This window comes from Rhipicephalus microplus, chromosome 6, assembly GCF_043290135.1.
Source record: "Rhipicephalus microplus isolate Deutch F79 chromosome 6, USDA_Rmic, whole genome shotgun sequence".
NCBI classification, from domain to species: Eukaryota; Metazoa; Arthropoda; class Arachnida; order Ixodida; family Ixodidae; genus Rhipicephalus; species Rhipicephalus microplus.
Genome location: NC_134705.1, coordinates 87,234,413 through 87,378,591, shown reverse-complemented (window position 1 = coordinate 87,378,591; position 144,179 = coordinate 87,234,413). Strand labels below are relative to the sequence as shown.

General features: G+C 47.3%; 5 protein-coding genes and 2 long non-coding RNA genes across 7 annotated transcripts; 1 reads left to right on the top strand and 6 right to left on the bottom strand.

Annotated features, from left to right (window-relative positions):
- Positions 1-21,208: 21,208 nt before the first annotated feature.
- On the bottom strand, positions 21,209-38,556 carry LOC142765934 (uncharacterized). Its single transcript, XM_075867740.1, has 4 exons — positions 38,488-38,556; positions 27,156-27,332; positions 23,272-23,388; positions 21,209-21,355 (listed from the first exon to the last, which is right to left on the bottom strand). The coding sequence occupies exons 1-4, from the start codon at positions 38,554-38,556 to the stop codon at positions 21,209-21,211; spliced, it is 510 nt and encodes a 169-aa protein (XP_075723855.1).
- A 25,233-nt stretch (positions 38,557-63,789) lies between these two features.
- Positions 63,790-65,048, bottom strand: LOC142764821 (uncharacterized). The gene is made up of 3 exons (XR_012883909.1): positions 64,982-65,048; positions 64,853-64,876; positions 63,790-63,814 (listed from the first exon to the last, which is right to left on the bottom strand). It is a non-coding gene; the product is annotated as an uncharacterized LOC142764821 (long non-coding RNA).
- Positions 65,049-76,036: 10,988 nt separating this feature from the next.
- Positions 76,037-76,702, bottom strand: LOC142765933 (uncharacterized). The gene has a single exon (XM_075867738.1). It carries the CDS (start codon positions 76,697-76,699, stop codon positions 76,037-76,039), a length of 663 nt encoding a protein of 220 aa, XP_075723853.1. The 5' UTR covers positions 76,700-76,702.
- Positions 76,703-85,609: 8,907 nt separating this feature from the next.
- Positions 85,610-91,039, bottom strand: LOC142764820 (uncharacterized). The gene is made up of 2 exons (XR_012883908.1): positions 89,913-91,039; positions 85,610-85,917 (listed from the first exon to the last, which is right to left on the bottom strand). It is a non-coding gene; the product is annotated as an uncharacterized LOC142764820 (long non-coding RNA).
- Positions 91,040-93,572: 2,533 nt separating this feature from the next.
- Positions 93,573-98,624, top strand: LOC142765932 (membrane metallo-endopeptidase-like 1). Its single transcript, XM_075867737.1, has 2 exons — positions 93,573-93,662; positions 96,861-98,624. The coding sequence occupies exons 1-2, from the start codon at positions 93,573-93,575 to the stop codon at positions 98,622-98,624; spliced, it is 1,854 nt and encodes a 617-aa protein (XP_075723852.1).
- A 3,518-nt stretch (positions 98,625-102,142) lies between these two features.
- LOC119168560 (uncharacterized) lies at positions 102,143-102,754 on the bottom strand. Its single transcript, XM_037419956.2, has one exon. It carries the CDS (start codon positions 102,752-102,754, stop codon positions 102,143-102,145), a length of 612 nt encoding a protein of 203 aa, XP_037275853.2.
- Positions 102,755-122,694: 19,940 nt separating this feature from the next.
- On the bottom strand, positions 122,695-143,503 carry Gnmt (Glycine N-methyltransferase). Its single transcript, XM_037418990.2, has 5 exons — positions 143,162-143,503; positions 131,906-132,033; positions 128,584-128,843; positions 126,880-127,043; positions 122,695-123,019 (listed from the first exon to the last, which is right to left on the bottom strand). Exons 1-5 carry the CDS (start codon positions 143,365-143,367, stop codon positions 122,857-122,859), a joined length of 921 nt encoding a protein of 306 aa, XP_037274887.2. The 5' UTR covers positions 143,368-143,503; the 3' UTR covers positions 122,695-122,856.
- Positions 143,504-144,179: the final 676 nt, after the last annotated feature.

Below are 144,179 nucleotides of genomic sequence, written 5' to 3'. Positions count from 1 at the left end.
TTTTAATCTGTGTTTTGATTATACTGTCTTTCTTCTACATTTTTTTTACTGTAAGCAATAGGGCAGTTATTGTCCAGATGAGACATTTTCTTGGCCAATCCCCCAGAGTGGCTATGAGCCATGGATTCTAGGCTACAGACAAACAAACCTCGACCTTCCAATAACGTGTCCGATGCTCTAACACTAAGCTACGGCGGCAGTCATTCACCCTCCACTTTATGGGTTGTATACATGCATTGCCGTCCGTCAGCACCGCCAGTAGCCATTACGGCGAGTGAGAAACACCTTTTTTTTTTTTTGGCTGCTGGAGTCACGTAGCAAGTGATCTTATAACGAGCTGACATCTGTGCACAGATTCGCTGGTCATGTATCGACATGGAGCAATCCCTTTATGATCTTTTTTTTCTTGTTCTTGTGAAGTACGCTCTACCGAAAAAAAAAATTGGCCCCGTACCTTCATGTTACGCTGCAAATGTCGTCGAAAAACGAGTCTTGTGACTGGAGAGAGTGAACAAAACGTTTATTTTATGTTCTGCGCAAGAAAATTGGTGAATGATAGTCTGGAGGTGCTAAGTTAGAGTGCCTTGAGCGTGCAGGGGAGGTGAATGAGCACATCGACTCACGTCACACGTGAGACATCAGCGCTATCTGGCACTTATCCTGGAAAATGAAGCGCTGCGCGTGCGCGCCCGTCTCGGAGGCGATAAGGTGTAGAACGCAAGGTGACGGGTAGGTGCCATCACCGAATCGTCTTAACCAAGCGTTAGAAACACTTGCCTTTTGTGCAAGCGTTGTATGGTCAGCGCAACGTGATAAACGCTACGATCTTTTGAATTGCTTATGTATGCCTTTTGTAGTAAGAGACACACCTACAGCATATTGACGTGTTGTTATGGTGCCTCAGATAAGCGCAATAATTGCTTTTTAATTGACAATCGCACAAGTATGAACCCTGAATCTTGAGCAATATTGGTTGGCACTGCAGATGGGGTCAGCCGTTTACGGTACCGTCTGGTGTCTTTTAGGGTACCGTTCAGGGCGGACAAACAGACAAATGCACAGACAAACAGACAGGCATACAGACAGACAGACAGACCGACAGACAGACAGAAAGACAGACCAAAATTTTTGCGCTGAAGGCCAACAAGAACGACTGTCTTCTTTAAAAACCGCCTGATTTGCTCGGAACGCGCAGCACAGTCACAGTGAAAGCCCTTTCAGAGTCTTTTCTGAACACTATTTGGGTAACTGCTACAGGCACGCTTGATGGCTACCTACTATGTCATAAATAATCATATTCTTTAGTGGTAGGCCGGTATTCGTTTGTTTGTTTGTTTTGTTCGATAAGTGTCATGTACCCGCTTTCGGAGCTCACCAATATTGTGACGTTAAAACTTTTAAGTCTTATTTTAGGTAAGATAGGTGACTAAAAACCAGAAATAAAGAAATTAAATGGCAATATTACGTAATATCTTTAATATAAACAACAAGCATGATGCTTTTGAGCTTGCATTTCAGACTGCCCTAATAACCTGACGGGAACAATTTTGAAAACTTAGGTTTTACCTTAAATAAATGACAAAGAATATTAAACACCAGAATAAAATTCTACTAGTGGAGTAGCTATAATAAAATTACACATGATAGCAAAGACGTTACCATGGGAGTATCCCAATCCTGAGGCAACGACGCTTGAAACATCTTCCTCCGATAAGGTTAAGCCTGTTTTTGAAAGAGGAGTTATGAGAAAACGAGTTCCAATACGATATTATCTTGAACATGATAAAAAGTGATGCGCAATGTATTCCAGTTCTCCGCAGAGTTGGCAGAGGGGTGATATCGTCAGACCAGCCTTCTACAAGTGAAAGTTGGTTGGAGGAACGTGAGACGAGACAACGGCGATAAGGCTGTGCCGTTGATGTTCGCCTATTTACCGTGGTGCATACCCACTATGAGGGATTGTCCAAGAATCGAGTGGTTTAAAAAATTACTGATCAGATTTGGAATAATGGAGGTATAATAGAAAGAGTACCGATAGCCTAGGAAAGTGTGGTGCTTAATGTAATGCATACAATTATTTATATACGCGAATTTATTCTTGGAATAGAGCAATGTTCTGATTTTTATACGTATATAACTTTGTGGTTATGTTGGAATAATGAAACAGTTTAATTAGTCAAACTATTAGTTTCATCAATGTAGTCCCGAACGGCCGCGAATACTGTCGCATTAAAGAACCCAGAAATGGAAGCTTCGAAAGACAAAATGACAGGCACAGATAAGTCCATACCAATGCCACGTAAAGGTATTTGTAAAAGGGTTTTTCCTAATGTGTTAAACTACCTGCAGGTCAAAAATAAATAATCTATTGTTTCCAGTTTATCACTGAACGCGCACAGTGGTGTTGGCAGCTTTTATTAGAGCGAGGCCATAGTGAGTTGGTATCACCTACCACGTCTAAGTTTAGAAGCTAAGCCGCGTGGCTCGCTCCTCGCGAGCCACGCGGCTCTCTTCTTTAGCCCGGCCTGCTGGCAAAAACTGGCGCGACGGCGCTACGCTACATCAGCTCCCCCCCCCCCCCCTCCTAGCGCTTTGCGCGATCGGAAACATGTGTACAAAAGAAAGCGAGTGATAGACATTATCTTCTTGAAAGACAATCCGTAAGGTGTCCATTCGGAAAGTCCAGGTTGTCAACGTGAAAGGGCACAGGGTCATCAGGCCTGGTGTTTAGCACAGGGAAAAACGTAGTGGCCGAGAAAGAATGCACTGGGGCGTATTTATAGACGAGCAGGTCCCACGACGGTTTGGTAAATGCCTTCGTGAGTGCTCCAGGTAGCGCCAGTGGACGCGGCTGTGAAAGGTGCTCGTAGAAGTACCGGTTTGGGGCCGCTAACGTTGGCAGCGGGTCAGTGGTGCTCGTGTATAAGTCAGTGGTGGTGCAATAACACCTTCTGCGTTCTATTTCTGTAATCGTATCGACACGAGTATACGAGTTGACTGACGCGGAAACACCGTACTCGAAGGGGCATGCAAAGGACGGCTCGTGATCGGTCAGCGCGTCGGGCCGAGGTGGACGAGGCTTGCGACGTGTTAAAGAGAATGCCTGCATTCGAGTTACTCGCTTGCTGGTTCGCGTCCCTCGTCGAGAAGACGGCAGGAGGCATGTTATGGAACAGAGCAAATGCGAATTGCGGAGGAGGGTCAGTCGGTAGCCCGGGAGTCCTAGAAGCCCCTTCGGTAGTTGGCACACGAGGGCTCGTGCACAGGTCGACGTGACCGATGACTGCCTCTGTGGCAGGCACAAAGTCAGTGGTGTGTTCTGTCATAGGTGTATCAGGCACGTCGTACGAGCGTCTGTCATGATAGTACCATCACGCGCGTTCAGTCGTGTTTGGGGAAGAGCACAAGCTTCAGCTGCAGAGTACATCGACAGAGATGCTAGTGGCTGCTGGCAGGAGGCACAGAGCATTGACGTGGATAGAGAGTCATCTTAGGACATCGTCGACGGTGAAGCATGTGCGATCAGGGGCCGAGTACCAGGCGTGACGATGTCCGGGGTCGTAGCAGACTCCAGGGTGTGCGGCAATGTAGCCGTCATGGAGTCTGAAATGTCTGAGAAGTCGTGGTCTCTGGAGATTGGAGAAGACGTGCGGGTAGCAAGCGTGCCAAAAAGACCATCGACCAAGGACTTCGAAAAAACTCCCCTTGTGCAGGACTGGTCGTGGGCAGCGGGAACGTCTTGAAGAACCTTGTTGGGTCTGTCACCGGGCATGAGAATCACTGCGCTAGTGGCCAGACGAGAGGCGCTCCTCATGAATGACTCGTCCAATGCTGCACGAACGTCCTGAACCTCTTCAGTTTGGTAGTCGGGCGAAGGAATTACGTCACTAGTGGCCGGACGAGAGGTTGAAGGATACGTAGTCAGGCAAGCGAAGGCTTAGTCAAGGCAGGGACGATGACTGGTTGATACCGATTGCTGTGACTGATGGAAAACCGGGAAGTCGCGGGTCTACGGAAGTTGTTGGTAGGCGAGGCCGTATGAAGCCAGCACTGCAGAACAGAGGTCGTCGTAAGGCTGCGGGCGAGTGCTTGAATTGGCAGCGAGATGACGCTGTTCTACCGGAAGGGTGTCCAGAAGAATGACTTGCATCAGCGGCTGGTCCGTGACGCCATTCCCCGCGAGAACAGCGTCGAGCTGTATTAACCATACTTTGGGGTAGATCGACTGGAACGGCAGCAGTGGTTGGCAGAGTCGTGAAAACATGGCAGCCGATGGTTCGTCGAAGGGCGCGTCCTTTAGATCACCAGGTTCTTCAGGTCCCGAAAGGTGGTTGAGGTGGGTCAAAGTGCGGTTGCAAGGCTTGAGCTGGTTGGAACATGGTCGCGAAGCTCAGAGGCAGTGGTGCAGCGCCGGTTGCTTGCCCGTTGCTCTGTTGTCACCATTTGCTGGAGGATCGTGAGACGAGACGGTGGTGATGAAACCGTGCCATGTTCGCAGCTTTTATTTGGGCGAGGACATAGCGAAAAGGTATCGACCACAATTCAGCTCAGCTGAGTTTGAGGAGTTCATTCGAGAACGCGGCATACGCTATTGCTTTTATTCAACAGAGTCCTCAAGTCTGTTGTCCAGATGGCAGTATACTAGCGACATGATATCCGTGTCACCGTGACGGACTATTTGGGTGTCTCCTGCTGCACATCTCATGCCACAACGGGAGTGGCACCCGTTGTTCTCCTGCATGGACGACTTACCGAACTCGCGTAGTCATTGTGGGATGACCGTATTCTTCATTTCACGGAATTTTAGCAGAGTTGATGAAACAGCTGCGTCAGCGTGTCCAACAAACAAGCTTCTTCGAAACTTTTCACTGACTGCCGTCGTGGAGCTCGGACCAGAAACTTTGCCGTCGGCGACTACGTCCATGCGAGAAAGCCATCGGTTCACGGGAAAATATCCTCGCACTTTTTGATGCCGATGAAGATCATTAAGCAACGAGGGTCAGCCTCATTTGTTTTGGAAGACGGTTGCGTATGAAACTTTTCCAAATTTCAAGCAGTACACTCGGAAGCCGCGGGGAATCTGAAGAGAAGTCAGCCTGGAATTGTAAATTGGAATCTGCCCTTATCGGACGAACCTTTTCAAGGTAACGCACCTGCGAGTGAACAAAACGACGACTGTTCACCTACGCCAGGGCAAGGGACAGCAACACAAACCAACGAACCATCTTCACTGCCATCAGAGCCATCTTCACTGCAGTGGGAACCATCTTTACTGCAGAACAAAATGCCCGGCCAGCCATCACGAAAGAGCCGACGAGTGGAAAAAACTCCATCGAAGCTCAGGGACTATGTGCTACGCAAGCGATAGTTTTTTTTTTTTGTCAGCCGGGGAAATGTTGTCTATAGGAAGGAAGATGAGGATGAGCGCATAGGATCGGGGAATAAAGGGAATGATGTTAAGGCATCTGATGCATCGTCTCTGTACGTTCTAAATACAAGTTGGAAGACCGGGCGATGGCAAGGTCGCGGCTGGCTGCGATGCGCATGCTAAAGGGTCACTGCGTGGAGTGGTTGTGACGGCGACGGATGTGGGTGGGGTTGGCGGCCGCGGAGAACCTTCGCTTGAGCGCAGATGAGCCGATCTTCGTATTCGTTGATGGTAGTCAAGTCTGCCTCCAGGTCTTGAAGAACCTCGTAGAACCTGGTAGAAGCCATGCTGTTCTCGGAGTTGGTTCATTGTCAAAAGTCGAGGGCCAGACGACGGAGTGGGTTCCGGCACCAGAACGAAGTGTGAAAAACGATGAAAGGGACCCAGACCCCGTCGTCTGGCTCCATCGAAGGTCAGGAGAACAACTAGACCAGCTAAGCGAGCCAGCGCCCTGTGGCTCATGCCCGCCGTCCTTTCTTTCTCCATTATTTGCAACAACGACTATGACGCCAGCATCCGACAGAGTCAACACCACGAACGATTCCCTTTGTGCATGCCAAATGAGGCGGAATGAACGGACTCACCAGAACAAACGCAAATACCTTGCACTTAAAGAGGTCCGCGAGACGTGAGGGATCTGACGGTCCACATACCACACCACGTCTTCCACACTGCCAACGTCGCTTATCAATTAAAAGTGCGATGTCGTGGCCTGGAGCTCCGCCTGGACAGCTTTTGGGTTGTTCAGCCTAATAAATATTCACTCGAAGAAGGCACTAGCGCGACAGGGATGCTGTTAAGACCACTGCGGAAAACTGATGACACTGACAGTTCACCATTGGGCAAAGAGGCCGACCAAAGGCGGTGCCCTTGGCCAGGAGACTAAGTAATCATTGGCATGGTTGCAGTCATTTAAACGATATTAATAAATATCGCTCAGAAATTAACACCGGTCCAGTTCACCCACGACTCGGAGAAACCGCCGAACAAACTACTAGCTCCGCCGCTCAGCCAACAGCGAACCTGCGAGATGCGAGAGTCAAGTCAAGTCAAGATCCTTGACAATATGGCGCATACCCACGCTAGGGGATTGGCCAAGAACCGGACAGTTTTGATGAATTTCGTCCTAAATAACAGGTTAAAATTAATCTATTTACGAGTAATAAAGGAAAGATGCAACAACGCTAATTTGATGGTTGAATTGTAAATAATCTGTTGTATAACGCAATAAAGCGGCATATTTGATTTAACGAGAATTTGGAAAAGTCAAAATGTACAGACGAATGATTTCAACACTTAAACCTATTTGAACTTTTGAAGAACTCCTACTGCAATGCGTCAACAATCTTCCCGTCGCTGTGGCCTAGAGACAAAGCCCCGAAAGAAAGCACATTTTGAGCATTTGAGTCTATTCCGAGAAGGTGGCAAACGGCACCTGAAGTGTTTTCACGTAAGGCAGAGAATCTATTACAACAAATGAGGTAATGTTCAATTGACTCATTAAGTTCACAAACAGGACAATGAGGAGAGGCAGCAGAGCAGCTCTGTGTAAATATAAATTTAACTGTGGAATTTGACAGCGCAGTCTAGTGATTGCAACTTCCGTTCCTCGCGTTTGACATATTTTACTGTTCCATTAGTATAACAAGTGCTTGAATTCTGGTGTGGCTGTTAGTGAAGGTGTAGAAAATTCCTCTAACAGCAGTTTTCTTCTTAATCTAGCGCCTATCGAGAATTTCGATGCCGGTAATAACTCAATAACAGGCCTATTTAAAGATGACTTTGCCAGCGCATGTGCCATTTCGTTCATATAAATGCCCTTATGTCCTGGAACCCAGACCAATTTGATTAGATTGAGATGCGAGGGAACTAATGCTTTGAAAGAACTCTGAGAATGCGAATTCTCATCTGCAGTAAGGGAGGCACATACTGATAGTGAATCCATTAATATTACTGTGGACCTTACTGAAGCAGTTATTTTACGGAGAGCTAGAATTATCGCAAAAAATTCTGCTTCAAATATGAGCACAAAACTGGAAGGCGAAGTGAAAAGGACCAGTCTAGGGCAGGAGAAAAAATGCCAATTCCACGTTTCCTTCCCTTTTTGACGCATTAGTTTCTATGACTGCTTGTATTGACGTGCCAGGTAATTTCTTAATAAAGCTTCTAAAAAACTGAGCGGCATCAATTTTGAAGTTTTTCGGAAATATATCATCAAAGTGTAATTTAATAGAATTCTTAATGGTACTTATTAAAGTAACAGCATTGATTTGGACATCTAAATCATCTAGAAAGCGTTGTATAACCAGAGTTTGGGGTATGCGAAATCTCGACCAGTATTGTCCAGAAAACAAGTCAGGACAGTCCATAAAAACTGTTTCTAAGCGCCTTATAAGCGATTATTACAGCCTGAGAAATGCCTGTGTAGCTAACAATTTAAAACGGGTCGCAAGTGAAGGAAGCCAAGCTTCCAGATACAAGATCTTGATTGAAACAAACCTAGGGAGACCTAAGCATAGTCTCAAAGCTTGTCTCTCTACGACTACCAGAGGATGTACCTTGTAGGCAGGTGCCCCCGCGTATAACACACACCCAAACTCAAGCACCGGGTGCATATACATACAATACACTGAGATAAGAGTATTTCTTCCCATACCTAACCGACTATTACTGATTTTGCTTAATATTCTCACCGCACGACCTCTCTTTGCTGAAGTGTACTCAATGTGTGTCTTCCGAGACATTGCTTGGTCATGGATCATCCCCAGATATTTCACATTCACTACTTGAGGGATAGGATCCAGATTATAGGAGAGCGGAATGTGAAAAGTGTCTTCGAGTGGAAATGCTGAAACAGAACATTTCTTGACATTTAAATACAGATGTAAGCTATCAAGCCACATTTCTGCGGCAGATAGGTGTGACTGTAATATTTGAAATAGCTTATGAATGTGCTAAGCTATTGAAAAAAATGCAAAGTCGTCTGCATACACGTAAGTTTTGACGTCCTGGTACCGTGGTAAAGAGCTTATCAAGATGTTGAACAACACCGGGGAAAGGACGGCCCTTTGCGGGACACCTCTTGTTCGCACATATTTAGAAGACGAGTTGCCGCTTTTTCAACAGTAAAACGTTCTATTGCGTAAACATTCTGCTATCCATGACTGTATATAGTTTGGGAAGTTAAGGTTGTGCAGCTGGTTGATTAACACTATATGCTCAACGCTGTCATACGCCTTTGCTATATCGAGAGTGACGAGCGCAGAATATTTTTCCTTCACACGTAATTTTATGCGACTTTCAAGGTCTATATGGGCCTGCCATATGAAACATCCGTATCTGACGCCAATTTGGGATATTCAGAATTTCTCTATCATTGATGAAATTTGTTATACGAACGTTTAGTATTCTCTCAATTAGTTTTACGAAGTTTGAGATTAACGCAATCGACCTAATGTTATCTAAAACATATCCTTTACCCGGAACATTCAGTATGGGATTTACATTTGCTATTTTCCACTCCAATGGGAGCCATGCCATTCTTAAAGAATAGTTGATTATATCCAGTAGCTACTATTGGCACTCTTTATGCATCATTTTCAACATGAACGACGTAACTCCGTCAGGGCCCAGAGCCACTGGTGGCAAGTTAGCTAACACCTGCGACAATTCATAGCTGGAAACTTCTGTGAAGTCCTCGTCCCTTAGCGCATGTGAAGGAGGTGGTGATAGTCCGATGGAAAAACGTTGCTTCAATTCCTTACCAATAACTTCTAATGAAGCTTTTATTTTTTCGGCCGACAAAATGTTAGAAAAGTCTGCATTTATTGACTGCGGAATCATTTTTTACTCTGAAATCTAAATAATGCCTTTTTATTCTTGGATTTAGAAAGGTAATCGAGCTTCCACCTGTCGTATTCTTCTTTTGACTTGGCAACTGTACGTTTAAAAACACCTGCAACGAACTGGTAGTCTTTCCAACTTTTAGGGCACTGATCGTACAAAAGCTTTTTCCACGCTGCCTTCCTGCGTCTATAGTCTTTCGACCAATCGTCATTTCACCAAGGAGAGTTTAAGTTATGATTTGCTAACGACACCACGAATTCAGATTCCTCACGTGAATTCTTTAATGAAGATTATAAGCTCGGAGCTTTTGGCATCGTGCTATTATCTGACAAAGAAGACAACGAAGAAAGGAAGGAATCGTTAAATTGCGAGTAGTTTATATGCGTACGAGTAATAGATATTAATGAGGCCATCTATTTCCATTTCGAAAGTTATCGGTAAGTGGTCGCTGTTTGTTGCTCAATCAACGACTGACCAAGATGAAACATTGGGGTGGAGCTTGTAAAAGTTAAATCCAGCGTTGAAGAAATATGACTGCATACGTATGTTGGGCTTCCCGAATTCTGACATCAAAAATTATTATCTTGGACCCAATTCCACAACCGGCTGCAACACGTATCAGTTTTTACTCTCCAATATGTAACATGGTGGGAGTTGAAGTCACCTGCTATTAAAATATTTCCTCCACAGGTGTCATTAAAGTATCTAAAAACCGAGTGTCATGCACGCCTGAAGGAAAGTAAGCATTTACTACTGACAAAACCTGCCCGGTCGGGAGAGTTAGGCCTACAACTAATATTTCCTATGCCGGGGAGAGGAACTTTAACATCAGTTTGGCTTTGTGGCAAAGTTTGTTCGAAAGCATAGTCACTATTCCGCCACCTCTCGTAGGGCGGTCTTGTCTGAAAAAACGGCAATTCTTAAAATGAATATTAGTATCAGGAGCAATCCAAGATTCTTGAAGTAAGATTAAATGGGGATTTAGTTTATCACACAAGAAATGTAAATCAGTAAGAGCAGCAAATAGAGAACGACAATTCCTCTGCAGAACGGTCAGGGACGCTATTTTGATGTAAGAATTGTTGCGGAGATAACTTTCTTCAAAATACTTTATTTGAGTATTTTACTTGATGGAGTCTTTTGGGGATTAGACGGAAGGGAACTTGAAACGTCATAGTTCAACGGGGACTGGCTGCGTTTCTGTGCCCAAGCACCAAGTTCGACATCAGTAGACACATTTAGGTCTAACACTTGTTCTTGGTAAACGTTTGTCATGCACTCTGAAGAGCCCTAGATGTTATCCGCGTTATTCACCTCATCATTACGTACTGTAATATCATCACTGGCACTCGGTATTTTATTGGGCTCAGGATTACCCAAATCAGTTGAAATCAACAGCTTAGTAATTTGATTACTAAAAACTTGTGCTATTCATTCGGAGATGCTAGCTACCAATTGGTCCATAACTGTAGCCATAGCTCTTCCTACCGCTACCTCAACTGCCTACGCGATATTAGTATCCTGACGTGAATGACGTGCTGTAACGCCAGCATAGCCATGGGCTCTCTCCTTAACATCTGCAATGGTTTCTTTTCTAGAGCATCTCCTTTTGTCCAGGATTTCTAAAATTTGTACTTCTTCATGGCGCATTGGGCACTCTGCAAAATCAGCTTCGTGATGCCCACCGCCCAAGACACACCTGTAATCTTGCGCCTTACAATCTTGATCTCAGTAACGTTCACTACATCTACGACGTCGACTTTCCAATTTGCAGCCACGAGAGCTTTGTCCAAACCTCCACCAGTTCTGACATTGCAATGGGCAGAACGCTAACTGATCTACTCTAAATACTAATGGCTAAGCTCGATTTCTGAGATGCACGACGTACCGGCAAAAGTCACAATCACTGACTCTGTGGGATGTCATCTGTTGTCAACCAGTCGATCGCACCGGTAAACTTCCACCACACCTGCCACCGACAGCTTCTCGAGCGTCTCCGCAGGGCTTAGTTGTGCGTCAACAGCACGCACAATGCCATTCGTGCATGCGAGATGTTGCGGTATATACGCAGTCAACGGGATTGAAGCAAAGGAAGAACACTTAAGATCATTTACACATTGCTGATCTGGTGTTCGACATACACTGCCACCACGACCAAACTGCCACACGTCGGTTATGCTCTGGTAGTTTGGGGTCAGGGCATGGAGATGTTCTTGTGTCGCCTTAGTGTTATACAGCTTAATGAAATTTCCACCCAAAGGTACTAGAGCGACGGGAATATTGCTCTTGTCCCTGCGGAGAAACAAGTCGAAAGGTAAGTCAACATTGTGTAGAGAGGCCGTCCACAGGGAATGATCTTGACCCGCAGAATTCCTCGACATCAGTAAAGCCTCAAGACTACATAGAGAAAACAAAAATGATCCTACATGAAATAATAAACAATACACCAAATATTAGGCGAAAAATAAAAACTATCTGGTACTTAACCACTCAATCAGCGCCGAGAACTGCCTAACCAGCTTGAGCGCCACTTGCAGACCAGTTGTGGCCAAGCCTCGTTGTCGCCTTTCCGTCGCAACGTCGGCGCACCACCAGTTGTTCAGAATGGCGACCGAAGCCGATGCGAGATGCCTTGGGTTCACCTATTGCTTGTGTCGCATATTCACTGTGGGGCATTGACCGTGAATTGAGTGCCATATGTTGTTGTTGTTGTTGATGATGATGATGATGATGATGATGATGACCTAACTGCGTGGTTCACGCCCACTCAAGTGGATCGGCCAAGAAACGAGTAATTAAACTAGAAGTCATCGCATACCGATTGTAATTCTCATTACCTAAAAAATAGACAAAATTAAGTTTTGCTATTTCAAAAGTATGCGATCAGTACTGGCTTCATTTGATTAGGAATTTTTCTACGTCAGAACAGATATCCCGGTGACAATGACCTAATGAGGAGGCTCCCAAGCATATACTTAGCAATGGTTTCTATGCAGGCTAGTTGGTATTTCATGACATTTTTTTTTATGTAGCGCCCCGTACAAAACTGTAAGGAGTAGTAGTTTACAGGAAAGAGGCACACTCGCAGCAAAACTTTATTTCGCGTTCATTGCACATGTGGCGCCACGTCTGTGCAAATTTCTTAAGGGACCCAAGGGAGTGCTGGTAATGACGGTATCTGTGCCTGCGAGGCATGTGTGGCTGGTGTTGAGCGAGGCGTCGGCTCAAAAATCAATACGACTGCGTAAATAAAGTTCATCTAAAACAAAACTTCAACAGGGTGATCTCATCCACGCATTTTATATTCTAAAATAAACGTTCACTCACCTGGTCGACACTCGAAAGAAACAGATGACTTAAAGTGGCTGAGGGAACGGTCGCTCTGTCGTCGCCTGCCAAGTTTAGCGGTCATTGGTTACTTCTTACGCTTCGTAAAACTTTACATAGACGCATAAGGTGCAGGTGTTAAATAAAACACGTTTCTTTGCAATGATAAAAATAAATACCTTAATAATGCGCTCTTATAGTAAAAAATCAGTCATTTTAACAAGAAGCAAGACTCGCATTTGAAGTATAAGAATCCAAGTCAAGTTCCAAGCTCACATATCCCGTCATTTCCTCGCATCCAGCGGCTCTCTAGCAGGAGATTTCCTTCTTGGTAATTTTGGGAGAAACTCTATGTATAAAGCCGAGGAACCACGTGACACCGATAGCACTGCCACATCATCAAACAAGATAAAGCCAAATAAACCCACGTCCCACTCTAATCATTGAGATAGCCTACTTCACGAGGAAACGGGGCGGTCCCTCAACGAATGTCTGAGGGAACACAAGAGTGCGCCCCGCCGTGGTGGTCTAGTGGCTAAGGTACTCGGCTGCTGACCCGCAGGTCGCGGGATCGAATCCCGGCAGTGGCGGCTGCATTTCCGATGGAGGCGAAAATGTTGTAGGCCCGTGTACGCAGATTTGGGTGCACGTTAAAGAACCCCAGGTGGTCGAAACTTCCGGAGCCCTCCATTACGGCATATCTTGTAATCATATAGTAGTTTTGGGACGTTAAATCCCACAAATCAATCAATCAACAAAAAAGAGCGTTAAAGAGCGGCAAAGAGCGGCGCGGGAAGCAACTTGGCTCTCCACTGTGCAGCAAACAATGTTCGTCAGGCCACTACGCACGTGAGCTTCAGAAGACGCGAGTACTAAAATGTTTAGAAGCAAACAGGAGCGGAAAATATTTGAGGCGTATGTCATCAAAACGTTGGGCAGCAAATGCATCAGTAAACCACCTGTCTACCTGTTTTCTTGTGAAGTATAGACTACCTCGACGATAAGAGCTGTAGGTGGTTTGACAACGTCGCAGTGCTATCGATATCACGTAGTTCCTCGGCTTTAGAGGTGCAATAAACGCAAAATAAAGCTTAGTTAAGCGTGCGCCTCTTTCTTTTCAACTACTTTTTTCAAAATTTTGTACGCGGCGCTAACGCCCAGAAAAAAGTCCCCTGGAGAGCGCCACGCACATCTTCACCGGCTTCTCTCTGCATCGCCTTGTTCATACTTTTCTACACACACACACACACACACACACACACACACAAACACACACACACACACACATATATATATATATATATATATATATATGTATATATATATATATATATATATATATATATATATATATATATATATATATATATATATATATATATATATATATATATATATATATATATATATATATATATATATATATATATGCGCCTTTTCTTTTCAATCGAGCTGCTCGAGTGGCTGTGGTGTAGCATCCTTTGCTGAGCTGTCCACCAATGTCTTCTAATATGCAAATAAATCATGATGTTAAATGCATGACGTCAAACCTTGCACCACATGTGCTCCTGAAAAGAAAGACCACTGTGCAACTCGCTCCTGATTAACCAGCGGTGCATGTACACAGTAGGTGTTGCTCGACTCTATAGGCTTCAACAGCAGTGCTATTACGGCAGGCATTGTCTGCTAGGCCCACAGGACGGCTTTAAACCCTCCCATAGTAGAATAACTAGTACTCTAAATCGTTACCCACTTTTTCTAAACACAGGTTCCAGCGGCAATGGGACGGTGACAAGAAATTCTTGTTGGCAATCACGTGCTGAGGCCCACGGGTCGGCTTTCAGCTCTCCCATGGTAGAGTACCAAGTGCTCTAAATCGTTAACCACTTTTTCTAAACACATAGGTGGTCTCTGCGGGTAACCACCTTTTGTGTTTTATCGATACGGCCTCATAAAGTGTGAGGCCCACGGGGCGGCTTTCTGCTCTCCCATAGTAGAGCACCTGAGAGATCTAGGTGGTTACCCACTTTTCTAAACACCCTCGTGTTACGATGTTCGTATTGTGCCATCGGCGCTATTCAGCCAAAGGACGTCGACGGCGACATCGAACTGCATACCCGGTGTTACACAAGATTAAAATGATCATGGTTCGGTATCTCAACGAAAAGATTGAAACGCAAGATGAGGAAGCCTTCATGAGAAGGTGCCTTGCGCGATTTTGTTCGGGGTGAATAATGGGAATATTGAATTTCCTTTCCTCCCGTTTTATAAGTCATTCGCAAGTAAAAAAATTGTTTTTCTTCGCAAGTAAGGTGCGATTCTGTTCAAGCTTGATGACCTTTTGGGTTACCTTTTTCTTTGTTTTTTTTTCAGTCATCCGTAAAAATTTCAGTACTGTAAGTTACGTCATACCTGCGCTTCGTTATCTTGTAGTCTAAGTGAAGTCATTTTGTTGCCCGGTGCGGTTGTACTACCCAGAAATGATGTTACTATAGTATGCAATCACCTTTCCTGTTTGAAGTTTTGGTATTCTTGTAAGCGTATGTCTCGTCAGCATATGTCCTGCTGTTAAGTTGAATTGTTATTGACGTGAACTGTATATGGTATAGCATTGTTACAGTGGGTCCACTACTTTGAACCAACAGCAGCGACAACAACAGAAAGGAGGAAGAGAAGAACGATATGCAGTTCCGGCATGCTCTTGCCGTCCTTTCCCTGTAAATAAATCTCTGTTCAACCTTGTTTACAAGTCGCCTATAACAATGGTCGAGATGCTGGGTAGCCCGAATCTCTAACAACGAAATTTCCATTCTTTCGCGCTCGTTGAAGTCGTCACCTTGCGGGATCACCACCAACCTCAGAAGAAGAGATGCCTATGCAATTCGATGTCCCGAGGACGGTGGCTTCTTCCTATTCATACAAGAAGCCGTCGAGATTAGGTGGGACTGGCGAGGAGGACGTGGACGGGTGGTGGAAGCAGTCCAAGCGGGTGAGCAAGCTTAACGGCTGGGACTCCGCTGCTCAGCTATCGTCGTGCACTCCAACACTGCTCTCCTGTGGTACGACAACCACGAGGATACGCTCCCCACTTGGGAAATGTTTGTAGACGAATTAAAGAAGTGCTTTAAAGAATTAAAGAAGACGAGTTAAAGAAGTGCTTCAAAGAATTAAAGAAGACAAATTAAAGAAGGATATGCTGCCAAAAAATGGCAGCATATCCACGGAGTGAATGATGGAGAGTGGGGCGAAGCATCCGTCCGTCCATTCGTTCTTGCTTCCGTCCGTCCATGGGAACGTCTGTGTGGCCGCCCGTGCGTCCATACGCCCGTCCGTGCGTGTGTCTGTTTGTGCGTCCGCGCATCCATCTGTGCGTCCGTCCCTGCGTTCGTCCATGCATCCGCTGCTGCGTCTGTCCATGCATCTGTCTGTGTGCCCGTTCGTCCAGCTATTCAACACTCAAAGTACCACCACTCGCATCTTTTCATTATATATTCCTCATATAGAAGCACCGCCATCCAGCGGACATTCTAAGGACGGAGTGAGTGAAGGCACACGCACACTTTCTTATGGCTTGCGCTTCGTGTCTACTTCCCACCTTTAACCACCTCAAGTTCATGGTATATACTAGCTCACTGTATTCATGGCACGGCGGGCCAATGCTCGCTAAACCTTTCTAAAACCTACGAGGTTACGCTCAGCGAGTATAACGTAGCAACCCTTTCTTGTCAGATGGTGCTCAATGTACATGGGCTGCTAAGGGGGAATGAGAAAGGGGAGAATTCGACTTTTAGTTAACGCGCATGCTGCGAATTTTTTATTGTTCAACAACGCACAGAAATCTCCCCCCGGCACCACCTTGGAGGCCAAATGTGAGACTGGTTACACACTACGACTACAACTACGAGGGACGAACGGGTGCCGCTTTAAGGAGCATCGCCCCTAAAACGAAAATGAAGTGGGCTGACCACACCCGCTCTCAAGGGGCTCAGCTACCTACCTAGACTTGCACCACGTATATCGAGGAGATTCTAAAGCTCTGTAAACTTGTTAACTCCGGTATGTCCGAACAAGACAAGGTTGGTCATCGTAAAGACATAGCAGAGGATGTGTACCAGTTCTTGATCTCCAAAAAGAACCCGTCATCTCTGACCGACGTCGTAAAGCACTGCCGTAATTGTGAAGCACTGAAGATTCGTCGTATAGCGCCAAAATTTGGCCACGTGGATAACCTCCCAACAGTAGCTATAGCGTTGACGCTAACCGCTCACCCGACCTGTCATCGACAAGACGACACATAGTCTGGGAGCAGCTTCTCCGGTGCCTTGAAATAAGCCATTGCCGCAGCGATGCCTACTGCCGAGGCAACCAGTCTAGACTACCTCCTGCCTTGTCCCCACCATCTATCAACGCGGTGAACGTGGACAACTACCGATCTGTGCTTCGGTTGAGTCGTCAAACAGACCTCCCTTCGTCAGCGAGCAGCGTCGACGAAACACCTATAACCCGCCGCGGTTCCAGACTACTTGCTCGACCTCCACGGGATACAGGTATTGCAATGACCAGAGCAGATATCTCATGCCAGCTAACGGAAATTAGGGGTTTGAGCAGCACTGTGCATTTTGGCCACCTCCTGTGTGCTATAGATGTGGCGTCTCAGGCCACATCTCAGTATTTTGTGACCGTCAACAGCGATTTCGAGGAGCTCCTTCGCGGGGTTTTTGCAATTCTAGCAATCGACCCTTTTTATCGTCATGCCCGACACGCCCAACTTCCAGTCGTCAATTTCACCAAGGCAGCTTCCAGAACTCATCACCAGCCTTTGACCACAGCTTAACGCCACTGCCTGCTCTACCTGCTACACGGTCCAATGCGAGACCAATGCGAGTGGTATTGGTCTTGGTGCGGTGTTGGTTCAACACTCGGGTAACAAAGAACACGTCATTGCCTACGCAAGTCGAGCATTAAGTAAACTCGGGTGTAACTGTACGGTAACTGAACAAGAATGCCTCGCAGTTATTTTCGCTGTTCAGCGGTTCCGGTCATACCTGTATGGGAGTCAGTTTACAATCGTCTCCGATCATTACTCTCTGTGCTTGCTCGTCAATCTCCGCGATCCATCAGGGCGCCTTGCACGATGGGCTCTACGTCTGCAAGAGTACAATTTCACTGTCTGGTACAAGAATGGGCGACGACGTTCTGACGCCTAATGTCTTTCCAGGCGGCCCCTCCTTACCACGGAATGTGGCGCTGATAGCTTCGACCAGAAAATTGCAACCATACAAGATTCTCCAGGTGTCGCAACCATCGCGAACAGCAGCCTGATAATTCAACTCCAAAACCGCTCTTCTCCGCAGCGAAAGACTCGTCAAATGGCCGCCTTTGTATACGCGATGAACTCCTATATCAAAAGAATTTCGCCGCCACAGGTACGTGCTATTTTCTGGTGGTGCTAAGAGCCCTCCAATCTTCTGTTTTACGTGTCGTGCACGATCATATAGCTACCGGTCATTTACGATCTACTTGGACACTCTATCGTGCCAAAGAAAGATTTTACTGGCCTCAAGTGCGAAAGACCACAGACACCTACGTATCCAGCTGCACAGAGAGCCAAAGTCATAAAAGGCGTACCAACACACACTGCGGTTGTCTGATGCCTGCAGCACCTCCCAGCTCACCTTTCGAACAACTTCTTTAGTAAATATAAGCGATATTTATTTTACTGTTGAACCCCCTATTCATATTAAATTATTTGCGGACGACTGCGTGGTATACACAGCTAATTAAACCCGAAATGACTAAATTAAACGAAAGAATGTCTTGCACTGAATGGAGACATGGTGTACAAAGTGGGGTTTAAGAATAAATGCTACTAAGACAACTTCTATTTTATTCAGCAACAAAAAGAGGCCTCTCGGCTTCACTTATTCTTTAGGTAATGCTACGATCCACAGAACCGATAAGGTTAAATATTTAGGCGTCACACCTACAAGCAACCTCAGTTGGGAAACACACATTGATAACATTTGTCAAGGTGAACTTAAGAAATTGGCATTTTTGAAAAGAAACTTGCGCAGTACTCCTCCTGCTGTGAAATTAAACGCTTATAGGGCACTAGTACGACCTAAGTTGGAGTATGCAGATGTAATTTGGAGCCCTTACCAACAATATTTAAGTAAAATTGAATGAATACAAAATTTAGCTTTGCGCTTCATTTATTCTGTTCATTCGCGTCACTCGTGTGTAACTAATTTACGTAATAGGGCAAACCTTCAAACACTCGAGCAGCGTATAGGGTCATATCTCGATTAAACTTCCTCTATCAACTTTACTACGGTCACTTTAATATGTCGCGGAAACCCTACATCCAAGAGCCTTTCAAACAATCAGCGAGAATTCATCACGGTAAGACTATTAGGCAACCGATTAGCCACATTAATTTGCATAAGTTTTCTTTGTTTCCTCGAGCGATTTCTTATTGGAATATGTTACCTGAAGAGATGGTCAGCTCTGTGTGATTTGAGGCGTTTTCTCAGCGTATTTGAAATATAAGCTTTGGTTGCAGTGTCGTTAGAAATTGAAAGACATTATCATTGTGTTCTTTTACCGTATGCATACCGTATCGTATGCTTACACGCGATTGTAAAGCAATTTACGCCTCCCCTTATCTGTGTTGTACGTATTAAAATTTCGTCAAGCAACACTGAGTTGTATGTCAAATTTCTGTCAATGAATTTCTTTGTTTTCACTCCAACATGGGCTCGAGAAGGGCCTGCTGTATCTTTAAATAAAAAAAGTTGTCATCGACCTGATAGGGCTATTTCCGCGTTCATTCAAGGGCAACAGCTAGATAATAGTGAGCGCTGACTACCTGACTCAGTCCTGCGAGACGGCAGCACTATGTACACTCTGCAACCGCAGGCGAACATAATACTTCGCAATGGCCCTTCTCATATGATAATTAGTGACCATGGTCATCAGTTCATGGCAGATGTGGTTGAAGAACGTCTGCGTCTGTGTGCCTACAATCTACGACATTTGACCCCTTATCACCCTCAGACCAATGACTTGACTGAGCGCACGAAACAAACACCTGTTAACATGATATCCTTGTACGTAAGCTCTGACCATAAGAACCGGGGCGAAGTGCTTCCATTCGTCACATACGGTTTTAACACCGCGCAACACGAGACCACTGGTTACAGCCCGCTCTTCCTTCTTTACGCTCGTCCAGCGAGGTAAACCTTGGATGCGGTCTTTACTTTCTCTAGTCATCACGATGCTTGCATCGCGGAAACTTTATGCCGGGCGCAGGAAGCTCGGATACTCACTAGATTGCGAGCTCTGGCTTCTCAAAAATGATTGAAATCGCGATGCGATCGCAGACACCACCAAGTAACTTACGAGCCTGTCGACTTAGCGTGGTCATGGACTCCCGTACGCAAACGTGGACTGTGCCAGAAGCTACTCGCGGACTATGTTGGACGATTTGTTATAACTGAGAGTCTTCGTGATGTACATCATCGAATTGCATGCCTCACGGCCAATGGGAGAAGGTAATCTAAGACAGAAGTTACGCATGTAGCCCAACTTGAGCCATTCACTCAGCGACTTCCCAGGTGAATTCTCGCCCGGAGGGCTTCGTCTGCGACGGGAGCCATGTTACAGTGGGTTCACTACTTTGAATCAACAGCAGCGGCAACAATGACCCGAGATGAGGAAGAGAAGAAAGACGCGCAGTTCCGCCGCGCACTGGCCGTCCGTCCCCTGTAAATAAACCTCTCTTCAACCCCGTGTATGAGACGCGTAACAATATTTTTTTCTATACACAATCGTCCAAAAAATGAGTTTTGCTTTAAGTCACACTAGAGTGGTCTCCTCTCCAGAAGCGGTCTTCTGAGAACCGGTGTTTGGAACCTTAATGTATGCTCAGTTTCACAAACACAGAATACAGAATGTTTATTCATTTATTTATTTATTTATTTATTTATTTATTTATTTATTTATTTATTTATTTATTTATTTATTTATTTATTTATTTGCAATACTGCCAGTCCCTACTGAGACCATAGCAGGTGGGTACTCTGTACAGATGCTATGATTGCTCATCATACTAAGAAAACTGTATTACACAACATAATAAACAAAATACAAGTGCATACCAAAATGTCAAGTTTAACAATAAGGCCGCTTACATGACTGTTTACAGAACATACAAGTAGTACATACTGGTTTCATTACCATTGTCACTGGGTATTTAAGGAAGCTAAGAATTGTTTTCAATTTCTAATTCAAACTGAGATACGTAATACATTTATTACACTTCCTAAACACTCAGCTTAACAAACACAGACTAAACCCCAGTAAACTTACTAAACATCACACTTAGAATACGCGTGCATGTAGTGATTTCATAGGGCAACGACACCAACCTTCATGTTTCGCAAATTAACACTTCTCGTATATTGCGCAACGTTCGAGATATGAGAAAGCCTAAATAACGAATGGCTCAACATAGACGTGTTTCGTACAGTCCTAGCGATAGTATACCCGTAATTCGTGACTACTCTTACACCACCGCGCCGAGGCTCGGGACGCTATAGTCCGCTGTCACAGGGCCTTGATATGCTTTTGCAGCCATTGCAGCTGCTGAAACGGATCGTCGTAGCAACGTGCCGTGTAGTCCCCGTGGTCGACGTTCATTGCGAGCCATGCCATGTCTGAGCGAAGCGTGAAGCTGCTCGACAAGGCGGACACCTGCGCAGAGGGGCCGAGGATTGCTCGTTAAAGGATGATGTACTCGGTTTCCCGTCTCAAGACCACCATGCACGATTCTGAAATGCGCCGTAGGGGAAGCCTCCTGAAGTTCTGACTATCTGCGGTTCTTTAACGCGCGCTGGAATCGCACGTTACACGGGCCTCTACCATTTCAGTTCCATCGAAATACGATCACCGGGGCCGGGATCAAGCCCGCGACCTTTTTTAGCTCAGCAGTCGAGCACCCCAGCCACTGTTCGAGTGGCTAGGGTGCTCAACGAAACGCTGCGAGGGTTCATGATGACGTAAAGGCTGCTCCAGTTAAAGCCGTCGCATGTGTACTTAGCCCCGTATTAGCATATTTTATGAGTTATTCCTTTGTGACGGGAAGCTTCCGAAAAAGAAAAACTTGAGGTGGCCAAGGTTACACCCATTAATAAAGGTGGCAACACTATAGGGACAATATCCGTGTTGCCTGTATTCTCAAATATATATAAGAAACGTATAAATACGCGCCCAATGAAATATCTTGACAAGAATAATTTCTTATCACCGCATCAATATCAATTTCACAAAAATAGGACCACTAAAAAAACACTAACTACCACAAAAAGTCGCGCAATTGAAAACATTGAAAGTACAATGTACACGTTAGGTGTAGTCAAGAGTCCGACGGAATCCTGTCTGGTCGGGGACAAACATAGTGCAAAATAATAAAAAAACGCCGACCAAGGTGAAATACACAAAACTTAAAAAGACGTTTCGGCTCCCCACGCAGGAGCCTTGTTCACAATGACTGTGAACAGGGCTCCCGTGTGGGAAGCCGAAACGTCTTTTTAAGTTTTGTGTATTTCACCTTGGTCGGCGTTTTTTGTTATTTTGCACACGTTAGGTGTGTTTCTTGATTGCGCAAAGCATTCGATTTTGTTGACCACGAAATTTTACTGCTGAAATGAAGCCGCTAAGGAATTTGCGGAGTTGTCTCCGACTTATTTAAAAGCTGCTTGTCAATGAGATGTCAATTTATGAACATAGACAGTGAAAAGTCCGAAGAATATTCAAAGAAGAAGACTTCTGTACTTTTTTTCAGCAAATAGACAATGTTGATGTTGATGTTCCACCGAGGCGTACATGCTTGATGAAGGAAGGCAGGAAGGACCCTGGTGAAAAAATTACAACTGGTTCCAGCGGGATTCAGTCGCAACGAGTATGCGAAAACTCCCATCTGGAAGCAGCTATAGATATGCAGATGAATATATCGGCTTTATGACACATATAACGAACTTGTGAACGCATACAGTTTGATCTGCATGTGTTGTCAGCAGAACTGAAAATTTTGTCTGGCAAACAAAGCTAACAGAAAAGGAAGTTAGAAATTAAAAGGATAAAAAGAAAGCAAGGCTGATGGAAAGAAACGAACAATCGATCCCAGTATGTTCTACGCCATGCGAGTACGGTACGTGCGATTGGCTAGAGCGAGGTCACGTGGCGCCGTAAATCCGTGGCTGCGTCTGAAGTACGCGCGCTACGCTTACACATCTGGAGAATCATCACCATCGTTGTCATTTTTAGAGCATCAGCACCGCAATTTTTTCGAGCATTATCATGTCATTTATTTAGTTACGTACCTTCTAATACAGTGACCTGTGTGACACCTATATACTAGGTTTATTTACGTCGTAACAGCATATTTATAACCGCATATTTGCTTCCTCCAATGCAGAAAACATTAGCGAAAGGCAGTGAACATGCCCATAGGGAAGTACATGCTGCACAGACTGCCTTCTTTACTACCTTTTCTTTCAAGTGTTTAAGTCTTTGTTCTCTGCTCGAAACTTTCGCTAAAGCTGTCCCATCTGCGTTTGCTACGAGTGCTTGCACGCCGGACAGAAATGGTTCGTTGTCTACAAACTCACCTTGGCCTCTAAGGAGTCCTCATCTTCAAAAAGATCAACAGTCGCCCCTCGCGTTAATGAGAGGCCCACCTCAATGCCTCCGGGCAAGAGAGTCACTGTTCCCAAGGCGTCACATTCCTGCGATGAGACATTGGCAAAAATGCCCGCGATATCTATTTTTTTTACATGAGAGCTTTGTATGCCGAGTACCATGAAGTACAGAATGATGCTCTCCTGCCACAAGAAAGTGGTGTTGTTAGAACACCGCGAGAGAAACCAAATTGAAAAAAAAGGCAAACTTCGTCGTGGGTGTCCACCTCAGGAATCGATCTTCTGACGCCGCAGTTGAACCGGGGGTGGTGCCAGCGGGAATAATAATAATAATAATAATAATAATAATAATAATAGTAATAATAATAATAATAATAATAATAATAATAATAATAATAATAATAATAATAATAATAATAATAATAATAATAATAATAATAATGATGATGATAATTATTTAATTAATTAATTTTATTATTATTATTATTATTATTAATATTATTATTAATATTATTATTATTATTATTATTATTATTATTATTATTATTATTATTATTATTATTATTATTATTATTATTATTATTATTATTATTATTATTATTATTATTATTATTATTATTATTATTATAAGCCATTTTAACGCCAGTAAAATCTTAGTCAATGACGCAGCTGGCAGGCAAGCACTACATCATGGTAAAAGCAGGTCAAGTTCTTCCTTTCTATCGCTTTTTTTTTCTTTTTTCTTTATCTATTCGCCTCTCTTTGCTGGCACCTCTATCCCAGCCGATGCTACTTACCACGGAGGAAGGAAAGGTAAGGAGAGGGCATGCCCAGCCGGCGCAGGGCGTAAAAAATGTGGCGGAAATGACATCATGGCGGCCATATTCACTAGGCACAATGGCGGCGTTGCTATGGTTACGTGTTGCGCAGTGGAGTTGGTCTAGCAGTGAGCGGCCGCGGCTGGCGGCGGAATGTGTGCCTCCCCAGGTCTCGTGCTGAGCCGTGGCGGACAATACCTGTGCTCTGCGCCGCGTTATTGGTTACGCGGTGTTCTCCTGGCTGTTACATTACTCTTGACAACGTTTACAAATCTCTTTGTCCATCACGGGGTTTCAGTAGTGCGTAGAACAAGTGCATATCCATGTGTCGTGTGGCGGATGACGCGGATGAAGCAGTTAGTATTCAGCGAAATTGCATTGGGCACCATGACGAAGCTGAATGACGACGAACGCCTTGCAGGTCAGTGACGGTTGAGCAGTGCTCCTGCTTGTGACAACGGACGACGCTGTTGAGCCCAGCAAGACGCCGTGAGGACTATGTGCACATACGTAGTTTCGTGTTGTGTGTGTGCAGTAACAACTTGCATGTGCGTATTAAAACACCTTTTCTGTTCCGCTTGGTACACTCTCCACCACCATTGCATGTAATCTCAACGTAACAGCAACCGCGTTCAACTGTCACTAGCACCATGCTCAAAGTCACCACGGTTGCAGAATGCTGACGCCGGTGAGTTTCATGCGGAACACGGACACAGTGGCAGGGCGCTGCGTCGGCCGCGTGGCGGAATGCAACCGTAGAAGGCGCACGACCGATCGTGTTGTCTGTACAGTTGCTGAATTAATGACGTGAAAGCACTCGCCGTTGTCAGTGCATCTAGCGCGCGTTCTCTCGTAGTTGCTTCGTTGTCGGCGAGCTGTTACTCCCTGATATTATTCTGACGAAGCGATTTCGCTGAAGGTGTCCCGCTGGCTCTGAGTGATGAGCCCAGTTCTATTAGTTTCGGATCGTCACGACACACGCACTGCGCAGCCCACGTGCTTTCCGAGCCGGAGAGGGAGTCGCGCCTTCTGCTTCGCATTCATATGTAAACAAGAGAGGAGAATTTGACTAGTCAATATGGCCGACTTCCGCCTTCATCGCGGCTTCACAACGAGTGACGTCAGGGCCTCTCCTTACCTTTCCTTCCTCCGTGCTACACACGCTGTTTTACCGTGCAGCCTATGATGTACCCTCTCCCACCCTCCTTTTTATTTCTCCTCTTCAGCTTCACTTCTCTTTTCCGTATACTAGCAAAACTATAATACACAAGTCCATCCTTTCCCTTTCTGCTTTCATAATCCCCGACCTTCGACTACTCACTTCTTCTGAACCCACTTTTCTGCATCCCCCACCTCCTGTTGTGCTATACTACGCATGGCTATGGTATGGCAGGAGCTGCTTGGAACGTACCCACTTTATAAAGTGGCTGACTGAGCTAGCTGGCTGTGTATCATCATTATCTTCTTCATCATCATTATCATCATCATTATCATCATTGTCAGCCATTGTAGGTTTACTGCAGGGCAAAGGCCTCTCCCATGTTCCACCAGTCAACTCGGTCCTGTGCTCTGCTGCCACTTTATACCCGCAAACTTCCTAATCTCATCTGCCTGTCTCCCCTTCACTCGCTTGCCTTCTCTTATAATCCAGTCTGGAATCGTTAGGGACCAGTGCTCATCTTTCCTTCGTGCCACGGGCCATGCTCATGACCATTTCTATTTGATTTCTAATATGATTCTCTCGATTTCGGCTAACATCCGTTTGTTCCCTGGCACAATATGCTCTCTCATTGTCCATAAAGGTTACACCTATCCCTTTCCTTCCTATCGCTCTCTGCGTCGTCGTCAAGTTTACTTGAACTCTCTTTGAAATCCCCCTGGTTTCTGCACTGTAGCTGAGCACTGGTAAGATGCAGCAGAGATCGCTCTAGCAGCAGTTATATACCTCCCTCTTGGGGGGTATTGGGAATCTACCAGTCACAATTCCAGAGTGCTTGCCGACTGTGCTCCACCCCATTTTTATTTTTCTAATTATTCAATCTCGCGGTACGGCTCCCCGGTTATTACCTGTCCTAAGTAGACGTAGTATTCAACAACTTCCAGTGCAATATTACCTATCTCGAAGCGCTGTTCTCATCCGAGGTGGTTGTATATTACGTCTGTTTTCTGCAGATTCGTTTTATGACCTACCATTCTGCTCTCATTGTCTAATTCAGTAATCATGAGTTGCAATTCATTCCCTAACATACTTAGCAATGCAATGGCTGTGCATACTTAAGGTTAACAACACGAAAATAAGACACGGGCGGAAAGGAAAAAGATGGGACAAGCGCTCACTTCCAACTGAAATGTTATTGACAAGGCTATTATATGTACCCGAGGGAACAAAAAAAGCAGTGAAAAACATGACAGAAGCAAAGATACGAAATAACATCCCCAATCACTAATCCTGCTACGCCGAACCTCGCCCCCCCTCCACTTAAAAAAAAACAGAGCTCTTTTTCTCACAGAGCAACTGATGGCTTGCTTACGCACGCACTCTTTTCAAGTACCATCTAAGCCAGCTCACAGCTTGTCCAGTCTTTTTTTCCTGTCAGCCGTGTGTCATTTTCGCGCTGTTAACCTTGAGTGCCCGCTTTGTCTGGCATTTGGCCAACCGAATTTCCTGCGAGCTTAAGGAGTTCCGCGGTTCGTATCACTTGCTACATCATGACAGCGGGCAACAACAACAACAAAAAGGTCTTCCATACTCGCCGTCATGACTACGAGTGGTGCTGGTTAAAAATCCAAGCTTCATACCTACAGAAGCACCCAATACAGTGAATGGCACGGTCACCGCCAACTCTATTGGTAATACATCGGGCGGGTTATCCGTAACAAATAGATTGGTTAGCAGCAGGCGGTTCCCATTCAGGTGTCTTCAGCGAATAAAAGCAACACTTCAAGCTGCCCTTGATCTCATTCCAACAAAACGGTAAACACGAAGACCGCGCAAGCTATACGTGACACAATAAGCGTGAATCAAGTATAACTCACCCTCGCGCCTGCATCAGTGACGTACAAGAGTCGGCAGTGGTCGTAGATTGCCATTTCAGGATCCGTTTTGGTCTCGTTCAGAAAGTATATCAGGGTGGCCATTTCGAAAGACAGGCCCAGCTGGGTCCTGGAGTTTCCGTACCGGGCGGCCTCCGACACAAGCGTCGCGTGGTCATTCTGCGCGGAAATCAGCGGCGCGTCGCAGTTGTATTCCCCGGACAAGTCTGACAACTATGAGCTTATTCTAGGCGCAAACTCTAAGTTCGTCATGTCTCTATACAAATAGTTTTCGTGACTGTAGGCAAAGCAAACTGCCGATGGTGGCTTCAATGACAAAACTATTGTATGAACCCGTGGCAAGATAGACGTGCCAAGGGGAAACTTGATTTCTTAGTTGGTTTCATTATTAAAAAAACAAAACGTAATGCTAGAACTTGACCTATACAATTAACAATTTTTTTCTGTATATTTCAGGTATACATAGTTCATTTTTTGTTGAAGCGCCACGTGATCTAATTTACAGCTCAAATGGCGTGGTGCTCGCATTTCTATGGAGGTGAAATTCTAGAGGACCATGTACTGTGTGGTGTTAGGTCACGTCAACGGACACCAAATAATCGAAACTTCCGTAGCCCTACCCAACGGCATGTCTCACAATCCCATCGTGGTTATGAGACGTAAAACCATAGGCATTATCCAATTGCACCTCAATGTTTTTCCTAACGTTCGAGCAATAAGTACGCACGTGAAATTAGGTGCAGTTGTGCATGTCATCCAGGTGAAGTTTCAAAGCAGAGGGGCCTGACAAAGTGGGCCCATCTGTTCGAGCATAACTTCTAATAATCACTTTCTCCGCTAAATGACGGCTGGCACGACTTGTTAGCCACCATCATGATTACTCTCCGATTACTATTGTCGGAGAATAAATCGCCAGCAACAGTGCCCTGAAATTTCAAAGGCTACGATTTGCAGTCGAAGACACATCACGGCTGTCCTGTTAATTTTTTTAACTGCCAAACTGCATCAATATCGGCATTCCACAGCAGCACACATGCAGGCAGGCATGTAGAGTGGCTAAATCAAATTCATGCGTGCCTGCATGTGAAGCCAAAACCTTGTGGCGTAACAGCTTTGTCAAGCAACCCTACAGCATGTCATTTAATTCATAAAGGAACACCCTGCGAAACAGCAAGCTTGCCACAATAGGGGAGAGTCCGAAGTTTTGGAACAGTTGGAGCAAAGAGACAGCATATTTATTTCTTCTGCAGTTCCTTCAAAGGCGTTAGCCAACGACTCATACAAAAGCACTGACAGACCAACTGCACGAATGTAATGGCAGGCAGCTTTGGCAAATGGAGCTTTCTGTGACTCTGAGTCACTTTTTTCACATGACAACAGTAACTTTCTGCTATAACAACCATAATACTCTCGGATTACAACTGTTTTGTGGATAGTAATACTAAATTTCCTCCAAAAACACGCATTAGCTTTGTACTTTTTTCAAAAAAAATGTTTAGGTATTGTGCTTGATCTTTTGCTCTGAATGTTGTTTGCTTTGGAAAATGTAGTTTCACAGAAAGTTGAGTTGAGGGAGGCACGGGGCACTGTCTCATTCTCCTCTATATTACTGCCACACAGTGTTACATAGCGTAAAAAAAGGGGAAAGAAAACAAAAGTCGTTTCATGTACATTGGGGAGCATACGATTGAACAAGAATTCACAGATGTTAGCATGAAAGTCTTAAAGAAGAAGCGCAGTACAGTCAAGATTCCCGCTACAGCCCATCCAAGAAAGAAATGGTATTTGCTGCAAGATTGCTGTTGTGCAAGTGAATACAACGCACTTGCCATTGCTTTTGATAAGTCTAGCAACATGTCAGGTTTTTTTTTGATAATGACTCGCATGACATTTTTGAAATCAATTGGCCGAATGAATACATTCAAGCGACAAAAGGAATGTTTTTCTTTAAAAGGCCCCCTCACTAGATTTGACAATATTGCTCTGACAAGTGCAATGCATACACTGGGTGTTCACGATAAGGTGTTCCGAAATTCACATTGCTGTGCACCACGGAAATGGGTCAAATTTCAAGCTTAACGCTGCTTTCCTTTTATCTCCTGTATGTGAGCCCAGAAAATAAGATGATGATGTACACGATGGAATTTCTCTACATAGGTGGTAGTCCTGTGACATCGCTCCTTCACATAGACTGTGCTCTGACGTCACCAACAGTTCCAACCCGCATGAGTCACAAAAAGTGCCATAATTTTTTGGCACATAATGCAGTTTATGTAATTTGTTGCTCGAATAGACAAAAACTTCAGAGCAATAATAAAAGACACAAAGTGAATGTGTGCATTTTCTTTTTTAAGTTTTCTGCAAATCACAGCCATATTCGAGACTAATATACCTCCGTTTTTCACACATCATGATCTCATGTTTCTCGCATCGTGCAGAGGCCATCTGTTACAAAAAAACAAATTTTCTACCGCGTTCCAGTGTTCACTGGGCTCATTTATTCTCCGGCTTCTAACTGAATGTTCATACGCCACAGCATTTGTCTCGCGTCTGTACCAAAATTGCACCTTTCATGCTCAGCATACGTTGAAAGCCAAATGAACGCCGCAGCGTATTCAGCATAGCCTGCAGAGACGAAGCGCACATAACGTCGCCACAACACTGCTCGTGTCTCAGGAGCTTGGGCTAACTCGGGCGCATCATGCGCTCGTGGCACTGTGTGCACATGACGTGTTCATATGTATGCGTCATGTGATCCTCTCGCTCGAATGTCAAGGAGGGCAGGGAAGAGATTTCGCTTGCAAAAGCTACACGGGGCAAGTAACAAGGATTTCATGCTAGCCTTTTCGCATCATGGTTTCGCGCCGTCTCAAAACATTGGTTTTCTCAGCTTCTAATGGATTGATTAGAAATATTTCTGTGGCATAACGCTTTTTATAGGGCGCGCATTAACTTTCTGTGTCTAACTAAAATTTGTTTTGTCACTTGGTGAGGGGCCTTCGAAAACATTTGGCGTTAGTTACATTGATAGAGCCAAGAGCAGTAATAACCTGTCAGCGTCAGTGCACAGTTGCTGGGGAAAAAAAATAGAGGACCTTTCAATTCTACTTTCCCTCTTAAAAAGATATGGAGACTACCGAATACAGACATTGGGATCAAGTTGACAGCGCCAAAAACTATCAGTGCAGCGAAATTTGTGCAACCTTGTTTCATGTTAAGCTATACATAATGGTCCCTGTAGACGCTCGGACAATTGTGTTATATGGGTCCCACTCCTTTGAAGTCATGCCCCACTCCACCCCAAGAGGTGGGTGGGATGGGACAGATGTTAGCAATCCCACACAATTTTCATACAGCACCACCAGGAACCGAAGAAACCGGGCTATCTCAGATGTTTTGCCGCTTATTTAGACCTGTATTATCATCAATCAGACACTCTTCTGTGTTCATGATCAAAACAAAAAATATAATTCTGAAAAGGGTCCGATCTTCCAGGCCCTCTCCTTTGCTATATTTTCTGTGAGATCTTTTTTGTTTTATTGGCTGTCTGGTACGGCGAAGATGACACTACCAATACAAAGGAAGTCACAGACTTCGAAACCTACACATAATCAAGGAAGCCGGGAAGACAAGACTGGACAACATTAAACATCATCCAATAGTTTGACATACTTAGCTTTTGCTTTCATCAATAGATTAAAAATAAAACATGGTACCTAGTAGATTGCTGCAGAGCCTCTTGAGCAATTGGAAGCTAGTTGAATGCTTAAATTTTTCCGACATCAAAGCAGGGCTAATGTTGCAGCATATATGAGACTCAAGATCAGCAACCTCTATATCACTAGAACAATGACAGCAAGTGCCGACGCTCTGAACTTACAAGCGGGCTACACTGATTTCACCTGCAACAGCTGTTGGTGCAATTTTTTTCAAAGCAAAACAATGTGGTGTCAAAGCCTGCATGCGATGAAAGCGGCAGTGTCGATGCAGCATCTCAAAATGCGTCAATATCCATCAAAACAAAAAAAAATGTCACAGAATATCCATGGAGTGAATGATGAGTGGCGCGAAGTGTCCGTCCATTTGTTTGCGCAGACGCTTCACCCCATTCATCATCATTCAGACCGTGGATATGCTGTGAATTTCTTAGTATAACAGCGTCATCTATCCTCTTTAATAGTCAACTATACCGAAACCACTAATGCCATCCAGTGATATTATTTCCAAGGACATATACACACTGCTATCTAATGAGCAATTCTTAAAACCAACTTGAAGTGGCTACTACTACAACATACTATTACTAGGAATCGACCCACACCTTAAGGAGCTTCACCCCTAAAACAAGCTTGCATTGCTGCGAAATAAAGTTTAGTGCTGCAGCGGGCATGCCTTCCTGGGTCCAAGCATAACCACATAATAGACAATCATTACTTGGTCTTTCTGTAAACAAAACGGCAGTGCCGAAAAACAAAGTTTGCTGATAACTACAAAACGACTGTAACTACAAAAGCAGCGATGGCGTAGTGGTTAGAGCATCCGCCTAGCATACAAAAGCTCCGTCGTTCAAATCCCGGTGCTGAGCAGTTCCCAATCGGATAAAAAAAATCCGCGTGGTGATAGAACTGCATTACGAGGCCTGGGGTGCGGCCTCACCGGTAACCACTGCCGGGAACGCAATCCCTCACCTGAGAGGGATTGGCCACCCTGGTGCAGTATCTGGCCACTACCTCTCACATGCATACGTCAAAAAACTCACGGCACACAGTCCCCAGTAGCTGCGAAGCAAGTGACCACGGCGGCGGTCAGATCTGCAAGGCAGCAGAGGGTGCTAAGAATCTCTGGATCTGGACAGGCCGCCATTGGAACCTGAACTTGGCAACGTTTAACGCTAGAACCTTATCTAGTGAGGGAAGTCTAGCTGTACTATTCGAGGAGTTAGAGGGTGTTAAATGGATATAATAGGGCTCAGTGAGGTTAGGAGGACAGATGAGGCCTATACGGTGCTACAGAATGGGCACGTCCTTTGCTATCGGGGCTTCGCTGACAGAAGAGAACTGGGAGTTGGGTTCCTAATTCACAGAAACATAGCTGGAAACATAGAGGAATCCTGTAGCATTAATGAAAGGGGGGTAGGTATCGTAATTAAACTGAATAAGAGATACCAGATGAAGGTGGTACAGACTTACGCGCCTACATCCAGCCATGATGACGCTTCAGTTGAAAGCTTCTATGAAGACGTCGAATCGGCAATGAGTAAGGTAAAAACACAGTATACTATACTGATGGGCGACTTTAATTCAAAAGCAAGGAAAAAGCAGGTTGGAGACCAGGCAGTAGAAGATTATGGCATCGGTACTAGAAACGCCAGAGGAGAGCTACTAGTAGAATTCGCAGAACGCAATAGTTTACGGATTTTGAATACCTTCTACTGAAAACGAGGAAACACCAAGTGGACATGGAGGAGCCCTAATGGCGAAAATAAGAACAAAATAGACTTTATAATGAGTGCACGCCCAGGCATCGTGCAGGATGTGGAAGTGGTTGGCAAGGTACGATGCAGTGCCCATAGAATGGTATGGTTTCGAATTCGCCTAGACTTGAGAAAGGAACAAAAGAAACTGATACGCAAGAAGCCAATCAATGAGCTAGCACTGAGAGGGAAAGTACAGGAATTCAGAATCTCGCTTCAGAAGAGGTACTCGGCTCTTAGTGAGGAAACCAACCTTAGCATAGATACAATGAATGATAATATGATGAGTGTCATTACGGAGTGTGCAGTGGAAGTTGGAGGCAGGGTAGTTAGACAGGACACTGGCAAGCTTTCCCAGGAAACGAATAATCTCATTAAGAAGCGTCAAATCATGAAAGTCTCAAGTACAACAGACAAGATAGAACTGGCAGAGCTTTCGAAGTTGATTAATAGGCATAAGGTATGCGATGTAAGAAGGTATAACATGGAGAGAATGGAACACGCTCTGAAAAACGGAGGAAGTGTCACAGCCTTGAAGAGGAAACTTGGGATAGGCAAAAGTCGGATGTATGCACAAAGGGACAAAGAAGGCAAAATTACTACGAATATGGATAGGATAGTTAAAATAGCGGAGGAGTTTTACAGAGATCTGTACAGTAGCTGGGGCAACCACGACTTTAATACTATAAGAACTAGCAGTAACCCAGATGACACCCCACCAGTAATGATAGAAGAAGTCAGAAAAGCTTTGGAGAGCATGTAAAGAGGCAAAGCTGCTGGTGAGGATCAGGTAACATCAGATCTGCTGAAAGATGGAGGACAGATTGTGTTATAAAAACAAGCCACCCTGTTTATGAGGTGTCTCCTGACGGGAGGAGTTCCAGAGTCTTGGAAGAACGCTAACATCATTTTAATACATAAGAAAGGAGATGACAAGGACTTGAAGAATTACAGGCCAATTAGCTTGCTCTCTGTAGTATACAAGCTATTTACAAAGGTAATTGCTAACAGAGTAAAGAAAACATTAGAATTCAATCAACCAAAGGAACAAGCAGGATTTCGAACAGGCTACTCAACAATCGACCACGATCATACTATCAATCAGGTAATAGAGAAATGCTCAGAATATAACCAACCACTATACATAGCCTTCATAGATTACGAGAAGGCGTTTGATTCAGTAGAAATATCAGCCGTCATGCAGGCACTGCGGAATCAGGGCGTCGATGAAGTATATAAAAACATTCTGGAAGAAATCTACAGGGGATCAACTGCTACCATAGTGTTTCATAAAGAAAGCAACAGAATACCAATCAAGAAGGGTGTAAGGCAGGGGGACACAATCTCCCCAATGCTATTTACCGCTTGCTTAAAGGAGGTTTTCAGAAGCCTAGAATGGGAACAGTTAGGGATAAGAGTTAATGGAGAGTACCTTAGTAACCTGCGCTTTGCCGATGACATTGCATTGCTGAGTAACTCAGGGGACGAATTGCAACTCATGATTACGGAGTTAGACAAGAAGAGCAGAAAGGTAGGTCTTAAAATGAATCTGCCGAAAACGAAAGTAATCTACAACTACCTCGGAAAAGAGCAGCGCTTCGAGATATGTAATAGTGCACTTCAAGTTGTAAAAGACTTTGTCTACTTAGGGCAGGTAATAACCGCGGAGCCAAACCACGAGATTGAAGTAACTAGAAGAATAAGAATGGGGTGGAGCACATTTGGCAAGCACTCTCAAATTATGACAGGTAGATTGCCACTATCCCTTAAGAGGAAGGTATATAACAGCTGTATCTTGCCGGTACTTAGCCTCGGAGCAGAAACCTGGAGACTTGCAAAGAGGGTTCAGCTTAAGTTGAGGACGATGCAGCGAGCAATGGAAAGAAAAATGGTAGGTGTAACCTTAAGAGACAAGAAGAGAGCAGAGTGGATTAGCAAACAAATGGCGGTTTAGGATATCATAGCTGAAATCAAGAAGAAGAAATGGACATGGGCCGGGCATGTAGCGCGTAGACAGGATAATCGCTGGTCGTTAAGGGTAACTAACTGGATTCCCAGAGAAGGAAAGCGGGTTAGAGGGAGACCGAAGGTTAGGTGGGCAGATGAGAATAAGAAGTTTGCGGTTATAAATTGACAGCAGCAAGCACAGGACCGGGATAACTGGCGGAACATGGGAGAGGCCTTTGTCCTGCAGCGGACGTAGTCAGGCTGATGATGATGATGATGATGATGATGATGATGATGATGATGATGATGATGATGATGATGAAAAAATTAAAGGTTTATCAATTTTTTTTGTAGTATTTGCAAGCGTGAGTGGCTTGGAAACATTTTTAGCGCATAGGATACTTCCCGCGTGGTAAATGTTCATTACTCAGATGTTCATACACAGCGCAATATTACCGGCTACATATGCAAACATGGAGAGTTTCTGCACATTTTCTGGGCGCGTATATGTCATAAAAGTAGCAGTGTTATTATTGCACTTCCAACATCTTATACAAGTAACGTTGAAAAAGGAAGAATCGTAACTTGGGAACAAGAACAATTGGAACAAGTAATTTTTTGTTTATTATGTACAGAAATTTAGGTAGTGAAACAAGAAAGGATATAGTAGAATAAGTTTTCTCACAAACATCACTCTAACGACATTCTGTGTTTTCGGAAGTCTCCCGCTTGACAAAACAATATTTTCTTTTTGAAATATTGTAGCGATTATCTCTTTTAATGCAATACATGGGTGCGATTTACTTCTGGAACGCATTTGAAACGGTCGTCAATATGACTGGAGCAATTTGCGTGGAATGATACCTCTTCTACAGAATTTGTATCTCACCGCGGACACAACAGATTCATGTGGTTTCAAATATGCGCATCCTCTGTAAAAACGTATGTATCCCAGTGTTTTAAGGTGCTTCATTGATTTCAAGTCGTGGGGAGCTTGGCTCTGATAAGGAAATCGGTTTACCTAATACGTTTATCTCTTTGTGACAATTACGCTGTTGCGTGACAGCATCACAGGTGGGTAGTTTTCTTTTTAAGTGAGTGTACAAATGTTCATGCATTTATATGGGAAACGATTCTGCATGCTGTGTCCTGTGACACTGTGATGACAAATTTCATCAACGGGGATATTACCGTGAAGGAACAGGCAAGTTTATTGAACACTGGTGTTTTGTTTTAGAACAAAAGGAGAAAGGTTGCATTTTTCTGCGGGCAAGTCCTAAGCCGTCCCGCTACAAAGGGAACAAACGGAAGTCTTATTGTACATGTAACTTTCACGGAAGCAAGAAAAACAAAGAAAACACGTAAAAACACTACATACATTTGACAAAAGAACACTAAATTATTTATTCATCTGTTTTTTTCTGAACGTACACAAATGAAACAAACAATAAACTGCATAGAGCTACCCTGATACGTGACCCAGCTGTGTCGAGAAAATTTTAGTGTGTGTGTGTTCAGAAAAAGCTGCTAACGATTTAGAGTACTTGGTACTGGGAGAGCAAAAAGCCGTCCCGTGGGCCTAACATTTCACGAGGTTGCGTCGGGAAATATTACAAACCGTGTGAATGGTGGCCATAACAGAAAGTTCGGTACCCGTTTAGAAAAAAAGAGTTTACTGATTTTGAGTACTTTATACTTGGCTATGGGAGGGCAGTGAGCCGTCCCCGTGTTCAAACGGGACGTTCAAAAGCGGTTAACGATTTCGAGTACGCAGCATAGAGTAACATAGTAAACATACTATGTTACTCTCTGTACGCAGTACTCTACTATGTTAGAGCGTAAAGCCGTCTTTGGCCTGGCTATGGAACAGGACCAAACACAGAGGGTCGGGGGAACTGGACCCTTACAGAAATTCTTCATTCAGAAACAATGTTCGATGACTTTGAGTACGATGTGCTTTACCTTTAATTTTACTGTGCAGATCCATGAAAGTCATGCTGGTTTCAGCTTGAATCTAGAATATCCTGGCGGAATTTCCGCCGGTTTTGATAAAAATTTCTGAGCCAAAAGCTATCTTTTCCATCAAGACAAACAATTTTTATTTGATCCTAAACCTACTTAAAGTTGTGGAAAGCAAGAGCACAAACATTGAGCACGCTCTGATTGTCACGTCTGTCTTGCAGGAGGTCAACTTAAGGCAGCTTTACTGCAGCTTTAAATTTTATTCTCATACTCGCAAATAAAGTTGTTTCCCTCTCTCTCTCTCTCTCGCTCATATCACACATACTCGCACCTCTGGAACGGTGCCAGCTGTGGCCTGTCCCCCTGAGTGAAGTGAAATGAACTCTATTTGGTCGTAGAGAACTGGTCAGGCACCCTCCAAAGAGGTGTCCGCCGCAGTTGCTGGCCGCGTCCATGCCGGGACTGAAGACCGTGGCCTACCGCCCGTTCCCAGGCCTCCTGGACTGCCGAGTATTGTACTGAGAGTTCTGGGCTTTTAAGAGCCCTCTCCCAGTCTTCTTCTGTGCTGAACTTTGCGCCATGTAACGCCTGGTACTGCCAGAGCATGTGAGCGAGTGTGCAGTTATGTGCCTCACAATTAAGGAATCCTGGAGTTATGCCATCAGCAAAGTGGCTGAATATGCTACGAGAAGGGAATGAATCTGCCTGTAGCATCCGAAGAACCGACGACTGCGGCCGAGTGAGCTTGGAATGCGGAAGCGGGTACCTCCGCCTAGACAACTGATAATGGGACGTCACTTCGTTAAAGGTGCCAAATGGATCTTTAAAGTTATCCGCGATCCCACCTCCGTACCCGCCCGTACCGCCACGGCACGTGATTTCTCGCGCACGGTTACGGGCAAGTTCGCTGGCGTTGGGAAGAGTCGGATACACCTCTGAGCCCATATGGTCCGGAAACTAGGTGATTGTGTGGTGGCCACCCCTGGAATTTAGAATAGCAGGGCCTGTCCGCCTGACATTCTCTCGGCAATCAAATAATGGCATAGCAACAGTGGCACCACCACAGCTGTGGCTTCTACCTCACGTCTCTTTGATTTGGCTGCACCGGCGGCACCAGTTCAACGGGTGCCGCACCTTTCTCCTCGATTTACTGGTGCCGCGCGCGCTCTGCACTGGCTTCCTCGTTTTGTCGCCGTACAAGCGTAGTGCTGCACGAGTTCTCTGCCGGCCTGCACTTGCTCAAAAAAAAAGGCGCTGAGAGGTGCAGCATCGCGTGCGCCCTTTTCTCGTCCCAAGCTTGGAGCAGACGACACTGCGTGTTTTTCAGGGCATGCTTGCGAACAGTTGAGTCAAGCTCATGCCACCGACCGGTGATATTAGCCGTATCTTATCGGCAGCTATTAGGACAGATTTCTTACGTCTCATGAGCAGAAAAATTCACCGTGGTTGGCTGTAGTAAGAATAGTAGAAAAAAAAAGAGTTACGAAAGCGTGAAGCCGGTGTGGTAGGAAACCTTCAAAAAGACTGTTTTAAAATATGTATTCAAGGGAGCTTGCTCACGTATGAAGAGTAGCGGCTCTGTTGGTCAAAGAACCCCTGGAATTTTTTGCTTTTTCTTGCTCTATGGTATGGCGCACGCACTTGAATAGAAGTAGCACGGTGTTGAATACTAAACCGCTAAATCGACGTTCTGGACAGTTTGAACAGTCTCTTGAAATCATATTCATGGAACCATCCGACAGCGTTTTTGTACCTGAGAACATGACTGACATTTTCACGTACAAAGAGCAAAGGATCAACACAAATCCCGTCAACACCTCCTAGGGATCGTCATTGTCGGAATCATGGACGCTGTCGAGACGCCCATCGCGGCAGTGTTTTTGAAAACAACACCATCGATGCACGCCGCGTTGGCTATTCGACGAACTCTACCTGCACTTGCATCTTCGTTTTGGCAGTAGCCGCCGCGCTGTAGTGTCGTGGCAGCACCTGCACGTACATGCTGAACCACTGCTGCGCACCCACAGCACGGCTGTGGCACTTTTCAGAACTAGCGCAGGCAGTACAAGCCAAATGAAAGAGACCTCCCGTATTCTCTCACAGCAATCATCTGACTGCTTCGAGGGTTCAATTTTTCTTCATCTTAAAGAGAGGACAAATAACGGAGGGGACAATAGGAGGTAGAACGTCTCATCACGGGTTATAGCGCGAGAACAGAATGAATACACAGAGACAAGAAGGACACGAAGGACACCTTCTTGTCTAAGTGTTCGTTCTGTTCTCGCGCTATAAATGCCATCCTGTCATACCAACTAGCCCAAGCAGCTACACTAAGTCACATCACAGCTCTATGAGCAGCTGCCCCTGCTGTCGTGCGGAGCACCTTAGGCACTCAGGCTGTCCGTGTCTTCTGTCGTAGTAGCCCCTAAAGGTGTTTCTTGTCATCGTCCGTCCACCAGTGCCAGTGGCCACTTCCGCTTACAATAAGTGGGCGCATGCTTCTTTTTTTGGCAGAGCCGCTTGCAAAATTTGCCAGTCGTTTGTCACGTTTTCTTGGGCTCACTTGCATTTTTCGAGCTAATATAGTTATTTGAGGGATCACTGTGCTCGCCAATAACACCTTCGTCAGTGACCTTGGGTACTTGAGTGTTAAAGTCTAACACACGGAGAGGAATCAACAAGTAACCTTCGTCATGCATTGGTAAACGCGCATTCAACAGAATTGAGTCTATTCTAGACACAACGCTAAATGTATAAATGTGCGTTTTCGTTCAAAAATTCGCAGATTTTTGTTATGCAAAGTAATTAAAGTGATTCTTTTTAGCTTGCATATGCATTCGATTGACAGTTTTAGGACCGAAGCTGCTTAAAGAGCCCCCAAAATGTGTTTTTTTTTGTTTTTTTTAGGGGCGAAGCTCTTTAGAACGGCACCCGTTCGTCCCTCGTAGTAGTGCGTGACAAGTGTTACGTTTTGACCTGCAAGGTGGTGCCGGTGAGAGATTTCTCTTGTGCGTTGTTGAACAATAAAAAATTCGCAGCGTGCGCGTTCACTAAAAGCCGAATTCTCCCGTCTCTCATTCCCCATTAGCAGCCATTGGCATGTACATTGAACACTACCTGACAAGAAAGGGTTCTTACGTTATACCAGCAGGGCATAACCTCCTTGCTTTTAGAAAGGTTTAGCGATCGTTGGGTTGCAGTGCCATCAATACAGTGAACTAGCATATACCTTGAACTGGAGGTGGTTAAAGGTGGGAAGTAGACACGAAGCGCAAGCCGTAAGAAAGTGTGCGTGTGCCACCTGTCGTTTAGTCCTTGGAATGTCCGCTGGATGGGGGTGCTTCTATATGCGGAATATCTTATGAAAAGATGCGAAATAGTGGTACTTGGAGTGTTGACTAGATGGATGAACGGACACACAGACAGATGCATGGACAGACGCGCGGATGGCTGTACGGACGGATGTACGCATGGATGGACGCAGGAACGGACGCATGGACGTGCAGACGCACGAACAGACGCACGCATGGACGGGCGGATGGACGCACAGATGGTCACACAGACGGACGCATGGACGGACGGAAGCAAGAACGAATAGGCGGATGGACACTTTGCCCCACTTTCCATCATTCACCCTGTGGATATGCTGCGATTTTTTTCCCATTTCGGTTTCGATTAAACCACTTATGGAGATAATCATTGGCACTATATTTCAATAGAAGCAGTCATTATTAACGGAGCTACGAGTACTAATAAGTGCCCTTTTCCTCCTCTCCGCCTTTCACCCTCAACTGCCCTGAACTGGAGTGTACTGCTAGTACAGTGTACATGAACTCTTCCTTCGAGCACTCGGGGCTAAGCTCCGCCTTCACGGCGCCTGCGTCACGATGTGGCTGAGACTGCATACGCGTCAATCCCGCCGTCAATCCGATGCTGGAAGTCTGTGCTGCGCGTTTCACAGTCAATCAGGTCAGCTGGAAACAATGACGTCGGTGGGGCAGAGCGTGTCGCTTGGTGTATGGGTGTTGAAAACGCGTTCGGCCAAGTCGCAGTGATCTGCAGCAATCTGGAACGATTCACAGCTTTAAAGCGTTGTAACGAATTACACTGTTAACGCAGAGAGTTCAAATCGTTCTCTAAATTACCCTTCAAACTTGGTCTACCGGTCCAATGTGTTTTGCAAAAAATCGTCAAAATCTTTTCAGGGTCTCTTTAAAGCGTAGGCTTGCCCACCATAGTTGTCTGTCGTAGCCACCGCCCCCCCCCCTGCATAATTACACAAGCTTCTCACTAGATGGTGCTCGCATCGCTAGTACTCGAGTCGATCACTAGATGGCGCGGAGGCGTGTGTGACATACATGGGAAGTAGGAAGGCTGCAGTCAACAATAGATTATGCACAGATGTCACATAGGGTGTATGATATGCTCTGGAGAATGCACATATATGAATGCGGCTCCGGAAGTTTGGGTAGTGATCACAACGTATCAATATAGGTTTTGGAAGAGCAGTGGAAGGGCAAAGGAGACAAGAAGAGAAGCTGCAGATAAATTTTTATTCACAAATGCAATTAGAAATAGCTAATAATGAAATTGAGGAAGTAATCGCTGAGGATAATAAAACAGTGAGGACGTACACGAATACACTTAGATTGTTTCAGCTAGAGCTTGCTAAGGCACGCGACAAGTCACCCCAGAAAAGGAGACGCGAACCCAAGATTTGGTAGGATAAGGAAGTTAAGAGAGTCTAGCAAAACGTCAGGAAGCCTCTAGGGAACAGAGACGTGCTAAGCAGCGGGGTGAACCAACAGATGATGTTGAAAGAAAATGGGACATCTTTCTCAACTGTAGAAGGGAAGCATCCCTTCTGATCAATGAAAAAAATAGAAGAAAGGGGGCTCAGTGACTGGAACCTGCAAGTACATGATGATATAAAAGCAGCTAAGAAATTTGGAACCATCTAAACTTTTTTAAGAAATGAGACAGGCTTAGAGCAGAGGTTTATAACACAGCTCAAGGTGTTAGAATTGAAGGGGACGAAGCTATTGAATATATAAGAACAAGGGTGAAAGCAAATTTTTAACAAAGGTGTGTCCTATGCCCCTTAATAGACAAGGATGGATCAAGTGGCGCAGTAGCTCCATTTTCACAACGAGAGTGGGAAAGGGCTGAGAAGAGGGTTCCCAGTAGTACATCAACAGGCCCGGATGGCATCCCAATTATGCTGATAAAGGCATTTGGTCCCAAATCTAAGCAGACTTTGAGAGAGGCCGTGATCAAAACAATAAGCGATGGTAAAGTTACCGAGGGATGGAAACTTAGCTCGATGAGCATGATCTATAAAGGAAAGGGAATAAAGCTGACATAAACCACTACTGTCCTATAACGGTGACATCAGTGGTCTACAGGCTGGTGATGCAAGTTATAAAGGAAAGACTGCTGGTACGGATAGAGGATGAGGGGGTGCTGGAGGAACTCGAGAATGGGTTTCGGAAGCACAGTAGGTTGCAAGGCAATCTGTTCTCACTGATGCAGTGCATCAGTGGGAACAGATTGTTCCCACTGATTTCGATGCACTGACGCAGTGCGTCGAAATAGCAAAAAAGGAACACAGGCCCCTGTGACTAGCATTTTCGGATATCAAGGGAGCGTACGATAGCGTGGTTCAAGATGGCTTGTGGGGAATACTGGACCCACTAGGTGTGGAAGATGGAGCCACTAATCTTTTAAACGAAATCTCTAAAAGTAACAAGGTATATATAAAATGGTAAAAACAGGTATCTAAGCCAGCTGAGATAAAACGGAGGCTTATGAAGGGGCGTCTGTCCTCTGTCAACCTTGTTATTCATGATGTATATGCAAGGACAAGAGGCCAAATTAGAGGGGATTGGACTTGTCTTCGACCTCTCTTTCATCGAACAAGGAAAACTCATTGAACAGGCACCACCAGCATTTATGTACGCAGATGACATAGTGCTAATGGCCAACAACAAGGAAGATTTGCAGAGATCGATGGACATCTGCGGTAATGAAAGAGATAGGTTAGATTTCAGTAAGAAAAAATCAGCAGTCATGATTTTAATGATAACGAATGTAGTGAGCTTACGATACAGGAGTTCACGAAGGCAACAGATAAATACAATTATCTGGGTGTATGGATAAGCAATAGGACCGAGTACCTAAGGGAACACGAAAGATGCGCAACATCTAAAGGTAACAGGAATGCAGCGGTGCTGAAAAATAGGGCACTGTGGAATTACAATAGGTATGATGTTGTGAGATGAATATGAAAACGGGCCATGGTTCCCGGTCTGACTTTCGCCAATCTGGTCTTGTGCATGAGATCAAAGGTTCAAGCAACATTAGAAATCAAGCAACGTTGAATAGGTAGGCTTGCTTTAGGAGACCACGGGAATTCACCAAATCAGGGAGTACAAGGTGATATGGCATGGACATTGTTTGAGGTCGGGGAAGCTCGCAGCAAGATGAAATTTGAGGAGCGATTGCGAGAAATGGGGGAGGAGCATTGGGCTAGGATGGGTTTCAGCTTCTTGTACATGAGGAGTGTCGATGAAAAATTGACGAAGCGAACCAAAAAATTGACGGGTAAGTACTTAGAAAACAGCAGGGGGCCAAACCAAAAAAAACTATCTGTTAAGAAGAAGGTGAAGGAAACGAAAACCGATATGTGGAAAATTCGCCTGATTAAGAAGTCCACACTAAATATCTACCAAACTTTTGAGCATGGAATTGCCAAGGAAAGGATTTATAATAATACTCGGGGTAGTTATTCACTGTTTGAGTCCAAATACGAAGGGGTAGACACGGTATGCAGTGTGTGTGAAGAGGAGGAGAAAACCACCGAACACCTGATAATGTTCTGTAAAGTGATTCACCCTATTGTTCAGGATAATGGTGCAGAGTTTTTCAAAGCACTTGGGTTTAGGGACAGTGAGGAAAAAATGGACATTAAGTGGGTAGAAATAACTAGAAGGAGGTTATTTGATTTGTGGCTAAAATCAAGGCACAAGTGAGAATTAAATCCTTCACTGCAAAGTACCAGTCTTCAACATCCCTATTTATAGGGAAAAAAGAAGATAAATCTAAAGTTGTTGGTTCACTTTAGTTGTTGGTTCAGTATTACGGCTAGCTGGCGCTAGCCGCCACCTGATCTAAAGGGTACAGCTATATCAATCCATGCAATCCATACATCGTTTGATATGTTATGATAAACAGACAGACAGACATATGGACGGACGGATCAATGGACAAACAGACGACAAGATGGATGGATGGACAGACGGACGCAGCAAGCTCCTTCATCATCATTAACTTCGTGCTTATAGCTTATTGACTGGGCTAAATTCACGGAGAATTAACGGATTCCCGATGTACCTCCAAGCTTCGCCCACTGATCATCATTCATTCCACAGATATGCTGTTTTTTCCTCTCATAATGAAATTGTGAGCAAGTCTACTCCGCAGGTTGTGAGGGTCAAAACTGAGTGTCGCCAGAGGCCTTGCCCGGAGTCACGGAGCACGAATGTGCCCGGAGTAGTGAGCAGGCCTAAATTGAAGGGACTGATCGCCACGTTTCTATTATCGAACGCGTCAAGCTCCACCACTGCGGCACCGTTTCGAAAAAAAATCTCACGGCTACGTGTTTACTGTAGACTCGTGCACAACTTCCCCACCACAATCTCATTTTGACCTCTGGGTGAGAGGCGGAATTCAATCATCCAGTATATCTTGCTCACCCGACAGCCTACGTAATCCCAAGCCGAGGCGAAATTGGCACCTGAAATACTGGAGCAAAGTAAATCCGTTATAGATTAGCTTAGCAATCGTGGAAGCGTACCAAGATGGAAAGCAGCGCAGCATTTGGCGTCGTTCAGCAATACCAACAAGACGAAGCCCAACATAAATGAACCACTGCATATAGTAGTTGGAAAACCAAGCCAAACATGCTTTCAGCTCGCAATGACTAGTTTTACAGCAGTTAAACTATTTTTTACTGTGGACATGAGCGCTCACCAAGTCGGGGTAGGCCTTGGCTCTCGTTCTGGCCGGCTCCGGAAGTTGCGAAGCGTCGTACACAGAGGGCGGGGCGGACAGACAGTCGCGTCCGCTGGTGGAGCTGGTGGAGCTGAGCGCAATCACAGTGTCTGCCTTGGACTTTCTGCGAGCAGACGATTCCGCGACGGTGCCTTTTGTTAGATTGCGGCAGGTCTCGGGATGCTATCACATCGTGGCTACATGGACCAGTATTCGGACATTGTCCAATTCCGCCATTGCTGAAACTGTGATTGTCCCGCAGGGCTGACATTGTCAAATTCCGCCATCTCTCAATTGCAATTACACCACAGCGCTGTTGTGGCCTCTGTGACGATGGCGTTAAAATGCCATCATTACGAAATTACCCGAAGTGCTTGTTTGGGCTATAGTTGGTTCTCCATATATGCAGCGCGAATTTCAGGAACGAGGTTGCGCTACGTGAAAGTTCAATTAAATTTGCCAGTATGTCGGAATTCGACACTGCGGAGAGCAGCAGCCTAGGACACTTTTTTGATTGATATGTGAGGTTTAACGTCCCGAAACCACCAAGTGAATATATAAGAGATGCCGTAGTGGAGGGCTCCGGAAACTTCGACCACCTGTAATTTTCCAACGTGCAGCCAAATATGAGCACTCGTGCCTACAACAATTTTGCCCCCACGAAAAATGCAGCCGCCGCAGCCGGCATTCGATGCCGTGACCTGCGGTTCAGCAGCCGAGTACCTTAGCCAATAAACTACCACGGTGGGGCCAGCCCAGGACACTTATTCACTGGGATATGATGCTCAATTGGTAATCGGTAAATATCAATAAAGAATCTGCTTGCCCAACATGAATTGACATTTACGAAAAAGAAAGTATTGTTTAATTCACCTCCAGCGTATTCTGTTGTCATACGTGTAAATACAGGAAGTGTTCTATACGTAATATACATTCCGAGAAAACTCGAAGCAAGGCATGACACATGCTGATGCTAAGCTCAAAACGCTGCAGTACTACGGGTTCGGTCACGTGACAGCTGATGGGAAGTGACGTCTGGTAGAAAGCGTGTTCTAAGAACACGGCGGTCCAAATATCGGGGTTGTTCATTCTATTACACCTGCAGCTTCTGCTCAAAAATGGCTGCTCCTCACTTGCGGTGAAATGTTACCTCTACCATCAAGCAGATCACGTACAATAGAATGAGGCGTCTGCTAACCGCTGTTACGACAGCACGTGTGCGACCATACCCAGCCGGTTGAAAGTCCCTACAGGAGACACGCAGCCCTCACTGCGCAAGTGCTACCCTAGTTTTGTGTGATCGTGTAGTTTCCAGTATGCGTCTGCACAAGACATAAAAATGGGGAGCTCTTTCTCTGTCGTGAAAAAAAGGTTCAGCAAAGCATGGCGTAAGCACCAAGTTTTCTCCTTACAATATTTACTAGGATATTCTTGAGGTATTAGAGTTTCATTGATTAATACGTGGGGTTTAACGTCCCAAAACCTTGAGGTATTAGAGTGATAGTAATTACAATTGCATCAAGTTTCAGCGTTACATCATTTATTAGAATATTTTTAGAATGTTAGAGTAATAGTTATGAGAACACTGCACGCACGCGATGAGTATATACTCCGCCTAAAAATCCCTTCTAATATTTGTTTAATTTACTCACTCAACGGCCCTCTTGAATTGGAGGCTGTATAAGCTCCAGGCATTGCCCAAAACATAATTGTAGATGCCTATCGCAATCATGGTCTTCCTTCTGGGGTCGTTGCCTTGAATATTCTTCAGTTTCTGTAAGAGATGCCACCATAAAAAAAGAAAACTCGGTTAACACAGAGCAGTATGGATGCTATGACAAATCACTGGATGTGGATACCTTATGCCTTGTTAAGACGACTTGCAGGTGAAAAATTCATTACGTCTGCCGCATTGAAAGTCTCTACGTCATTTTCAGCTATTCCCAGTTACCCTATTTTCTATCACTGTTCAAAATGACACTGACCTATCAATGACTAACTGTCAATGACATTAATTTACTCTCAGTTACTTTAAGTGACTTCTTATTGCTCAAGACTACAGCTTCATCTTCATTAAGTCTTAATTACTTCCGACCATGTCTTATGAATATCGATCATTTCTATCTGCACTCTGCGATCCTTTAGTGGACGCAAGATGTCTTGTATGGCGCATCAATATTGCGCATGTTATTCAGTTGCACGTCACCTAAAAGTCTCTCGAAAACAAAGCCAGTCAGCAAAAAACGTCAGGATGATCAGTTAGTGGACGTTAGGCGTCTTGTATGGCGCGTCGAAATCGCGCATGCTATTCAGTTGCACGTCACCAGAAATTCCCTCGAAGACAAAGACAGTCAACGAAACACGTCACAATAATTATTAAGAGTTCTATACGGGAGACACAGGACACACGTTGTTTTTATTTTAGTTTTTGCTTTGTCTTATTTATTCATCCATTTGCGTTGACACCTACGCCGGTGACCACATTTTGCGTTTGATGAGGCATCTACGTATTTCACCTCAAACGCGGCAGTGAGAACGTTTATGCTTTGATAGTGGATTTACGAGCATTATACTTATTTTTCTTGTCCGCCTCGGTGGATTAGTGGCCATGGTGATTGGCTGCTGACCCGAAGGTCGCGAGTTCGATACCAGACACGGCGTTCGCATTTCGATGGAGGCGAAATGGCAGAGGCCCATGTACTGTACGATGTCAGTGCGGGTTAGAGAACACCAGCGGGTCGAAACTTTCGGAGCCCTCCACTGCGGCGTCCCTCATATTTGTGTAGGGCTTTTAGTACGTAAAGCCTCAAATGCCCTTCGTTTAGAACCATAAAGACAATCATGCAGACGGAGAGGCAGTATTCGCTTGGTCATAAACCAGGGCCTCAGCACAGCCTATACTCACTTCGACTACTTGCGTGACCCGGTCGACCATGGCAAGGAGTCTGTTGGCCTCCGTCAAAACGTTGAGCAGTCCGTAGTGTTTCAAGTTACGTGACGCCAGTGTGCCCAGGTCGCGTCTAATCGCCGTGTTATCGAAGGTCTGAGGTAGTGTGTAGCTGGAAGGTACAGAGAAGGTGCAAGAGTGGCGAACCACGCCATTCAAGAGCAGACGCTTGAGGAAATCCACAAAAATGTCGTGTTCTGTCAAGATTATTATTAATATTTATTATTATTATTATTATTATTATAGTTGTTGTTGTTTGTTGTTGTTGTTGTTGTTGTTGTTGTTGTTGTTGTTGTTGTTGTTGTTGTTGTGTGGTCGTGATGGTGGGGGGTGGTGATATTACTATTACTGTTGTCATTGATGATGATGGTGGAGGTGGCGATGATGATGTTGACGATGATGATGATGATGTAATTAAATACCTTTCACTGACGCAATAGAGCCAAAGAACTTGTTTCGCAGGAACTGTTGCCGGCGCAGATGACAACGAGGTTGGGTGCTAGCGAAAAATCATCTTGTCCGTCACCGAAGAATTGTGGAAGATGCAAATAAAAAATAACAAAACTTTTTTGTACAAAATCATATTCGAACCCAGGCTGTCTTCGTGGCAGTTCGATATTTCACCTAAAAATCGCAATATTGCAATAACTTGTATGGTAACAATGCGTGGCGGAGCGTGCTCTTAGATCCCCCGTCGTCCTCTCGACCACTCTACCCCCTGGAGCTACGTTCAGGTCGCCGCTTGGGCCAGGTGTCCGGAAATATGTCGCACCAAGATGAGGCCGGTGCAGCAGCCGTTCCCACTCCGCCACCGCGTGCCGCGCCTTCTCACGTCAACAGCCTCCAGCGCGAGACCCATACCTTCGCTGGTATGCGCGGAGAAGATGTGGAGGAATGGCTGGACGATTTCTAACATGTCGGCGCTGCTAACCGATGGGATAGCACCTACAAACTCGCTCACGTCTCATTCTACCTCACGGGTGTCGCGAAGACGTGGTTCCTCAACCACTTCATCGATATCTCCGACTGGTCAGCCTTCAAAGATCAGCTTCGCCATGTCTTTGGCACACCGGCTGTTCGTTCAGCTCTCGCAAAGAAAGCTCTCGCGACTCGGAAACAGCACATCGGGGAGTCGTATACAACCTACTTCGAGGATGTTCTTTCACTTTGCCGCCGGGTTGACACACAAATGACAGAATCAGACAAGGTGCGCCAGCTTCTTAAGGGGATTGGACCCGTCGCATTCAATGCCCTTGCAATCCAGTATAGTAATTCGAAGTAAAGTGCACCACTATCCATTTGCGTAATGCGGGTCTAACTGGAGCTGCCATTTGTCCTGACGTAATGGTTAGGACGAACAAATAAAGTTTTCAACTCTTCTCCAGTCGTACATAGCGTAATCATCACTGGTCGACATTCGGTGCACTTCAAGTTTGTGGCTGTCCTGCGTTTGACGTGCACCGAAGCGGCATGCAGCTGGGACTGTTTTGCAATGCCTTATCGCGTTTCATCGTTTCCGCAACGGGAAGTAAAGCAACACAGTGGAAGCATGAGAAATAAGGGCAATGGGCCCTTCTCGGCGGAGCTTATATTAATTCTCAGTCTGTCACCGACTACGGTGTGAAACCCGCGCAGGTGCGTACACCCGGCACCCAAGCAATTCCCACTCGCAGAGTTCCATCCAAAGCGTCGATGACGGCAGTGTAGGTCAGCGCGTAGGGTTTCGCCGGGCTGAGCGGAATGTTGTGAGGGAGATTCGCGAACTTGGTGTGTGACATCATGGCCTCCGAGATTGCGGGCGCACGGCGGGTTGCCGCACCGCGCACTCGCAATCTCGGAGGCCATGGGGACATGTGGGGTACTTTTTGCTGCGCTTTACCGATTTCCTGCTTGCCACGGCACTTGATATACGCGTCGTCTGCCGCGAGTTCTGTCTGGTTGTTTGCATCTCTCAATGAAGAGCCGGAGAAGCTCCGTGGATGAAGTAATTGTTCAGTTGTAGAAATAATGGCGCCCTCTATCGCACGGCGCTGGACTCAGTCGCGTGTTTTCCACGGCCGGGCTAGACTCCCCCTGCGCGCGCTTCTTTACTTATGGTAGACACCCTACTTACGGCCTTCCCACCCGTCGCGAATACAATGGGAGAGTTTCTGAGTATGTTTTGCCACCCGTAAACGGTAGGGGCGCAGCGACCCTGACCTTGCATCTTCTGCCCCACGCACTAGGCGCAAAAAAGTTTGTCGTTGTGAAACCTTGGAATGGTGGTTCTCTACGAAGAGGGGAGGGGGATAATTCAATAAATCAGGGATAGAGGGAGAATCGTCTACTTAAAAAAAATTACGGCATATTCACGGGGTGAATGATGATGAATGGGCGAAGCTCCGGAGGGATTCATCGGTAAACTGTGAATCTTCCGTGTAATTCGCCCAGTCGATCATCATGTAAAGACGTGAGAAACGCTGTGTGTGTATATACACAAATCAACTTTTATTTGTTCTTAGACGATGGATGGCTTGCGATGTCCCTTCATTATGACGTCTTTATGGCCTGTGAAATGAAGGGAGAGCGGTTCCTGTATGGGTTGCAGTGGGCAATTTGCAAATACTAGGTCTATGCATGTTCCTCGGATCGTGGTAGGTTTCATATGGTCAAACGATATACGTCTGAGTGCATATCTAGAAGCCATATGTTGGATAAGCCAATTATTGTCTATGATAGCCACGTTAAAGTCTCCAAGTAGTACAAATGGTCCATTTTTGTATTTGTTCTCATAATTTCGTAACGCAGTGTCTATGAATGTCTTGATGTTCCCGGTCGACAGGTTGGGTGCGAGGTACATGGTCATGAGGACGATTCCAGAGTCAAAGAGTTTGATGGCTGCATATTCTCCGTTTTGGCTTTGACTCGTGAGTGGTAGTCTGAGATCTTCAGCTTTCCTATTTCATTCCTATTTTATAAGATCTCGCGTCTTTCATCAACTAAAAGTACCGCTTTCTAGTTTATAACATCTTGCATCTTTTCATCATCAGCTACAAGTACCACCATCTAGTAAACACTACAAGAACTAAACGAGAGGTGGCTACATACAGGAGGCGGTACCGCCATCTAGTGAACACTGCAAGAACTAAACTAGAGGTGGCTACATACAGGTGACGGTACCGCCATCTAGTGAACACTGCAAGAACTAAACTAGAGGTGGCTACATACAGGCTACAGGGGACGCACAGCCCACGCCCTAAGGAGCTTCGCCCCTAAAAACTAATTTTACGAGACGGCTTGCCACTTAAATTAGGTATGTATGTGCACCTTGATAATACAAGCTGAAACTCAGTAAAAATGCGGAAGAATTGTCTAATAAGCGTCATAACTGAGGAAGCATCAAGCGCTGGCAACAATCAGAGAAAAAAAATGAACAATGCTGCACCTGTTTTGCAAGCAAAGAGTATCAAATACTTTTGGCCCTTGGTCTCGTTGGACAATCATGACGCAATAAGAGAGGTCGCTCACAGTCTGACGAGTGCGCCTTCCTTTTGCTAACTATTTTCTATTTTCCTTTATTTTTCCTAATACATTTGAAGTGGTTTTCAGGTCTAAAAGCTGCGGTCTGCAGCCTGACAACTTTTTGAAACGTGTACGGGTGTTGCATATCTAATGACTAAAAAAAGTGCGCATAAGTAGAAAGTAGAACAAATAGAAAGAGAGGACACTTGCTGCTGAATAACCCCTTCGGACGGCGTGCACAGAAAGTATTTGTGTGCATTGTCAAGGTGTTAATACCACCCGGAAATATTGATTCCGGAGACCCCAAGCCCTCCTGCATTAATTTGTATGGGAAGCCACGTCCATAAGAATGCGGACAAAGTACGTAGCTGCTTACGCTCGCAAGCCGCTTGCCCTGGAACTAAAACTCTTGTTGCAAATCAGTTCTGCCCTATATTTCGAGTTCGTGGAAAAACATGTTTAGAAATAGAAACTGACGACATTTGAACTTTCCGGCAAGTAAGCAGCTTTTCTTCTGAAAAATCTCTATGAATTATCCTGTGTAAGCTGCTACAAGCAGGTTGTTGTCAATTTGCATTCATCTCTAGTGTGGCTTGCTTTATACTGGGATTTATTCACCTCGGCCGCATTTTGTTTGGTGCTTTCTCGGTGTTCAGTCTGCAGTGATTCCTCGACTCGAGAAAGTGATCGCACAACCTTCAGTACGCGCATTACGCACATAAAAATATATTAGCTGTGTGAAGGTGTATTGTTTTGTTCCGTCAGGGCTGCTCAATCGCCATGGTTCCGTATTGCAAGTCCCGTTCGTGGAAGACACCCGGTGTTTATTCTCACCGATTCCAAAACAATAGCAAGCTGTGCGCCAAGTGACAAAAGAATATTGCGAACAAGTCGGCTTCGACAGTCGTATGCAGCAGACACTTCCGCGATGAAGACTATGTACCTGCGTTCCGCATCAGAAAACGTATTTCTGACTCCGCGCCTAATGTTTTCGAGGACTATCTTTTCTACTTAATTTCAACAGCATAGAAGCCTCACAAAGATTCTGCTTCACCAGCTTCGCCCCTACGTCAGCTTCGCCCCTCCTCCTCTCCACATGCACTACATATTGTGTTTGCGCCTTAGTATTTGGCTCGATACGTCTTGGTCCACAATACTTCCTTCCTGCCTCGAACAGCATGCAGAGAACTACCCCGATAATTATCGTAGCTTTTTTTCTTTTGCAATTTCCTGCTTGAAAGTTCACTAGGTCTCCAGTGATGATTTCGTAAGCATTCCCACCTTCCACATGTCCCACTCTTTTTCCTTCACCTTCTTCTTCACCGATGTTTCCTTTTGGCTTGTTATTCTGCTGTTGTCTAAATACTTGGTTGACAGTTTTCGAGTTTGCTTCCCCCATTTAGTATCTTCATGTACAAGTAGCCGAAGTATTCCTATCCCAACTCTCCTCTCCCATTTTTCTCACTCGCTCCTCAAATTCTATTTTGCTGTTAGCTTCCCTGCACTCAAACGATATTCATCCCATGTCACCCTGTAGCCTCTGAATTGGGGTATTCCCATGTGCTCCCAAAGGAAGTCTACCGGTGCCACGTTGTTTAATTCCCAATCTTGCTTGAACCTCTGATTTCACGCACAGGGTTTCATGCAAGGTCAGGGTTGCAACCCCCCCCCCCCTTCAAAACAGCGGCGAGAGGCACGTATACACCCGATGCGAAGCCCGTAAGAAGCGAGCGTGCAGGTGCAGTCTAGCCCAGCCATGATGTTTCCAAGTGCTTTCACCGAGCTTAAGTTAACTACTGTGATTACTTGTTGATCATTTCCGTTAGTTATATTATTTTCGAACTCGTTTATTTATTTTCGTTTCATGATTCACGTGTTTTGACACCTAGCGTGGTTCTACGCTTCTGTCACGCAATATTGCATGCTTTGAGGAGACTCCTTTCCCAATACGACATTCACATGGGGATTTTTTCCCAAAGCAGTTTTAAGCAACAGCATGTCCCTGTTGTAGAGCACCTGCTCTCTACAACAACGGCCTTGGTTCGATCATCACTCAAACCAAAAGGTTTTGTTTTTATTTTAATTGCACCGTTCTCAATTTTTCGGTCATGTACAAAATGACTATTTCTCGGTCACAACCGATGAGGCCAACACTGACGCCGATGCCAGCATCGGAATTCCTGCGAAACGAGCTCTTTAATAACCTTGTCACACGGCCACTACCACACCATGTTAAACTGCGTCAACGTTTATCTCGTCTAGGAAGTTTGACGATGGAGTTGTCGCAGTGTCACATGGCAATGACAAGGTTGTATTATGAACAGGTCCTAGCTGTTCGAACAGTTCGAACAGGCTGCAGCCTCTCGCGGCAACCGGTGATAATCGCCCCGAGGGGCTCAGCCAGCGCTGTTTGATTTTCGCAGAAGAATCCAAGTATCATAATTTTATCTTTACTGGCTTTTTTTAATCTTCGTTATGTGGTTTTTACAAAAAGAAACGCTATTCAATAGATCTTAAGCGAACAAATAATTAAAAGATACATCAAATGGAAACTCATGTGCTAAATGTAGCAATGCTGGCAGCGACCCTTGCCGCTTTGTGCCTAACACTATATGTTTGTTTACGATTGCACCATGCTCGACAACTAACGTTGTTTGTGGACGAAAGTTCTTGCGTTTCCTCGCCTCGTGAGCGCACATTTTGCCTTCCGTATAGTGTGCTGCGTCTTCAGCAGGTGACGATGATGCACCGCTGTCAGTCATTCCTCTCAAACGCAAACACGACAATGACAACAACCGCATGCTCGGAAGAAATATCCTGACTTGACTCTCTAGGCGTGGTGTGGAGGGCATTGGATGTTGACAGTACCTTCCCTCTGGCAGCCGTATATATTCTTACAAGAAAACGTATATTTACAGATATTTACAACGATTACACGCGATGACAATGCCTGGCGCACTGGCGGGCTGGAACCAGTCTCTATTCACTTCGTAGTCTTTTCTTTCAGCCAGGGACCCTCTACCGCTTTATGCCCCAATCCCACTACTGCCTTGTGGCACTACCCCGCGGCGTTAAAGCACCGACCCGGCGCTTGTCACGGAAGGGGAGTGTTGGGTGACACATAAGGCTTCAGTCTGACGACGTGCACAACAGTGGATGGTGGTGGCATTGAGTGCGCTTCGTCGACGACTCGCTGTATCTCGTAGGTGAGGTTGGTGATCTTGCGAAGGACTTTGTATGGTCCGTCATAGCGAAATAAAAGTTTTTCTGAGAGGCCGATGTGACGACATGGGGTCCACAAGAGTACGAGAGAACCTGGTGCATACGAAACTTCGCGGTGGTGACGATCATATCGATCTTTCTGAGAGGCTTGAGAAAGCATGAGTCGTTCTCGGGCAATCTGTCGTGCTGCGTCGGCTCGCTCTATGGCATCGCGGACGTATGTGACAGGGGAGCTTGAACCAGCGGGAAGGAGTGTATCAAGAGGCAGAGAGGGTTCCCGTCCATAAAGAAGGTAAAACGGGGAATAGCCTGCGGTGTCATGTCTGGAGGAGTTGTAAGCGAAGGTGACGTAGGGTAACGTTGCGTCCCAGTCACGGTGGTCTGGAGAAACATACATTGACAACATGTCCGTGATAGTGCGATTCAGGCGCTCTGTAAGTCCATTAGTTTGTGGATGGTATGCCGTTGTGAACTTGTGGTTCGTGGAATAGGAACGTACGATATCCTGGACGACGCGAGATAAAAAGTATCGGCCTTGATCAGTAACGAGCTGTCGAGGAGCGCCGTGATGCAATATGATGTCATGTAGCAGAAAGTCGGTGACATCGGTAGCGCAGCTGGTTGGAAGAGCGCGGGTGATCGCGTAACGTGTCGCGTAGTCGGTTGCCACGGCAACCCATTTGTTCCCAGAGGCAGAAGTGGGAAATGGCCCGAGAAGGTCGAGCCCTACGCGGTAGAATGGTTCAGCAGCGATCTCGATAGGGTTAAGAAGGCCAGCTGGAAGCGATGTTGGTCGTTTTTGACGTTGACAAAGGTCGCAGCTGGCGACATACTTTTGCACAGAGCGATATAGGCGTGCCCAGAAAAAACGGCGCCGGACGCGATCATAAGTGCGGGTGACTCCCAGGTGACCAGCGGCAGGTTCATCGTGAAGCTGTCGGAGAACATCTACACGCAGATGGGAAGGCACGACGAGAAGGCGGTCAGGACCATTAGGGCGCATGTTGTGGCGGTAGAGAACTCCTTCATGAAGGAAATACAAGTTCAGGGAAGTGGGCGGAGTAGCGGAACTCAGGCTTTCTATGATGGGAAGTAAATCCGGGTCGCGGCGTTGCTCAGAAGCGATATCAAGAAAGTCTGATATTGATAAGACGCAAGCCTCCGTAGCTCTCTCTGTGGCGTCTGGTGGATCCACTGGATACCGTGACAGGCAGTCGGCGTCTTGATGGAGGTGACCAGATTTATAGACGACCGAGAAGGTGTATTCTTGGAGGCGTAGAGACCAACGACCGAGACGTCCCGTGGGATCCTTTAGCGAGGAAAGCCAGCAGAGTGCATGGTGATCAGTTACAACAGTAAAACTGCGGCCGAAGAGGTACGGGCGAAATTTAGCGACAGCCCATACAAGAGCAAGACACTCTCTTTCGGTGATGGAATAGTTCCTCTCGGCAGGGGATAAAAGGCGGCTGGCGTAAGCGATGACACAGTCACGTCCATGCTGACGCTGAGCTAAAACAGCACCAATTCTGTGGCCACTCGTGTCCTTACGAACTTCTGTCGGGGCAGTATGATCGAAGTGGGCTAATATTGGCGTAGTCGTGAGGGCTGCAATGAGCGCCGAAAATGCAGCACTCTGAGGCGAATTCCAAGTAAATGGGACGTCTTTTTTAAGAAGCTCGGTGAGAGGCCGTGCAATATCGGCGAAATTTCGGATGAAGCGGCGGAAATAGGAGCATAAACCAAGGAAGCTCCGGACATCCTTATGAGAAGAGGGCACGGGAAATTGAGTCAATGCGCGAATTTTGTCTGGATCGGGCTGTACCCCAGATGCGTTAACAAGGTGACCAAGTACAGTTATTTCGCGACGGCCGAAACGGCATTTGGAGGAGTTGAGCTGGAGACCAGCGTTGCGAAATACTTGGAGAATACTGGACAGTCGCTCTAGATGGCTTGCGAACGTCGGTGAAAAAACAATTATGTCATCTAAGTAGCATAAGCAAGTGGACCATTTGAAGCCGCGCAGAAGGGAGTCTATCATGCGCTCAAAGGTGGCCGGCGCATTACAAAGCCCAAACGGCATTACTTTAAATTGGTATAACCCATCGGGGTTTACAAATGCTGTTTTTTCTCGGTCCCGTGGGTCAACAGCGATCTGCCAATAACCAGATCGAAGGTCAATGGACGAGAAAAACTTTGTGCCATGAAGGCAGTCAAGGGCGTCATCTATTCTTGGTAAAGGGTAAACGTCCTTCTTAGTGACCTTGTTGAGATGTCTATAGTCGACGCAAAACCGCCATGTGTTGTCCTTCTTCTTGACAAGCACGACCGGGGATGCCCACGGACTAGATGAGTGTTCGACGACGCCTTTGGCGAGCATTTCCTCGACCTCTTTCTGGATGACAGAGCGTTCGGCAGCGGAGACGCGGTAAGGGCGGCGATGAATTGGGTTGGCATCGCCGGTGTTGATGTGATGGGTCACAACTGATGTTTGGCCTAAAGGGCGGTTGTCAAGATCGAATATGTCCGCATAGGATGTCAACAGACGGTGGAGGTCTTGTGCTTCGGAGGGCGAAAGATCTGGCGCTATCATTTTGGCAATGTCAATGCTTGACAGGTTGGGCGCAGTGAGCAAGTTGACGTGCGGAGTAGGTTGCTGAGCCGACAGTTCAGAAATATCACACTCTTCCAACGACGACATGACGCCTAGTTTAATACCAGCAGGCAGCACATGCGTGGAGAAACCAAAGTTCAAAAGAGACAGATGGGTCTGATTGTGGCATACTCTCACCACGGTGTGCGGGACAGCAATGGAGTGCTTTAGCACAACGTCGGTAATAGGTGAAACGACATATTCACCATCGCGCACAGGCGGATCACACACGAGCTGCACGTAAGTCGCGGCTTGCGGCGGAAGATGCAGGAACTCGGTGGCACAAAGGCGACTTTGAGCGTCATGGGCAACAGCTGCGTCAAAAGGCAGTTCCAACTGAAGAAGACCCGTCGAGCAGTCGATAAGGGCGGAGTGCGCAGAGAGAAAGTCGAGGCCAAGAATCACGTCATGTGGGCACTGCTCAAGCACGGTGAACAATACGACGGTCTGGCGCCCAGCAATACACACGCGAGAGGTACACATGCCGAGAACGGCAGATGTGCTCCCATCGGCAAGCATTACTGCACACTTAATAGGAGGCGTGATCACTTTTCGCAGTTTAATACAGAGAGCAGCGCTCATGACTGAAATTTGTGCACCAGTGTGTATGAGGGCTGTAACGGTAACGTCATCCACCAAAAGGTCCAAAATATTGCGGCGTGTAGGAATCGTCAACAGAGGATTTGCAGAATGGGTCGTTAATGCAGCGTCACCTCCGGGAGCTGCATGGTCTAGTTTCCCGAGGTTGAGGGCCCAGGTCGTGCAGGGGACCTGGATCGAGAAATCATCGGCGAGAGAGATCGGCGGCCTTGGGGTGATGGTGAGCGGCTGAACCTTCGGCCCTGAACGTTAGTAGGAGCAGGCTGTGGATCGTACGGAGTAGAAAAGTGGCGAGAACTGCCTTCAAAGCGACGCCATGTCCCAGTGTTCCAAGATGAATTGGATGACCAACGATTGCGACAGTAGCGTGCAATGTGGCCGGCGCGAGAGCAGTGAAAGCAGATCGGTCTATCATCCGACGTTCTCCATTCAGCAGGGTTCCGGTAGCGTGAAGGGTAGCGTGAAGGGTACACCGGAATCTGGTTAACAGAAGCCGAGCTCTCGGTGGTGCGAACGGCGCAAACAGGTGTGATGCCGAGATTTGCTATTTCTTGGCGAACGACGGCTTGGATGAGGGAGACGGTGGATGCGTTGTCTTGAGGACCGTCAGAGGCGATGGCTGCAGGAGCCATTGCTTCGAGTTCACGACGAACGATTCGGGTGACATTTTCGGACGATGTAGCTTGCGTGAACTTGGGGCTGTCTTCACAGGTCGAAGTGGCTGCAGTATTAGGCAGACGCGCAAACTGGCGGGTTATGCGACGATTCTTGGCGTGCTCGAAGCGCTGACACTCCTTCACAACCGCGTCGACGGTGGCGCAATCTTTAACGATCAACAAATTGAATGCGTCATCGGCAATTCCCTTCAATATGTGAGAGATTTTGTCAGTTTCGCTCATGTTCTCGTCCACCTTTCGACAGAGGCCCAATACGTCCTGTATGTAGGATACATATGATTCCGTCGATGTCTGCACGCGACATTCCAGGTCTTTCCTCGCGGCCTGCTGTCGCCCAAATGGCCTGCTGAATAACTCGAGAAGCTTCAATTTGCAAACGTCCCAGCTGGTCAACTCCGACTCATGCGTCTCATACCAGGTGAGCGCCGTATCCCGCAAGTAAAATACAACGTTGGCCAGCATCAACGTAGGGTTCCACCTATAGTATTCGCTCACGCGCTCGTACAAAGCGACCCAATCTTCAACATTCACCTTGTCCTTGCCTGTGCCCGAGAAGGTTCCGGGGTCTCGTGGAGGAAGGAGAATCAGAGGAGGCAGCTGGTGCTGGTGCTGCTGGTGCTGGTGCTGCTGGTGCTGGTGCTGGTGCTGCTGCTGCTGCAGCTGCGGCTGTTGTTGCTCTTGTGGGTGGGCCTGTTGAGCCATTGCAGGAAAATGAAGGTGGCGACCACTCCGAAGTTCCGTGTTGGTTTGCCGGAAAAGCCAGGCAGGCGTACCCCGCACCTCCATCAATAATCTTACAAGAAAACGTATATTTACAGATATTTACAACGATTACACGCGATGACAATGCCTGGCGCACTGGCGGGCTGGAACCAGTCTCTATTCACTTCGTAGTCTTTTCTTTCAGCCAGGGACCCTCTACCGCTTTATGCCCCAATCCCACTACTGCCTTGTGGCAATATATATATATATATATATATATATATATATATATATATATATATATATATATATATATATATATATATATATATATATATATATATATATATATATATATATATATATATATATATATATATATATATATATATATATATATATATATATATACAATATTATTGAGATCTAACCGACAGTAATGCCAAGGAATGTACAGGGGAAGTTATTAGAACCTATGGAATGTTAATAAGAAAGAAAAGTGGATGAAAAAATAATTGTACATTCCATTGGTTCTAATAACTTCCCCTGTACATTTCTTGGCATTACTGTCTGTTAGATCTCATTAATATTGTGGTAAAACACGGAAAAACGAGCCGTTAGGTATACACTTCCTTCCCTTATATATATATATATATATATATATATATATATATATATATATATATATATATATATATATATATATATATATATATATATATATATATATATATATATATATTTATTTATTTATTTATTTATTTATATATATGACAAAACACGCGTTATCAATGAGTATTGCAACGAAAGAATTATTACCACCAAATTGTTTTCACAGCGGCAATTTAGTGCTCGAAATTTTTTTCTGACCTGCATACTACTGGGCACGAGAGTACCTCGTTCCGCTGCAAAGGGAGATCATCGAACTTCTTTTGGTCCGTTTACCTTCGTTTCCGTAGGGGTGGCCGTGTGACACGGACCGCATCTCCCTTGTCATAAGGACGAGGGAGTCAAACGGTGTTCGCGGGTGCCGGTTGCCGGTGTGACAGTGGTATAAGGCTGTCACGTTAATATTGTTGCTATGTGCCTCGTTTTGTCCGCGGCAAGTGGTCCTCCAGAACATGGCCATTTAAGACTTATCTGCGAGAATGGTTGTAGCTTTTCCAGGCACTCGGGGTTTTATAACTGTGACCCATTTAACAAACAAAACAGGGCTCTGCATGCTGCTGCTTTAAATTCAGACTTTAGCCACAACAACCACCGCATATAGAACGAAAAATTCAACAGACATTCCGGTCCATTCAGATGCGCGCACGTCTGTGAACAGATTGTCAGGTATGTCTCTCAACACTCCCGCGCAAATAAATTCTGTCGGTAACGTTAAGCACGGCACTGTAATGATGACGACGACGGGACAGGTAGCAAGTACAAGCGCTAACTTTGAACAACTCTTTATGGGAAGCCGGATCACTGAATATATACACGAAAATGTGGGTCACTATATAATACCACGCTAAACTTTATGTACGTGTTACACCAAGAAGGCCAACAATCTACCCTTGCTAATTTTTTTCACTGTACTTTCAATCATCATTCCGCAATTCAGAACAAGTTTGCTTCATTTTTGCTCAGATTAATTTTTTTGACCGTGCACATGATAAATTAGTTCTTCAATGTCCCGCAAGGTGGGGAAATCTCGGTGAAAGAGTAACGTTGTCTCTCACTCGCTTGCAGCGTGAAGCTGCAAAAGCAAGCAGCTGTGAATTTTCTTGGCGGAAGCCGACGAGCATTCGTCATAAGCAGCTATCTGAGCAGGGAAGAACGCCTTTCGTGGACCATCGCTTCTCCACCAAACCTAAGCAGAGTACTAGCGAATATCAGTTCCAGTGCAAATTAATCTACTCGCCCTGCACGCGGTACCATTCGCTGTGCTGGCTATAGACCTTTTCGAAGAAGGCCGCGTGAGCGTAGCCATAATCCTTTCTGGGCTGTAGTAAACAAGAATGAACCCCAGGCCATGACGTCAGCCTTTGTACTTTCGCGTCACAGAGGGCTTCCTCTTTCCCGCCAAAAGGTCTATAGCCCATGCGCTGAGGTCAACTTACGCCCTGATTATCCGAGATAGTAGAACAACTGCGTGATAGTTCACTGATATTGGGCTACAAGGGTGCTATCGCGTAGTTTTTATGAAACAATTATCATGTACCGATGATTGTTTCATGATTTCCTTCCGCCAACTTCATTAGCTTACTTCAACCCGACAATGTTAAAGAGTTCGCTTCGCGCATATTTTATTGTAGGTGTCAGCATCGGCGTCAGCATCCTTGGCTGTGACCAAAAAATTTGCGGTGTTCTTGAGGGAAACTTCGAGGTATATCAAAATAAATTAATGATAAAAGCCCTGGTACGAGCGGAACCGCGCACTCGAAGCAGTGGTATCTGTTGTTCCGTTTTCAGCTTGGTGCTACAAAGCTGTGCGTGACAAGTTTCTCCTTGCAGGGCTCTTAAGGCGTACTGACACAAAAATTCTAAGGTGAGATAATGAGTGAGAGAGAATTCCGCAGAGACATACACAACTACGATATATCAAAGGCAACTATAGCCTAGAACTTATCTCAAAGCAATTTCATGACACGTGACTGAGCGATGTGGGGTGCCCCTCGCGACGCTGACATCAACGAGATGTGAATGTAAACAAACCTGTACGTCACAACTTCGTGTTCACTTCTTGCTGACATTTACGCACTTTGCGCATGCGCTGCCTGAGATTTTTTTTTTCCTCCGTCCCTGCGGCTTTGCGCGTGCTGGCTGTGCTAGCTTTGCTCTCTTTCGCTGCGTCGCCCGGTCTCGCGTGGAGCGTACGTCACAGTTTTTCGTGGTCATGTGACGGGCTGCGTTTACATCGACACGGGAACTTCCCCCGCCTAGCTCGGGGCTCTTTGAAACCTAAACCGCTATTGGGTGCTCTAAAAGCATCTCTCATGAAGTAACCAACGCGTAAACAAGATTTCCAGTCGTGAAAAGTCGGTCATAAGTTGCCTATTGCAACATGAAAAAGTGAAAAATGTTTGTGTCTGCGCTGCTTTAAGCCTCAGTGTTCTGTGTGCAGCACGGAGGAAATAAAGTCTTCCTGCCGCCATGATGTGCAGTTAGGTAATGTTGGAACATTGGACAGCATTATTTCAAATCAGTATACTTACTTCATGAAACCAAAGTAGCTGAAGCTACAACTACAACAATTTAAGGCAAAACGAGCCGTATCGGTTCCAGAAAAAGACATTTCAAGCTTACCCGAACGTCCGTCTTGAAAGGAGTCTATAACGAAACGAAGTGGCCGATTAGAGTAAATCCGCAACTCATTTATTATGTCCAAACCTATAATCGCCAGACAAAAACTGAAGCTCTCATCGGAAGTTCTCATCACTTATTCAAACTCGCAACAGGATATTGCGTATACAAATACATATGGGGCATCCTGCTGAGATTACACCATCGACTGAATCGTTCATGTTGGTATACTCATACTCATGACCAAGAGACCAAGTTCCTTAAAAAATCAAACTGTTCGTTTTTTATTCCTTCATCCATAAATTCTGTACTTTTTACAATAACGTATTTTTCATATTTTTATTTCGATGATGATGCGACAGTGTTTATTGGTGCTTCGATCGAAGCAGACAATTAGCGCCATGTTGATGAATGTTGAGTTATCGCTGGCCACTGGTATACTGTGTAAATGTAAAGATGGCTGTATTGAGACTGAAATCAAGCACTATACGAGTACATGACATACATGCATTAGAAAATAAGTATGACGTGGAGGAATTATTTAAAAGTATGAGAATAAAATATATTACCTCGATGCGTTCATAACATAATAACGGGATAACAGGGCATAACACAAATGTCTCACCACAATCTAGAGTCCAAAGGCCAGGAAGCAAGTAATTTTATAAATCTCACGTCAGCGGCCGCGCTTACTATGAAGTGGCTGTGCCACTGGTCTAACGGATAAAGGTATAACTTGGCGAGTCCAAACATTCCTTAAGAGAAAATTTTAAAACTTACTGCATGTTAAAAAGCACCTACTCGCCAAGTAACGCTCATTCATATTTATCCCGCATTTTCGAAGTTTCTTGCACTCATTTTTAGATTCCCTTGTGCAAAAGCAGCAAACCCTATAAAAGTGTTTACAGACCGATACCTAACTTCTTTTCATTTTTCTTTCATTTCAAAACTGTCCTGAAATTATTCAGTTATATTTATTCTACGTTACTGTTAGCTATCCTGTTCTAGATTCTCTATTCACACATGATGTTTCGTCCAGTGTGAGCAGCGACATTCTTTAGCTCGGAAGCTATGAGTCTATCAACAAAATAAGGTACTCCAATGACAGATGATGTTTCACGTGGCTTGCGAAAGTCCTTACTCGCCTGTATCACATGGTAGTAGCCTGAACACGCAGAAAAAGAATCATACAAAAAAGTGATCGAAAAAGTTATCCCCCGGTACACAGCATAATTACATAACAAAAAGGAAAATTATCGATCATTCCCCAACAAATTACTTGAGTTCTGTGACGGAAGTGGCATCACGAAAGTTACCCATGTCATCATTCTGACGGAATGACTGTTTATTTTTTGGTGAACCAACGGCGCAGAGTACATCGGTCGTGAAGCCGTCTCCGAGGTGTGTTGATACCCATGCATGCTTTCAGAATCAAAGTTGGATCTGTGAGCTACAGGAAACGTTCGATGTCTTTTCTGCTCACGACACAACTTTTCAAGATGAATTCAAAATAGTTCATACCTGAATTTTTTTTTTCTATCTCTAATGAAATTCTTGAAAAAAGAGCCTTCAAAAACCAAGCCTCTGAATACTTACTCGGCTGAGCATAAGGATAGTCGGCTGAAATGATTCACGCAGAAAAAAACATAGAAATAAAACGCATTTTATATCGCTGTTGAGCCACTAAAACAAATTGGCTGAATTTTCACGGTTATCAACTTTCTTATCAAGAGTAAAGGTGCATGTTTATTGTTTTTGCGAATACTTTATGCACGCAGGCGACGTCTCCATCTCCTTCTATCTGGGCACGCTTTCGAGCCTGGCAAGATTCTCTACGGCGAGCTGATCTGACATCCATTTGCAAAGTGTTTCAGCAGGCAGCTTCGCCTCGGCATGAGATTTCGTTGACTACACTTACTGAGTGATTAGATTCAGCCTGTCGTTTGAGCTCAAGGGCACGCACAGGTGGCCCTGCCGGCGTGCTAGTAATGGCGAAACTGATTGACCAATCGTCGACGAAGCAGCCGTTACACCTTCACTTATAGTCACGTGGTACCACAGCGACAAGGCTCACAGCGAGTGCAGCTGCGACACCCCTCCATAGCGGATCACGTGGCATGACGTCACTCGTATTTCGGCGGTTCAAGACCATTGTGACGCGATGAATAATCTTGCCAGATATAACACGTGTGACTATTTCACTCTGTGAAGATTTGCGCGTGCTTCTTTACCACGTCTTGCAGGTATAACCTTCAACATCAATTGAAACATTAGCAACGTGCTTAAGTAGCACTGGAAGTCCTTGTCATTAAGCATAATTGTCTCCGACATTCACCTTGAGTGTACATCACCGTTGCTTTCTACTGCGCACGTAACAATTCATTTTCTTTAGTTCACATATTACGAACCAAGAGGTGGTGGGGGTCAAGTTTCGATGCTAGATAAAGTCAGCTGAACCGTGTGACCATCACATGTTTCTGATCTCTGTAACAAATAATGACAACATACATAATTCGCATTATTGTGCCGCTCAAAGTGAGAAACAGTGTTAATATCTGCAAGTAAGGTTTAATGTGAAAACGGTGAAAGTGGTAACAATCAAAAGAACTTTGGAATTGGCAATAGCGCACCAGACAAGAACATTTATTCGTGCCTTACCTTCACCGTAGTAGTATGGTTGAGCTGTGTAAAGATAGCACATTTAATTTTAGCCAAAGTGGAGAGTAATGAATCTCCGCACTATACAACTATATGCCACAACCGCACTGACTACGAATTTTCACTCACCCATGATTCGAAACGTCTGTCTTGACGCACGAGAGTTGTCTCGGAGCTCGGATTGTCAGAGCGTCCGCTGACAAAAAGGTTTGTTTGCAAGAAAAACAAAGGTTACATTGAGATGCATGTATCTGAATTTAATAAAAAAAAGATGTAAAGTGTTCCTATAATATTTTATAAACAACATGTGAAAATGGAGAATGATATAGCATTATAGACTTCCCTGCTGTTTTTCGTCTTTGTCCCATCTTCGTGACGGTGCTGGGTGACTGACTTGACGTAACAAGAGCGCAACGTGTTGTTTTGTATACGTATTAGAGATAAACGTAACGATGTGCTTGGTAGCAAGGTACTACCAACACTCAATTATAGTCTTGCTTAGCTACCCCGCGTGATAAAATGATCTAACCTCGTGTTTTGCGTGTTGCACATTTTAATAAGTAAAGGAAGTAGAAAAGTATCGAGGTCACTGCTTCAAGGAAGTAACTAACCTGCCACAGCCATTGCTCTCTCGGTAACTGCGAACGAAAGAACCATTACTCCCCACCTATCATGGTTAGTCCTTAAGAGAACAAGAGCTGCTATTTGCGCAACAGATAAATCACATCTTGGTTGACTTAACCAGTACTTTTGAAGTGTGTGCAACGGCGGAAAGCTCCTTTCTTGCCGTGCCATGCGCGAACGTTTGCACACATTTTGTCTTCTGGAGGATCAAAGCGCTCTATGGAGTCAATTCCGAAAGATCTTTTAGGGCGTAGCACGCAAGCGGAGATAGGAGCACGCTAATTAAAGTCTCAAGCAAAGGTCACTGCTGAGATTTATTACCCACGGGTCTTGTAAACTTTCCAGCGCATATCGGCAGCACACGTAGAGAGCATGCAATGACGAATGTGCCAAATGGTCTAAATTTTCGTAGACTTTTATACTACGCACAGCATCTCTCCTAATTATGTAGTGGTTTTGGGATGTTAAACAGCATCAATTTTTAGAAGCTGCGGACGTACGAGTTCCTCAGAAGTAAAGCTTCCTTGCAATTTAAGTCCTGCGTCAGATGCCTGGACAAGTGCTCTTCGAGGTTCACTCAGCTCAGCGCAAAATTACGTGCTGACGTTTCTTCAATTTGCACTGCGGTGAGCAAGTCGGCCGCAGAACACGAACACTACGCTTATGAGTCATAAAAGAAATGCGGGGCACTCTATATACGGCCGGTAAGACGAGCACGGCGTTGGTGAAAGTGTACATGAAAGAATGCGCAAAGGAAGTAATTGCGCCTCGAGGTCCGCCGATCTGAGGCTTTCACAGCTATATAGCTGTATATGGCTTGGAGAAACGGAAAACTGTCCGGCAGTGGTGTCACGAGCAGTCTCCATTGGCTGCGTTATCGGTTACGTCGTCCACAGCGTCGTACCCAAGAACTTGCGCCATTGGCTGCCTTGTCGGTTAGCTCGCGATGTCAAACACCGCCGAGTTAGCTCGCCATGTCAAGCGCTAGCAACAGCGCAGCGTTGCAGCGTCAATATGATAATCGCGGGAGCGCGTTTGCCGGGCCGAACGCCCGCTTTCGGTGGCCATTTCTCCTGTGGCACTTTGGCTTCGGCTGCGACGTCTGTGATCGCCTTTGGTTCGAAAACAACCACTGTGATTGGCACATCGTGAAACGCATTTAACTGCTCATTACATCCCTCTGAGACCGTGATCATGCGAGACACATTGGGCAGCATGGGAAATAAACACGGCGTTAAACCCGAGCCAAACGTGTGTCTACCTGATTCACAAGCACGAACATATAACCGATAATTGTGAAATGTTTCAGTTCCACGTCGGGTTGAATTCACAGCTAAAAACCATAGCCTAACTCTTGAACTTTGGCTGGTTAACATTTGTACGGAGTGCTTTTTGATATTAAGCCTTGGCACAAGAAAAAGCCTTCGGCATGCTCTTCTTCCTCGCTCACAGCTCCTTGACCATACCTCGCATCGGAATCTTGCCTTCTATTACACAAGCAATGAAAGAGGACAGTACTTGCGTACAGAAAGTGACCATTCACGAGATTCGCAGTCAGCGAGATCGTTGGTGGCACAGCAGAGTTCCGATAGCACGTTTTCCAAGCTGGGCCATCCCAAGCAAGCCACTTCCTTGAAAAGCACCAGACGTGAGCTCGCATTAACAGCACGCGCTGCGCGAATGGCAACCACAGGTTGGTTGGTTGGTTTCTCAACACCTTGGCGCAACCCACCTAGGGGGATAGGCCATGAAGGACGGTGCCGTGCTTTTTAAATTAATTCACTTCTTCAAAGGGGGTAGGGGGGGGATTGGTTAATTAGGGAATATAGGTAATAATTTTAAGGTATGAAAATTAAAAACAAACAAAAAACCTCGAGAAGGAAAACATAATAAACACACAGAAAAGAAAAAAGCTCTATACATAAAACAAGTGAATTTATCTATGTTCAGCATTCCATTCTTTTAGATTCTCGTAAGAAATTTGTAACAGCGGTAAAAACGCTCATGTGGCTCACGGTGATGACTGCATGAAATGATGATGATGAAGCCCCTTCGACGATTGGCATGAAATATCTTCTTCTTCTTCTTCTTCTTCTTCTTCTTCTTCTTCTTCTTCTTCTTCTTCTTCTTCTTCTTCTTCTTCTTCTTCTTCTTCTTCTTCTTCTTCTTCTTCTTCTTCTTCTTCATCATTTTTAATTCTTCATTATTAGTTGTGCTACGTGCTGTATGTGCTTGTGTTACGTGTTATTCTTTTTCAAGGATGCAGTAGCTTTGCATTTCCGTGTGTTTGCTGTATAATTCTTCAAGCTGTGGTGTTGTACATTTTCTAACTTTTTGTGTATTTTATGCATTATATTATTGTACATTGGTTGCGTGGAGGACCCCACATCATCATTTCAAGGGGAGGATGATGTGGTGTGGTGGTTGCGATTCTGGAACCGGTTCTCTGGCCCCAAATGGGGGCGTTGTACGTATGTATGTATAGTGATGTTTGTGTACATAAAGGGAGTTGCCGCCAGGGTCTCGTGTGTGCCACTTCCTTATCCTTCCCGGCCCGCGTTTCGGGCGCCGGGCCTCACGTTCCCCGTGCGTCACGTCCAACGCACGATACAACAATATTCAAGGGCGAATCGTGCGTAATGGGGACTCGTGCGCATCGGATTTAGAACGGATAGTTCTCGATGCAGGCCTCAATCATGCCATTAGAAAATGAACGACTAAGCTCGTAACCATGGCCGTTTTAAAGTATCATTGGGTGTCTATTTCAATCACAGTTCTTAAGCTTCCACTTCATCATAATTACTCATTTTGCAAATTAACGAGATTACGTACCTGTAGGAAACGCGCGAGCGCACGCATGCAGCTGTTCACTTCGATGATGTTTTTGTTGCATCTGTTTTGTAATAAGTGGGCTCGTAGCTCAATTGGCATCTTCTGACACCTGACGTGATTCTACGTTTATGCCACGCAGTATATTATGCGTTATGAAAAGTCCTTCCACTACGTGAAATCCAAAACATTTTGTTTTTTTTTTTTTCAAGTCTGCTGCAAGAAATAATGTGGCTGAGTGGCGTAACACCTGCTTGCCATGCAGACAGGTTGTGTTATATCGTGACTCGTACCCGGATTTTTATTATTTATTTTATTTGAATCTTCCTCAATTTTTTGGTCTCCGACAAGATTCTTTTTCACTCACAACCAGCGACGCCCCTGCCAATACCGACGCCGGTATTTCTGCGAAACAAGGTCTTTATTAATATCGCGTTATTATTTTAAGAAGCGAAAGAAGGAAACGTAAACCTGAGAATTTCGCCTCCAACCTGCTCCTTCTCTCCGGGGAAAGAGAAAACAGTGAGAGGCAGGTAGGTGTTTTGACGGCAGCTGAGTATGATGCAGTACGGTACACACGAGCTATACTGTACACACGTTGTCCTGCGCTCGGACGGGCATTACGCGCTGTACTGTTTTCACATCGTGCACAGCACATGCTCTATAGAGATGAAACTACAACCCCGGGTTACTATTGCTGTGTTGAAGGTGCTGCTCGGGAAGTATGTGAAACAAAGCCATCCTTAAAAATGCACACTGTTTATCGTTACACCAACGACCTGCCGAGAACGCGAGGATCACAGTATACCTGATGCGGCTTATAGAAGGTCAGTGTTCCACACTAATCTATTCTAATGATAAATCCAAGGACAATTTCGGGCGTAATTACAGATGAACTGTATCAAAAGACGTCGGCGACGTGCACGCATCAGCCACAGTTATTCTCTTGCAAAAGTGTGGCTTTACTTCTTTTTGGGGGGATGATTCGGTAATGTAGATAACACTGTTGCTTTACGTACATTCCCCGCGTGGGTTTGAGCCAAAAATTACAACAATGATGTCCTTCCTTTTTACGCAAAAATAAGCTGTCCAGAGCAGCTTCATAACTAACGGCCAGGAGTACGTCGTAGGTTGAACAGAGACTGTTGCAGAGGACTACCATGTGCAGCAGAGGAATCGTGCGTACCAGGTGTTGGCAAAGGGATGAAGATATCTATAATTTTGCCCACTTCCCTTTAAGTGGACAAACAAAGTTTTTACCTCACTACTGTACCTTGCACATACGTGCCATGGAAATTGCGCAAGACCCACTATCCACTGGTCTAGGAAAGGTGATGAAAAGAACATGCGGGTGGCGAACACCGCTTAATACCCATGTCCAAATGGCACCCGTAATTGAGAAAGACCTTAATGAACCGTGCATATTAACTCAGTGACAAGGCCACGGCCACACATTGCCGGGCTAAACATATGAGCATTTACATCAGCATTCGCTCGTGCAAGTACGTGCCACGAGCGTATAGAAATTAGAAGAAGCTCGCGTCCCGTTTCGGTCGGCTGTCTCTTCTCATCTTAGAAGATTACCAGGATCGAAAGGTATGACTGTCTTACCTTCTGTAATGGTTATTCTTACGGAAAGGGTGGCGATGCGAGCTTGCTTGCATGTCATTCTCACCTTGTAGTAGCACCACAATGAACGTGGACTCGGAGGAGACGCTCATTGCAACATCGTTAGCCTACAGAGTGAAAATATTTTGCGGGCACTTTTTACTCCAGAATTGGAACATATAACTGACGCATCTTTTACAGCGGTTATCGTCGAGATTTCTTTTGGATATTCATATGACCGTACGTAATGCGCCAAGACCACACCAGGCCCTCATTCTAACAGGCTCGCACAACCCTGCGGATTCAAACTCGTACCGTTGGAGATGCTAAGCTTAGCACGACAGTCTTTGCTCGATTATTGAGGGTTAGCCACAGTGGCCATAGGTGCTTGCAAAAGAGACCTGCGACTTCCAATTAATACGGCCGTTCGGCAGTGCCAGCGTGCCGTGTAAGGTAATATGGACATACCATATCATGGTCATCATGTTGCTTTTTGTCTACAAGTCTGTTAGCCACTCTAATTATGGCAACGCGCTGTCGTACGTAATGAGCATCTAGCACTGCTAAACGTTTTAAAAAAACTACGTGCCTACCACATAAGGTGCGGTATTTGAGTACTTACTACACACAGTAAAACAGCGCTGACTTAACAGTGCCTAAACGGAATGGGACGGTCGAAGTGGCTTGACGCTATTTCCGAGCAAGTTCTTGCTCGATACGGTTATAGATTTTGCCGACGAGTGAAGTGGTTACACAAATTTCCATAAATTGGTCTGGCGTTTCTCGTTCCTGTTCACTCTCTGTTAGCGCCTGCTGTCGATGATTATGTGGTATCGTGGCGGTCAATTCTCACGTGCCCCCATGCACTCGACTCCTACGTCTGAACACATGCCAGATCTTGGTTCGTCATTTTAGGGGCGAAGCTCCTAAGGGCGTAGGTCTATCCATCTCTTGTATGTACTTGATAATAATAATAATAATACTTTTTTCTGGCATGTGTCCACAACAGTTATATGCCACCGAGATGAGGCAAAAGGGAACAGACGAAACTGTTTCTTGACTAGGCCTACAACCCGGCTCGTAAACAAAAAAAAAAAAGGAGTGAGACTTATACTCGTGTAAACAGTTTCGTGAACAAAAAACCAAAAAAAAAAAAACAAGGACAGTGGTGAGGAAAGCGAAAAACATCCAGTACAGCACAATTCATCAGCATCACCGACAGATCCACCTTTCCCAACTGCCCACTACTTCATCCTTGCAAACGTCCCACTACGCTCCATCACCGATACACTACTTCACCGACCATAAAGCAAATACAGTTGAGAAGTAGCGAATATGAAATGCAAGATGGCCGTGTACTTGTACCCAGGTGCGCGTTGAAGAACCATAGATTGTCCCACTGTGCCCACACCTTGTTTGTATGCGACCGCCTCTAGTTACACCTTTTTCAATCTGCCCAGTACTTCGTCCTTGCTAACATCCCACTACACCCCATCGCCGATCCATCATTTAACCGACCATAAAACTGTTATAATGAAATGAGTACGAAAGTGACGTAGAGATACCACTCAAAAATAATAAAATTTCTCGTATAAATATGTACAGTGTATGTGACGTCTTTGATTATGTAGTGGGTGATATTCACGCATGGTTCACAGTTTAGCGACAATACCCTTCAGTGCTTTGCCCCACTCATCGTCATGCACTCTGTGGATATGCTGTGATTTTTTTTATTGGCACAGTCTTTCAGTGACACACATTATTTTCTTCCTAGCACGTCCTGTCGAGTACTAACTTCTGGTTCTTTAAATACTTCAAAAATGTCTGTGATAACATAACAGGTACCACAATGATTCTCCCGGTTTGAGTTGATAGCTATACTTGGATTAATATATTAGTAGATCGCAAGTTTTGAAGCTAGAATAACTGTCAAGATAATTAATAAAGTCAATATAACGAGTCAAATAAAACAACAGACAGTTTTCTTGCGAGCAGCTTGAGTCAATCGCGTGGCACCTGGCGGAGCAAATATAAGCCACGCGCTTTTTTTAATGGCTTCGGTGATCCTCTTCCGCAGTGCGAAGAAACAATTTTGCCGCTATGGCACCATGACGTGACTTAGTGAAAGCTTCACTAATTACTAAAGACGCCCTGCCACGGTGGTCTAGTGGCTAAGGTACTCAGCTGCTGACCAGCAGGTCACGGGGTAGAATCCCGGCTGCAGGGCTACTTTTTCTATGGAGGCGAAAATGCTGTAGGTCCGTGTGCTCAGACTTCGGTGCACGTTAAAGAGCCTAAGGTGATCGAAACTTCCGGAGCCCCCCCACTACGCATTTTTCATAATTATATAGTGGTTTCGGGACGTTAAACCCCACATATCAATCAATTAATTATTAAAAATGATAGTCCTTGGTAAGTGAATGAATGAAATGAGCTTGATTTGGACCAGGTTCTTAGTACTTCAGCCTCCTCAGTCCAAATACCCATGACTCGCTGCCGCTGCCCGAGCCCGGTTCACTAATCATAGCTGGTTGTCAGAGTCTCGCGTCACCAGCAAAGCCGGCCACTGGTCTTCGAATTCTTCCTCTTGATCTGTATCTCTTCGTTTTAACTTGGCGTTGATGATGGTAGTAAGTCTGGATTGTTGTGGCACTCTAGCACCATCTGGCGCAGAGTGTTGCGCGTGTTCGGAGGGCAAAAGTTGCAGTCCCGCCCGAAGGTCCCTGAACACATTGCATGCATCAATGTTCCATGCGGGTAAGTTCCAGCTTGTAGTCTTCTCCGTATCACTGTTGTTTCTTACTGGGACTCTTGTGGGCCCGTGGGTACCGACCGCTTCTTCTGCTTCCTGTAGTGTGCCAAAATGTCTCAGTACTTCTTCGGTATGTGCTCATGCTCGTCGTGACAGCCGTCGGTAAGTGGTCCAAGCGTGTCCGAGATAGCTCGGCGTGTATGATCTCGAACCGTGGCGTGCCCCGCCTGGTTACCCGCGAGAGACTCATGCCACGGTGTCGAAAAGGTGGTTTTTTTCGTCCAGTGTGGTGCTTTTAAGACATGCAGTGCTGCCTTTTCGATCCTTTCGTTCATGTATCTTCTGCATGCTTTTTTTTTTTTTTTTTTTTATTGGCGCTAGTATGCCCTACGGCATCAGTTAAATAAAAAGGAGAAGTTTTGTTTCCTGTATGAAGGCCAGGAGTTGTCGATGCAGTGGACCGTGCGTCCAGCGCGTCAAGTCAGGTGGTCGGCCGGGGTGGTGGTGAAGGCCGCGTAGGTGGCGAGTGCGAGCCTGGTGAAGGCCCGGGCAGGTTCCCAATAGGTGATCAAGCGTTGCCTCTGTGGCTGGGGCAACGCAGAATGGGCACGTCGTTGGGGGAGGCTGTGCACCAGATGTCCATGTAGCCCGGATTGCAGGAGTCAAGGCGGCGCCCACACGAATCCTCCTGAGCGCAACCTCCTCTCGGCGAGTTAAGCCGCCGGGAAGGTCAGATCCACGCGGAGGAATGAGAGCACGCGTGGAGCGCCGGAGGGTTTCTTTGTGCACAAGCAAGCTGTCCTTCGGGGACAAACGAAGTAGAGGCAGCGGGTGTTGAACAGTCGCTGGATGGCAAGCGGCATCTGCTTCCACTTGAGCCGGTGCAGACCGGCGGGTCCACAGAACGCGGACAGGACAGGCACATGAGTGGATCAGTCGGTGTATATCGGAGGCTATATCGATGGAGCTGGTCACTTTTCGCAGCTCTCGAACTGCCTGCGTGGAGTCCGTATATACAAGCAATTTATCGTGTGACAAAGAATCCATTTTGGATATCATAACTGTTAACCCGTCCCGTATAGCAGTGAGCTCCGCTAATACGGATGGGAACGGTGCCTCTGTTACGTAAGAGCAGATATGTTGGATTTCAGGTTGCGCGGGGCATACGAGACTGGTGTGCAGAACGCAATTATCGGTAGCTGCGTCTACGTATACCGCTAGTGAGTTCTCGGTGGTAGTGACGATGCCCTCCTGCGCCGCTTGTCGGGTGGATTGTCGCAGGCGGGTCAGTGGTCGGTTGTCACTGGCCTGTGCCTTGAGCCATGGTGGAACTTCTGCCACGGGTGCGTCAGGCTGTGGCAGCGTTGAACCATAGTAGTGAGCTAGAGCTGCCGCCGCAGGAACAGCTTGACTCTTTAGGTAGCGAGCGACTCGACGCTGGTGTACAATTTCGTCGATGGTGTTGAGCTGCGCTTCCGCCTGGAGGGTCGTGATAGGTGTCATACGGGGAAGGCATGTAATCGCCCTCATGGAATCTCGGTTGGCGGTTTCGAGCAAGTCCCAGTCTCTCAAAGTCAGTCGTTGAAACTGAGCTTGATAAACGAGCCGAGGTTGTAGGATTGATCGCACCAAGATACGGGCCATTCGAGAACAGGCACCCCCCGTCTTTTGAGAGATGCGACGAATGAGATGGAGGGTATTAGCACTCTTCCGGCGAGCAGAGCGAACCCACGCATTCGCAGAGCCAGATGCGTCCAATTCGACCCCGAGCACACGTATAGTGGATACAGGGGTGAGGGTATGGCCATTTAGGCTCAAACATATCGGCGTCTGCAGGAGGCGACGGCGACCTCGTCTGTTGGTGATAGACATGAATGCAGTCTTCGTGGCAGATAGTGTCAGTCCTATGCGCGCACACCAGTCCGACGCCTTGTCGAGAGCACTCTGGAGTGCCTCCTGCTGGCGTTGAAGGTCTGGATGTAGTGTCCACACAGTCAAATCATCGGCATACAGGAGGAAGAAGGCATCTGGAATGCGTGCTAGTTGCCACGCGAGGGGCAACAGGGCAATATTGAAGAGTATCGGGGCTAGAACCGAGCCCTGCGGTACACCCCGCTTCATTACAAAGTGTCCGGTTCGTTCCTTGCCTACTCTGATGCAGAAGGTACGGTGTGCCAGAAAAGACTCCACAAAGTCGCAGACGCGAGGCGGAAGTTGAAGCCATTGCATTATGTGATTGATCGCAGAGTGGCTGACGTTGTCGTAGGCCTTATGAACGTCCATGGCGAGAAGGGTTCGAATGCTGCTTGATCTTCTTCCCACAAGCACCATGGACGTCAAATGATCTAGGCCATCTTCCGTGCCCAGGTGCGGTCGAAAGCCAATCTGGGCCGGATGGTACCAGGCGTGCTTTTCCAGCCACCAGGAGATGCGCGACGCCAACATGCGTTCAAGAAGCTTGCACAACGTACACGTTAGAGCAATCGGCCGAAGATTAGAGAGGCTGTTCGGGTGCTTTCCCGGCTTAGGTATCGGCACAACTTCGGCATGCTTCCACGATTCAGGCAGCCCTCCGGTCGTCCAGACTGCGTTAAGCGTGTCCAGCAGCCACTGCAGTGCAGGGCCATCCATGTTCTTGAACACTTCATAGGAGATCCCATCTGGTCCTGGTGCCTTGCGTACTTTTGCCTGGTCAATTGCTGCCTGGAGCTCCGCCATCGTGTATGGCGCTTGCATGCCTTCGATGTCCGACGGACTGGGAGTCACGCCAACCTCCGGAGGCAGGTTACACGGACAGTCGAATTGTGGTGGGGCCAGGTTGTAGGCCGGGAAGAAAGCCTTAACTATTTCTGGAGCGAACTGGCTTGGCGTGCATCCAGAAGACAGACACGCACTGGCCGCTGGGTCCGGCGTACGGGTGCCTAGTTCCATACTCCGGAACGTTCGCCATATTGAGGCGGTTGAAGACGATGGACCGAGTGACGCACACCAGTCCATCCACCGTTCGCGGGCGAGACGCTTCTCGCAGCGACGCGCCGCAGCGGTGAGTCTGTTGAGGTTATCACGAAGCTCAGCGGCTGCCGGATCTCGGTTTAAGGCCAGCTCTGCACGACGGCGTGCTGCCCACAGACGCAGAAGATGTAAATTTGGATGTGGTCGGTTCTCCTCTACCCAGCTTGACTGCGTGGCGGCTTGTACAGCTCTGGTTAACACCTGCAATGGATCAGACGATGTATCAGCAATCGAGTCGTTCAGTTCATTGCGGAATAAGTCCCAGTTGGTTGTGTAGCATCGACGTCGGAGGCGGCGCTGGTTATACGCGGCCAAACCAATTTTCAACGGATGGTGATCACTCCCCCAGCAGTCTGGTTCTAGGTCCCACGAAACGTCACACATGCCCAACCACCACGAGAGATCGCATAAGGTGGAGCACAGGGATGATCCCACCGACGTGTAGAAGTAGCCGGGGCATTCAGAAGGACAAAGTGCGCGTCTGTAAATGTGTCTAGCACGATGTTGCCTCTAGCACTGGAAGAAGGGTAGCCCCACGACTGATGAGGTGCATTGAAGTCTCCCCCAACTAGTACTGGGCACCCAGGATAGGTTTGACGCAGGTGAGCCAGCCACCCCAAACGCAGTCGGGGAGCGCTGCCACTATACGGACGCACGTAAACTGAAACCACAATCACGTCAGTACGCGGAAGTCTAACGAGCACTGCCACCACTTCTTGCCACTGGTTACACCACTGCAGCAGGGGAACCTGCGTTTGAGGATATGTAGTCACAACATACACTGCAGCCTTGCCTGGAGGTCCCAACGCATTGGTGCAGCGTCGATCAGGGATGGTTGGGGAATCATACGCAGTGAATCCAGGGATGCGTGGAAGCGAATTCGTTTCTTGTAGAAGCAGGCACCAAGCGGGGAGCTTCCCCAGCGCAAGGCGATAGCGAAGCTCACCAACTTTATTTGCAAGTCCCCGGCAGTTCCACTGCAGGACACAGTGGTGGCGCGTTGCTTTCAAAGGAGTGGTCATTGCGGTGGAAGGTTGGCGAGCACCACCTTTGAAAGCTCTTGCAGTTGCCGGGCAACAAAGTGGAGGAGCTCTGCCGGAGTCATCTTGACTGGTGCTGACGCGCTTGCGCAGGATAATTCAGGCACAGAAGCAGCGTACGGCACGTCTGTACCGCGCATCGCAGTTGGTCCAGCGGGTCGAGCGAGATGGGTTCTGCGTTGAGCGAGGCGCTTGACTTCCATTTGGAGCTGCTGTATCTGTTGGTCAAGCTTCGCCAGATCGTCTGTACCCGTAACGCTCAATTTAGGCGTATTCGCAGGCTGCTGAACACGTTTTTTGCCCCGCTTGACGGCGTCGCTGTACGTGGGGACTTCATAGCAAGCATTTTCAGGTTCTACCAACGCTGGTGTGTCCTCTTCGGAGGGGGACAACAGTTCAAACCGGTTGCTAGTCGGAATGTCGGCGTCCCTTTCTTCTTGTGTCACCGAACGCTGGCGGCGCTTGCGTTGGCGACGGGCTTTGAGAGCCTTCTGTTTAACTGGACAATCTTTGGACGTTATTTCATGATCGTCCGTTTGGCAGAGCCCACATTTGTACGTGCGCGTCTCGACGGACTCCATGGAGGTGTCTGCGGGTTGGGGACAAGAATCTCGCATGTGACCGGTACGAAAACACCGATAGCAGTGTACCACACCGGGCTTGTACACATGAAATTTCAGGATGCATCCATAGTACGTAATGCGGCTTGGTGGCGTTCGAGGCCCTTGGAGAGTGACAAGGCACGTGCGTCCACGGCCCATATAACGAGCTGTTACAATCTTGTGTGTGGAGCAGGTCAAAGCAGTGATAAGGCCCTCCGGCGATTCCCCTGGGTCAACCCCAGAGACCACATACCGACGCAAGTCCGAGCCGGAACTCAAGTACGCTTGCACCTGTACAGTACAATCAGCTGTGACTGGCAGAGTTTGCAGGTGGGTGAGGCGGTCAACGTCTGCTAGCGAACGCACCCATACGGATACGCTGTTGGTGGGATGGTGAATGGAGAAACCTTGAAACGCGGTGGTTTTGAGGCAGGTGTCGAAGGCTGACTGAAGGAGGCGATTTGACAATTTTGATACATCGAAGCACTCACGAGGTTTTACGACGACTTTGTACTTAGACTCGGTGCCAGGCGAGGCGACAGCTGCCGGAGAGGGGCACTCCCGCTTGCTTGCCGGTGTGGCTGAAGCAGACAAATCATCTATTCCCATTTGTGAGTCAGCCACGCGTTTCGCACTGCGTTTCGGAGCGGATGATGGTTGTGATGGCTGCGTCTTAAGCTCCGCTGCAGCCATCGTTACTGGTTCACATGAAGAACACGGGAGCGTTGCCGCTGCCAGATGCAACCGGCGAGACGCCGGAACTGTCCTGGCGAGCGTCCCACGCACAATGTTGAAGTGAACGGCACCAAGGGTGGTTAGTCCAGGTCGTCGATGGTGTCCGGAAGAAGAGTGCTTGGGGGCGACCCCACGGCCTCGTCCAGGGCGTCCGGCAGGTCTGTCCTTAGCCGGTGGGGCCAGAGAGCTGGGCGGCGTTGCGTTGAGCCAGGGCGCAGAGAGTGGGGGAACGCCGGTGGGGCGATGGTCGCGCGAGCCGATGCTTCTGCATGCCTTTTGCTGATCCGTTATCACGGTAACAGAAATTTTGTAATGTATGTATGTATGAATGTATGTATGTATGAATGTATGTATGTAGTATGTGTATGTATGTGTGTATGTATGTATGTATGTATGTATGTATGTATGTATGTATGTATGCATGTATGTATGTATTAAAATAGAGGTGTACGTCGAAAAAGCTTCAGACGCAGCTTCGCAAAAGGTACTTTATGAGGCAGGTCTGGCCACCAGTGAGCGGCGTGCGCGAGCTACTACTGCAGCCACCGATCATCATCGTCTTCTTTAATAAAAGCAGAGCGTCCATCATCCAGATTCATTACAATTACTCCCCGCGACATAAGGAGCCATCCTGGTGACCTATGGACAAGGAAACACGGGAGGGTCGTAGTAGTGCTTAAGTCTGGACACGTGGACAATTTCCTGGCCACGACAACTTTCGTCAAAATATGGTTCCAATGGCTCGATGAGGTAATTCACCGGTGACGTTTTTTTTTTCAGTACACGATATGGGCCATGATACTTGGGGACCAACTTTGTAGAAAGGCCAGATGTAGTAGAAGGGACATGCAGCCAGACGAGCGAACCTGGATCGTAGGAAGTTGTGTTAATTGGTGCGTCATGGGGGGTGCTTTCGGCGTCCTTGGTCTTGAGTTGTGAATGATCTTGCCAGTTGGCGGCATTCTTCAGCGTATGTAGCGGCTGGAGACATTGTCGTGAACTCTGAGGAGTCAGGTCTGTACGAAAGAATGGTGTCCATAGTGCAAGAAGGTTCGTGTCCGTAAAGTAGGAAAAAAGGAGAGAACGCAGAAGGGCTTTGAATGTCGGTATTATAGGCGAACGTGATAAGCGGCAGCACTCGGTCCCAATTGGAGTGGTTTGACGAGATGTACATAGACAGCATGTCACCGAGGGTGCAGTTGAAGCGCTCTGTCATTCTATTGGTCTGGGGATGATAGGCGCTTGTAGTGCGGTGAACGACGTGGCACTCACGCAGATGCTGCAATGACGTTTGACAATACGCGACCACGATCACTCATTAACTCTCGAGGTGCTCCATGACGTAATACGATGTTGTGAAGAACGAAAGTCGCAATGTCTTTTGCTGTAGACGAAGTAAGCGATGAAGTTTCGGCATACCGCATGAGGTGGTCGACGGCAACTATGATCCAGCGGTTACCATCTGCAGTGTTGAGAAGGGGACCATAGATATCGATGCTGACAAGGTCGAACAGTAGGGAGGGGCATGCTAAAGGTAATGAGGTACCGCTGCCGTGATGAAGGGCAGTCTTTCGTCTCTGGCACGTCGAGCAAGCCCGAACATACTGTCAAATAAAACGGTACATTCCATGCCAGTAATATCAGAGCCGTCTGCGACAATAAGTCTTCCGGAAACCTGCGTGGTCACATTGTGGGTCGTCATGAAACGTGGAACAAATTACAGATCGTAGATTACGTTGAATCACGAGTAGTCACTGACATCCACCGGGTGCGTAGTTGCGTCGGTACAGCACGTCGTCGCGAGTGGTGAAGTGCTCGACTTGCCGGCGCAACTTGCGAGTAGGGGTAGAAGCCGTCCGCCCCACCAGGATGTCTAGAATCGAAGCAACCCAAGGGTCCTTGCGTTGCTCAGATGACAAGTCGGTGATGGTGACGGGAGTGGCATCACAGATGAGAATTTCGCAGCAGGCAGGGTCAGGGGGTAGGGGCGAACAGGAAAGGGTGTCTGCGTCCGAATGTTTCCGGCTGGAGTGATAGACCACGCGAATCTCATAATCTTGTAGGCGTAACGCCCATCGGGCAAGGTGACCACTCGGATCCTTCAGTGACGACAACCAGTAGAGGGCGTGGTGGTCAGTCACGACGTCAAAAGGGCACCCGTACACGTAAGATCAAAATTTCTCTATCACCCAAATAGTGGCGAGGCATTTGTTTTCAGTGATGGAATAGCTGGTTTCGGCTTTGCTAAGAGTTCGGCTTGCGTAGGCAACCACGTACTCTTGGAAAGCCGTCTTTCTGCTGCGCAAGAATATCGCCTAGCCCGATACCACTGGCGTCGGTGTGGATCTCTGTGGGTGCCGATGGGTCTTAGTGTCGCAGAAGGGGCGGCGACGTGAGGAGGTGGCGAAATTCATTGAAAGAATCGTCACAGGTGGCATACCAGGCTGAAAGGTTCCTAGAGCCGGCGAGGAGCTTGGTCAAAGGAGCAATGATCGTCGCGTAATTGCAGACGAAGCGCCGGAATCAGGAACAAAGGCCTATGAAACTTCGAAGCTCTTTCATGGTGGTCGGTTTGGGAAACGCTGAAACGGCTGTAAGTTTTGCAGGGTCAGGAAGAATGCCGTCCTTCGAAACTACGTGGCCAAGGATCGTAAGCTTTCGAGCGGCGGAACGGCACTTCAGATTCAGTTGCAGCCCCGCGGCGGAGAGACAAGCGAGGACTTTCTCGAGGCGGCTTAAATGGGTTGTGAAATCATTCGAAAAGACAACAAAGTCACCTAAATAACAAAAACAAAAGTTCCATTTGAGGCCTCGCAGGATAGCGTCCATCATTCGCTCGAAAGTAGCTGGCGCGTTGCAGAGACCGAAGGGCATGACTGAATTCGTACAGCCCGTCGGGCGTGATGAAAGCTGTTTTTTCGCGATCGGTCTCTGCCATAGGTACCTGCCAGTATCCAGAGCGCAGATCTAAAGAAGAGAAAAATTCGGTTCCCTTTAGGTAGCCAAAGGCATCGTCAATGCGTGGCAGCGGATAGACATCTTTGCGCGTGATTCAGTTGAGGCATCGGTAGTCCACGCAGAACCTTATGGATCCGTCCTTCTTCTTCACCAATACAACTGGAGAGACCCAGGGAATGCTTGACGGTTCGATTATGTCAGCATATCGTCGACCTGTTTGTTGATGACACGGCGTTCGGCAGTTGATACGCGATATATGGACGCTTTCGTAATGGTGTCTTTTGACCGGTATCTATACGTTGAACAACAGATGACGCTCGACCTAAGGAAGGCTGATTGTGGTCAAAGGAGGCTCGAAAACGCCGGAGGAGCTTGAGCAGCTGCTCCTGCTGTTCAGACATGAGGCGGCAATCAATGGACTTGCGGAATACATCTATAGGGTCATTGGCGTCAGTTGCGGGTGTAATGGCACAAGTCGGTAGAAATGGCTTTTCTGGATACATCGGGTCTTCGAAAATACAATATAAGGTCTCGAGGCTCCCCAGACACTTGCCGCGTAGCAGGATGTATGGACAAGCAAAGACGTTGCACGAATAAAGTACCGCTGAAGCATAGGAAAAGCTGATGACGGCAAACGGGAGGACGATGGTTCGATGGTGGGCACTAGCTATAGATGGTTGGAACAGGAGCGTCGAGATAGTAGCAGCAGGGGAAAACACAGGCACTAGGACGGCGGACAAAGGCGCGATGCGGACGTCAGCTGTGGCAAACACTTTCGAGGGACTGTGGTGGTCGATATGACTGTGCTCGTGGTGAACGTGAGTTCACCGCGAGCACAGTCAACGATGGCCTGATGGGTAGAAAGGAAATCTCATCCTAGTATGACGTCGTAAGATGAACGTGGAAGAACAACAAACTTGATGGCGTACCAAACATTTTGAATAAGAACGCGTGGTGTGCGCTAAGCCGTCGGCGCGATGAACCATGAAGGCGAAATCGGTGTTGTGTATTTTCATGTATTAAGAGAACTTGAAATAAAATAAAATGAAAATGAATGAAATGGGAGGTGACTGTACGCAGGGCAAGATTCGTAAGCGGCGTTGTCACTTTTCTCAAATCGCCCCGCAGTTTTCTCTAATTACAGAAAGGACGGCGCCTGTGTCGACAAGTGCACGTACAGCTACACCTTCTACTAGCACATCAATTTCGTTGTGTGGACAAAGAGGAGGTCTTGAAGAGTTCGACGACGACGCAGTTCTTGCCTCCGGAACTACGGCTGTCAGTTTTCCTCTCGAGCGGGGCTCGTGCGCCGAAGCATCGGGGAGACAGATCGTCGACGGGATGGTAATGACCAGCGAGAATCGACAGGGCGTCGTGGGGACAACGAGTCGGGGATAGCGAATGATGGTCACTGTATATTCTGGGCAGCCTGGTAATTTGCAGAATTACCACGGTCTGGAGGCTGAGAGTTGCAACGGCGGCAGTAGCATGCTATATGTCCCACAAAACCACATGCAAAACAGATGGGTCTATTATCGAACGTGCACCATGGGTGAACGACAGAAGGTGCAGCGGGTGAAGTAGGATAGGGTGTCGTGTATGTAGGCAGCGTCATAGGGTAGGATGACCCGGTGCACCGGTATGCGCCAGAGACAGATGGGGCTGGTGGTCTAGCAACGACAGCAGAGTAGGTCAGCTGCGTAGGGACAGATGGCGATGAAGGCAGTGCCTGCGTGACCTGTGTCTCGATGACCTGGCGTAGACGTGGGTCTAACGAGGTCACATGCTCGGATGCTCCGGCCACAAGGGAAAGTTGACGCGCAACTTCTTCACGGATGAATTGTTTAGATGAGGGGCAGTAAGACGGTGTGATAAGTAGCGACGTCGTGCACGAGGGCGGAAACTTCAGCCGTAACTTCATCGGCCCTGCGCATGGAGACACGCTGCTTACGCAACTCGTCGTACTCCTGACAAAGCTGGACAGCGTCGGTGACAGTCTATGGGTTCCTAGCGACGAGCATCTGGAACGTTTCGTCGTCAACTCCTTTGATGATGTGCTTGATTTTGTCGTGTTCGGTTAGAGATGCATCGACGCGCTTGCAAAGAGACAAGACATATCTTCGTTGTAACTTGTAAAGGCCTCGTTCTTGCGCTGGACTCGACTACGCAGACGCTGTTGCGCGCGAAGCCGGCGCACGGCGGGACGACCGAAGACCGCGGCTATAGTTGTCTTGGAGGCGGACCAGTTGGTGATTTCGCCTTCATGGTTCTTGAACCAGAGGCTGGCCACATCAGCGAGGTAAAAGCGCACGTTCGTTAGTTGGTCGCAGGCGTTCCATTTGTTGGAAGCGCTTACGATTTCGTACTCGGTGAGCCAATCCTCGACATGTTCGTCGTTGCCGCGAAAAATTGGTGGGTCACGTTGCTGAGGCACGCCAGTACAGTCGACTGTCGTTGGTGGGGCAGCTTGAGAAGGGCCAGGAGCAGTCATGGTGAACGGTGAGGGTCGCGTCTGATTGCGAAGTTCCAGGTGAATAGGAACCCCGGCTCCTCCACCACTTAAAATATAGGTGTTCTACGTCGAGAAAGCTTCAGACGCAGCTTGGCAAAAGGTACATTATGAGGCAGGCCTGGCTACCAGTGAGCGGCGTGCGCGAGCTACTACTGCAGCCACCGATCATTATCGTCTTCTTCAATAACAGCAGAGCGTCCGTCATTCAGATTCATTACAGTATGTATGTATGTATGTATGTATGTATGTATGTATGTATGTATGTATGTATGTATGTATGTATGTATGTATGTATGTATGTATGTATGTATGTATGTATGTATGTATGTATGTATGTATGTATGTATGTATGTATGTATGTATGTATGTATGTACGTATTTATGTATGTACGTATGCATGTACGTACGTACGTATGTACGTACGTATGTATGTACGTATGTATGTACGTATGTATGTATGTACGTGTGTGGGGGGGGCGCTATGATGAATTGTAGACGTGGCCTGACTCATATGCCATGTTTATTCCATTAAGCACTTTTTCTTCGGCCTCTACCAACCATCGCTTCATACGTCACACGATTCCACCTCCCCCCGAAAAAAGGCATGAATTACGAACAAGAAAAAGTAAATAAGCAGAGGTTGAAAAGTCACAAATGTCAAAATTCACAATTGGTTCTATGCTCCAGAGGAGTTCCGTACACTTTCAAAAACTTCAGGAGAGAGTGCAGCAGTCCGGTTAACGCAGGAGTTCGGGTGGGCGAGGCTGACAGTGGCGTTCTGGAAAAGATAACCACGTCTTGCACAACTGCACTGACCATGACACGGCTTCAGCAGCTGCGAAGAACGAACGAGGTTGGACGTCCTTGTAGCCTTTGAAGGCCGGACGTCGTAGGTGCCGAATTTTCTGTCGTGGGCGCTGTATTTTGTGTCGTGGCTGAGACAGAAGCATTGCTTCCAGCTTGCGTTTGCGAGAACCAAAGTTGATGATACGATGTCCGTGTTTCTGCATTTTGCAAATGGTAGCGTTCAGTCTGTTTCGTGGTTCTCTGTGGTGGTATCTCCGTCGGTAGTATTGTACATGATGCCTTGATATCTGGCACAGAAGACTTCCTTGACGTCTTTTTCTACAAATATGGCTCAGATGTTGACTTGGTCTTTCCTTTAGTTGGTGTCGTTCCTGACAACCATCCTTCAGCCGCAAATCTGCTTGTGATCTTGTTTTAGTTAATCGTAGTGTGGTGTTTGATGTAACTGCCGTACTTTCCGTACTGCCATACATGTATGTATGTATGTATGTATGTATGTATGTATGTATGTATGTATGTATGAAATGTATGTATGTATGTATGTATGTATGTATGTATGTATGTATGTATGTATGTATGTATGTATGTATGTATGTATGTATGTATGTATGTATGTATGTATGTATGTATGTCACATGACTCACGCGACCATAGTTCAAGCATCGCTGAACGCCCAACCATATGGAACTGCAGGCTGCGTTCAAACTTGTAAACATTATCGATTGAAATGTAAATATTCCGCGCACACATTGTAAAACATACTCTGAGGTCGGAGTAAAACGCTTATCTTCTAGAGACCCCCCCCCCCTATTCGGAGTAATTTTTGCTCCGGAGCTCCGGAGGAAATTGTTTACTCCGGCTGACCGAAGCAATGGCGTGGCACATCCGGAGCATTTTTCATTGATATTTTACTCCGACCCGCCGGAGTAATTGCGCGGCACCACTGGAGCATTTTTTACCGGCCTTTCGCTCCAGCTGGTCGAAGGGATGACGTGAAACTTCCGAAGCATTTTTCGCAGGTTTTTCACTCCCGCTATCCGGAGCTTTTGCGGGGCACTTACGGAGTATTTTACGAATGTATTTACTTCGTGCGGATGCATATTTAGTGAGATGTATCAGTATTTGGCAAAAAGTGTTTGCTCCTGTGTATATTTAATTTATGCTTATCGTGTCACGCGTCGGTTATATGAAGGAATCCTTAATTCTGATGCAAGCACTGCAGAGTTACTGCGTATTTTTTTTTCTTCAGAGCTCTAGCAGATAAATTCAAGAAAACACTTTAGTTCTTAATCTTTCATTTATTCAAAATAGTCTGCCATTTCTGGATTATTGCCCCTCATTTGGGAAAAGAAGATGAGAAAAAGCAAACATGCAAAAAGGCACCCAAAATAGAACAAAGGAAACCCGATCACATTAAATCAACAGCACTCAAGTTTGATGCACATCACTTTTAAATGAAGCCCAGGATGCTCTAAAACGATGCACGACCAACGAAGAAAGCGTGGCCACGGACAACAACTGTTCACCATACCCGAAGGAACATTCATCAGCCTCACTGATGACCCAAGAGTTCAGATGATTGCTTCCTGCATAATTGAGCAAAAAAAAAAGATATTTACACACGGGAACTGCAAATCATGCGAGTGGCACGAAATCTGAGGACACTGAAGCCATGGGTACTCGTTAAATTCTGTACCGTATGCGAGTACACAAGCATAACTCGCCTCGTAAATCGATCACACAAACACAAAAAACACAGGACCAGCGTTCATTATCAAGAAGTCAATTTTATGTTCCGGCGTCAGACAGCCGGTACGCCATAGAAACACATCTCCGCGACGCGAACAAAGTTCAAAACGGACGAAAGTTTTTCATATATTTCTAAATAGATAGACCTACTGTTGCTAAACATTTGAAAGCATTTATCTCACTAAGATGAGCGAATTTTCGTATTCTCCACGACAACATCAGGAATGCCTCTCCATAATATTTCCTAATTTTGTCAGATAATATTGGTGATTTCACACACGCGCATTTTTGTTGGCGCTGATCGTCATACTTAAAGCAAATTAGACCCTTACAGCTTGTTTGTTTGCGCCTGTCTTCGAAAAAACCGTGCCTTCATTCTTCTTTTCAATGAAATCTTCGAGAGAAGTTCGCACTGTTTTTTGTTTACATTTTTAATTACTACTGCCCACTTTTTTTGCTACTTGTCGTAGTGAGCACTTTTGAAAGTATAGGTATTGCATGAGCATGTATTGCTTCAAAACTAAGAGCCTCAATGGCAAAATAAGTAGAAGTTCACCACTACGTAAGCAAGTAACATAGCAATAAAATGCACTAACATCACGCCGCCTATGCCAACTGCATTTTCATCATATACTGACAGAAATGTGGGAAGGTCGACCAGTTTACCCAACTTACAGGTCCGTGCAAACGTCGCAGGTCATGAGAGATGATTCATAGAAGCGCCACGACGAGTTCAACGGAATTTGAGGAGTTCTCTTTTAGGGGCGAAGCTCTTTATAGCGGCACTTGTTCGTCTCTCGTAGCTGTTGTAGTGTGTGACGAGTATAACATTTTGTCCTCCAAGGTGGTGCCGGTGAGAGATTTTTTCTGTGCATTGTTGAACAATAAAAAATAATGCTAATGTACATGCCAATGGCAGCTCATGGGGAATGAGAGACAGGAGGGTTCGGCTTTTAGTTAACGCACACGCCGCGATTTCCATTAGCAACCATTGGCATGTACATTGAGCACTATCTGACAAGAAAGGGTTGCTAAGTTATACTCGCTGGGTGTAACCTCCTTTGTTTTACAAAGGTTTAGCGAGCGTTGGGCCGCAGTGCCATGAATACAGTGAACTAGTATATACCATGAACTCGATGTGGTTAAAGGTGGGAAGTAGACCCGAAGCGCAAGCCATAAGAAAGTGTGCGTGTGCCACCTCTCGTGTAGTCCTTGGAATGTCCGCTGAATGGCGGTGTTTCTATGTGGGGAATATATGATGAAAAGATGCGAGATGGTGGTACTTGGAGTGTTGAATAGATGGACGAACGGACACACAGACAGATGCATGGATGGACGCATGAACGGACGCAGGGGCGGATGCATGGACGAACGCAGGGACGGACGCACGAACAGACGCACGCACGGAAGGGCGGATGGACGCATGGACGGTCACACAGACGGACGCATGGATGGAAGCAAGAATGAATCGACGGACGAATGCTTCGACCCACTCTCTATCATTCACTCCGTGGATATACTGCCAATGTTTCCTCTGTCCTGTTCACAGGCCAGCGTTGTTGCTTCTGGTATTAGAGCCTTATTCGTAAGAGGGAGATAGAAACAAGCGTTTTTGTTTTTCAAGAGAAGGTGGACAGGACAGTGAACATTTTGAGTTTCACCTGTTTGGTTTAAAAAAACATAACCCCCCCCCCCCCCTCCCACAAAAAAAAACTGCATTCACGGCCATGCCAGCGGGACTGTAAAGAAAAAAAAATAGTCCCAGGTTTGCCTCAAAGGCGAAGCAATGAATGCGATAGCAACAAATTGGAAGGTCACGGGCAGAATCGCAAGCCGATCGAAACGTGACCAGCGTTTCTCACGCACAAATGACGCACGAAACGTACTCACAGGTACAGATGAACGCAAATAAGCGTCTCAGTTGTTACTTCGCTGTGTCTTAAAAGCGCGCCTTTTTCACAAACGGAGGATGTGCAACGGTTTCAGTGACCTTTGTGCGCCCGGTAACTACAACAGAATCGTTCCAATGAAACTCGTGCGCGCGTATGCTGCCTAACGAGCTGTGTTTATCTCTCTTCCATCTCTCCTTTCTATCTTTCGACTCCCCCATTCTCTCCCATGCGCAAGGTAGCAAACCGGCTCTCTATAGACTGGTTAACCTCCCTGCCATTGTTTTCTTATTATTTTCCTTCCTTCCGACGATACTCAAAGGCTAGTTAAGACGTACGATTTTCCCAACTGCAAGATAAGGTCGCGCGATCGAGCGGACACCCCCTTAATCTCTACGCCGGCCAAAGTACGCGTGAGAGATGCGAGACGCCACGCGCTCACTGCGCCATCTTGCTGATAATAGTGTAAACACCATAGCCCCCCCCCCCCTGAAATTCCCACCAACAGCGGTAAGTGGCACATATGAATAGCTTGCCGTTTCAACGTTGAATGCCTCGCACTCACGATGTGGAGGTCGCACATTCGTCTCCAGGCAGAGGAATCTTTTTTCAGCATTTTTTTTTCCTTTCTCGCGTTTTCATCTATATAGATACGTGTGAATATACGGTGCATGAGATTGACACCGACGTCGACGTCGACGCCGACGGCGAAATCCAGCCGAGAGTGTCCATATACTTGCTACGCAATAAAAAATGCTGCAGTGTGGCACTACTCTCTCCCATTATGAACACAGAAAATACGGCTAGTTTTTCGAGACGGTGCCTTTTCGTTTCTCTCTTACTCTCATAACCATGCCCCTCCATCCTACGTTGAGCTATGAGGTCAAACGGGCTGCATAAATAAGTCTTTAACCTCCCCCCCCCCTTCCACAGAAACGTTGGGCATCCCACAAAATTCTTGTGGACGGCGTTTTGCGCAAAATATGGGCAAAAAAAAGGGGGGAGGCACAGGCTGTACCTGTCTGTGCTCTCTTCCTTCTTGTTTATTTTTTTTGCACAAAACTTCATTTACAATGAAATACCAACTCGACCGATGCTGGGTTTTTCTAAGCTCTACAACCTGTTACGCCTAACGACCCGACCAACCCTCTTTTACGCATTACTTGCCACTGGTCTCGTCAGCTGCTATCCTCCCTCTCCTGTTCTAGAAGCAGGATGACACCCGCGGGTTAATATTTCAGGTAACACTTATACAATAAAACATTTGACCAAAATGAGCGCGTGTACAAGTTCTAAAAGTCTTCGCCAAACCGATTGCCCTAGTTCAATTCACAAGTTTGGAACGCTAAGCGCCACATATCAATTAGCTCAATTCACTACATTTGAAAAGATTTAACATTGATTTAGTTATGTTTTTTTGTTTAGAATAAATGTTTAACGATTTAGAGTACTTCGTATTCAACTATGGGAGAGCACTGAGCCATCCCGCTAAAAGTCATACTGCATACAGCTTATATGATAGATCGAAGTAATATATAACCAGTGGTAGACCTCAACCCTGCGTTTGCTAATATGGAAAGCGGACAAATATTACTGCTTTTGCATGATGACAGTATCAAAAAGATTTTCAAGATGTTGGATTTACCAATAACAGTTATTGTCTATTTATTGAATCAACCCACAACCAAGAAATTTTTCAATATTGCATATCGAATCAGCGCTACCAATATTCGAGTGGTCTGATTAAAATTACCGAAGTTTTGTTAAGGAAAAGACTCGCAGGCCAAACAACGCATTATCTGAGTTTCCGCTGACGTTCGCTGGAGTCCTGTAAAATTAGCCTATTATTGATAACCTGTTTTCTCATCAATCCAACATTACCTGTCTTAGCACTACATGACATAACTCAAATGACACAGATAATTCAAGAAGAGCCCACTCACCAATTTTCAATCGCACCAGAGACCACCGAGTCTCTCACCACTCGGGAGCTCACAATGTGTCGTTCGCTGCCAGGAACAATCACACTGTTACTGTTCGCACAATTCTTTTCTGTCGATAACCTTTGTTGCTGCTTGTAGTCACTTGTGATATCCAGAAGGTGCACAGAACGATTCCTTTTTCCCGAACTCGGCCAAACGCTTTGCAAAATCCTCACTGCACCGGCTTGGTCTGCGTCATATTGGTTTGTGGGGAACTGCCTCCCGGTGGCGAGGCTGCCTACGTCACTAATCGAACAGCCAATGAATACCGCTGAGCGATGAGCCGGAGCGATTGGGGAGCACCCTCCGGGGCAAAAGCGATGTACCGGATCATTTCTGGGGCAGCCACGGGAACATAATCAAGGGATTGTCCCCATTTACATCCAGTTTATTTTTTTTTTGGTCCGGCACCCACCGGAAGAAAACGGTGGAAAACGAATGTATTTGCTCCAGTACGAGCCTGTTTGAGTGAGGCCACCGGAGCAGAGTGGGCGCATCATTCGCCGATTCCTCCCAGCTGGGTATATTTTTTGTTTACAGAGTATGAGGCGCAACATCGATAAGTAAGTATTAGGTGGTGCATTCCTTTACTAGAAAATACATAGATACGTAATTTTAAAGGCCCCTGTGTGTCTTATGCTGCGCTGAAAATGTGATGCTGTGTACGAAAAAGTCGGCTGGCAGTAGATTATCGTCTTTCATAGACATTTGCCGCGAAAAACGCAAATACGCGGGCATTTTTTCTACCCAGGACGTTATGTCGAAGGAAGAGGGCAAGAAAAACAAGCGACGTCGCCGTGCCCAGAACAAAAAGAGTCTGGAGGATGGTAACCCCCAGCGGCTACTAGAGGTCGCCTCGCCTTCGAAAAACTGCTCCTGGGAAGTAAGCCACATCGCCAGGGGGGCCTTGACAAGCCCCACGCTCCCACAGCCAGCTGGCCCCACAACCGGGCAGCCTGAGTTGCCACTGATACGAAGCGTCGACGTGCAGCCGTCGTCTCCCGTGAGTCCATCCACTCCCGTCGAACCAGTGCTTTCGGGCAGTGGTGGAGAGCGTGAAACTACAGGCCCGCCAAGACTGTCTTCCGTGTCTGGCTCCGGTGTCACTTCAACAGTAAGAAAACAAGAAACTACCATAAATAAGATAAGTCTGTTTAGCCACAAGGACGAAGCAGTGAATGCGATAGCAATAAATTCAAATGGCATACTAGTAACTGGTCCTTTTAGTATTCTATCTTGTGTAATTCTTCAAAAACGTAGGCGTAAGGACTTTTTCACGCACCACCCACACAGCTGCTACGCATGTGCCTTGACCGCTTCCACACCCAAGCGGAGGGTGATAGAGCTAAAAAAATTAAAAATGTAAAACAGCTGCGCTTTATTAGTGCCAACACTAAAGGAGGTGCGAAGCCGGCGATCGGCTCGTATTCTCACGGTTTGCATTATTTTGAGGCAGACTGTACATTTAAGGCGCAAAAGACACAAGTTATGATGAAAATACTAGTAATTCTTCTCGCTTTGTACATTAATGTAATCATTTCCTTTACCAATTATTCGTTACCAATACTCATACAACATGGTGCTAAGCTTCAGCCCTGTAAATGAAACTCGCATGGTCGGGAGAACAGCTTCACGTCGCTGCCAAGGCGACACGCTATCAGTAGAGACACTCAGCGCCGCGGTTCTGACACGCATGCTCGGGCGGAGCGCAGGTTCCCGTCAACGCCCCTGCATCCAATCAGGGCAACGCCAAGGCAAGCGAGCAGCCTCCGGCGCCTTCTGGCCACTTGTGGGGACGTGCACGGACGGTCCTTCCGTTCAATAGAATGACCAACGCTGTGAGTGCAGCTGCTTTTTTCTCGGCATCGTTAGTTCACCTGTTTATTGGGACACTGAACCCAAACAGTAAATTTGTTTAGGCTGATATGTTATACTTTGGAAATCACATGTGAATCAAATTAACCACAGCAAGGTAATAAATGAAAAATTAATCTGGAAATATTCAACATTAAAATTTACCATCGGCACGTCCGCTGATGTCGTAACGGATATCGATTTTCAGTGGCGATGCTCCTTAAGGAGTCGGTCGTGCATCTCCTGTATGCAGTAGCCACCTCTCGTTTTTGTCTTTGGGATATCCACTGGATGTTGGTACTCGTATTTGATGAATATAGGATAAAAAGATGCGAGAGGGTGGTACTTACACTGTTCAGCTGGACAGACAGACAGACAGACAGACAGACAGACAGACAGACAGACAGACAGGCAGACAGACAGACAGACAGACAGATAGATGGATAGATAGATAGATAGATAGATAGATAGATAGATAGATAGATAGATAGATAGATAGATAGATAGATAGATAGATAGATAGATAGATAGATAGATAGATAGATAGATAGATAGATAGATAGATAGATAGATAGATAGATAGATAGATAGATAGATAGATAGATAGATAGATAGATAGATAGATAGATAGATAGATAGATAGATAGATAGATAGATAGATAGATAGATAGATAGATAGATAGATAGATAGATAAAGACAGACAGACAGACAGACAGACAGACAGACAGACAGACAGACAGACAGGCAGACAGACAGACAGACAGACAGACAGACAGACAGACAGACAGACAGACAGACAGACAGACAGATGGATTGACGGGTGGACGGACACGGCCAGTGGATGATTCATGGTTTGCCAATAAAACCCTTGAAGCTTCGCCTCACTCATCATCATTCACTCCGTGGATATGCTGTGATTTTTTTGTATTTTCACCGCATTGGCTCATTATATTTTTCTGCAATTTGGTGCGTTAAATCAACGCCTCCTAGAAAAATTATGCCTAGAATGTCGCTCTTTTTTCCATAAGGAGCTCCCTGCCACGCGTTTTGACTAGGCGCCGTGCGACGGCGCTCGCTTTCGTACCGCCTGGTCACGTGATAACCCCAGCGCAGCCATAGGCGTTTCTCAGAGCAGCTGCTGCACCGGCCGTGCCGGCGGAGAGCAGACAACGCCGTTTACACAACAGCACCACATTGCAACTTAAATTAGACGAAAAACTATCGCAAAGATATGCTACAATCAGCAGACTGTTATGACTGTCACTGCATGGATTCGGCCTGCAACAGACGCTCATCGGCGTACCGTCCAAACGCGCTTCGCGTCCAGCAGAAACACAAGAGGCACTAACGCACAGACCGTTGGATATAAAAAAAAAGCGTCACGTGTGCTCTGGGGCAATGGGCAGCTGGGGAAAGGCTGGGGGCTCTCTGACTTTCACCTGGTTCTGTCCTTTCTGATGTAAAAGCGTGCCTGTACGCCTAGTTTGGTCAGAGCTGTAAATAAATTGCGTGTTTTACGTAAAGAGCGTCACAAGATTTCTTCTTTCCCAAGCGCCTGGGTGAAAGCTTGTGCCTAGCTCCTCGATCCAATCAAGAAGAAATTACCGCCATTCGTGTGAAGTTTTATTTCCAGCAAAAAAAATAACTACTGCCAAGAAAGTGCACTTTATTTCATTTAGCAGTTTCTTATCTGCCTACAGAGATGAAGAAACCACTCCAATGTCGTAGTCTACACGTAAGAGCAATGACAACGTGCGGTTGGGAAGATGTCGTCTGCTCGCGACAAGCCAGCCATGCGTTGGCGTGTTTACAAGGAGCGACCGCCAGAGGCGCTCGCCTCTGTACAGGAGGGGAGGGTAAAATCAGAGGGTAGGGAAGCGCAGTCGCGACTCGCGTTCCAGGCATAATTTTTCTAGGAGGCATTGGTTAAATCTGCGGCTCCCTCAAAACACAATGTGATTCATTTTCACTCATAGAGAACTAGGGGGCCCTAGCAGAAGCTTTCGGAATTTGTGATGCCACTGTGATTGGCAAGTGAACTTCAAGATTGCGTCTCTACCCACATTATTTTTTCGCGCATTTTTGTTTTGTACTGCAGGCTAGGTCACCTCGGTGTTGTCAAAGGGTAATTTACTAATACAAGACAAATACGTGTTGTACCGGTGCACATCGGTGCTAGCTCTGTGCCAGGGAGAGAAAAGACGACGAAGTTCGTGTGTCGCGCTCTCGGCCACCTGTTTTCTGTGCTGCAGCTGTCTTGCTTGCCCTCGCGAGTTTCTTGCTGAAACTCCTCTGAAGAACATGCTTGTTACATTGTCTTTGATGTGTCTTCTTTAAGAGGAGATCAGATACTTTTTGAAAAAAAAATAAATTGGTTGCTTTGGAATATGGCTTAGTGCTTTGTTTTTCACTGCAGTTACTTAATTTCAAGTGAAGGTCACTGTTCTTTTGAGGTCTCGCTTTCTTTATTTAACACAATAATAATAAGAACTAACAAACAATAATGGCAGGGAAAGTATGGGGGATACGGTTGGAAGTGATTGTAATGGAAACGCGAAGAAAGAAAAGTGGACGAAAACAATAATTTGCCGCCGGCAGGATCCCACCTTCGAATAACGCGTGCCAAGACTGATCTACAGAGGTGGGCATCCACCTGTTCACTTTACAGGTTGTATATGGGCATTTAAACGTGGCAGCGTCAGTCAGCGTCACCTGTTGCCATTATGGTGAGTGTGGAATAGTCTTTTTGCATAAAAAAATGGCAGCATATCCACGGGGTGAATGAGGGAGAGTGGGGCAAAGCATCCATTCTTACATTCGTTCATGCTTCCATCCATCCATGTGTCCGTCTGTGTGACCGTCCGTGCGTCCATCCGCCCGTCTGTGCGTGCGTCTGTTCGTGCGTCCACACGTCCATCCGTGCGTCCGTCCCTGCGTTCGTCCATGCATCCGCCCCTGCGTCCGTCCATGCGTCCATCCGTCCGTGGAGCCATCCGTGCATCCGTCCATGCATCTGTTTGTGTGTCCGTTCGTCCATCTAGTCAGCACTCCAATTACCACCATCTCGCATCTTTTCGTCATACATTCCGCATATAGAAGCACCGCCATCCAATGGACATTTCAAGGACTAAGCGAGAGGTGGCACACGCACACTTTCTTACGGTTTGCGCTTCGTATCTACTTCCCATCTTTAACCACCTTGAGTTCATGGTATATACTAGTTCACTGTATTCATGTCACTGCGGCCCAACGCTCGCTAAAACTTTCTAAAACCAAGGCTGCGCCCAGCGAGTAAAACGTAACAACCTTTTCCTGTCAGATAGTGCTCAATGACATGCCAATGGCTGCTAATGGGGAATGAGATACAGGAGAATTCGGCTTTTAGTGAACGCGCACGCTGCGAATTTCGCATTGCTCAACAACGCACAAGACAAATTTCCCACCGGCACCACCTTGCAGGTCAAAACGTAAGACTGGTTACGCACTGCGACTACGACGATGGACGAACAGGTGCCGCTTTAAAGAGCTTCGCCCCTAAAACCAGGCTAAATAGAAAAAAGTGTGTTTCACACTCACCATAATTGCAACATGTGGCGCTGACTAACGCCCTATGAAGTAAAGCTTAGTGGTAAAACATCAAACGCGTTTATTCAAAGGTGACAGGTTCAGATCCCGCTCATGGCAGTTCTTATCGCACACTTGTCTTCGCATTTACATTACAATTACTTCTAATAACAACCCCTATACTTTCCCTGGCATTATTGTCTGTTAGTTCTTACATATTTCTTCGTGGGCATTATGCCTTTTGCAGAATTTCGCGCCACTGGCGCCGTTGGTTGAAGTATTAGTACTGGTAGTAACACTTGCGTGGTCTTAGGGGATACATCCCTGAACGGGAGGTATCACTAGCACCAACATTTCTGCAAGCACCGTATTGCCTTCTTGGAGACGATTGCCTGCCTTAGCGAGTAAATGGGAGCGATTCATGCACCGTCCCCCTTCCGCCAAGGTGGAGGTAGAGAGGGCAAGCTATGTAGCTTTGCCCTATTGCAGTGCGCTTGAAACGTGTTAATACGTGGTCTAGAATTTAACAGTATATAATCTATTCTCTATCTCACCACTGCTGTTGCAAGTCACACGCTGGCGCAGCAGAACATTACTCCAGATATGATTTCCTTACAATTGGCAGGATTGTGATTTTCGCGCTTGCTGTGGCAGGAACGAATTTGAAGGAATGTAATGAACCACGAGCACAAAGCGTCCGGTACCTTTTGTCGTTCTTTGCAAGATAATCTGCTTGTTTAGCCACTCTTGCTAAGCATAAGGCGCTGAGAATTCAATAATATTTCATAAAATTAGAGTCATCGTCACTAAAATATTCCGTTCGAAGCATATGTACATCAATCTAAAGCAGATACAACAACCAGTTCGTAACTTACGGGTCACACAGCGTGCGATGACGACTTGACAAATTATAAGCGGAGTGCACCATCAGAAATGGACGCCGGCATTTTTTTTACTTTTCAGGTTTTACTGTCTGCTCGCTTTACTCGCTTTACGCGTGGGCGGATGAATATATATGCTTACTCGCCTACTACGTAACGCGGATAAATATATTTGAGAGGCTAATAAAGATCCCTATTTGCTTAGGTTCCCTGTAACTTTCACAGTGCTGAAAAGAACTTCTGAGATCTAGTATAGGCACCGTAATTGGGCACTGCTTGTTTGGTTACAAGGAAGGATGTTATGCTGCATCTGAACGATTATAAGTCGTTTCCAACATGCCCGGCCTTCCTTTAGCTAAGAGCAAAATGATATTAAGGATGTTTCATGGGTTAATGCTCTTCTTTATCGCCATCAGCGTCATCGTCATTGCGTACAGTGGGTACCTTGTATGTACTGTGCGTGTGTTCACGTTTATTTTTCATCATCAGCAGCGTCATCGCCATCAATGAACAATGAACAAGCCTATACCCTAAGGTTTTTCACCCCTCATATAAATGGGCGTCCGGCAAATTGGCACAAACTAACTTGCCCACGTCTTTTATTTGCAGCCGAGTGAAATCCCGTGGTCACCACCCTCGATACCAAACAAGGGCGCTGGGGCTGTGAGTGACTACCGTTACGCATTCGTGGTGTTCATCACCGGCTTCGTCACCCTCCTCGGTCTCGTCGCGTTCCTGTCCTTGTCGCGAAGCCGCGCCGAGGGCCGCTCGTACGTCTGCAACACGGAGGACTGTCGCGCGCACGCCAGGCTACTCACCAAACGCCTCAACTGGACGCTGGATCCATGTGAAGACTTCGGGGCGTTCGTGTGCTCGGCGGTGCGATCGCCTTCCGAGCAGAGCGAGGTCTTCAGGACGGTCCTTGATGAGATGCGACTGTCTTGGTACCTAAGACTCCGTGACACTCTCTCCCGCGGCTCGCTCAAGCTTCCCGTCGGCAAGAGGGCGCTCGCGATGTACGCCATGTGCCGGGACCAGTACCCGACTGATGCGCCGGACGTGCCGCTCTTCCTCTTCTTTCTCCGGCTTCATGGACTCAAATGGCCCGAAAGACCACTGTCGTTCGAACCGCCCCTTCAGCTCATCCTCAGGCTTGCCTACTTATGGCAGTCCCCGTTTTGGATGTCCGTGAGCGTGCTCAAGGTGCCGGACAACTCCACACGGACCGGGACGAGACTTCGCTTACGAATACGGCCCAGCATGTTTGTTCCAATACTGCTGTACCACCACAGGATAGCCAAATCAGTTTACACCACGTACTGGGAGCAGTTTCTCTACCACATCTATCCGAACAGCAGTACGAGACCTGCGCTCAACGAAACCGCTATCAAAGAAGTACGTGACATGGAGGGGCACATACTAGAGACGCTTAGCTTGGTGGGAAAAACGATGCAGCCCAAGCCCATGGCGTTCCCCTTAGCCGAGCTCTCGAGCCATGTCCCCAACGCCTCGACTGTCGAGTGGCTCCGGAGCTTGCGTAATTCAATACCCAGCGAGCAGGAGTTCAACTTCACTGACGAAGTTCTCGTCAGTGACATCCATCTTCTTTTGACAGTCAACGACCTACTCCGGAAGTACGACGAGGCGCAGCTGAACATGCATTTCACATGGCTGTTAGTGCAGTACTACGCCCCCGTGGCGGACTACCGCATGCTCATCGACTACTTTGGCAACGCGTACAAAGCTGCGGCCTACTTGCCCGTATTTTGCGGCCACCACCTGGAAGCTTCGTACAAGGTCCTTGTCCTGGCACTCGACATTGCCTCCCGCTTTGAGGCCCGTGATGTTAAGATCATCAACGACGGCTTCGAAGATTTGGTTTTCACGGCGCTAGAAATGGTCAACAGCTCGAACTGGATGGATGGCGAGAGCAAGGTGCGACTGAGTGAGAAGATACTCACCGTCAAGAAGTCGCTGTGGCCTCCGGAAGCAGCGGTGAACGTCGACATGCTCGACCAGGTGTATGGCGATTTCCCCGAGGACAGGGCGAGCTTCGCCGCCAAGTCACTGTCCACGAGGATGATGGCGAGCCACGTTTCGATGACCGGTCCGTACGAGGAAGCGATGCTGCTGCCTTGGAACAGCGTACCGGGCAACGTCCTTTATGATTACGTCTCGAACACCATCGAAATCCCGACAGGCATCATCGCAGCGCCCGCGTACTATACGAATGGGGCGAAGTCTATGCTCTACGGTGGCCTGCTTTTCCTTTTGGCGACACGTCTGGTTCAGGCATTCGACAGCGAAGGCATCAAGTGGACGCCCAGCGGAACCAAGGCAGACAGCATCCTGTCCAACGGCACCATGTTTTAGTATCGCGATCGGGAGAGCTGCCTGTCAGAGATGAACACGTCATGGCGGAGCCTGTTCCCCGAAGTTCCAGCTTTCTCGATTGCCTACACGGCCATGAAGCAGGCCCACGTCCGAGATGGTAGCGTACCCATGGAGCTGCGCGTCGATCTCCCAGAAGACAAGACCTTCTTCATCACGCTGTGTTACATATTGTGCAGCACGTCGGGTGATAATCGTGCCAATGATTTCGACTGCAACAAAGTGGCGAGGAATTCGAAAGCCTTTGCCAAAGCTTTTAAGTGCCCAGAAGGATCCAAGATGAACCCGGAGAAAAAATGTAATTTCTTCGTCAAATAACGACGTCAATTAGTCCCGCTGTGAACAATGCAGGCGGATGCATTATTTTGATTTTAAGTTATCAAAACTATGGTTTTCATTCTGTAAGATAATCAACTGTCAGCAAATATACGTATGCGTGCCACATACCTCATCGCTCTAGATGCGCCTGAAGAACGCACGGAGAGCTCAACCGACTCTAATGACATGAGTTTTTTTTAGTTTATTCATCACTGTACTTTATTTTCTACGTCTATATGACTAACTGTTGCCATGGCCGCAGCGAAAGTTGAATAAATTTACTGAGAAATGCGCACGTTAACAATATCGGCTGAACAATACGCGCGCTATCAGAAGCTTTCACGGTCGTGTCGTGTTACACGAATCAGTCTTGTGCCTACATCATCGATGTGGCCAGTAACTGTTAGTTGTTCCATTTCATAGAACATAACACACCATTTGCGAATCCCTGACCGCTTTACTCAGCCTAATAGCCATGATTTATTACACGTGTACTAGCATTTCAATAGCAGCTAAGAAACTACAAGCATCTCTATTACAACAGTGTGTTATGCTCGCTATGATTGAGCTTGAAAAAGGCATTCGAAGCAGCTGTTCACTTTCCGCGATATGCATCTTTCATCGAATGGATGATGTGTACATTGCACAATGAATTCATTCCCCTGACTTGGGGATATGTGGCGTCACCTTTTGGTGATGGTCACAGCACCCCACCGTAAATAAGTGGGAAACAGCCGTAAAAAATGACGGCAAATTCATGAGGTTAATGAAGATGAGATTGGGGGAAGCTCCTGGAAGTAATACCGTGAAATTTTCTTCCGTTAATTTGCCCGATAAAAAACATCTGGCATATTTCGTTAAGCAGCTGGTGTCTTCTTTTTGTTTTGCTTTAGAAACATCTGGCATCTTTTCGTTTTGCTTTTAGAAAACATCTGGCGTCTTTCGTTGGTTCATTTCATCAATCAGCGGCGTTGTGAACAAAAACTTTTTATTGTTTAATCACGCACAGGAGAAATCTCACCACGCACTACCTTGGAGGTAAACAATGGCTGCAACTGGGAATGAGATACAGCAGAAGTCGGCTTTTAACACTTCTACTTCCATTAGCGTTTCCTACTGGAACATGCCAATGGCTGCTAATGGGGAATGAGAGACTGGAGTATGTGGCTTTTAGTTAACGCGCACGCCGCGAACTTTTTATTGTTCAACAAAGCACAGGAGAAATCTCCCACCGGCACCACCTTACAGGTCAAAATGTAACACTTGTTACAAACTACAACTACGACTACGAGGGACGAACGGGTGCCGCTTTAAGGAGCTTCACCCCTAAAGAGAACTAAGACCGACGAACAAACCTACTTAATCTGAATTCACTATCGGTTCTACATAGGTCGGCACAACTTGTGGACCCCCCTCAGACTCATTCATGAAATATATTTTGAGCTTTGGACTCACTCACACTCGCGATACTCTTGCTAAGCCGGCCTCACTCGGACTCAGACTCACTGAAACATTACTCACCCGAACTCACTCAGACTCAGACTTACTGCTTGATCTTAGTTTTGGCGAGTCCGAGGGAGCCGACTCACGAGTCTGTCAGCCTGGAATTAGCTTCTTCGACCTTAATCTCAATGTTCTTTAACACCATTGTCTCAAGTAATCGGTGCTCTTCTTGGTGCCATTTGACATATCTTCGAAAACGAGTTCTGAGTACGTAAGGTGATCTTTCTTGGAAGAGTTGAGAGCATAAGATTTAATAATCAAGAAATTATCTGAAAAGCCTAATAGATGCCTTTTCGCAAATGAAGACAGTGCAGCGAGTGCAGTGACCTTTGTGCGCCTTGTAGCTACAACAGAATTGTTCCGGTGAAAGCCCAAGGCATACTCCACCACAAGCGTACACGCGCATGAGCGTCCACCCTTCTCCCCTCTCCGCTGGGCAAAGTACGCGCACTCAATGCGCCATCTCCTAGGTAATTTTGAAAACACGATAGTTCCCCTGAGATGGGCGTGACCAGCGGAAAGTCGTAAATATAAATAGCTTGCCATTTCAACTCTGAAGGAGGTGCTCCTTCGTGGCTCGGCGGCTAATGCCTCGCTTTCACAAGCAAGAAAGAGCTCGTACGTCTGATTGCACGGGCCGGAGTCATTTTCTACATTGTTTTCATTTCTTGTGTTTTCATATATATAGATACGTATACATATAAGGTAAACTACGCTGACGTCCCCGCCGGCAGCAAAATTCAGCCGAGAGGGTCAGTATAATTGCTATCGCAAAAGGTGGATTGAGCTAAAGTGGCGGTAATCGTTCCGTCCACTTTATATGGTATATTTATGGATTTAAAAGAGAGAGTGTGAGTCAGTGCCGCCAGTGGCCGTTGCAGTGTGTGTGGAACGCTCTCTTTCTGCCTGTTGGATCTTATTACGAGCTGGAAGCTGAGCTACATCGTGTGCGGGATTTCTTCTATAAACATTTAGTTCGAGCTTTAGTGCTTGTACTGTCTGGTTGTTCGCCATCGTTTTATTCGTGCCTTTTACTAGTTTCCTCTTCCGAATATTAGAACCAACTCGCCCAGCAAGCTACGATGTCCTTTTTTCAAACACAGGTCGCGGGATGAAATCCCGGCTGCGGATTCTGCATTTTCGATGGAGGCGAAAATGTTGTAGGTCCGTGTGCTCAGATTTGGAATTTAGGACCCCAGGTACGTGGTCAAAATTTCCGGAGCCCTCCACTATGGCGTCTCTCATAATCATATAATTGTTTTAGAACGTGAAACCCCACATATAAATCGTTTTTGAAAATCAGTTGTGATAGATCGGCATCTAGATCTAGTTAGTCGAATTGTTAGTCCGAGATGAAAAACGGGTCAAGGTAAGGCGCCGATCGTTCAGTTTGATTGTCTGGTGACGAGCATCGCACGGAAGGCAGGACAGAGAGGAGAAAACGCAAGACATTATACACCCACATTTAGGTGTGTGGGATAACATAACTTTGTTTCCCCACTGAAGGTTTTACAACGACTGCCTCTGAATCAGGGCACACACACAGTTTTCTTGCTTATTTCGGGCGAGAGTGTGCTTATCGCTGGCGCCCGTGTTTGGAGGCATCGCCACGACGTGCAGGCGCAGAAACGGCGCCGACCTGTTTCGCCCCCCCCCCCCCCCAACGCAGATAGGAGCCGTCAGGGTTGAAGAGGTTTGGGGACCCGCACCTGGCGTCCAAGGCGGGTGGTGTAGGGTGCGAGCCTAGGCGTTGCGGGCTGTTGTCGGCGAATTACGGGAGGCGTGCGGGGGTTGGTAGGCTCCTGGGAAAGGATGTATGATGGCTTTAGGCGGTCGATGGAAACGCGTACATCCTTTCCACTGATTTGCAGGGTGAATGTTTTGTCGTCGCGACAGATGACTTTGTACGGTCCGGAGTAAGGCGGCTGGAAAGGTGCGCGTACGGTGTCGTCGCGGAGGAAGGCGTGCGAGCATATTGCCAGGTCCTTAAACACGAGCGGGGTCGGCTTGGTGTGGCGCGCCACTGGTGAGGGGCGCCGTGCACCCATTGTGCGACGGAGTCGAGCGACGAAGTCTGCAGGGTCCGAGTTGGTTACATCAGAGGTCGGAGCGGAGAGTTCTCTAGGTAGGCACAGCGGATCCCTGTAGACGAGTTCTGTGGGCGTGGCTTGAATGTCTGGCTTGAAAGTTGCGCGCAGACCGAGAGCGATGGCGGGGAGAGCTTCGAGCCAGGTTGAGTGAGGGTGGCACATGATGGCTGCCTTGAACTGCTGGTGAAACCGTTCAATCATCCCGTTGGCGCAAGGGTAATGGCTAGTTGTCCGTGAACGCTCGAACCCGGTGGAGAGCCCAAGGAGCCTGGAAAGTTGAGATTCGAATTGTCTTCCTTGATCGGTGGTGACTCGGCGAGAAGTGCCGAAGCGAGCAACCCAGCCGGAAAAGAAGGCTGATGCGACGTCTTCTGCGGTGATCCTTTCGAGCGGCCACAACTCGGGCCAACGAGTGTAACGATCGATGGCGGTGAGGCAGTAGCGGTATGGGCCGGCTGGTGGGAGGGGGCCAATGATGTCGATGTAGACGTGCTGGAACCATTCCGTCGGGAGGGGGAATTCTCCGAGTGGCGACGTGACGTGGCGGGTGATTTTGGCGCGCTGGCATTGAATGCATATACGTGCCTAGGTGCGGCAGTCCCGTTGCGTTGAGGGCCACGCGTACCGGTCAGTAACGAGGCGTGTAGAAGCTCGGATGCCGGGATGAGTGAGGTTGTGTAACTGGTTGAAGAGGCTTTGGCGATGCAAAGAAGGGACGTATGGTCTCACTCGTCTTGTTGATATGCCACAGTAGAGAGCGTCCATTGACCCAGGGATGGTAACTTTTTGAAGTTGAAGGGAAGAGCCATTCTCGAGGAGCTGCTGGAGTTCAGTGTCCGTTTTCTGAGCTTCGGCGAAGGCGTCGGTTGTAACGGTTGGTAGCTCGACAGCCGAGACGTGAGAGTGTGCGTCGGCGACCATGTTTTCCTTTCCGCTGATGTGGCGGATATCTTTGGTGAATTTAGCGATGAAGGACAGCTGGTTCTTCTGGACCGGTGGAAGTTTTTCGTGGCGTTGGGAGAAAGCGTAAGTGATAGGTTTATGGTCGGTGTATATGGTGCGGTGCTGTGCCTCGAGGATGTGTCGAAAGTGTTGGACTGCTTCGTAGATGGCAAGAAGCTCTCTGTAGTAGGCTGGCCAGGTCGTCTCCGCAGGGGGCGAGGTTGCATCGCCGATGCTGCCGGAAGGCGGGGGCGGCTTCGGGGAAGAGAGTTTTTTCGAGAAGAACGCCAAGGAGCGCCAGTTGTTTCCCACACGCTGCATGAGACAGGCTCCAACGGCGGTGCTAGAGGCGTCTGTGAAAAGACCCAGGGGCGCCTCTGGCTTGGGATGGGAGAGCAGCGTAGCGTTGCAGAGGGCAGTTTTGCAGTCTTCAAACGCTTGTGTTAAGGCTGGGGTCCAAGTGACAGGATGGTTGCCGCGTTGGCCGGCCAACGCATCATGGAGAGGGGCCTGATATGTGGCCACTTTAGGCACGAAGCGCCTGTAAAAGTTGAACATGCCCATGAAACGGCGGAGGTCCTTCGCTGTGGCAGGCAGCGCGTAATTTTGCAGGGCCAGGATGCGGTCAGGCAAGGGTCTAGTTCCTTCTGAAGAGATTTCATGGCCAAAAAACGTGACGTCGTGGGCGCCGAGCGAGCTCTTCTGAACATTTATGAGTAAGCTGTGTTCGTCGAGATGCTGGAACAGTTGACGAAGGTGTTGGCGATGTTCCGTTTCGTTGCGGGAGAAGATCAAGATGTCGTCTAGGTAGACGAAACAGAAGTTCAGGCCGCGTACGACGTCGTCGATGAAGCGTTAAAAGGTTTGCCCCGCGTTGAGGATACCGAAACTCATAAAAGTGAATTCGAATAGACCGAAAGGCGTGACAATTGCGGTCTTTGGGACGTCATCTCGGTTTACAGGAATTTGTGTGCAGGCCTTTACGAGGTCCACCTCTAAAAAGATAGTGCTGCCGTCTAAGCGGTGTGCAAAGTCCTGTATATGACTGTTGGGGACGGTGCGGGCGTTGAGGGCGCGATAATCTCCGCAGGGGCGCCAGCGTTGTCTTCTTTGGTACCAGATGAAACGGTGAGGCGTAAGGTCCCTCCGAGCGGCGGGGAGTACCTTCGCAGAGCATGGCTTCGAATTCGGCCTGTGCGATTTGTAGGCGGTCTGGGGCTAGCCGATGGGCGCGGCATGGGACCGGGGGGCCGGAAGTAGTACGAATGTAGTGCATGGTTGAGTGGCGCAGCTCTCGCGGACGTCCACTAGGTCTAGTGAGGTTGGCAAATTCTGCGAGGATGTCATGGTATGGCGACTGGTTCCCAATGGTGAGTGCCCTGACGTTAGGCTGTTGGGTGGTCGCACGTTGGCCTGGCGTGAAGAGGCCTGTTGTAGCGTCTATGAGTCAGTCATATCGGCAGTCACGTAAACGATTGTAGTACGCCAAGAAGTCGGACCCGATGATCGGCTCTGCGACGTCGGCGAAGACGAAATTTCATGGAAAATCTCGACACAGGTTTTTGAAGTTGATGTTAAGGCAGAGCGAGTCGTCAGTCTTGATGGTCGAATGGTTCGCCATGCTGAGCTCAAAGGACGTGCAAGGACGCTTGTCACGCAGGAAGGTTCGGGGAAAGCAACAGATGTCGGAGCCACAGTCGACGAGGAACCGCTGCTTTGTGACTTGGTCGGTGACGAATATGCGACAACCTCTAAGTTGGCAGCTCGTGGCCGTCTCTACGGGCTGCCGTTGAAGTTTCCTTGACGTCTAGCTGAGCAAGGCGGTTGACATTTCCGGGCTTTGTCCCCGAAGCGGCGATGGTAGTAGCAGGGGCCGTTATCATTTCCGTGCGATGAAGCGGCGTTGTTGTCTTGGCTTTGAGAGAGTTTTTGTGGACGCAGCTTCGGGCTCTGATCAAGGCGCCTTCGAATTGAGTCCAGCTGGCGGGTGATTTCGTCGACACGGTGCATGAGCTCGCTGCTGCACTGTCAGGTGTCAACGGCGTTGACGGTGAGAGGTGATGCTGGCAACGAAATCTCGACGACTTGATCAGCGATGTGAGAGAGCTGGTCCAGCGGCAGATTCGGCTGCAGCTGGAGGATGGTCTGCGGATGTGAGGATAGACGCTGAAGCCAGATGATACGGAGGAGGGAGTCGTCGACCGGGGTGCTGCCCAAGAGGTCACACATGTAACGCAGGAGCTGCGATGGCTTGCGGTCACCGAGTTCTTCGTGCTGGAGTAGGTGATGCACCTTCTCGTCTTGTGAAGGTGAAAGCCGGTGGATCAGTTCCCTCTTCAGGTGTAGGTAATGGTCATCAGCCGGGGGATTCGCAAGTATATCGCGAACCTCAGCCGCATAGCGAGAGTCTAGATGGGCGACGACGTAGTCATAGTGCGTCCTGTCCTGGGCGATGCATGCCGTGAAAAACTGCGCCTCGACTTGAGCGAACCACACGTAAGGCACCTCTGCCCAAAACGGAAAGAGTTTGACGGCGACGCGACAAACGTTCGTGTTGGTGGCGGTCGCAGCAATGGAGGTGCCCGAGGTGGCAGGGACCGCTGGAGCGAAGTTTTGGGGGGCGTAACCCAAGTGGGGTGGTGCACGGTCGTCGGACGAGAGTGCTTCATTTTCATTGCGCTGCTGCTGTTCCCGGAGCTGCTGCTCTTCTGATCTAGATCTTTTTCTGGATCACTTGCTGCTGGGCCTGCAGTTGTTGCAGTTGTTGTACTCTTTGTTGAAGGGCAGCAAGGGTTTCCTCGTCGGCCATGGCGGTGCGGTACGTTCATTTTCCGGGTCACCAGATGTGGAATAACATAACTTTAATGTTTCCGCACTGAAGGTTCTACAACGACTGCCTCTGAATAGGGGCACACACACAGTTTTCTTGCTTATTTCGGGCGAGAGTGTTCTTATCGCTGGCGCCCGTGTTTGGAGGCATTGCCGCGACGCGCAGACGCAGAAACGGCGCCGACCCATTTCACCACAGGTGTATTGTCCGAGTTCGTATTCTGCGTGTTACTTCCCGGGAACTTTATGGGGATCACCATTGAAGTCGGTAAACAATTTAGGACTCACTCGTACTCACTCTAATGTTTTTCTCAGCCTCACTCACTCGGACTCGCAACTTTTTTTTCTCATTCGTGCTCACTCGCACTCAAACTTGCCCAGAATCAGTCACCTAGAATCGCTCACACCCTCGGCGCGCGTCTGGGTGAGTTGACTCGTGATTGAGTCAGCCATCCTACGGTGATCACCGTCTCGTCCTATACTGTCTGAAGAATACAAGCAGACTGGTTGATTTGGCGAGGTTTTAAGATAAAAATATAAAACAACTCTTCAACACAGGACACGGGAAAGTTGCAACTGCCGCCATGTTCAGCGCCGTGTGTGAATCTTCTTTCCCGTGTCCCGTGTTGAAGCGCTGCAGGTTGTATATTTTTATCGTGGTCCTATTGTTGACCTCGCTGAACGTACCACCCTACAGAGTGGCGATCATTTGTTTGATCGAGTATTTCGTCTTTTGTTGTAGCTTTTCTTTTACTTTCTTCAATAAAGGCCGTGTGCTCCAGTTTCCTAACTGTTTTTTCTATATATATATATATTGTAACGAGGAGAAATGAGACAAAGAGACAACGCCTTTGCTGCAGGCCGGCTGTTCTTTATCTGCCTCCTCTTCGTCGTCTTCCTCTCTTCTAGGTATGCGCCGAGCACGATCGCCGCTTTGTCATCATTACACTCGGCCACGCTGCAGCTGGTCTACTCCTGTAAGAAAAACACAAACCAATGTCACGTTTGCCGCCGTATGCAGTTCTTCATCCGCGACACATGCACCGCAAAGTTATTCCGTTTTCTCTTGTCTCTGCGCGTATCAGAAGCTGTGGATCGTACTCGCCAAGTGTTATCTCCCAAGCGCTCAGAAATAATGTAAGGGCCGTCGTACTTTGGGTGCAGTTTGTTTGAAGACGATGGCGCACCTCGCTGTAGCCACACCTCATCACCTACACTGTATTTCGGCGCGGGACGGTGGCGTCGGTCGTAGTATCGCTTTTGTGCCTGTTGAGCATGCACAATCCTCCTACGCGCCTCCACACGGATATCGCGACAAAGTGTCTGGCGTGCAGCGGAACGCCCTACTTTAACGGGAGTGTTCAAACCGAACGTAGCATTCAGTTGCGGGAGCTGACCATTGTGCATGCTCAACAGGCACAAAAGCGATACTACGACCGACGCCACCGTCCCGCGCCGAAATACAGTGTAGGTGATGAGGTGTGGCTACAGCGAGGTGCGCCATCGTCTTCAAACAAACTGCACCCAAAGTACGACGGCCCTTACATTATTTCTGAGCGCTTGGGAGATAACACTTGGCGAGTACGATCCACAGCTTCTGATACGCGCAGAGACAAGAGAAAACGGAATAACTTTGCGGTGCATGTGTCGCGGATGAAGAACTGCATACGGCGGCAAACGTGACATTGGTTTGTGTTTTTCTTACAGGAGTAGACCAGCTGCAGCGTGGCCGAGTGTAATGATGACAAAGCGGCGATCGTGCTCGGCGCATACCTAGAAGAGAGGAAGACGACGAAGAGGAGGCAGATAAAGAACAGCCGGCCTGCAGCAAAGGCGTTGTCTCTTTGTCTCATTTCTCCTCGTTACAATATATATATATATATATATATATATATATATATATATATATATATATATATATATATATATATGTTATGAAGAAATTCCCGTTAATTGGTCGGTCGGCTATTTACCTTTAATCTTCGTCCGTTTCCCTTCTATGGTCATCCTTTACAAACAAACCTTTACAGAAAGCCTACAGACCGTCAAATGTACCTACATTTCAACAGCAGCCACCCAAAGCATTGCAAAACGGGTATTCCATATTCTCAGGCCTACCGGTACCGAAGAATATGCACCGATATGCGGGAATTTGACAGACACGCGGAACACCTAAAGCATTCCTTATTGAAACAAAATTACCCGGAAGACATTATTGATGATTCCATACTACGTGCTCGCAACGTGAACAGGAATGATATAATTAAGGGACCAAACAGAGTATCTAAAACGACTTCCCAAACGAACCTTGTACTGACTTACTCCTCATCAGCGCCCCGAATCAACAACATACTTTCCCGCCATTTCAACATAATCAGGCAAAGCAAACGACTAACTTCTATTTTCGTGAAGCCACCTCACGTGGTGTACCGCCGGGATAAAAATCTGAGGGACATTCTTGTCAGAGCAAAAACGAACACCCCCAAATTTTAATCAGGGTGCCATCCCTGCGGGAAAGCTCGATGCAAGGTATGCCCAAAGATGGTCACAACACGTGAATCCAAAGCGAGCTTCTCGGATTTCAAATTCTGCATAACTGAAAGCCTTAATTGTGACTCCAGTAACGTAATATACATGCTACATTGCAACATCTGTGGACAAGAATATATCGGCCAAACAGACACGCCATTTCGGCTGCGGTTCAATAATCACCGGTACCACGCCACTTCACTGCCGAAGCTACCTAGACATCTGCGCCTGCCAAACCACAGTTTTGAAAATATCAGCGTAACTCTTTTGCAGTCCGGTTTCTCAAACAGACGCGAGCGCGAACCGCGTCAGGCATATTTTATTTTCAAATTTCGTACAGTAGTAGCCGGCATCAACGAGGACCCCGGAAAACTCAACTGCCTCCGAGAAGTAAGCCAGGAGAAAATTGGTGACAAAGATTGATAGCTGGAGACCATGCTTTTTTCTGACTGACTCGTACGTGTACAATGCCCTTTCTTGTTTGTTTTTTTTCACATGCACATACAAAGTGTTTACGTTCGCCTACCACTTGATGACCATTGAAGGGAAACGAGCGAAGATTAAAGGTAAATAGCCGACCGAACCATTAACGGGAATTTCTTCCTTTACGCACGCCGCCCGCCGACCGACACATTACGGGGAAACCCCTTTCTTTATGCACGCCGTCACGGACCCTCCCGGCACCGCGGCGACAATCTTGGGTGGCCCGACACACGTCAAGAACTGAACAGCACGTGATATGAACCGTATGTGGATGTAGACGGACAGTTGGCTTCGTTCTCAGTGTTGACAGTGGTTCTTCCTTTTTTTTACTTTCTTTCTTTTCTTTCTTTTTCTTTTTCGTCTTTTTTCTCCCCCTTTTTTTTCCTTTTTCTAGTTCCCTCTCACTCTCGCAAACATTTTTCAAGGCGAGAGGGACGCGGCAGCAACGAAGTTTGGAAGCTCATGTCAGTATAACTCATCCCCTGATGAAGGGAGGACCCCTCCCGAAACTGTTGGGAAATAAATATATTTATCCTTGTTGACAACGCTCCCGTTGTGCCATATCTCATATATATATATATATATATATATATATATATATATATATATATATATATATATATATATATATATATATATATATATATATATATATATATATATATATATATATATATAAGGGAAAGAAGTGTATACGGGGCTCGTTTTTCCGTGTTTTGACACAATATTAATGAGATCTAACAAACAGTAATGCCAAGGAATGTACAGGGGAAGTTAATAGAACTAATGGAATGTAAATAAGAAGAAAGAAAAGTGGGTGAAAAATTAACCAGCCGTGAGCAGGAATCGAACCTACGACCTTCGAATAACGCGTTATTCGAAGGTCGTAGAGCATCGAAGAGCATCGAACGCGTTATTCTAAGGTCGTAGGTTCGATTCCTGCTCACAGCTGGTTATTTTTTCACCCCCTTTTCTTTCTTCTTATTTACATTCCATTGGTTCTAATAGCTTTCTCTGTACATTCCTTGGCATTACTGTCTGTTAGATCTCACGGCAACGTCCATACCGTGTATCTCCCACAGAATGCCGTGTAATCAACGAGCAAGTGAACGACATGCTTCGCCGCGATATTATTCGACCCTCTAACAGCCCCTGGGCGTTTCCTGTCGTTCTCGTCGCGAAAAAGGACGGTTCTTTGCGGTTCTGTGTGGACTACCGACGCCTCAACAAGATCACTCGTAAGGACGTATACCCACTGCCGCGTGTAGATGACGCGATTGACAGCCTGCAAGGAGCCGAATTCTTTTCATCTCTCGATTTGCGCTCAGGGTACTGGCAAGTACCTATGGCTGAGGACGCTCGACCGAAGACCGCTTTTGTCACTCCCGACAGCTTGTACGAATTCAACGTCATGCCGTTTGGGCTGTGCAATGCGCCCGCCACCTTTGAGCGCATGATGGATACCGTTCTGCGTGACCTGAAATGGCACACGTGCCTGTGCTACCTCGATGACGTCGTCGTTTTCGCTCCGGACTTCTCCACGCATCTTCAACGCCTGCGGCATGTTTTAACGCGTCTGAGTGACGCCAATCTGCAACTGAACCTAAAGAAGTGCCGATTTGCAGCTCGGCAGTTGACAATACTCGGCTACGTCGTGTCCAAGGACGGGATTCTCCCCGATCCAGCCAAGCTTCGGGCCGTGACCGAGTTCCCCAAGCCGACATCCATCAAGGAACTGCGCAGTTTCTTAGGACTGTGTTCCTACTTTCGGCGCTTCATCCGAAACTTCGCGTCTATCGCATCGCCGCTGACGAAGCTCCTCGGAAGTAATGGGCCTCTCCATTCGTGGTCATCAAAGTGTGACGACACATTCACAACGCTCCGTCGTTTGTTGACGTCGCCTCCCATACTCCGCCACTACGACCTACGGCCCCTACAGAGGTACACACGGACGCCAGTGGTGTCGGTCTCGGCGCTGTCCTTGCGCAGCGCAAACCAGGGTTCCCGGAATATGTCGTGGCGTATGCAAGCCGTACGCTAACAAAAGCCGAGACTAATTACACCGTCACTGAGAAAGAATGTCTCGCAATCGTCTGGGCCCTTACCAAGTTCCGACCTTATTTGTATGGTCGCCCATTTGATGTAGTCACCGACCATCACGCACTATGCTGGTTGTCGTCATTGAAAGATCCCTCAGGCCGTCTCGCCCGGTGGGCACTTCGCCTGCAAGACTAAGACATCCGCGTGCTGTACCGCAACGGAAGGCAACATGCTGACGCCGACGCCCTGTCGCACTCTCCCTTGCCTGACGACAATGCCCACGACTCAGCGTCTCTCCTTGCCGTTTCTTCTATTAGCATTCATGCCATTGCTACTGAACAGCGCAAGGATCAATGGATTGCCTCACCGATAGACTTGCTGACTGATCCATCTACTCCATCCACTCGCGCGTTGCGTCGTCAAGCCCACCATTTCGCCGTTCGCGAAGACCTCCTCCACCGACGCAATTACAACGGTGACGGCCGCCAGTGGCTACTAGTCATACCCCGCAGTCTGCGCTCTGACATATGCGAATTATTTCATTCTGATCCGCAATGTGCGCACTCCGGGGTATCGAAGACTTACCACCGCATTCGCCAACGGTACCTTTGGCGCGGCATGTACCGCTACGTGCAGAAATTCGTTCGCTCCTGCATAGAATGTCAGCGCCGCAAAATTTCAACGCACCTGTCACCGGTAGGTCTGCAACCTCTACCTTGCCCTGGCAAGCCGTTTGGGCGCGTTGGCATCGACTTGTCTGGGCCACTTCCACTAACGTCGGCTGGTAACCGCTGGGCCATTGTTGCTGTGGGCCACCTCACGCGATACGCCGAAACTGCCGCTCTCCCCGCGGCTACAGCGATCGATGTGACCACCTTCCTGCTCCAACAATTCATGCTGCCACACGGCCCACCTCAGGAACTGCTCAGTGATCGAGGCCGCGTCTTCCTGTCTGAAGTCGTCGAAGCCATTCTCAAAGAGTGCAACGTTGTTCACCTGGCCTATCTTCAAAACTATTGCCCAAATACGAAGGCCCCTACCGTGTCGTCGAACGCACTTCCCCTGTAAATTACTTGATCGAACCCATCGAACCATCTTCGGACATGCGCCGTCGAGGGCGCGACATTGTCAACGTGGAGCGCCTCAAAGCCTACCACGACCCGCTCATAGTAACCAGCTGTTAGGTCGCCAGGCGGCTCCCTCTTCGTACCTGGGGTAGTTGTGGCGAAGCCTTCGAACAGTGGGTCGTCCTCTCCAGCGCCTTCTAGTGGGTCGCCCCTTTAGCAAAACGAAGACCAGCTCGTGCAGAGAGTCGGTACCCGCATTGACTGATTGACTGTCGCTGTCAAGCATCATCGACAAGTGTCCGCCAATAAACGTCTCAACAATAATATATATATATATATATATATATATATATATATATATATATATATATATATATATATATATATATATATATATATATATATATATATATATATATATATATATATATATATATATATATATATATATGCGCCATAAACAGCTTGATTGCATCATTTATATCGCTGGGCAATATCAACAATTGCTTCCATATGCATCGAATAGGAGCGCGTCTGAGTCCGCCTTGGTGGAACAGTGGATAGGGTGCTCGAATGCTAAGCCGAAGGTCACGGGTTCGATGCCGGCCTCTGCGGTCGCATTTCGATAGAGGTGAAATAAATGGTCGAGATTTTCGTACCCCTCCACTACGGAGTGTCTCATGATCATATCGGGCTTTTGCGACGTAAAACTCCCAATATTATTATCATTAGAAGCACTTGATTCTGTGTACATTAACCCAGAGTCATGCATTAACCCGGCCCGTCTCCATTCCTAGCCCCCACCCTTCCCTTTGAACTGCCGCTGTTCCTCGACTCACTTTTACAGGGGTACTTATTGTTGTTGCCCGACGCATTTTATTACCTACTCTTCAAAGCCCGCCTCGTATAATGCATATGTGTGGGAGGGAATAGACTCGTCAGCCAGGGTATCGACAGTCCTCGTCAAGCACCACCGTTGGCTTCGTCACTGATCAGAATTTGTTTAACTACAGTGAGCTAGAAAGCAGGTTAAAATACACGTTTGTTTTGCATTCAACACTTCGTTTCCACATTATTGGGAGCACTAAAGGTTGTCTGCATCAGTTACTTTTTTTGAAGTGGCCGGTGAATCAATTGCGATGCGTTTTTGAAGTGGGCCGTATAGAAGGGTCAAGCATTTACCGTTGACATAAGGTGCCGAATAAAGATAGGTTTAGTGGGAAAAAATCAGGTGTGCTTCAACGGCGCACGAATCCCGGTGAGAGAACACGTCAGCGGCGGTGGGCCGATGTCACCGTACAGACTTGTATATACATACACAATACGAAGCTTATATAGATGCACGCACTACTGTAGGTTGGTGTATAAAACAAAATGAGGATGAGCGCGTCGACACGTAGACGACATTATTGTCTATGGTCGCTCTTGAGAAGGCTGTCTCGCGAATCTTCGTGCCCTTTTCTGACAACTATCTAAAGCGGGTCTGAAGCATAACTAGAAGTGAGTTTTTGACGTCACGGAACTTACGTCATGTTTCGAACGACTAAGAACTTTTTGCACTAGCGTCATCTATCCAGACAACGAAAAATTCCGACGCTTTCAAACATGAATGAACTTCATTTCCTGCTCGGCCTAGCGAGGTTTTACCCAAGTTCGTCTCCCATTGTTAGGATGTTGTGGAACCTCTAAAAGCATCGCTTCGAGGCAACGAACCATCTGCTTGGACGTCAGCCGCCATAGAGAGTTTCGTCTGTTTAAAATCACTGCTGAAAACTCGGTGTATCGTTCATGTGTGTTATAAATACTAAAACGCAAGCAGTTGCAGTTTTGAAGAGGAAAGAACAAACACGGTTTGTCCAAACTGTAATGTCAGTGATTGTGTTTTAAAGCGTCTACACCGCACAACACGCTATAGGCCCACTTTATATTGATTTAGAAGTGCTTTTTGCTGGGGTAGTTGGTACATCATAATGAGGGGAAATTCTAGACGCCTAAAACACCACAGGAATAACGAAGAAGCAGAAAGAAAAAGCGTCATCCGAAACTGCGTTCATTCGCAGAGGAAAGAAACTCAGGAAATATATATGCCGCAAAACACATGCGCAAACAGCATCAAAACACGAGGTAATAGGAAAAGCACATCTACTCAAGCAACGAAGAGTAAAATTGGAACTCAGACATGTGCAAAATCACTGATGTGTCACTTGTGCACAAGTCGCTTTTCTCCTTTATCGTTGTTCTTGTTCACCTTCTTTATCCAAAAGACTTCCATTATTTCTCATTGCTTCTTCGTTCCTCTTGGGGTGTTTTAGGTGTCTAAAAGTTTCCCTCATTATTCCAGTTGATATTGGTGAAAATACGAGTTAGCTTATGTACATGCGGTCGCACTGTCACGTGCTACCTTTAGGAGAGGAAGACACACGTTTCCGCGAAACTCATTTCCATTTCCTATGCAAACAACCATCAAGCGTTCCTTGGAACGAAGTATTGGCCTTACGCTGCGTGTGAATCTCTGGAAGTCCACAGTGGGAACATCTCGTATGGGGAACATTGGCTCTCGTGATAGCTGTTTGTCCGAAGGTCAGGTGTAGCTAGGGCACAATGTCTTTCTAGAAAATTGAGAAGTCAGGGATGAAGCCCACACTGGACGGCCATCAACGTCCGTCACCGATGACCATGCGCGAGCCCGTATCCGCCTTTCTCGAGACCCGCTTCGTTGCTGATGCTAAGCCGCCAAGGTTTCTCTAGCCACCCTACAGTCCTGACCTGGCTCCCGAAAACTTCTTTTATTGCAATAGCAATTATATGGACACTCTCAGCTGGATTTCACCGCCGGCGTCGGCGTCGGCGTTGACGTCGGCGTCGATGTCATGCACCATATATGTATACGTATCTATATATATATTGCTACATGCATGCATACTGAGATTCTAGTGGGCGACGCGCGTGTGTGCCTGACGAGGAAGATGAAGGGTGGAATCCGCTCGATCGCTGGTGAACTGGTCACGTCATTACCGCTGGTTTCAAATACACCTAATCCACAGCCTCATCAATACGGCGTCTCTTCTTTGCCATAACATATTTGGTGGAGGTGCGGGGTAAAAGGTAAACGTCCTTTTTCATGATTCCATTCAGATGGCGGTAATCCACGCAGAAGTGCCACGTTCCATCTTTAATTTTAACGAGCACAACGGGGGACGCCCACGGGCTAAAAGAGGGCTCAACAATTCCTCTGGCTAGCACCTTGCTGACTTCTTGTTGAATTACATTACGCTCGGTGGCATACACCCGGTATGGTCGCCGATGAATGGGATGAGAATCACCTGTGTTAATGCGGTGCTTGACAAGTGAAATCTGGCCGAGTGGACGACTGTCTATGTCGAATATGTCGCGGTATGAAGCCAGAAGGCAGCCGAATGCGGCTGACTTCTCAGGTTCCAGGTCTGGGGCGATTATGGAGCGTAAGGTTGCATCGAGGCACGTGGCATCCTGCGAGTGATGTGGATGATCGGGACATACGTCTGCCGCAAAACAGGTGACGTGGTCGTCAATTAAGGGTCTTAGCGTGGCGACCGATATTCCTTGAGGTAGCACTTGTTTTATGAAACCGAAATTGATAACAGGTAAATATGTTCGGTTAGGGGCCATGGTTACGACGGAGTGTGGGACAGTAATGTCGCGCGCCATGAGAACATCAGGAATCGGCGTCACGACATAATCACCGTCAAGCACGGGAAAGGGTGTTGCCAATTCAACTAATGTGAGAGCTTTAGGTAGTATCCGGAATAAGTCAGTGGTTCACAAGCTGTTCGGGAGTTCAGGGTGAGAATCCGGGAGAAGAGGAAGTTCTAGGCAGAGAGTACCGGCGGCACAATTTATCAGGGCATAATGCGTCGATAGGAAGTCCATGCCGAAGATTACGTCGTGAGGGCAATTTTCAAGCACAGTAAATAAAACGGACACATGGCGGCCGGCAATACTAACGCGAGCGGTACACATTCCAGAGATAGCCAGAGTTCCACCATCAGCGACACGGAGGGCTTTAGTTGCTGCAGGCGTGAGGACGTTTTTGAGCAGGCGACACAGATGAGCACTCATTATGGACACTTGAGCTCTGGTATCGACTAACGCCGTCAAAGAAATACCGTCCACATACACATCAATCAAGCTCGTATCAGTGGGGAGCGTCAATGGAGGATTTGGATCATTCGCAAGCGAGTCAGCACTACCTCCCGGAGCTGCATGACCTAGTTTTCCGTCCGAGAGAATCCACAGTTGACCGGCGATGGATAGCGGCGTGGTTGGGGCGATGGGGAACGGTGGCGTTGAGGTGACGGCGAACGAGCGGTGGAGCGGCTGTCAGGGACGTCGGAAGAAAGGTACACACGACTGGGCGAATACCGAAGGGAATCCTCGTATGGTCGATTAGAGGAAAATTGGCTCCAGTTTGAGGGCGTCCAAGTGCTGCGGCAGTAGCGGGAGATATGGCCAACTCGGTGGCAGTGGAAGCAGATCGGTCTGTCGTCTGCAGTTCTCCATTCCGTCGGATTGCGGGATCGCGGAATAAAATGTAAGTCATGGCATGGTGCATTTGTTGTCATTGGTCTGGAGACGCGTCGGGAGACAGAGCAGGCCACGGGAAACCCAAGCTTTGCAATTTCCTGTCTCACGACGGCTTGAATAATGGAGACCGGTGGAGGCGTTTGTGTGGCGCCGTGGTTGAACGGATGTGGAGGAAATGGTGCCAGACTTGACGCCTCAAGCTCCCGTCGAACTATTCGTGTCACGCTGTCCTGCATGAGTGGTGCGTCACCGAGATCGGTGCAAGTGGATGTAACAGCCGTGTTTGGTAGCCGCGTAAATTGAGGCAGAACACGGCGGCTTTTGGCCATTTCAAAGCGGCGGCATTCCTTGATAGTCATATCTACAGTCGTGACGTTAGTGTAGACGAGCAAATTGAAGGCGTCGTCCGCGGTGCCCTTAAGTATGTGGCCCACCTTGTCACTCTCTGTCATTTGCTCGTCGACTTTTCGGCACAACGCGAGCACATCCTGTATGTACGAGACATACGACTCAGTTGAGGACTGCGCACGAGTGGCAAGTACTTTTCGCGCTTCCATTAGGCGACCAGACGGGTCCCCAAAGAGGTCGCGTAGTTGCTCTTTGTAGATATCCCAGCTGGTGAGCTCGGTCTCATGAGCGTCGAACCAAACACGTGGGGTTCCGTCCAATTAAAATATTACGTTGGCGAGCATCACTGTAGGGTCCCATCGGTGTGTCTGGCTAACACGCTCGTACATACGGAGCCAGTAGTCAACGTCGAGTCCAGGTTGTGCGGAGAATGTACCGGGATCACGGTGGTGGGGCATCGTCAGGTATGTGGTGGCTGGAGCTACACATGAAGACGCTGATGGGTTGTTCTTATTAGTAGCCATGGCCGGAGACTGAACGGTGCAGCCACTGTGAAGCTTCGTGGTCAGGACGGGGAACGTTCCACCTCCACCCGCATCGATGACGCTCTCGATTTTCTCCACGGCACCCAATACTTTTTTTCAATAGGCCTACGTTCCGGCTACTGGCAGATTACTGTCGACGAAAAAGACCAAGAGAAAACTGCGTTTGTAACTCCAGACGGCCTATATCAGTTCAAGGTTATGCCGTTTGGGCTATGCAATGCCCCAGCCACGTTCGAGCGCATGATGGACTCTCTGCTACAAGGGTTCAAATTATCAACATGTCTTTGTTATCTTGACGATGTCGTTGTATATTCCCCAACATTTGAGACCCACCTTATGCGTTTGTCACATATTCTTGACATATTCACACGACGTCTGTCACACGACGTTTGTCACACGTTTCTCGACATATTCCGCACTGCAGGACTTCAATTAAACTCGTCGAAGTGCCACTTCGGACGCCGGAAAATTAAGGTGTTGGCTCACCTTGTCGACGCATCTGGTGGGCAGCCGGACCAGGAGAAAATTCGTGCAGTCACCAGTTTTTCTGTACCCCGGTCAGTCAAAGACGTCCAGAGTTTTGTAGGACTTTGTTCCTACTTTAGAAGGTTTGTGAAAGGTTTCGTAACCATTGCTCGATCCCTCACTGAGCTTCTGAAGAAAGGCGTCACGTTTACATGGGGTACCGACCAAGCTGCTGCTTTTTCTCATCTAATCACGCTTCTGACAACTTGTCGCCTACGCTAGCCGCGTCCTCACAGCTGCTGAGCGCAACTATTCCATTACAGAGCGTGAGTGTCTTGCTCTTGTTTGGGCAGTCTCAAAGTTCCGCCCATATTTATATGGCACAAATTTCTCTGTAGTAACTGCCTATCATGCGCTATGTTGGCTTACGTCACTGAAGGATCCTACTGGCCGGCTCGGGCGCTAGGCTCTGCGACTGCAAGAGTATACCTACACGGTGACGTACAAGTCCGGATGCCTACATCAGGACGCAGACTGCCTGTCCCGCTACCCGGTTGCTGAGTCGAGCACTATGCCTGACACCGACACCAAGCCTTGCGTCTTTTCTCTTTCGCAAATGACATCCATCGGTAACGAGCAGCGCCATGATGCGTCCTTGTGTGCTATCATTGAGCGCCTCAAATCACCATCTTCCAATCAGTCCCATCGCTCATTCGTGCTTTACGATGGTGTATTATACCGCCAAAGTTTTCAGCCGGATGGACCAGTGCTGCTACTTGTCATTCCGAAACACCTTCACTCGGAAGTTCTAAATGAACTTCATGACCTTCCGACGGCCGGTCACCTTGGTGTGTTACGCACTTACGACCGAATACGCCGACGCTTCTTCTGGCCAGGGCTTGCACGCTCAGTCAGAAGATACGTTGCGGCTTGTGAGAAATGTCAGCACCGCAAAACGCCATCGACACTTCCCGCCGGACGCCTTCAACCACTTGACGTTCCGTCATTCATTCTTCCGCGTTGGCTTGGACCTACTTGGCCCTTTCCCCTTGTCTTCCTCGGGTAACAAGTGGATAGCCGTGGCCACCGACTACGCCACGCGTTATGCCATCACACGAGCTCTTCCAACAAGCTGTGCCACAGACGTAACCGACTTCCTCCTCAACGACGTGATTTTGCAACACGGAGCCCCACGGCAGCTGCTTACAGACCGTGGCCGCACCTTTTTGTCGAAGGTCATAGCCGACATCTTGCAGTCCTGTCAAACGAGACACAAGCTGACCACGTCATACAATCCGCAAACCAACGGACTCACAGAGCGTCTAAGTCTAACTCTTACAGACATGCTCGCTCAGCATGTTTCTACCAACCACACCGACTAAGATCTTGCGTGGCCGTACGTCACATTTGCCAATAATTCTTCGCACCTTGACACTGCCAGTCCCTCTCAATTTTTTCTGCTGTTTGGCCGACAACCAACATTGCCTCTAGACACCGTCATACCGTCCCCTGCAGTACCGACCAGTGAATATGCTATGGACGCTATCACTCACGCCGCTCACGCACGCGAAATCACTCGTACTCGCATTCCGACCTCTCAAAAGAAGCAACGGCGTTTGTATGACCAACGACACCGCGACGTACACTTTCCACCCGGTACTTCGGTCCTGCTGGGGTCTCCGACCCGTCAAGTTGGCTTGTCAGGAAAACTGCCGAATCGCTACACAGGCCTATACCGAGTCCTTCGTATGGTTACTCCTGTGACGTATGAAATAGGTCCTGTCGCCCCGTCGCCTTTATGTGCCCAACAGGCTACCGATATTGTACATGTTGCGCGCTTGAAGCCCTACCGCTCTCCTGGTGACATTGACATTTAGATGCGCCGAGACAGCGCTTTTGCCGCCGGTGATTATACTACATGCAAGCATACTGCGATTCCAGGGGGCGAAGCGCGTGTGTGCCTGACGAGGAAGACGAAGGATGGTTTCCGCTCGATCACTGGTGAACTGGTCCCGCCATTACCGCTGGTTTCAAGTACATCTAATCCACTGCCTCGTCGATACGGCGTCTCTTCTTTTCCGTAACAATATAAAAACGCAAAAAAGAAAAATTCAGAAAAAAGGCTCTTGCACGCGCAGTCGAATGTGGGACCTCCGTGTCATGAATACGAGATGTTAACCACTGAAACACCGAGAGGTACCTCCTTCAACATTCAAACGGCAAGCTATTCATGTCTACCACTTACCACTGTTCGCGGGCTTCTCGGGGGGGGGGGGTGGTACTATCGTGTTTTCAGCCTTATCAGCAAGATGGCGCAGTGAGCGCCCGGTGGCTCTCATCTCTCACGCGTAGTTTGGCGCGCGTAGAGAATAAGGGGGTGTGCACTCGATCACGTACCCTTTAATTGCAGTGGGGAGAATCGTACGTCTTGGCTATCATTCGAGTTTCGTCGGAACAATTTTGTTGTAGTTACCGTCCGCACAAAGGTCACTGCAACCGTTGCACAGCCTCCGTTTGCGAAAAGGACGCGCTTTTCAGACACAGCAAAGTAACAACTTAGACACTCATTCGCGTTAATCTGTACCTGTGCGTACGTTTCGTGCGTCTTTTGTGCGTGAGAAACGTGGGGCACGTTTTGATCTGCTTGCCATTCTGCGCGTGACTTTCCAATTTGTTGTTATCGCGTTCATCGCTTTACCTTTGCGGCAAAGCTGTGGCTTTTTTGTTCCCGCATCTGAAAACTCCTACGAAAGCACGTAGTTCTGGGACAATTGACAAAGTCAGAGTCTTGTATCATGGCTCTGCAGAACATTGCGGAGGAGACCTATTGATTGATTGATATGTGGGGTTTAACGTCCCAAAACCACTATATGATTATGAGAGACGCCGTAGTGGAGGGCTCCGGAAATTTAGACCACCTGGGGTTCTTTAACGTGCACCCAAATCTGAGCACACGGGCCTACAACATTTCCGCCTCCATCGGAAATGCAGCCGCCGCAGCCGGGATTCGAACCCGCGCCCTGCGGGTCAGCAGCCGAGTACCTTAGCCACTAGACCACCGCGGCGGGGCGCGGAGGAGACCTACCACGACACCTTCGATGCCTGTAGATCTATCTGAAAACGGTGCACGATATATTGTGAAACACTTAATGTTTTGTTTTGTTCTAATCAAACCATAATGTTAATGAACTGACTGACATAACTTTTTGACACATCCTCTATGTAGGCACATGTACGTGTGCGCCCTGTGTTACTGTGTGTATTTTTTATTTTGCGCTACAAGGGAAGCTATTGAAGTCAGCTCTTTGCCCTTGTCACTGTTGGGAAGGCGGGGGGGGGGGGGGGGGGGCATTAATCTCTATGCCTTTAAGCCGGGTTTCACATTGCTGCAACCGGAGTTAGCGCGCGGTGACGCCCAGCTGAATGTTTCATTGGTTAATACAGGTCAGTCGGACACCCTGGTCCAGGCAGGTGCGCGATATTTTTTTTTAAATGTGTTCACTGTCACTGGAGCGCTGAAGCGTTACGAAAACGAAAAACAAGAAGTTGTTCGTTTACAGACCTGTATGAAAGGTCACCGAAACATGAGAGACCACGTGCCTCTAAAGGTTTTCCGGAACTTCTCCGGAGTTGAAATCGCTCTTGTGCAGTTGCAGAGCGTGTGTTGTCACACGTTGAGACAGCAAGAGATAAACATTTCGCAAACACTACCTCTACGAAGCACTGCGTTATCCTTGCTTATCAAGCACTGCTACACAGTGTGAGTGTTCGCGCCCCTGTTTTTCGGAGGAGTTAGCGACCATCGCCCAGCAAAATGGCAAATATGTTCCCCGCACACACCACAAGTGTATGTTGGAAGTGGCAACAATGCCTAGCACCATTGAGAAACAGTGGAAGCTTGGCGTTTGTTTTTCTTGTTTGTTGTTGTTTTCTTAGAGCTTTGACCAGCTCCCTGTACAATCTTGAGTCTCGCGCAGTTGATGCAACTCACCCAATTGTCTCTACTTTTTGCTTCTATGGATCGGTGTGTGTTTGCATAATAGAAGAACACGTACTCGTAGCGGAGTCTGTATCTGCAAAGTACCTTTCCACTCTGGCAACTATAGACCTTGTATAAACATGGATAAGGTAACTCACGCAGGCTGCTTGTTTGGCCAGCCTGGCCTAAATACTTTATTCTTATATAGGCAAACTCTAAAGAGCATCCTGTTTCTATCAGTTGACTGCCATGTTTACATTGCATCCACTAAAGATGGCAACACTAAAAGGTTTCCAAGCCCTCTTCATCCGCTTTGGAAAGTCGTGTGTTAAATGTGTAACGCAGAACACCTTACCGTTGCTCACTTTTAATCGCATTTGAGTGTGTTTCAAAAAGAAAAATGTGTATTTTTATTTGCTATATAATAGCAATTCGATTGTGCAAGCGCACTTCACTGACTAAAAGCTTAGTCAATGCATATCGAGCAGTTTTAGCTTCCTTTTACAGCCGACATCAGACTTTCTTGAGTATGTGAATGTAAAAGGCGGGAGTGTAGTCTTTGCTGAGAGGCTTGAAGTCTCCGTAAATCTCGTGATGGGCCTCTTTGCCGAAGACGTCCTCGAGGAGCTCGTTGAAGTCCTTCAGCCTGTGCGGGAAATACGAGAGCCGGAAGTTGCTGGAACGAGTAAAAAAGGGTAACAAGTCATGCCGCCAAATCAGCCATAAGCTGCACGAATACGACGAGCATAACGTACGAGCGGGGAGAAAACATTCTCCGCTCAGGAACCCTCTGAGAACGGATAAAAGAATACATGTTACTCTTATGGGAAAGTTCCTACTGACGCCATTGACTCTCCTTTCGGAGGCAATTATACTCTCTCAGCAGAGTTTTGGGAGACACGACTTTCTGAAAGAGAGTATTTTTAAAGAGTTACATTTGTGTCAGACCGGGACTCACAAATACATGTGACAGACAATTCTTTTTTTCTGAAAGCGTCGTTCCAAAGGCTTAAGTATTCTTAATGATGAAAACTTCACGCTTTACCGTGTGGGACGATAAAACCGCCTGAAGCAAAAGGTTTTAAACATTTTATCGGTGTTATTTACGCTTCTCCACTCTGGAGGTGAAATGTGGCATTACAAGGACACTTGAAAAACTTAGAAGGCCATAGAGCCTGCATGAGTAGAACACGGTAGTGCAAGAGGACCTCCTATGCTGACTTCTTTAAACCTTGCCGCAAAAAAAGCAAAGAGACGTTTTTGCACGTAACATTCCCCGTTGCGAGCTATCCTCGAATGCAAATAGAATTTTGAAACGTTTTGCCAAGTGACGAAATACCCACAACGCGTCCAATGTGCCACGCGCACATGTGCATCCGCATACTTTCTAATGGTGGTCAGCTTCAAACAACGCGCTCGCTGCTTGATTTCCGTGTTTTCACGCCTGGTGCAATTCTACTATTCCACCACGCAATATTGTTACGGAAAAAAAGAGACGCCGTAACGACGAGGCTGGGGATTAGATATATTCAAAACCAGTGGTAATGGCATGACCGGTTCACCAGCGATGGAGTGGAGACAACTATTCGTCTTCCTCGTCAGGCACACGCGCACGTCGCCCCCTAGAATATCAATATATATGCATGTAGCAATATCATACATGCGTTCAGGAGACTCTTCCCCCTGCACATCTCGAGCTGTTGCCCACAACCAACGACGCCAACACCGACGCTCAAGTTCCTGCAAGACGAGATCCATAACGCGACCACATTGAAAGAGACTGATATTTACTCTCTTTTCTTGCGTATTACGTTTAAGTTTAATAATTGTGCTTAGCGTCAGGGCTTTTAGCTATACTTGATGCTTTTCTACTAAAAATCACAAATCTTTACGAATGGCCGAAATGTATACAGCAATGCACAGTAAAAAAAAACATTTTACACCGTGCTTGAATTCATATAGCAATGCAACTGATTATTCATGGGGTGCTTACGCATTTGACCCTGATTATACGTTCAAGCGTGATTTTATTGCCATTAGTGCAGATCGCTTACTACAAATCTGTAAGTATGTATTAGGGGAATTCAAGCATCCGCACCAGTTGCTCGATGCCATTTTCCCTTGAAGAATTCTCACGTCCCTTTCCTCTGGATCGGACGGATGGCGGATGGACATATATCGCCGTCACTTCGCTGCCACCCAGACCCTCGAGGTTTCACCACGGTTTCCCATTGGCCTATTTTTGGCGAGACTCGGGCCTTCTTGCACTCGCCCGACAAGCGGGGGCGCCAGGCAGGGTTCGGGGAAACCACTGCGAGACCTCGGAGGGTGTGTATGCGTTTTGGCCTCTCCAGCCAGCCGCGACCCTTTGTTTCTCACCGCTGGTCGTTGGGTATACGTAACCTCGTCGGGCATCGAAGTCCCGAGGCAGCGCCTCAAGATCGTGCACAGTATGTTTCTCTCAACTGTTCCTATGTCTGTTACGTATTCTGCTTTAGGGGTGCATGATCGCGATAGCACTGGCCGAAGGGTAAGTCGGCGCTTCAAACGTTTCTTTTTGTGCGTGTGTGTGTGTGTGTGTGTGTGTGTGTGTGTGTGTGTGTGTGTGTGTGTGTGTGTGTGTGTGTGTGTGTGTGTGTGTGTGTGTGTGTGTGTGTGTGTTGTGTGTGTGCGTGTGTGTGTCGGGAGGGGGGTTTACAAGTGTGGCATATTCGCGGCCACTAATCAACACATTTGGTAACTGGTATTAGCCAATTGGCGTACATTATAATTACGTTACTTGTGATTGGTTGTATGAAATGACTGATGCATTTGTATTGAATTTTCTGGTAATAATGCAGCCATTTGGAGAACGTCGCCTACGGTCACCATCGCTGTGCGTGCGCGGGCTCGCCGTCCCTTCGTGGCGATAATGCGAGTACGAGTGAGCAGCGGCGCCAATAGTGCATGGCGGGACGAGGCAAACAAACGAGGACGCAGCCCACTGCATAGAGCTCGCAGTGCTCGAACCGGCGCTGGTGTACAAAAGCAACACAGCAGCAATTCCACCGTACATACTGGTGAAAGTCCAGAGAAGTCATAAAGAAGCGGGATCCATTCTTCTCTGGCTGCTAGGTTGTTTCCATAATAACGTACACGTTTCATTTTTAATCATACAAAAAAGAAAACAACAAAATGTAAATTGTTTGTATGCGTATAACAATCGTACTCGAACGATAACATTCCCACTTCATTGTCAGTAGTTTCCGCCTAATCATCGACATAAATAATGGTAGATGATTCGGAATCATTTTGTTTTGCATCTTAAAGCACGGCATAGCAAAATACGTGTGATGCTTCAATCCGTAACATTTAACAAAGCTTGTATTCAACAGTGACTCTTGCACTGTGTGTCTCTGTTATAGAAAAGTTCCAGAATTCAGGGTCACGGACAGTGCAACATACTTAACTCTGAGGAGGGTCATATAGGTTCTTTTTTCCTCCAAAGTATGTCCCTACCAGCTTAAAGGCGAGAGGAACATGAGGGGCTGAACCCTTTTTAACACCCGCATGATCTATAGTGCGTGCTTCAATTGATCCCATTGCGTTATTGTGCGCTACAGCAGCGTGGCAACACATCTTCAACCCTCAACTCTATTTATCTAGCATGCTGAAGTATATACTTCAAACTACCAACAATAGTTTGACACGGCCAACTGAAAGGGGCGCATCGCGTATGGACTTCCCCACGATTTCGCGTCTTATTGCGTGTCTTCCGGGGTCCTATTTTTCACTAAATCTAGTTGATAAAGGCCCAGTATGATATCGCATAGCACAATAGATTGCACAGCTACCTTCATTCTAAAGCTGTTTATTACTTCTCTAAATTCTAATCATAACTTTTGCAGAGAATTTTCGCACTCCAATGTGCTTCTTGTGCAAGTGCACATCACCTGTCCCTAATCACTAATTTCTCACTGGACAAATTCTTGATAATTTTAATCAATTATTTATTTCCAACAATTGTCTAGGTGCTCCTATGGCGTAACTTGAGATACAGGCTAAAACATTAAAGAGTGTTACAATAACGCGAGATACAGTACTCTCAGCATAGAACTATCCACAAATATTACATGCTATGCAGGATGTCTTTGAAACTTCGGAATTGTTTCTATAAAAGACCATGCACATAGAACGTCGTGCCTTTGCAAATATTTTCTATATGGCTTTCAAATTGTGCCCTTGATGCCGAGGCAACATGAAAGCATGATCTTGCGAATAGTATCTTATGTTTCAATGTTTCGATTAATGTTTATTATGTGGATGGCAAATCTTCAGGACGTCGTCTGTTACACTGCCACGCTAGTTTTTTTTTTTGTATCTGTTAAGTCTCACTTAAGTACAGCGCATTCCTCTAGCTAATATTCTTCGCCTAGGTAAATTATTTATTACTTATCTGCAATCGCATAAATTGTAAAACTTGAAGGCATTGTCAAAAAAAGCTTCTGAGGGACGAAAAGAAATGAAATATTGCGTAACGTAAACAGAAGTGCATACTTAATCGGCTCTCCGGAGAACCGGCCTTTCTTGCTGTACTCGGTGTCCGTGCAGTCGAACTTGCTCTCCAAAGAAGACACGTCCATGACGTAGTCCAATATCACCATCGAGGGATTTCTGTCCACGTACAGCACCGAGGTCTGGATGTCCTTGATGTGGTTACTCTGCGTACGAAACGAACTTTTCATTACGCAGTTCATGGTGTCTGATCGAGTTATTCTAAGGGGTGTGCAACTCGTAAAAAAACATTTCCATCATTTAGGAAAGGTGGTGGGCCATGACACTTGGCCCTTGAAGCAGCATATATTTTGCTGCATTGAGGCTTCGAAATTGTGAATGTCTGTTTGTGTGCACTTTTACCGGTACTTGTCACTGCAGACATTGTGAGCAAAACTGCCACCAATGAGACGAAGAGTAACCGTGGCGCTACAAATAGGCAGCAACTTCTCTTTACATGCAGAATACAGCATTATTGTGAGAAAAAATGCTCTCCGAATGCTAAAGGTTTCTATGTGATGCCTTGTGACTATCGGGGACTGCCCTACTAATGAAATTGCGCTTACGCTTTGGTAATGGTTGTTGAAAATATGTGGGACTGCGCATTTCAGCAAGCCCGCTACACTCTAGGACACAAAAAAGAAGTCATCTGAGTCTGACTGATTTGTGTATTTGCTCGCTTCGTGTATGACTCCCTTTGAAAGAAACACGTAAACTCTCCTAGGAGAACATTATACTTTCTTCGGAGAGTAGTTGGACCTAACAGAGCAGTTAAGGGGCCTCTCTAAAAAAAGTCGTATACGTGGCAAGTCAACATTCGACCAATGGGCCACAGAAAACCACGTCCTTGAACGTTCAAACAGCAAGCTAATAATATATCCCGCTTACCACTGATGAAGGGCATCTCGGGGGGGGGGGGGGGGGGCACTATCGTGTTTTTAGCGTTATTAGCAAAATGGCGCAATGAGCACGTGGAGGCACGCATGCCCTCATCTCACACGCGTAGCCCCACCGAGAAGAGACGGTGGACGTGCGCTGACGCACCATTATCTCGCAGTATCGCAGTGGAGAGAATCGTACGTCTTGGCTGGCATGTGGCTTTCACCGGAACGATTCAGTTGTAGTTACCGGGTGCGCAAAGGTCATTGCAATCGTTGCATAGTCACCGTTTGCGAAAAGAGTGCGCTTTTGAGACAGAGCGAAGTAACAACTGAGGTGCTTATTTGCGTTCATCTGTACTTGGGAGTACGTATCGGGCTTCATTTGTGCGTGAGAAACGCGGGGCGTGTTTCGATATGCTTGCCGTTCAGCGAGTGGCCTTCCCATTTGTTGCTCTCGCGTTCATTGCTTCACCTTTGGGGCAAAGCTGTGACTTTTTTCCCTTAAGCGCGTGGCATTGAACAAGCCACGTCAGTAGGCAAAGCCAAAATCCGTTTGGGGATACATGCGGAGCTTATTTTTGAAATGGGCCAAGTTCAAAGCCGAATAAGGCTGTACTTGCACATACATACTACGTACTTTGCTCTAGAATAGTAAAATATACTCCGAGTTTTGAGTCTGCGCACGTGCTGTCCTTTACTTTCTCTCTGTCCTTGTTTGTAATACACAGTTGGACCTTTGAAGAATCAAAATGAACCAACTAGCCCAACTCGGTGCTCTTTTTCACCATGTTTCTATACAGAGAATGCACGAACACGGTGTGCTCACGTTGTAGTAAATGCTATGCACGGGCGTTGTGCCGTGGTCGAGGATGTGATCGTAGTTCCGGTGGTCGATCACCAAGTATCCACCGGGCTTGAGCATCTCCCGGAAGTTGGTGATGGCGCGCCGATGCGTACTTCCGGGGGCAACCCTCGAGTCCGGCAAATGGCTGAACGAGTTTCCCAGGCAGATGACCGCGTCGAAACCACCGGACGACGGCTTGACGATGTCATCGGGAAGGGTTAGCCAGTTTGCTTCCTCGATCACTGCACGAGAAGACACGCAGACACAACGCTTTTACACATCTGGCTAGTTCACACCGATGGCGAGAGAGAGAGAGAGACAAATGTTTCAGCGAAAAGATGGATGTGTCAGCCTGGCATGCCACTCATGCCGCTTCACATGCTACTTCAGGTGCTGGGTGATGATTATAATACATGCACTGAAAAACACATAACAGCACTTGCAGCCACACACAAACGCACACATGAACCATTATTCTGAATGACTGCCGCTTTGCCGATCAGGACGTCACGCGACGGTGGTGCTGGCGTAAAAATCAGGTTCGGGTGAAAATAGCGCGGCATCTGTGCACGCCACTCGTTGACTATGTAAAATCAGCCAATGACCATGGTCTTTGGGTATATGACTTCATTTGTAGAGAGAATAGGTGCGAGTTCTCTGGCTGTGAAAATTATTTGTTGATTCCCGGCCACGTTCTGCGCTCTAACGTTTGGCGCACATGTTTTCGGGAGCCTCGATCACCTATCGGCCATGTTTTTGGACCCTGCCGAAAAAGTGTTGTAGGGCCTTTTTCAGTTATGTCTTAGTCTTTGCATTCGTGTGGTTCTAATAATCTCACCTCTTTCTGTCGCGCCGTGTTCGTAATACGGTAGGCTACACTTAAAGTCACAGTTTCGTGAAGCAATAAATGTGATAACAACAAACTGGAACGTAGTACAAGGTAAGGCTCGCTCTTATAGCATACAACGTGGCGTAACTCAATAAAACCCCGGCATAAGGAAACGTGACCACTTCAGCTGTCAGGGTTGCAACCTTGATACTGTCTATCACTTCAACGCGAAATACATAGCATGCACAAATGTATGACCTGCGTACTAATCCCTATCAACATAAGGCGTGCCTCCACGCCCGTCCTGCCGGACTGCCGCGGTTACTGCCGGACCCACAACACACCCATTAAAAGAGCGCTGCAACACTGTTCCAAGTAATCGTCGCATCGCTTCATCAAAAGAGCTTCGTCCTCACGAGTCAACTGCCGCAATTTTTTTCTAAATATCAATGGGAGCAGACTTGAGTTGTGACCACGCTTTCGCCGTTAAAACATTGCACGCCTTCGTCGAAGCAACAGTGCGCATATCATCAAGAACTTTGTGGACTGAGGTCATGAACTTTTTGCTGCACAACTTCGGCGCGTTGTGCCTACAGGATGTTCTGGGGATAGTCACTGGAGAAAATTTACTTCGACGCGAAAAGCAGGGGCTTGTCGCGTTTTTCGACGCCGAACTTGGACTTCACCTTTTTTCGGATGTCACGTCATTTACTACAACGCCCGTTTGGATGTACTAGTTATTTCATTACTGTCGATTCAAGCACGATAGACCCTATTCCCTATATTTCGTATGGTTTCTAAATCTCCTATAGCATCACTTCCAATAACTGCCAGATTTGCTGCTATCGCATTCAATGCTTAGTCCTTGGTGCGAAAGCTGTGAGGCCTTTCTTTTGCGTTTTCTTCTTGAGAATGAAGATCCTAAATCTCGAGGTAAAACATCGGGTGTGAGAAAAATTATGGACCATCTCTCCGAAGGGAAGAACCCTCACGGGATGCGAGGCAGCAGCGGTGCGAACGGCGCTGACCCAGTTGAAACGGGTGTCGACGCAGGTGTTGGAAGAATGGCTTGAAGCGAAACACCGAGTACTTTAGTTTGAAACACGAAGACACGGGAGGCGGGCTTGGTTTCCTGTAAGTTTCATAGCCGAAAGATTGTAAGTTTCATAGCCGAAGTTTCATAGGTTTCCTGTAAGTTTCAAACGAGCCGAAAGATTGTTTCCCATCGACGTGCGGTCAAGTGTTGCAGACCGCGGAGAGGGTGAAGTGAGAGAGAAGTGAGTTATGAGCGGGCGGATGTGGAGTAACCGGCAGCTGCGGGTGCTGCTGTGGGCATGCGGCGGGTGAGAGAGAGAGAGAGTGACGTCAGCGGGCATCTGCGAGAGAAGCGTGCATGGAGAGCGTGACATGAACTCGTAACTGCGGTGGGACCTACTCGGCACCGCTCCAACACCCTCGGCAAACGGGAACACATTGCGGCACGTTCGTATGGACGCTCGTACGTACGGCATTACACACATGAGTAAAAAAGATGCTTCGCATTCAAAAATCCTCCGCGCCGTTGCTCATCAGCCGCGCCCACCGACGGAGACAGCCCCCGCTAGGAAGCTTACATGACTGGTCATGTAGCCCCCGCACAGACACCGCGCCAAGTTTCCCAGCGTGGCGCGAGCCAATTAAGCTGTATTCACACGACGGGCGTGATCGCGGACAGACAAGTCGCGTGACATGTGACATCATTCGGATCCCTCCACACCCAGAATTCACACGACAGGAGAGAATCCGCCCTTTTCATTTTCCTGTGCAGCGCTCTGGCGTTTTAATAGGATTTCGGCAGAGGCCTGGAGAACTAGCATTGCTAGAACGAAGGCCTCCCAAAGACAAGAAGGTGTTTCGCGACTTTTACACCAAAGAAGAGCGCATGCCCCGTGGCATCATGGAGAAAGCGGATACACACTACAAGCGAGAAATTCAGCATTACTCGACGAAGATCACAACTTTTATTGGGCTTCCATCGTTTCACGAATCGCTCTGAACGGACTGAAGCGGAGACGCGGAGGAAAGGGGTGACGCATGGTGCCATAATAAGCGATCCCCGGAGTCAGATCGCGATTTCATCGGTCGTGTATATACAGCTTTACAAGCGACGAAAGGCCCGCGCTTCTACCACAGGTGCCCCAGCCAAATGTTTCCCCAGCCAGCTTTGCACGTTAGTTCTGGTGCTGCACTTTGGCCGTTTTCCCATAACCAGTGGCAAGCTGTAGTTGAGCTCCACTCCGTCTACGTCGGGGAAAGAGCTGTCATCAGCCAAGAAGGCTACGTTAGGACGCAAGAAATGAACTACCTTCACTGTTTCCTAAGTTTTACACGGCTAGTATAAATCACCCTTTTTTTTAATCTAGCAGCCGCGATTACACAATGCAATGCAGTTCAGTTTTTGTGGGTCAGCTACGAAATTCATTGATGTACGCTTACCCCAGTCGTCAAAGGCCTTTTCCTTCCTGCGGTTCCAGCGGATTTTGAGCGCGTACTTGAGCATGCGGTCGCTGGCGTCCACACTTGTAACTTTGAAGCCCTCTTCCAGAAGCAGCACGGAGTCTATGCTGCAGTTGAGATAAAAGTGGTGCGATCATGAACAAGCACTATAACTGCGACTTGAAAATAGATTAGATAGATAGATAGATAGATAGATAGATAGATAGATAGATAGATAGATAGATAGATAGATAGATAGATAGATAGATAGATAGATAGATAGATAGATAGATAGATAGATAGATAGATAGATAGATAGATAGATAGATAGATAGATAGATAGATAGATAGATAGATAGATAGATAGATAGATAGATAGATAGATAGATAGATAGATAGATAGATAGATAGATAGATAGATAGATAGATAGATAGATAGATAGATAGATAGATAGATAGATAGATAGATAGATAGATAGATAGATAGATAGATAGATAGATAGATAGATAGATAGATAGATAGCCCATGAGGAAACTTCTCATCATGCTACGATCAAGTGAAACATCACTCGCCGATTGTAAATACAGCGAGTTCAAATTTTCAACACAAATGCCGACGTTTCAAGCAACCTCATAAGCGTTACCGCGCTCACAGACGGAGGCGAAGGAAGAATAAAAAATTGGCAGCATATCCACGGAGTGAATGATGGAGAGTGGGGCGAAGCATTCGTCCGTCCATTCTTTCTTGCTTCCTTCCGTATGTGCGACCATCCATGCGTCCATCCGCCCGTCCGTGCGTGCGTCCGTTCCTGCGTTCCTCCATGCATCCGCCCCTGCGTCCGTTCATGCGTCCATTCATGCATCTGTCTATGTGTCCGTTCGTTCGTCTATTCAACACTCCAAGTACCACCATCTCGCATCTTTTCATCATATATTCCCCATATAGAAGCACCGCCATCCAGCGGACATTCCAAGGACTAAACGAGAGGTGGCACACGCTCACTTTCTTACGGCTTGCGCTTCGGGTCCACTTCCCACCTTTAACCACCTCGAGTTCATTGTATAGGTGGTGGTGGTAAAAAACATTTATTTCAGAAAAAGTTTACTAGAGAGTGCCGACGTGGCCCATCGGCGTGCTAGAGTGGCAAGACCCTATTCCGGGACGCCAGTGGAGCTGGAAGCTGCCCGTGCGCGCTCCACCAAGGAGCGTTGTGCAGCCAAGGTAGAGCAGCCGAGCAGGTGCTCCTCCCAAGCCTCTCTAGTTGGGATAGGAAAAGTGGATGAGAAAGGGACGGGATTAACTGGGCACGATGCTACGACGTGATATGTGTCGGCGAGCACATGACAGGTCGAGCAGGTGCCATTGATTTCCGGCAAAAAGTGCCTGGCGACCGCCGGACTGATAAAGGTGTTCGTCTGCAGGCGGCGTAGCAGTCGTTCGTCCGCTTTCTCCAAACCGCGTGCGGGGTCCGGGTAGAGGCGGCGCGAAGCCCGGTAATAAGCCAAAATTTCGCGAAAGCGCGTCAGGTTGATATTGCCAGATTCCGTCTCGGGACATGGAGGGGCAACGGCCCGGACAGGAGAAGCGCGGGCAGCGGCATTTGCCGCCTCGTTGCCGGGCAGGCCCGAGTGGCCTGGGGTCCACACTATACGAATGGGAGTAGGATTAAAGCGCCAAGAGGCTGCCTGTAGTAGGCTAGCCGCCAGCGGAGCAATGGAACCCTGAAGGTACTGAGAACAGGCCGAGCGCGAGTCCGTCAGGATGGTGCGTGAGGCAGGGTGAGAGGCGGCCAAAGCTATGGCAACCTCTTCAGCGTGCGTTACTGTGTCTGCTCGAAAGGAGAGGCCATCTACGTGTTTGCCCTCTGTAATCACGGCAGCCGTGAAGTGACCCGAGGGGGAGGGACCCGAGACGTCCACGTAGAAAACACCAGGACGATCGGAGTGTCGCGTATGAAGGGCCGCGGCGCGTGCTAGTCTACGGCCAGGATGGAGGTCAGGGTTCATATTACGGGGTAGAGGTTCCACCCATAGCTTTTGACGCCAGAGCTCTGGTACCGGCTGCAGAGGGTCTTGGTCAGATATCGGGTTAAGGCCAAGTCTGTGTAGAAGACGGCGCCCTGAAGGCGTCTGTGACAGTCGGTTGATTTGGTTAACGCGATGAGCTTCGCGCATCTCTGCAAAGGTGTTGTGTACCCCCAGAGCCGTGAATCGGCTGTTGGAAGTTGCAATAGGTAGGTCCAGAGCGCGTTTGTATACTGAACGAAGAAGGACGTCCAGCTGGTGCTCGTGTCGACGACGCAGGCGAAGGTAAGGCAAGGCGTAGAGGACGCGACTGGTCACAAACGCGTGGGCCAATCGGAGGGACTGAGACCCGCGGAGGCCGCCGCGCTTGGTAGAAACTCGCCGTATCATGCGGCTCACCTGTTCGCTGGTGCGTCTGAGGCCTGCTATTGTGCCCTTTGGATCCAAGGACGATGTGAGGTGAAGTCCAAGAACCCGAATATTTTGCACTGACGGGACGGGCCCGGACGGAAGAAAAATTTGAGGCGGCGGTAGCGGAGAGACTGAAAGAAGAGCCAATTTAGCTGGAGAGCACTCCAGGCCGCATGAACCTGCGTAGGTGTCCACCAGAAGGGCAGCCTTTTGCAGGCGTTCTTCGATTTGCGCTAAGGAGCCGGTGTTGGTCCAGATTGTGATATCGTCCGCATATAGTGCGTGTTGTATTCCCTCGACCTCGCTTAGAAGAGAGGGGAGGTTCATCATCGCCAGGTTAAAAAGCAGAGGAGACAGGACTGCCCCTTGAGGTGTACCCCGCGTGCCTAATAAGTACGGGCCGTGTTCGGTAGAATTAAGGCGAATGAAGGCGGTGCGATGAGATAGAAAGGCGCGAATGTAGTTGAAAGTCTTCTGCCCGCAGTTTGTGGTAGACAGGTTAGTGAGTATAGTGCTGTGTTTGACGTTGTCGAACGCCCCGCGGAGATCGAGAGCGAGCACGGCTTTATCGTTATGGCGCATAGTAGTCGGCTCTATGATATCGTGTTGAAGCTGGAGCAGGACGTCCTGCGCCGACAGATGCGGGCGAAAGCCAAACATCGTGTCGGCCAAGGTGCTCCTGGCCTCCAAGTAGGCGGAAAGGCGTTCGCGAACCATGGTTTCCATGAGTTTGCCTGCGCAAGACGTAAGTGAGATAGGTCTCAGTGCCTCAATACTAACGGACTTTGCCGATTTGGAAATGAATGTCAAAACCGATGTGGTCCATTCCGTTGGAAGCGGAGAACCGTCCCATATCGAATTTATAAGCTGGAGTAGCGAGAGGTGTGCTTGGTCGGGAAGATTTGCCAGGAGCGATACTGTGATTCCGTCGCGTCCAGGGGCCGTGCCCCGTCGCATTTTCGTGAGTGCAAATCGTAAATCAGAAAGCGTGTATGGGGCGTCGAGGTCGGTGTTAGGGGCACCGGCATACGTATATGCTGGGCCTGCGGGATCAATTGTGCGGCAGATGTAGCGGTCACAAAGTTCTCGCACGAGTTCATCCGTAGTGCCCTGAAATGCATGCAGAACACGGTGGAGCTGGCGTTGCGTTTCTCCCCTGGTGGTGGAGGGATCGAGAAGGCTTCTAAAGAGTCGCCACGCACTCTTAGAGCTCATCTGGTTTGCAGCCTTCGAACAGGTGTCTGCCCAGTTAGCATCGGAAAGTTGTGCGGAGTATGCGGCCGCCTCTGCAGTGAGCGCCTCAATGCGAGCGCGAAGTTTCCGATTAAGTTTCTTGCGTTTCTAGCGCCTTGTGAGCCCGCGGCGAGCGTGCCAAAGATGTAGGAGGTGTGGATCGATTGCAGGAGTCAAATTAGAGGTTGCAAGGGTGCGAGTGTTCGCTTGTTTCATATGAAGAGCGTATGATGCCCACGCTGCATATTCGGTCGAGGAGAGGCTGGCGGGGAATGGTTGCATTCTGAACTGAGTCCAATCGGTGAGACGGGCTTGGCCCCAGTGTTGGCGCATTTTCTGCCGCGGTGTGAACGAAATGCGGAGTAAAAAGTGATCGCTGCCTAGGTTTTCGCCTAAATTTTCCCATGTAGCATCGCGGATGTGACGGGTGAGGGAGAGGTCGGGGCATGTGTCTCGCGTGACCGAGTTGCCGGAACGTGTGGGTTGTGCCGGATCGGTAAGAAGCGTCAGGCTCAGCGAGGAAATGAGCTCCTTGAGCTCTCTGCCCCGGGCCCTCTCGTAGTGGTAACCCCATTGAGGGCTGGGGGCATTAAAGTCCCCGACAATCACCAGTGGTTGTCGGGCCGCTATACGCAGGGCCCGATGGAAGAGATGCGCAAACGAAGCCCTCGAAAGGCGAGGGGGACAGTACACGTTTAAGATATGTATTGATGGTTGGCCCCTCCGCTGAGACAGCACTGATATCATGCAGTAGTCGTAAGGAAGATCCAGATCGAGGTCGATCTGTATCGCCGTGTAAGCTTTATGCACGAGGAGGCATGTGGTGGTGCCGCCTACATAGGAGCAGTATCCAGAAAGGGATGGAGCAGGGCCAGATTCTTGGAGCGCCAAGACGGCCGGCTGAGAGCCAAGTGAGCTGAGAAAAAGGGAAAGATGTGAACGCTTTCGCCTGTTCCCGAAGCCTCCAGGGTTCCACTGTATGATCTCGAATTTAGACGCAATGTTTGAACGGGACGTACGATTGGTAGCCATCTTGACTGTCCTAGGTTTTATATTTGGTCCTCCATGTCCCGCTCGGAATCCTCAGAGGCAGGGAGGGGAACGGAGGCCGGATTGTCCGACGGCGGGGTGGTGGTAGCCACCTTACGACGACACCGTGGAGCTGTACCCTCATTGCTCACCGAGCAGGAGCGGGAACGCGATGCCTTGGGTTGAAACTGGGTGATTGCCCAGGCTTGAATAGCCTGGGTAACTTCTACTACTATGCGTTGGACCGAGAAGCTGGTGAGGAGGTGATTAATCGAAGCTTCGACGCGCGTGAGGCGTTCCTCTACGCGCGGGGTGTGCTCTTCGCTAGGGAGAGTTTGGTTAGCGGGCAAGAGAACCTGAGGTGCCCCAGGAGCCTCAAGAGCTTCTGGAGTAGATGTGGCACCGGTTCCGAGTGCTGGAGTACACATGGCTGCTTGAACCGGCGGTTTAATGGGAGTGGACTTAGCGCGAGGACTAAGCTTGGACGTAGCTGGCGTAGCCGCCTGGACAGAGGAGGCAATACCGGATGGCCTTGCAGTACACTGTTGTTGGGGTTGAAGTCGCTTATTTAAGAGTTCGAGTTGTTTAGTTAAAAGAGAATTTTGCTTTTGAAGTGCCGCAACTTGCTGGCGAAGGGCCGCAAGTTCGGGAGAAGGAGGATCGACAGAAGGGGGTGAGAGAGGCTTAGAAGCAGCTTTCCCTGCCCAACTGCTCACCTGAGGTACCGCCGCTGGTGCTTCGAGCGGTGGGAATGCTTGAGAGTCGGCGTGGAGTGGTGGAGCCGAATGATGCAGGTTTGTGCTGCTGCCTGGCTGTGACGAACATGAGGTGGTCCCTCGAGGAGATGTTGAGGGCTGCTTGCGTTTCCGATATTTACGGTATTTTGCCGTGCAGCCACTGGTCCCAGTCTCATGGGCGCCGTGGCAGAGGAGGCACTTGGGGTGGCAGTCGTGGGCATTGAGACCTGCAGGTGCGGGGGTTCCACATTTGGCACACTGGGTTGGAGCGGCGTGAGGGCACTGACGTGGTCGATGACCGATGGTACCGCACTTGGTGCATACAGGGACCGTTTTCTTGTAGGCGCGGATATACGTCGCCACGCAGTGGTAGAAGAGGAAGCGGGGTAACTTCGTGCCCTCGAAAGTCACCACCGCCGCCGCGGAATCTCCGAGTTTGCGGACCGCAAGGATAGTACCTTGAGGCCAATACAGTTCAGACTTTATCTTTTCCTGGCTTTCAGCAGGGTTTACATTGATGACGCCCTTGCATGTATCCCCTGGTGCCTTGGCGTGGCCTCGAACGGGCAGCTGCTGATCCCCCACTTGCAGCAGGAAGTCCCCGAGGAGTCGCTGTGCCATAGGCAAAATGGTGGTGCTACAGACCAAGATGTTCTGTTCCCAGATTGGCCACACTTGAATTTGCGTGGTAGTCCGGTCGCCGAGGTAGCTGCGGATGGCGTCGCCCGCGCGATCGGCCGGGACAAATGTGCGTAGCTCGCAGGGAACGCGAGGTTTCAGTACTACGATGTAGTCGTCGCGAGAAAGGCGAGGAGTTTGACGCGGACGCCACTTGCGTTGCTTCGCTGGCTGCGAGGACGGAGCAGAGGTAGGCACACCGCCGGAGGGATGGCGCGCCGGCGTTCCTTGCAAGGCTGGGGAATGGTGGCCCGCCGTGGCGTCTCGTTGTTGTTGAGACGCAGACTTCGATTTCGCTTGCTTGCGTTGCCACAGTTTCACCATGTCGTCGAGGTATTCATCTTCTGATGGCATAGTGTTTTCGGAGGATGAAATCTCCATGGACAGCATTTGGCTTGAGGTAGGATCATAGCCCGTAACCACGTTAGCGGCCGCCATCGCCGGGCTGAGAGCCCTTAGCGAGGCGGCGTTGTAGCCGGGAGTGAAGGACGTCCCTCAAGTTGTCAAAACTGGACCCACCTGGACGAAGGTGTTGTCTAGGTGAAGCGGAGAACTTGGCAGTGACGATAAATCCAAGTTTCAGGGGTACCAAGGTGGATGTCCGCAGAAATAGCAGAAAATCTACGGAGGCGATGTGGAGTGCGTCCGTCACCATCGAGCGCTCGCAGCGCCCCCTTCATGGTATATACTCGTTCATTGTATTCATGGCCCTGCGGCTCAACGCCCGCTAAAACTTTCTAAAACTAAGGTGGTTACACCCAGCGGGTATAACGTAGCAACCCTTTCCCTTCAGATAGTGCTCAATGTACATGCAATGGCTGCTAATGGGGATCGCAGCGTGCACGTTAACTAAAAGCCAAATGCTCCTGTCTCTCATACCCCATTATCAGCTATTGGCATGTACATTGAGCACTATTTTTTGTTGTTCAACAACGCACAGAAGGAATCTCTCACTGGCACCAGCTTAGAGGTCAAATTGTTTGCAGGTCAAAGCGTAAGACTGGTTGCATACTACGACAGGACGCGGGACGAACGGCTGCCGCTATAAGGAGCTTCGCCCCTAGAAAGGACAGAACGCCGACTGCGCTTCTGTCTGAGGAAAGGGGATGCGAATGTGAATGAATAAAATATTTATTGAACAAATGACATACTGCAATTAGCAAGAGATGACTGGGCAGGTCAACCGAGTACAACCGAGTACGATCGCTATGAAAAAGACGAGCAAAAAAATGACAGCATATCTACGGAGTGAATGATGGAGAGTGGGGCGAAGAATCCGTCCGTCCATTCGTCCTTGCTTCCGACCGTCCATGCGTCCGTCTGTATGACCATGCGTGCGTCTGTTCGTGCGTCCACACGTCCATCCGCACGTCTGTCCCTGCGTTCGTCCATGCATCCGCCCCTGCGTCTGTCCATGCGTCTGTCCGTCCGTGCAGCCATCCGTGCGTCCGTCCATGCATATGTCTGTGTGTCCGTTCGTCCATCTAGTCAACACTCCAAGTACCACCATCTCGCATCTTTTCGTCACATATTTTGCATATAGAAGCACCGCCATCCAGCGGACATTCCAAGGACTAAACGAGAGGTGGCACACGCACACTTTTTTACGGCTTGCGCTTCGTGTGTACTTCCCACCTTTAGCCACTTCGAGTTCATGGTATATACTAGTTTACTGTATTCTTGACACTGCGGCCCAACGCTCACTAAACCTTTCTAAAACCAAGTAGGTTACGCCCAGCGAGTATAACGTTGCAACTCTTTCTTGTCAGATAGTGCTCAATGTACATGCCGATGGCTGCTGATGGGGAATGAGAGACCGCAGAATTCGGCAAATTCGAGGTATAGTGCATCCAGGACGGGACAGAGAAGAAGACACAGAACACATGCACAGCGCTAGGTTATTCATGTTGTTCCAACAACATGAATAACCTAGCGCCCGCCGTGCAACCTTAGTTAACGCGCACGCTGCAAATTTTTTATTGTTTAACAACGCACAGGAGAAATCTCCCACCGGCACAACCTTGCAGGTCAAAACATAAGACATGTTATGCACTATACTATGAGGGACGAACGGGTGCCGCTTTAAGGAGGGTTGGTGCCCTCCGTAGCTACTGTGTAAGTGCAAACGTACAACGCGCGGCGTAGGGCCCATGATTGTCTTTGAAGTATTTGTAAGATAAAGGTTGCATATATCACCTTGCAAATGATAACAAGGTACACGCGCTCCTTTTGACCGATAATATTAATATATTTGCCTCTAATATGGTCAAATGCCGGGGACTGAGGGGAGGTCTGCTATAAAGTATTCGTGTAGCCGGACGTGTTAGGGGTTGTTAATGTGTACGTTGTAGGTTCTGCCTACGATTATGCCTAGGCATTGTTGGGCTCACGGGATGGCTTTATGCTCTCCTATAGTAAACTACAAAGTACTCTAAATCGTTAACTAATTGTTCTAAACACACACTTGTTCATATGTGTCAGGACGGCTTTATTCGATCAGTCCAGTGGCATTAGGTGGCGCAGCGGAAAGTTGAAATGACGGACGAGACGGTTATGTCGTGAGCGTTTACGTCAGCGTCACGGAGCGCGAAGACGCATTAATTGGTTTATGGCTTCTGAAAGACCGAACTTCGTCGCAGTTTTCTCACCATGTGACAGCTTCGGAGCACGGCTACATGGCACCGCCTGCGTCGGTGGAACGACCAATATGCTCTCCCACAGTAGAGTACCATGTACTTTAAACCGTTAAACACTTTTTTTTTTCTAAACATAGCGTGGACAGGTTAATGCTCTACCGTTGTCGAGCACAAATGGTGCCGTAAATCGTCCACTCTTTGTGCTGAACAAAGAGTCAGGTGCATTCTGCCACCCCGATATCATGGGTCTTGTAGTCGCAAATCATCCACTCGTAAAGCGCGAGATAGCATTTCCTCCTAATTTATAATTAATGGCTCAGGAAACGTGACCGTCGATATCAACACTACATGGCATAAAAAGTCGTGTGACGTCATACGGAATTCCGGGACGAGCCGCATGGGGTCTGACGTCACCTCGACGTCGAGTATTGTTGAAGCTGGTAGCGTCATCAAGACGTGTGACGACGTAAACACGTGATGTCACCTGCTTAGAAACTGACCGATTCCTTCCTTTTTTTTTTCTCTCGCGCGTAACCGAAAAAAAATCGCTTATAGCGAAAACATGTAATCAAGATCCTTATCTGTCAACATGACTGATGGACTGCTCATAAACGCGTCACCAAGCGCTAATATTCTGACAGCCTCCATTATCAATCGCGTAATTTCGCACCTACTTCCATTCATAATAACCGTTTCATTGAATTTGGGTGTGCAATTACATCTCTGACAATGAAGGGGAAAAAAACCGTCAGGAACAACACTATTTACTATGTTATTGTACTTGCACAAGCTATCATTTACGCAACTACCGGTCTATCTGATACAGCACTTTCCACAAATAAGTGGAATGATCACTGATGGACGGCGTGTTGAGCAGCCCATCAGTGATGTGGACAAATAAGGAACTTGATTACACGTATTTGTGATAAGCATTTTTAGCGATTACGCACGGTATAAAAAAAAGGAAGAAAGAAAAAGCAAAAAAGTGGAGAAAATATAGTGTTGTATTGTGCTGATGCATTCGCGTCAGTTATATTTGATGGTTTTGAGAGCTATGCACATGTGACATGTGGCGTGGTGGAGTACATACACTAGGGGGATCTGCGTGTAATAAACTGTTGTTGAAAGTTAGCGCTATGACGTCTACATGTGCTGTTACCCCCTTTTTCTAACGTACGTTTCAAAGCACTGGAGCTTCATTTTAACAAGTCACTCGAGTAGCTATAGCTATACAATTGTCCATAATGAAACCTCCCTTAGGCAGCCGCAGGTTATTGCCAGTGTGTTTAACGATCACTTTACGTCTGTGTTTACTCTAGTTAATTACGAAATCCCTTCGTCTAATGTATATTGTCACCAATATCAGAGATAATATCATGCCAAAGAATTATCATGGTTGACTTCTTTTCTTTTATGACGTCCTAGTGTTCATGAAAGGTGTTGCACATTTTATTTTACTCAAAATATAGATTCCTCAGAAGTATAGATCCCCTTCAGAAATGGCTCATGTGAAATATGAGGTGGGCCTTCTTCAAAACGTTTTAGCTGGCACGATAAATATCAGAGGGCAAATGCGGCATGGGACCTATAAAAGAACACATACAGCACAAGTATTTGTCTGTGTCCCGTGCCATATTTGCACTTTTAAGTTTAGCATTACGGAAAACTAGCCCTGCAACAAATTCCCTTGAAACCACCACCACATACCCCATTCCTTAAAGTTCGTCAACCATTCGCTCGTACTTATCTACTTCGGTTTTTCTATCTTCATTTGGCTATCCAGGAGTGGAATCGATTGCCGAGATTCAAAAAAGCTGACAAATATTCAGAAATGATTAAACAGTTCTTATTGCCACACACAATTCATTGAGAACATGAACCACACTCTTACAAATTCTGAAACATTTTAACTTTGTCAAAGGGTATTCCAGTCCATAACAGAAATCATCTAACGTATTAGTACATATATGTCCGAATCACTGTATTGCTTTTTTGTAAATACATCTATTTTCAGCCTGCCTTGTCCACATTTGTATGTAAATTGTGTATGATCTTTGTTCCGCGAGTGCTCTTTGTAAACGTTTTTTTTTTCTGTTATTGATTTTTTCCGTATATATGGATAAATTGTACCTATGTTTTCAGCATTTAATTTTTTTTTTCGTGAGTATTTTTTGTTCTCTTGCATACTTTTGACGAACTGCACATGCATGTCGATACGCACTACTGATTGAACACCACTATTTTTCTCGTTTTTATATAAAATGTTCTGTAAAAACTTATATCCCCCCCCCCCTTTGTAATGCCTTCGGGCTTTTAGGGTAAATAAAATGGGGGAAAAATCTAACTTTCTGCACTGTCTGGGCATTTGTGAGAAACTAAATTCAGTGACTGTGGCGTGCTATGAGAAGTGGGTTTGAAACCCCCTAGTTTATGCCAAATGTACATATTTGAAGATATTATAAAATTAAGATAATTGTTAAAGGAGCTGTAAACGAGTGCATACGAACCCAGTACCGCACGCAACATCAAGGACGTGATGGCAGCCCAGATCACGAAGTTTGTTGGAGAGGAACTCCTTGTAGTGTTCCGTTCTCTTCTCGCGCTCTCCGATGTAGAGTTCCCACACCTTGGCCGCCCTGCCGTCCGCGTACTGGTCGGGAATCCCTTCGCTGCCGACTCCGAGAGAGCGTATTTGGTAGACGTGGTCCCCCATGTCGACGAATCGATGCCTGGAAACAGCCAAGTACTGGCCCCGTCCGCGGTCGTCTGCTTCTGAGCGTCGTCTGCTGCGACACACCGGGCAAGGTCCGAAATTTATGACGCTTCGACGCTGCCACAGGCTGTTCTCTGGTTGCGCGAGTACAAGAAGGATCGACCACCAATGGAGATCGGGTTACGGGAAAGGCGATCACGTGATCGTTGCGTCACACGCACTTTTTTTTTTTTTTTGCACTGCGGCAGCCCTCTTGTCATCCGGTATAGGCTGGATCACCGGACGGGCAGCACTGTTGCGTCCGAGTCCGTCACACCCCCGTTGTTTGCAACTCGGCGCAGTCTCTTGACTTTTCTACTATCGCGTTGCGAAATTTCCCGCTGCGTACACAGCGTAGCGTTCCCTTATCGCCCAGCGGCTCCCTGATTCCAGTGCCTGCTGTTAGACTTCTTCGCCAGCCTTATCCCTATGTTCTTATGCAGAACGGCTGTACGCGTATTGTAGGCGATAATTCACTAGCACACGTAACTTGCACTCGCTGCTGCTTCCCCCTTGTCATCTACTTTTCACTACACTATGCCTCAACTGTGAGCTTATCGTAGGTTCCCCTTGTCTCAGTACAGCACCAAGTGCATATAGATAACAGCTTTCGGACATCTTGAATGCACGCAGATAAATGAACTATCTACCAAATGTCCGAGGCACGTTATTTTCTTGCGATGAATAAAAAAAGAGCAATGCGTCAATATGTACGCACACGTACATTCGGTAGGACAATAGGATGTCGAAGCGATATGTCCGCTTGGTACTCC

Coding starts and splice junctions, on each gene's coding strand:
- LOC119168560 (XM_037419956.2), bottom strand. CDS start 102,754: ATGATTGAACGGTTTCACCAGCAGTTCAAGGCAGCCATCATGTGCCAC.
- Gnmt (XM_037418990.2), bottom strand. CDS start 143,367: ATGGGGGACCACGTCTACCAAATACGCTCTCTCGGAGTCGGCAGCGAA. Junction 128,844..131,905: donor AAAGGCCTTTGACGACTGGG/GTAAGCGTACAT, acceptor CTTCTCGTGCAG/TGATCGAGGAAGCAAACTGG. Junction 127,044..128,583: donor TGCATAGCATTTACTACAAC/GTGAGCACACCG, acceptor TTTCGTACGCAG/AGTAACCACATCAAGGACAT.
- LOC142765932 (XM_075867737.1), top strand. CDS start 93,573: ATGTCGTCTGCTCGCGACAAGCCAGCCATGCGTTGGCGTGTTTACAAG. Junction 93,663..96,860: donor CCTCTGTACAGGAGGGGAGG/GTAAAATCAGAG, acceptor TTTTATTTGCAG/CCGAGTGAAATCCCGTGGTC.
- LOC142765933 (XM_075867738.1), bottom strand. CDS start 76,699: ATGACCACTCCTTTGAAAGCAACGCGCCACCACTGTGTCCTGCAGTGG.
- LOC142765934 (XM_075867740.1), bottom strand. CDS start 38,556: ATGTACGTGCAGGTGCTGCCACGACACTACAGCGCGGCGGCTACTGCC. Junction 23,389..27,155: donor TCACTGATGCAGGCGCGAGG/GTGAGTTATACT, acceptor GTCTCATCGCAG/GAATGTGACGCCTTGGGAAC. Junction 21,356..23,271: donor AGGACTCCTTAGAGGCCAAG/GTGAGTTTGTAG, acceptor CCCTCTGCGCAG/GTGTCCGCCTTGTCGAGCAG.